This window comes from Brachycentrus maculatus, unplaced genomic scaffold, assembly GCF_059751285.1.
Source record: "Brachycentrus maculatus isolate JH-2025_06_01 unplaced genomic scaffold, ASM5975128v1 h1tg000055l, whole genome shotgun sequence".
Taxonomy (NCBI): Eukaryota; Metazoa; Arthropoda; class Insecta; order Trichoptera; family Brachycentridae; genus Brachycentrus; species Brachycentrus maculatus.
This window is the reverse complement of record NW_028280809.1, coordinates 6,334,626-6,449,244: the sequence shown is the minus strand read 5'-3', so window position 1 is coordinate 6,449,244 and position 114,619 is coordinate 6,334,626. Positions and strand designations below refer to the sequence as shown.

The following is a 114,619-nucleotide window of genomic DNA, read 5'->3' as shown; positions in this document are numbered from 1 at the left end:
AATGGTCAGATTCCCAGGGGGGGTACAATAAATATGAGTGATTTTTTCACTGTTATGTTTATTCAATATTACCCTGGACTGGTACCTGAAGCGGAGGGCTAATCACCTTTCCTTCATGTGTAAACGATCAAGATAACACTGCGTTTATATGACGCAGTGCCCTATGCACCATTGGGGTGCTGATAAGGGTTTTACTATTATTAATATTTTCCACGATCAATTACATTTTGTTACCGTTTTTACCTCGTCTTAAGTCCTTTCGTACTATTATAACCAAAACGAGTGAAGGATTAAAAAATCATTAAATACAAAGTTTATGTTAATAGATTTAAAAAAAATAGTTCCGTGTGTATATCATTTTAATGATTAAAATTACTTTAAATTGTGAAGCCCCGTGATTTTTCACTAAAACGCAATATAACTTATCCATTTTTATTACTGTTTTATTTATTTATTCGCTTCCAAAGTATAGTTGTTAGCATGCATTAGTTACCACGCTGGAGGTCCCGGGCTCGATTCTTAGGGGGATAAAATTTAATATAATTTTAATTTAGCTCCAGTTTAAATCAATTTTATAAATTAATAACCCTGGCTGAACTAAAGCGTAGGATTCAGATTCCAGTTTTAATGCCATTTTATTGTTTTTAAAAAGTACTTATCTCATAAATTTGCTTACAGAAAATTAATTGCTTTAAGAGTTGCTTGATCCGAATGCAACTCGTTACGTTTTCAAACGATATAACGAAGTATCATTGTGTCCAGAGTGTTTTAAAATTTTCCATTCACGCATGTTAAACCTGTTTGTTTCTATTAGTTTTATTATTCGTTCATTAAATTGAAACATTATTCATATTCATTGCACTGTTGTGTCATATCGGAATAAAGAAATTCAAGTTCTTTATTGATATTATTTAGTAGAAGGGCATTTTATGTAATACAATAACAACTATATAGTTTTTCCACATATATTATTTATCATTATATACATTTATGTGAGAAACACTAGTTTAATTACTATATCATTTTTTGACATCTCATCAAAGATGAAGAAGAATATGGAAGTCTGGGCATTTACGGGGCTGACGACCGTCATAAGCTGGTTTAAGTGATCACTTTACACACGTGTAACATTCACCAATTCTACCCATTATTGACAACCACACTACTTAAATTCTTGGAAGCTCTATATATATGAACCAATTTAGAAACCTTGTTCTTGAATCACTAGAACTTCACTAGAGACATCTATTGGTGAAAAAATAATATGAAAATAACTCCTGTAATTGGAGATAATCCAGATTTTGTTAACAAGTATTTGGACACACTCAAAATGTTGTAGTTTCAGTACTTTTTTATGACATGGAATTAAAAAAATGTTTTACGTGTACATGTAATTTATAATCATAAAAATGTTACAATCCTATATTTTACTCACTCAAATACAATTGAACCAAATATGAGGAGTTTCCGAATTTCCTAAAAAATGCCTTCAAAATACCGCTTTTCTGTGAAACCCTATAAAACCTGCATAAATTTTAAACTTACTTTGATAATTATTTTCAAAAATACAATTAAGGATTTTTTTACTTTACTAAGCCTTTTCTTAGCGTTTACGAGTGACTTAGATTTTTAAGGGTTAATATACATATATTAATTGCATATTACTTTGCTGGTATTTTCTGAATTTCATATACAAAGAAGACAAAGTACGAAGCGGATATTCTACATTGACCGCTACAGAACACGAAACTGTAGTGCGTGCTATAAACTGCAGATTGAAACTATGAATAATACTATCTTATGGAAAATCGATTTCATTTTACTAATGAACTAAATAATGTTTTTTTTTGTAACGGAAACGATTTAAATATATGGATTTTAAATTGAAATAATTCAATGTTTATTTAACACCTTCAGATGATAGACAGGAAAGCATAATAGCGACTTTGAATATCAATTCGGGAAAGTGGTTGTAAGGCGACCATCACTAATGTAAGCGATATAGTGTACTTCAAATTGTATGTGTATAAACTAAAATTTACTAAATACAATAATAATAAAACCACAATGGTACATAGGGCACTGTTTTATATAAACGCAGTGTTATCTTGATCGTTTACACATTAAGGAAAGGTGATCAGCCCTCCGCTTCAGGTACCAGTCCAGGGTAATATTAAATAAATATTACAGTGAAAAAATCACTTATATTATATGACCCCCCCTGGGAATTGAACCCGGGACACCCAGAACGGTAGCCGAGTGTGCTGACCATTTCACTATGGAGGCGGACACACAAATACACATTTTTAAAACTAAAATCATCTCGTTAAGCGAAAGGCAAATTTTGTGATAAGATTTTTTTTCTCTTTTCATAAACTCTAATTTTTTTACAGTCTTAACGGTTTTTTTCCTCGTATATATTTTTAAACTTCGTTTTCATTTTCATCGTCTGTCTCTTGTATGCCTATCATGTTTCAAATAAGTAGTCGCCACTGAAATTAAATATGTATTTTACAAAAAAAAATCATACATTTGTGTTTATATTCACTAACGACAAGCAAGGAGATTTTAAACAGTGTTGGAAAATTTAACCTTTTTCGAATTCAATTAAAAGCAGAAGATAAAAGATGATAGAATATATCTACAATAATATTATTTTTAAGTAAATATCTAATTTGTGGAAAAACACATTAAGATTTCAATATTACAAAATACCAAATTTTGAGTTTATTAATGTAAACACGACAACGACAAAATGAGTTCTCAAAACTTAACTTAACTTATCAACAGGTTTTTTACTAGTATTAAATCCATTCTTCTTCTCCGTCTTCTTCCTCATTGCTGAGGGTTGTGGCCCTTCCAGAAGCAATGACTCTTCTCCAGTTATCCCTTGACTGCGCTGCACGTAGCGCTACAACCACTTAGGTGCCTGCTGCTGCCTTAATTTGATCGGTCCATCGTGTGGGGATCTTCCTCTCCCTCTCTTTCCCTCCAGACTACCGATCACAACTAGTCATTCCAGGCTATCCTCGTTGCCATGTGCAACGTGTCCAAAGAACTGGAGAATCCGTCGGGCCAGAGTCAAGCCATCCAAGCGTAAATCCATACATTTAAAAAAAAATTAACATTAAGGAAAATAAAGATTTTTTTTAATACAGTAAACTAGCTCATTTAAATTTGTATCGACCATCATCATTTAAAAAACAATCAAAAGATTACATATTTAAAGAAAGTTCGTAACGTTATAATATTTCTAAAGCACAAGACGTGATATGTTTTTATTCAATAATTTATGAAATTGTGACATAATAACAAGAAAAATTCTTAACGAATCTCTTTCTCGAAATAAGACCACCTATTTGAGAAATATATGACCTAAATTTAACACAGCATTACAATAGAATGACAAAATCAATCTGCTCTGAAGTTTTACTTCACGAAAATTACTAGTTATTATATTCGATACTTTCGCAATAAATACCTCGTATTTTTCTCCAGATCCGCACCAATCAGTGCTTATTGGAATGTTTTGTATCAATTACACGACTCACATTTTGAGAAACAGGATAACGATCAGTTTATACCTTTCATACCGTTCCTATATTGGCGTTAACTGTGGCATAGAATAAAGACTACCTTATAACTGAAGTGGAATACTGTTCAAGGTCTTCGGATGTTAGATCTATTAAAATATTGAGTAAACTATGTACAATTACTTTTGTGTGATTCTAAACCATAGAATTATGAAATGTAATAAAAAAAGCACAACAAAAAACCCTACTAAATTTGATTCATAAATACAAATGTAAACATTTTGAGTGTCCAAATACTTGTTCACAAATATGGATTATCCCCAATTATAAGAGTTATTTTTCATATTATTTTTGACATATTATCAATAAAAAGCTTCCTTTCATTTCACCAATAGATGTAAAGTTCTAGTGATTCAATAACAATGTTTCAATATTCTAAGTTTATCTAAAATGTTTATAAGAGGCTTAATTTTTGTATTAATATTAATATTGGTTATATTTTTCTGTAAGCAGAATATTGCGAATAATTTGTGCATGCGTTTTGGAGAACTTTCAGATACTCCACAGCTCAACACTGGTGATTGTCTTTTTACGAATAAAACATTACGGCATTTTTTCTCATCGCCTGTGCACTTTGATTCTGTGAGAACTCTCGCAATAGGTAAACACATATTATGGACACTAAATATCATGCTTTCGGTGATGGATTGAGAGGAATATAAGAATATAGACTATTTCTTTTAAAGGTAATTGTGTCTTGAGTAATGCCTCGTAATATGAGAAATATTTTTCTCTATATTTCAAGGCTAATGTGATTACTATTTCATACTCACATACATTCCATGTCTTACATGTTGCATGTTTGTATTTATTTACAAAGTACTACATAATCTTGATAGCTCTGAACGGATCCATCGTTTTTTTTCAGTTTTTTTCTTCTGAACTTTTTTGAGTATTCCCTAATACTTATTTACAAATCTGGGTTTTCTCCACATCGTACTTATTTTAACATTTTTACATCTCTCCATAGATGAAGAAGGAAAGTCTGGGTTATGTACAAAGCTTATGACCTTTCGGGTTTTAGACCTTTCCCAGTAGGTATCTAAAAATAATCCAGGTTTCGGATTTTGCATACAAATGAAAGAATCTCTGCTAAATATATGCTTTTCTTCAGTCAACATAGATGGCAGTTGTGAACTTATATGTACTGTGTCATGAGATTGATCAATACGTCTAGGAGTTCCGAAAATTTGAGTAATGTGGTTGTCAATTATGGGTACAATGGTGAATGTCGCCCGTATGTAAAATGATAACTTAACCAGCTTAATAAACCATGTAAATACTCAGACCTCTATAATATTCATCATGTATGTTGAGATGTTAAAATAGTTTTCTTCTGATTTGTCTTCCTCAGTCATCTCACCACTATTCGTTATATGCCTCTTCCAATCATATCCATTCCTTATTATCTTACCCTTTTCTTGACAAATTTATTCCTATGACTGGAACTACATCAGCTACCCATCTTTTTAGGGTCACCCTATTAGTCTTATGATCTCCTGGTCTCAATTTTAAATAAATATGATTTTTTTGCACTAATCGTGCTTCTCGTATCTGCGATGTAGATTTTTTCAAATCGAATAGTCTCAGAACGTGCTCTTTAAAATTATTTGTATAGCGCCTTAAATACCCAATACATTAAATTTATTTTTTGTACGCGTTCACAACATTGAAGTAACGGAACTTGTTTAAAAAATTGAGATTAAAAATTGAAAAACATGAAAAAAACTGAATCAATAACGGTTATTACTTTTAATTCCATAAAACACTCGAGCATTTAAGCACTTAAAGCATTTTCTTTTTAACAAACATTTTGGTATTTAGATTTAAACTTCTTTTTTATATTATAAACTTTTTATGGAAAGATATAATGTCAGCATACTAATAAAATAAGTTACCATTTTATAGAATATGTTATATATATATATATATATATATATATATATATATATATATATATATATATATATATATATATATGTATATATATATATATTTATATATATAAACATATATATATATATATATATATATATATATATATATATATATATATATATATATATATATATATATATATATATACATATTTATATATATATATATATATATATATATATATATATATATATATATATATATATATATATATATATATACATACATAAAATGCATACCAAGTGCTACCAAAATTGACATCAATAATATTTATTTTAAAACGTTTAAGAAAAATATTTTTGTTTTGATTTTTGATGAAGTAATGTAAGTAATAATATCATATCAAAAACAGTTATACTTACTTAAACGACAGGTTTTTTAATATTATTTTTATTTTCATTTTTATTTATTATGTTGTTATTTTTGTAAATATTGTTTTGATTTTCCAAAAAAGAAATAAATTTAAAACAAGACTATCATTATCATTGACTTCTGAGTAATTGTGTTCATACTGCGCATTTACACAAAAGTGTATGCGTAATTTTCTGATATTTATTATTTGATTTTACTTAGTTTGTAAGTTATTTGTTCCCTCATACACGGCTCATTTTTTTGAACAATCATAGAAGATGAAGAAATTGTGAATGATTAATATCGAGTATTAATCAAGCATATTCAAGAGTATTGAACTTGTTTATTGTCAATTATTAGAAGGGATTTATTTAATTTTACCGAGGTATAAGGTTACGACTTCACAATGAAATACAAAGACATTTCATTTGAAAAATCAATCTCAATACTTTGGTGGGAATAAAATATATTAATACCTACAGGTTGTCACATTTTTTATTTTTAAAATTTATTTTTAATTTTAAATTTATGCTGCTTTAAGTTTTAGTTTGTTTCTTTTTCAATTTATCATCCATACCCGATGGTGCATATGGCACTGCATCATCTAAACGCAGTTATCTTGATCGTTAACACGTGAAAGAAAGGTGATGACCCCTCAGCTTCAGGTACCAGTCAAGGGTAATATTGAATAAATATTAGAGTGAAAAAATCACTTAATTTATTACTTATATCCCTGAGAATCGAACCCGGGACCTCCAGCATGGTAACCGAGCGTGCTGACTATTACACTACGGAGGCGGACAAAAGTAATATATATGATGTGCAAACCAGGTTGAGCATAGGGGAAAGTTTGTGTCAATAAAATGCCTTAAAAAGAGGAAACAATTGTCACAATTTTTTGTTATGTTAAAAAAATGTACTTCACATTTAAGAAGATTCAAATCACTGGTTTTTTAAAAATATTTTTGTACATTAAAAAAAATACTGGAGACAAATTTTATAGATTTAGCGTTATTCGGATATTTAATAAAAGCAGTGTTCCCTTGCACAACAATTTGTAAACCAACCATCACACCGCTTCTTTGCAGGGGTAGGCAGAGAAAATAGAACGCCACACCACTTTGTATTTGCAAACATTCTTCGCCTCCTCGCATTCACGCGTCTCCTTATACATACTCTTACCGCTTTTTTTGAATATGACAAACTTGATCGTGCCAAGTTGTTTTCGGTGTTTCTCTGCTCCTTTTTCCAACTGCCAGCTTTCACTTCATAAATTTGTTTTACCGTTCTTTCATCACTCATTCGTTCCACATATCCAAACACCTTTTTAACTTAATTTTGCAAATAATTTTTTTGTTTAATCTTAATAATGTTTAAGGGTCAACGATTGTTTTTATACACCCTGTTTTATATTTCATAAAAAAATCCTAATCCTACAAAAGGCAACCCACGCAGTTGATTAGAGATTGTTGGTCCTTGACATTATATTGTTTTCAATGTTATGAACTTTTAACAGTAGTCAGCACCACCTACCTATATATTAATTCATCAAATTATTTAATGTTTCAAAAAACATTACTAAAAAAATTCCAGATTTGTAAAGATTAATATTATTAATTATTTTTCATCACAACATTTTGAGTGTGTCCAAATACTTGTTCACAAAATCTGGATTACCTCCAATTACAGGAGTTACTTTCATATTATTTTTTGACATCTCATCAAAGATGAAGAAGAATATGGACCTCACATAGTAATAAAAGAGTTGCTGCTTAATAAAAAGCTTCTTTACATCTCACCATTAGATGTCTCTAGTGAAGTTCTAGTGATTCAAGAACAAAGTTTCTAAATTGGTTCATATATACAGAACTTCCAAGAATTTGAGTAGTGTGGATGTCAATATTGAGTAGAATTGGTGAATGTTACACGTGTGTTAAGTGATCACTTAAACTAGCCTATGACGGTCATCAGCTCTGTAAATGCCCAGACTTCCATATTCTTCTTCATCTTTGAAGAGATGTCAAAATAAAAATATATTTATTTTTCTGACTTATTTTAATTCTTTTTTAATTAATGTTATACTTAGAAAATACTAATGGTATTTACTAAGTATAACATTGATAGTGGTATTTACTAAGTAAAATATTAATTTTAAAAATGGATAGATTTTACCACAAAGTGACTGCCGAATAAATTGATGAAATAATTGTATTTTTTCTTGAATGTTTTCCGCAGATACTTTGTGACACATTTTATAATATTTTTATAAAATTAATTAAATTTGTTTTCTCCACTTTTTTTCATCAATACAATTCAACCTTCCGGTTTCGACAATACCTTGTCATCATCAGGGTTTATTTTAAATCAAAAACATTAAAATACTCTCACCAAAAACTTCCATACACTCCATAAAAATTCAAAATGCTATTTTTATTATTCATTGTATAGCAACCCCAAATAACAACTAATGGAATCACCCAGAAAACAATACGAAGCTGCGTACGCATACATAAAGTGGAGAATACACAAAAACCTACTGTGCAGAAATTTTAGAAACAGAAATTGGAAAAATATCAAAAATAGGACTGTTACTTAAATATAATTGATTATTAATAATATTAAAATTTTATTTTATGGCTTTTTTAATTTCCAAAATCTCTAAATTATGCAATGAGTTTACTTTTTTACTAGATGATGGCAATGTATTGTTGAAACCGGTAGGTTGAATTGTATTAATAAAAAAGTGGTGAAAACAAAGTTTTATATGGAAATTGTTATTCTTTTTCATGTATCCTGCCGGTTCTCCCCGACGCTGATCACTCGGGAGAAACCTTGTCTGTCCTGGGCAGCAGGAAACAGCTCCTCCAGACCTCTCATCCCGGTCCACTCTGGGATGTTCCGAAGCCAGGAAAGCTGCCTTCTTCCAACCCCTCTGCGACCCTCAATCGTCTCTTTTATGACTAGTTGTAGGATAGAATACTTTTCACCTCTCATTATGTGACCAAAAAAATGAAGTTTTATATTATTTTTTGACATCTCATCAAAGATGAAGAAGAATATGGAAGTCTGGACATTTACAGGGCTGACGACCGTAATAGCCTGGTTTAAGTGATCATTTTACACATTTTTTTGTCAAAAAATAATATGAAAATAACTCCTGTGATTAGAGATAATCTAGATTTTGTGAACAAGTATTTGAACACACTCAAAATATTATTTTTTGACATCTCATCAAAAATGAAGAAGAATATGGAAGTTTGGGCATTTACGGGGCTGACGACCGTCATAAGCTGGTTTAAGTGATCACTTTACACACGTGTTACATTCACCAATTCTTTCCATTATTCACAACTACACTACTCGAATTCCTCATATATATGAACCAATTTAAAAAACAAAGTTCATAGTTTAACAAAGCTATATATATAGAAATGGACCAATTTAGAAACCTTGTTCTTAAATCACTAGACCTTCACTCAAAATGTTGTAAATACGAAGTTTTAGTTTCTGATTAATAATTATTTGTAAAAGCACATAAATTGGAGAAATACATAAATAAATATGAATTTTCTCATAATTATACGGAAAGAAATCCAATTCCGTTTGTGATAATACTTTTAATTATTTGATTCATTATTTTCATGCCTACCCATGCGTTAATATCTTTTCTACGTACGTGATTTATTTGACTGCTAATATAAATTTATACAGTCCGCCTCTGTGGTGTAGTGATGAGCGCGTTTAGTGCGTGCTGGAGGCACCGGGTTCGATTCCTAGGGGGGTTAAAATAAAAATAAGCGTTTTTTTCTTTACCACATTTTGAGTGTGTCCTTACAACTTACAAAATCTGGATAGTCTCTAATTACAGGAGTTATTTTCATATTATTTTTTGACATCTAAATCAAAGATGACAAAGAATATAGAAGTCCGAGCATTTACGGAGCTGACGACCGTCATAGGCTGGTTTATGTTATCACTTTACACACGTGTAACAATCACTAATTCCACCCATTATTAACAACCACACTCCTCAAATTCTTGGAAATTCTATATGTATATATATATATATATATATATATATATATATATATATATATATATATATATATATATATATATATATATATATATATATATATATATATATATATATATATAAACCATCATTGAAACATAATTCTTGAATCACTAGGACTTCACTAGAGACATCTATTGGGGAGATGAAAAGAAGCTTCTTATTACGCAAGTTAATGTCAAAACGATGCAGTGCATTATGCACCATTGGGTGATTAACCATTGGGTGATTAGAGATAAGGGTTATAATAAAAAGAATATAATTTTAAGTTCTCTTTAATAATACATAAAAGGGGTACCTTAAACTGAAATCAATTAAAGCATTATCAGTGAGTGGTTATCCACTAATACTATTAAAATTTTTGTAAAAAAATAAATAAGTAAATATTATTTTCTTAAATGAAATATTTAACCTCAATATAAGGGTCTCACTACACGGCCTTGCGGTTTTCAGCCAAAAAGCCTGAGAACGAAATGTGTAAAAAGATACGTAAATAATTAGGTTTGACTTAGACAATGACCTCAAACTTACGTAGAAACAAAGAAAACTACGTTTTATTCAATCTATGAGATAATCACACCTTTTTTCGTCCGAGTTACGTTTTTGGTCCATTCAAAAAATGAAGCATGTCGTAACAACATCGGAAAAAAACATTTAGTGGGCGGTAAATAATCGGTAGTGAACGGTCATTGTTATAATGATTGATATACTAGTATTTTTGAATTTATAATACGTCATAATGTGTTATCATTTGTATTTATTACTGATAAAAAATAATTTTATATAAAAGTGAGAATTTAATAATTCGACATCTCAACAAAGCATAACAATTAGGAACTTAAATACTAGTGATGAAAAGATAACAGGTCACGTTTTAAGCTCCTTAAAACTATTGATGTATCGTCTCAAATTGAGACGCCTACAATATGAATTGAATTATTGTGAAATATGATAACATATGTATATAAATACATCGTTTGTGGTTTGAAGCCTGCAAATAGTACTTAGAGGAATGTGGGAACTTGAATAATAGTAATGAAAAGTAAATAATATTCTCAACATTTTGAGTGTATCCAAATATTTCTTAATTCAAAAATCATTTTTTATATTTCAACATGAATACAAATCAAAGGGTCTCTGCTTCATAAGGCCTCTTTATATCTTATGAAAGATGGATGATGTGAACTCAATCATAGAACGTCATGTCATATATCCATGACTTTCATTAGTGTATTTTTCACAAAATTCCGGTAGTGTGGTTTTCAATCATGAATAGAATGATACACACATTATATAAATAATATGTTATAATTTTTTTTATAAAAGAGAGATATTTGTGTTTTTATCATTTACAAAATTACATCAATTTCGTACTATTTTTGTGAGCCTAAGTGGCTCATTATTAAAACTGGTATTCAATTGTAATTATAATTACATAAATAATAATTTAATATTTATACAAAAGAGAGATATATGTGTTTTTATTATATACAAAATTACATCAATTTCGTACTATTTTTGTGAGCCTAAGTGGCTCATTATTAAAACTGGTATTCAATTGTAATTATAATTATATAAATAATAATTTAATATTTTTACAAAAGAGAGATATATGTGTTTTTATTATATGCAAAATTACATCAATTTCGTACTATTTTTGTGAGCCTAAGTGGCTCATTATAAAAAAAACAGGCATTTAATTGTAATTATAATTATATTAAAAATAATTATTATTATATTACTTTTTATAAAAGAGAAATATTTGTTGTTTTTTTATTATTCACAAAAATACCTGAATTTAATACTATTTTTGTGAGCCTAAGCGGCTCATTATTAATATTTTGTATTTAATTGTGATAGAGTGGGTTCGAACCCAGAATCTCTACTACAATATTAATAAATAGAATATTTTTTGTATGAAATTATGTTCACCGTTTGTATTTTGAAGCTTACACATAATTGCACTTTCAACAATATAGGAACTTAAATAATAGTAATGAAAAGTTAATAGGATTCCTTTTAAAAAGATAAACTCCTTAATAACCTATAATACGTGCTTGAACGCAGTAAACTGATCTATAATTACTTGTCTGATTTTTCCTTGTAATCGCTCTGTATAAACGTTATTAATGATAACTTTAGCGAGCTTATCCGGGTATTGTTATATACGTATAGTTCATATGTTATATTAAACAAACTATTACACATCTCGCCTTTTTTGCCTGATCTTTGTTGAGTTTACCGATCGCTCAAGGTTGGAAATTTAATGGAATCAGCACATCATCATGATCAGGCTTTAATGATTATTGTGACCCTTCAATTTATACACCGCACACGACTTTTGCCATTTTGGAGATGATTGCAGACGGAACCGGAAATTAAAATCCGGATTAATTAGCCCAAAGAAGTGAGACTTCATTTCTTTACCACAAATGATCATTATTTTGAATGATTTTTTTAAATAAGTTTATAAAACGATTCAAGTATTATAATGCACATGAAATCGTCATCAGTATTTATCAACACATCCCGCAGTCATTGGCGTCCATAGTATTTTTTATCAGAGAATGCATAAGGAAAAAAACGTATTATTCTTTTTTTATTCTAACCCTTATCCACAATGCACGCAAGACACTGATGCTCTTACGTAAAAAAGTATGTAAATTAAATACTATTTTTATAAAAAAAAAAACATAAACAAAAAATACTTGTTAAGAACTCATGAATAACTGGGTTTGTAAAAATTTAAGTTGGTAAGTATACTTTATGTTACAATAGAACTAGAAAGATTTTCTTCAAACCCTTATTTACACCCATTGATGCAGTATTATCTTGCTCGTTAATTCCATAAAGTAAAACTGATCAGTCCAGTGCTAAGCAATGTCGCAACCAGCATAGTCTAGCAAGCGGATTGTAGATTTGTATCTCCTAGAAACCAGTCACTTACTTAGAGCAACCTAGAAATGCTTGATTATAATAAACCAATCCGTAATAAGTCTGCCTCCGTTATGGCTGGAGGTCCCTGATTCGATTGCCAGGATAAGTAAAGATCAAGATAACACTGCGTCAATATGAGGTAGTGATTTACGCACCATTGGGTAAGGATAAGGATAAGAAGAATAACAAACCAAAGTCAAAACATCTTCCACGAACTTAGTACATAACAACATATTTATTTAAATATTTTTTTTTTTTTTACATCTCATCAAAGATGAAGAAGAATATGGAAGTCTGGGCATTTACGGGGCTGACGACCGTCATAGGCTGGATTAAGTGATCACTTTACACACGTGTAACATTCACCAATTCTACCCATTATTGACAACCACACTACTCAAATTCTTGGAAGTTCTTTTTACATGAACCAATTTAGAAACCTTGTTCTTGAATCACTAGAACTTCACTAGAGACATCTATTGGTGAGATGTAAAGAAGCTTTTTACTAAGCAGAAACTCTTATATTAGTATGTGAGGTCCGAATCCTGGATTATAATCACACACATGAGAAACGCCAGAAAATACCATTTTCATTTTTATTATTTAACCTTATAATTTGACCAGATAATTTATTTACAACATTTTGAGTGTGTCCAAATACTTGTTCACAAAATCTGGATTATCTCTAATTACAGAAGTTATTATAAATAAATAACTCCTGTAATTGGAGATAATCCAGATTTTGTGAACAAGTATTTGGACACACTCAAAATGTTGTAAATATATTTATTTAAATTGATTCAACTATGGTTGACCCTATATATGAACCTTGATCTCATAGAAATAATGTCAGATACAAATCATAATTATTATTATTAAGTCTGAATAAACTTAATAAAGAAAATTTTACGATATACGTAGAAAGTAAAAGTTAAATTAGGTGAAAGTAGTAACAGGCGTTTAAATGTGTATTCTTCTCGGAAATAAATTAATATCAGATTTTTCAATACTTTGTACTATCTCGAGGCAACCAAAGTTAACAATGGCCTTAGTTTTTCCTAGTCATTGTTTTGTAAATTACGCCTAACGTAACGTCAAATAAAAGTCGCTAATTGAACAATAAAAATTGGATTACACACGTTTTCAATGCACTCCGTATTTTTAATAACATCATCTAAAACATAAATATATTAAGAAATATTACAACTTAGATTTTTTACCGTTATGTAACACTCTCTCTTAATCACGTCGATTCTGATTTTCCTACATATAAAAACTAACTAGCTAACTAACCATCACGCCGCTTCCCGCAGGGGTAGGCAGAAAGAATAGAACGCCACACCACTCTGTCTTTGCAAACATTCTTCGCCTCTTCCACATTCATACATCTCCTCATACATACCCGCCGATTGTAACGACTCCTAACCTGACCACTTTCAAGTATTTGGCATACCTGATCGTGCCATGTTCCTACATATAAATCACAAATATACATTTTTTTTAACCCTTGTTATGTTAAAAATAATTACATTGAAGCCCAGTTTTCAATAAATCGTAACGTAATTTTCATTACACCCAGGTAACATTTGAAGCACAAATTGATTTTTTTCTTCTTAACACACCGTTTTTGTATTGAAAAATAAGACTTTCTTCAAAATAAATATATGGTTTTGAAAAAAAAAGAGTAATTGAAAGATAAGGAGTTAAAAAAATAATATATTTTCTCAAAAAACACAAATATATTCAAAATACATATATTCTAAAAAAACTGGGATCTCACCTTTAATTATTCTTTTTTTTCAGAACCATATATTTATTTCGAAAAAAAAATTATGTTTTTCATTTCTGAAATGGTGACTTAAAAAAAATCAATTAAGTTAATAATTAAATGTTACCTGGGTTTAATGAAAATAAATTTGCAGACTATCGAATATCTCGCCTTAAAAATAACTATAAAGCTTGTTACAAAATGACTACCGAACCTTTTAATAAATCACCTGCAGTATGTAATATTATGTGATATATGAGTTTTTCAAAGCTGAAAAGACGGATAATAAATCTATGTGGGTGGATATATTCGTAAGACTGAAAGATCGGGCATTTCAAGATAAACGTGAGAAAATATTGTAAATATTAGTACACTGAGTTCTTTATAGATGCATTTGTGGTAATAGTTGATACTGTTGCATTTGCAATATGCCCTTAAACACTTTTAACATTATCTTTATAAAATTAATTATTTTTGATGTCACCACTTTTTTAAAAGTGGTGAAAACAAAGTTTTAATTAATTTTATAAAGATATTATAATGTGCCACAAAGTATTTGCGGAAATTATTCCAGAAACTATTAACTTTAACACACATACATATATCAAGGCATATACTTGTATATTGTGTGAAAAAATGGTAGATTGGTTTTGTTGCATAAAAATCAATAAGTAATTAAACCGCAGGGGTAGGCAGAGATAATAGAATGCCGCACCAAACTGTGTTTGCAAAAAAAAATCCTCTTCCACATTCAAGCATCTCCTCAAACATACCTGCCGATTATTTTAACTCTTAATCCAACCGCGTTCAATCTTTAATTGTTAACTTTATTAATAGCATTTCTTTTAATACTATGAGACCATAGACGAATGCATCTATACACATTTATAAAGACGCCCATTTTATTTCTTAAGATATCCAGGGCTTGTGTCCTAATTTTTGGGTTTACTAGATTTTAAAAAAAATGTAATGGTAGTTTTTGTGAGTACTTTGTTTGACCTTTTTAACGCTATTATTCCAAAACCGTACTAAAAAAATCGTGTAAAACGGGAGCTCAGTTTCAACGAAATCATGTTTGAAACGCTCTCATTCATGTCACTTTAATAGCACAAATCAGGGGAAAATGAACTACTGACGCGACACTAGTAATGTATTCACTTCATAACTCAAATAAATCATGAATAATTCAACAATAAAATAAAATGCCCTCATATTCGCTAATGGCCGGAGAGACAATATTTTTTTGTGTCAATTAGTATGCAAAAGACGAATCCATAATTCACTGACATGTATTAAGAGTGGAGTCCTTAAAATACCTTAATTTAAATTAAATTAAGGTATTTTAACATTAATTTAAGTTAACTTGTATGTTATATTACAAATACCATGTATGGGTAATAATACTGGTCAACAATTTACAACTTTTATTTTGTAACTTGCATGAAAATACCTAATCTTTATGCACTTGGCAAAGCTGAATGCAAAAACGAAAAAAAAATGTAGCACGTCAGATTTTTAAAATATGGATATTTTAACTAACTAACTAACCATCACGCCGCTTCCCCGCAGGGGTAGGCAGAGAGAATCGAACGCCACACCACTCTGTCTTTGAAAACATTCTTTGCCTCTTCTACATTCATGCATCTCCTCATACATACCCGACGATTATTACGACTCCTGACCCGGCCGCTTTCAAGTATTTGACATACCTGATTGTGCCAAGTTTTCCTCGGTCGTCCTCTGCTTCTTTATCCAACTACATTCGCCTCATAAATTTGTTTAACCGTTCTTTCTTCACTCATACGCTCCACATGTCCAAACCATCTCAACACACCTTTCTTAATTTTATCGATAATGCTTATCTCTTATCTTATTATTTTTATATAAATATATATACACATACAATGCTATCGTATTCAATATTAATAAGTTAATATATTTCGCTATTACTCCATAATTATCAATACTTTTTTTGAATCCCTTAGACCTTAGACTTAAACATGTCTAGATACCAACCACTATTATGGTTTCAACTTATGGGGTCCATACAAACAATGATATGACTGTAACATCAAAACTTGACGTGATGCAAGTTTGTCACCTTATAGACTTTGAAAAGAGAACAATGAACTGAGTCCAAATCAGTCATCAAAATGTCAGTTAAAAAATCATTGTTGGCCAGTGTAATTAATTATAATGTTATTTTGGATTTATGTTAAATGTAGTATATGTAAGTAAGTGGTATTCTTAACGTGTGAACGTTGAAACGTTGACTGTCCTCTTAACCGGTGATATTTTTAATTTCTTTTGTAGCACAATTTCAATTTACACGTTCAATGTTCCATGCAAGTATTCTGGTAAAGAAAGTATGATGCAGATTAAAATCTCAATACAAAAAAGTGTTTCATTCTGAATAAATTCATGAAATTTTTTTTTCACGAATTTTTTCTTTATTAAATAAATCGATCCCTTTCTTTTGATCAGCTAAATTATATTTACTAGAGAACTAGGAAATATCAAGAAATTAAAAATATTCAACGAGAAGTCCGAAAAATAATTCCATATTCCAATAAACATTCTTAAAAAAAATTGCGGCTTCTCTTGCAGCCGTTCGCGTACTGACATTTATATTTGAGAGTACACCCATAAGGTTATTTTATCAATATCCCATAGAACACCTTATATAAGCTGTTATCAATCTATGAGAAAGAGCAATTATGTATATGAAAAGAAATTCCCAGCTTCTAAAAAACAACATAATAGTAATTATCAGTTGCCAAAAATATCACTTTGTAAATGAATTCAAATTTTCATCACGACCATAATCAAGCTAATTATTAAAAATAAAATAAAATAAAAATAATTGTGTTGAGGGATACTTATCATTTGTTATTTGTAGTATTTAAAATATTATTTTATTTTCTTTAATATTATTTTTATTTTTATATCTGATAATAATATATTTAAAATACAAGATAATTGCATCTTAGATCGGTTGTTGCGGAAATAAATTTTAACGATTTCACCGTTATTTCGTTGAAGAAATTAACGTTTTTACTTGTTGTTCAGATATTGTACCGTTATAATTTAATGAAGAAAGCATGTTAGAGTGCAACATTCTTGTTCGATGCATCTGAATGCATACATTTGTACAGATGAGCAGACTAGGTCAGAACAGTGAGTTTAAGAAAGTTTGTGTAATTAAATACGTAGTTAATCATATTTTATTTATTCAGATACAATAAAAAATAATAATAAAAACGTTGAACGGAGTTAAAAAGATTGTAGTAATCTAATATTTTAAATCGTATAAAAATTACGAAAATTGTCAAAAAATATTTAAAAACCATAAAATGTGTCAAACTGTGTAAACTTGTCAAATGACTTTGTAAAAACAATTAAAAAAATTATTATGACCTTCTAATAATTTTGAACTGTTTCAAAACAAATAGACTTCACTTCAAGATTTTTTAATACTTAAAACTATCTACTTAACATCAAAAAATAATTGGCTGTTTACATAGGTTGCATTGTAATGCAAGTTCTCTAATTACTATTTTTTGTATATAATATGGATGTCTTATCGGAGACTGTTTTATACAAAAGAAGCTGGAAATGTAATCGAATGGTGAAATTTACACATATATAATGTGATCACTTACGCCAGCTAATGCTATGTGGCCAACCTTGGAATGCTAAGCATCCATCTTCTTACTTAAAAAAATTATCTTATTTGAGGCACCTACATATCTTTTATTCTACGGGTCATACAAGTCATATATGTATATGGCACCCGTAGAGTAAAAAATAAGTCTCAGTTTTATTTTTAAGGAAAAAAATGTGTTAATAGGCGTTACAGAAGAAGGAATCAGAGATAATCTGAGTGAAAACATTTCTGTAAAATGTTACCATAATCATATTATTTTTTGACATCCCATCAAAGATGTAGAAGGATATGGAAGTCTGGGCATTTACGGGGCTTACGACCGTCATAGGCTGGTTTAAGTGATCACTTTACACACGTGCAACATTCACCAATTCTACCCATTATTGACAACCACACTACTCAAATTCTTGGAAGTTCTACATATATATGAACCAATTTAGAAACCTTGTTCATGAATTATTAGAACTTCACTAGAGACATCTATTGGTGAGATGTAAAGAAGCTTTTTACTAAGCAGAAACTCTTATATTAGTATGTGAGATCCGAATCCTGGATTATAATCACACACATGAGAAACGCCAGAAAATACCATTTTCATTTTTATTATGAAGCTTATAATTTGACCAGATAATTTATTTACAACATTTTGAGTGTGTCCAAATACTTGTTCACAAAATCTGGATTATCTCCAATTACAGGAGTTATTTTCATATTATTTTTTGACATCCCATCAAAGATGTAGAAGAAATGGTGACATCTCACCAATAGATGTCTCTAGTGAAGTTCTAATAATTCATGAACAAGGTTTCTAAATTGGTTCATATATATGTAGAACTTCCAAGAATTTGAGTAGTGTGGTTGTCAATAATGGGTAGAATTGGTGAATGTTGCACGTGTGTAAAGTGATCACTTAAACCAGCCTATGACGGTCGTAAGCCCCGTAAATGCCCAGACTTCCATATTCTTCTACATCTTTGATGGGATGTCAAAAAATAATATGAAAATAACTCCTGTAATTGGAGATAATCCAGATTTTGTGAACAAGTATTTGGACACACTCAAAATGTTACCATAATCACGTTACCATAAATCTAAATATTTTATTTTAAAAATTAAAAATTAAATTAAAATGTAGGCAAGGGAGGATATAAATAAAATACCTAAGAATATATTTTATTAAACATTGCCGACCATCACAATTGTGACAGTCAGTAAACCAGATCGCGCAAATCTACCACCAGACGTCGCAAGCGACGCACTGGTAAAAACAAAAGACGTTAGATGAAAAAATATGGTATTTGGTGAAAGTGTCATATTTAATGTGAATTATAAAAGATTGTTATAGAATAAACTTTTATCTTTATTTTGTCGTCTCTTTATTTTACAAAGCAACACATAATTTATTTTATTATTTCATACCCACTTAATTACAAACATAAAATAGATTCGGAGGTTAGCGATATATATCAGTCGTGAGTATTTAGCTAATTACGTTGCTTCACAAATCTAGTTTTCTAGAATATATAGGTAAATGATAGAAGTAAATAGACGGTATGTAAATATATAGTGCATAAATGATGTCCGTTCTTCCAACGCAATGGGAACGAAAGCGAATCCAATTCACTTTATGTAAATACACAGTTATCGAAGACATAACTTTAATGTCGGACAATTTGCCGACTGGCTTAGATCGATTGAATACAATATTGGAGTTTACTCGTATCTCGTTTAATACTGCTCATAAATTTATATGGACACAGGGCTGACAATTTTAAATATAATCTTTAACTTAACACTCCCCTTATCATTCATCGTTCACTTTGAGTAATAACTCTTTAACGATGAATGATAAGGATAGTTTTAAGACAAGAGGGTTTCCTCCACATAATAAAAAGGGGACGTTCGAGGGAATAAACGCCAGAGGACGCCCATGCCGCGAATATCTAAGCGACTTATACGAAGACGCGGGCTGCTCGACGTATGAAGAGCTGAAGAGGGTTTCGGAAAATAGACTAGAATGGGAAAGGAGATGTCATTTGTTGCTGAAGACCAATCCGCAGGATTGAGACCAAAAAGAGAGAGAGAGATATCAGGAGAGGGTTATATTACCATACTACAAAGTAACAATGTTTTTAATATACAAAATATATACTTTTATATCAATTAATTTTCACCATTTAAGACTCTGTACCTTCTAACCTTGTACCTTCTTTTTCTTCTGTACCTTCTTTTTTTCGATCGGACACTGGTTTTTTACCCTACGGACAATTTCGATCTATAAAATTTAGAAAGGCGTGTCTAGACATGGTCTGGAAGGAAAATAGTAAAAGATAATCATGGGGTGAATGTGATTGGTAATAAAAGTAGAACAAGACCAAGAAAAGCTTGGCGTAATCCAGTATTTCAAAAACTTGTGGTCAAAAATGTGGTCATGTCAGGAATTGGATTAATAGGTGGGTATGTTTGAGCATATCCATGCATGTACAGAGGCTTAGATTGGTAGCAAAGAAAGCTTGGTGTGGCGTTCTCTTATTTCTACCTACTTCTGAGGGGAAGGGGCATGATGCTTATTAGTAACCCCTGTTTGTGTCCAGATGATGCAAAGGGCACCACAATTGTCGCTAACTACATGAAGGAAATCTTTGCTCTAGATTTTTGGGTATTAGAACGAAATTTATTTAATCGGTAAAAGAGTGCATAAGAAGGAAGAAGGAGTGGAAGTAATTACTCATTTATAAGAAAGGAAGTGGATATTTTCATTAATTTTTCAATTTGATCCTAAACACATAAAAATAATAATCAAAATAAAATAAATGTATATATTTAAATAAATTTAATATCTTCTTAAACCATTTTTTAACCGATGGCGAAATACGAACGTCCTCCTGTAAATACTCTTCTTTAATTGGATATATAAGATCAGATCTTACACAATATGAATAAATATCATTAAAATAGTAATTTAACATAGATCGATATGCTAAAAATCAACAATATTAATGGTTTAAGCCTCAATCCGTCAAAAGTATTTATATCTGGCTTCTGATCGTTATCGCATATTTCAGCATCTTCAGACGTTTCGTTTGCGAAATCTAGTAATATTATGTACATACACACGTGTATTTTTATGCATACAGGATGGTGCAAAATAAATCTACAATTTTGTTATCAAATAACTACCTTACAAAATAAATAATAAAAATTGTTAAGTTGAAAAGATGATATCCGTCAAGTGGCTGCCGCCAGTGTTGATAAACATTTATGCCCGTTTTATCAATTTGTTTGGATACTACAGCAAACCAAAATGTTGAATATAATTGACTTACGATACCATTTTCCATTTTCTTATAGGTGATCAATTTTGCACCATACTGTATATTCGTTTAAAATCATTGAAAAAAACAAGCTACGAAGTCAACTAGGAGATGGCTTTTGAAGTGGTTGTAAGAATTTAATTTTCAAAACGAAAGTACTATTTTCACGTTTTCACCAATTTTTAGAAACACATACATATAACCATAGATGGCTGCCGTGAACTCAAGCATAAAGTGCCTTGAGATTTATGATATAATTATGAGTTTAAAAGCTTGAGTAGTGTGTATGTCAATCATGGGCAGAATGGTGTATGTTAGACGTGTGTAAAATGATCACTTAACCAGCCTTTAACGAATCATAATCCTTGTAAATAACCAAACTTTAATATTCTTCTTCATTTATGTTCTTCTTCTTCTTCTTCTTTTTCTAGATCCTAAGGATCTGTTTGTACCTCCGCTTGTAGCTCTTGGGATTCATGTATATTGAGATGTCAAAATACAACAAAAAAAAACATTGATTGATTCCAAAGTCGCTTTATTTATCCATGTTATCCGAATTAATATCCGTTTTTATTTTAAATTTTACTTAACAAATACCACTTTAACAGACGGCATATTGGGATCGATTGTCCTAAATATAGTATGTAGGTAGGTAACTTTAAAATTGCATCGAATGAACTCTTGCCACACGTGATGGGACGTTCCTCGGTTGAAATAGTGATATACATATACCAAGTGAAATTTAAAAAAAAAAACTATTTTAATTTAAAATTTATACAATTTTACATATTCAGTCAGGATAGCGACGATATAAGTTAATTACAAAACTTCAAATATGATGAACCTTCAATAATAATAAAAGCATAAAAAAAATCTATTGTCACGTGTTTCGATACATTCAGCATCATTATTCGTAACAAACACCGTATACAGTATTTGATAATGATGCTGAGTACATAAAAACACGTGTATTAATAAATTTTAATACCTAGTGGTATTTACCAAGTAAACTTTAAATTGAAAATGAACGGATTACAATTAAGTGTCTGCCGAATCAATTAATGAAAAAATAAAAAATAATTTGAAGGTTTCGAACGGATGTTTGATTTTTGCAATAGCGGCAATTCTGGACCGTTTTACGTGTTTAAAATTATCGATTTTAGAACTTGCACATTATAATATTATAGAAACTAAATATAAGTGAGAAAGGCGGTAAAGATCAAGGCCGTTCGAAAAAGGATAGTTAATTTTATACGCTCAGCTTAATCATTATCCAACATTTTTGCACTAATGCATAGCAGGTGATTGAATTTAGTGTATACAATAATATCTTGATATCGATCTTTGAACCAAACTAATAAATATCTTAGTAGTTTTAACACTTCACGCTATTTTTAAGGTTAATTAATCGTTTTTGAAAAACGTGATTATTTTTTTGGACTTAGAAGAAAGAGCAGTTTGCTTTAAAATGGTAATTTGAAATCATTACATTTCGATTCACTAACACAAGAAATGTATAGGTAAAAAAAATATATAAATATTGATAAAAAGGAAGCATCACGCTGGCTTCCTTCAGGGTATATCTTCAGGATAAATCTCCTTATTAATCTGTCTTTGAAGATGTGTATCACCTCTCCCAAATACATGCAAGCCGATTTTTCTAACCTGAATGATAAATGATCATTGTATGATTTAATACAATTTTTTAGTCTTGTATGCTCATGGTAACAAAACAACAATTATTTTGCATTAATGGGTAACTCGCATTTAAGATTATTCAGTATGCGATCGGCTGCGCGAGAATCCGGTCCTGTCTCTAAACACGATTTTTAAAAAAATGTATTGCCAATTGACTTTTTTGAGAATATGGTATATATTGAAAAAAAATATCGATAACTATACTAATTCAACAAAAAAAATATATGAAAGTAAAAAATCATCATTATTTTTTACACCCTACCTTTCAATAACTCCTTTCTTTTCAAATCCATGTATTTATTTGGAAGAAAAACTATTTTTAGTACAAAAACGGTAATTTAAGCGAAAAATTCAAATACTTCATATATGACCTGGGTTTCAAAGAAAATTAAATTGCGATTTATCGTATTATATTGGGCCTTTATATTGGGTTTTTTAAACAATGATTTTTTTTTTCAAATTAATACTGAGCGAATCAGTTCTCATGAAAACATAACTATAATAATATGTATGCATAATAAATACTTAGATCGAACCTAGAAATTCAAAATTAGAGTCCTCAACATAAACCACGGGACCACAAAAACTGATTAATTTTTTTATTTATTTTGTTTTTTTTTTCTACATTTTAAAAATCTCATCGAGCAAATCAAATATTCAATAATCAGCTAAACTTATCTGACATACGCTTTTCTGATACAATTAAAGATAATCCATGTGAAAAAAATTATTCGAATTACGGATTTGATATCTCGCTATTATAATATTTGAATTATACGCTTTATATACGCTTATAATAATTAATTCATTGAATTCTATTGTTAAGGTAAAGCTAATTGTTCCCGCTGCATGCGAAATCTAAAGTTTATGATACATCTTAATTGTTTTATATTCAATAAATAATATTATGCTTCTATAAAATGAATTTTTCTCCGCCTCCATACTGAGGTGGTTACCACAATTAGCTGCCATGCTGGAGGTCCCGGGTTCAAGCCAGTGTGGACAAAATAAACATAACAATATTAATATTCTTATTTATCAGACACTGGATTATTGACCCTAGGGATGAGATGTCAATTTTAGAGGTGTCTCAACATGATATGAAAAGGTTGTTAGTCTTGGTATACTGAGATTTTTTTCATAATAAGGGGAAGTTGAAGAAGAGACACCTTTAGAAAATAAATGTATGTGGTTTTTCACTATATTTTTTTTTTCAAATTACCCTAGACTGGTACCTGAAGCGCAATCCTGACTACCTTACTTTCATATGATAAACGAGCAAATAAACATTGAATACATTTGATTCAGTACTCTATGCACCATTGGGAGAGGATTAGGATTAGTGGTAATAGTAAGAATAAAATTCATTTATATATAAACGGATTTACTACTACTGATACCTATTCGCACCGAATGGTGCATAGGGAACTTCTTCGAATTGATGCAATCTAAACATTGCAATAATACCCTTGACTGGCAAGCGCATGACTGATCACCTTGCCTATTTATATTTAAGAAAGGTGACCAGTCCAGCGTTTCAAGCATTAGTCAAGGATAAAATCAAATAAATATTAGAGTTTAAAAACATTTGTATTTGTTATGACCCCCTGGGAATCGAATTAGGGACATGCAGCACGGAAGCCAAATGCGGTAAGCACTGCTTTTATAAACACAACGCAACTATGAAATTGTGAAACTTTAAAAAGTGTTTGGTCAATTTTAATGTGTTTAAAATTATCGATTTTATAGAGACATCTATTTAAACAATCTTTTGAAATTTTTGAAATCTATAAGCGTAAGAAGTAAAACTACACTAATTTATATATTAATGCCTTTTACAACCATTCACATAAAAGTTTGGTCAGATCACAGATGAGCTTCGCGTATTAACACACAGATGGCGTTGTACCAAATATGTTTTAATCAATCCGCAAAATAAACTATACTTTTGCACTACGCAATTAGATTTTTTTTTCTTTTTAATTAATTCAAATTATAAATACTTACTAATTTTAAAATTTTGGATATTATTTGTTTAAGTTATGAAATAATCGTTTAATATTTCGATTTCTGCGTCAGTAAAATAATTTAGATAATCTGATGCCACCAAAAATACTGCCCCTCCATAAATTCAACAAATATTTTTAAATACGATGTTTGAAAATGATGCGGAATGCATCAAAACACGTGTCACAGTAGATTTTAAGATTTGTGTTGTTTTATTTTTTATTTCGGCATTCACTTTGTGGTAAGACATGATGAAATTGTCAAAAAAAACTATTTTTACCACTTCAGATTATTTTTATTATAACGACTAGTTTTGGAAGCTGTGCTTCCGTCTTCAGGTCTAAATATACACTGCTTATATTTAGACCTGAAGATATACTTATATATGTCGAGTGGTAAAAAACCAGGGTTTTTTTTCAATATTTTTTTGGTCAAAAACTACGATATTTTCCGTGTTTTTATTATTATTTATATTTTAATTATTTTCATTTCAATTGTTTAAAAATAAATCATATGTATAAGACTACTTTTTAGTAAATTGATGTTAAAACTAGTTTCAACTTGGTTTGTATTTTCACCTATTGAGAACATCTTTAGTTCTCGAAACTGGTAGAATTTACAATATAACCTCAAAAGCTATCTTACCCAACTGTTATTATCATTAAATTATCACCCTTTTCCACAAAGTTAATGCTTATTTAATAAATAATATAACCCATCATATCTCGTGAGTTTACTTTTAGTAAATTTAGTAAGTAAAGTTTTTTTTATGAATTTCTTTTTATGGTAATAATAATGTCTTTTAAAATGCATAAAAATTTACTTTTTGAATAAAAAATATGCACATTATGGTAACTTGTTTATTTTTATGATCAAAAGAAAATTGCATACACACTTACATAAATTGATAAATAATGTTTTATAAAAAGCAAAAATAAATAAGCACATTTTAAATATTTATTTTAATAATAGTCATTATACACAGCTTTCTTTAGTTCCTCTTCTGGCTTAGGTTTTGGAGCGAAAGGATTCTTCTCAGGATCGGCATTCAGTCTGAAATTATATTGAAAAATAATAAGAGTGATTTCCGTAAAAAAAATCAAAGGAATCAAGGTAGACGCTCTCTTTAGAAATCAGATTATTTACAAAATAGTCGAAAAAAATTTAAAGTAGGTATATCAAACATACATTTGTTTTACACAATAACAAAAAAGTGACCGAGTTTCATCGTTACCGACATCAATCTGATGTCATAAATGTAAATACAAAAAATTTGAGTATCTATTTCAACCTGTCGATGAAAACATCTGTAGTTTTCGAAACTAGTCGTGTTTACATTAATGTACTCAAAAAGTGTTTTATTTTATATTTTTATTTATTTGTCGTCTATGTCATGTACATAAGCATGAAATCTATGAAGCAATTTTATTTCTTATGGTTTTAACTATTTCTCTACAGATTTTTTTGGTATTTTTTGTTGTTGTTGGAGAGATTTATATTTGTGTTTACCTGTACAAAGATGGCGCATGCGCACAATCTACATTGTACCACCAATCACAAGAGAAAATCTCCTGATTGAACAATGTTCCGTTGGCGCATAAAAAGGAAGCTCCCTGGTCGCCCTCGCGGCCATCATGGCAAGTGTGGTAAGCCTGCAAGGATTTTTTTTTATTGTACAGCTTTACATTTAAAAAAGTAAATAATTAACAATAATAAATATTACATTACATTAACAAATATAGTTACATCAATAAAAATAAAGCCAATTAAACAATTTCACATTTGTGTTCTAGTAACTATTAAAAATATTCAGAAATAAAAAACTGGTATAAAAAATAGATTTTGTAGGAAGGAGAAGGATTTCTTTCTATTTCTTTCTTTACTCTCTCCCACCCCTGCGGAAAAGGGGTGTGATGGCTTATTTATTCAATTGGTTACATTTTCATTTTGTTTTCAATGACAATAAAAAACAAATTACACTTTGTAAAAATAATCCGGGATTCGGATCTTACATACATCCAAATAAAAGGGTATCTGCTAAAAAAAGCTATCTCAATCTAACATAGATGGCTGTTGTGAACTCATATGTACTGTGTCATGAGATTGATGATATATCTAGAAGTATTTGCATGCATTGTTTCATGAGATTGTTCATATTTCCAGGAGTTTAAAAAATTTGAAACTGTAAAATGGTAAATATTGCACGTGTGTAAAGTGATCACATAACTAGCCTTTGACAGGTAATAAACCCTGTTAATACCCAGACTTCCATATTCTTCTTCATTTGTCAAAATCAAACTCGTAAGTAATTTCAAAAACAAACGCGTAAGAAGTTGTAAATTGCATTTCCGTTCAAATTAAATAAAGTCATTATTCTTTGCTACTTGTAAATTAGAAACACCATCAAGCAAACCACGAAGTTTCATAATTGTGTAATTTATTTCCACTTGTATTCATTACACATACATTACAAATCAACAACTCTAGGCAAACAATTAAAATACAATTACAAGTATTTTTTCTCCGTTTTTTATTATTTTAAAGGTATTAATTGGGACTTCCCGCTGGGGTATATATACAGAATACAACGCCACACCACTCTGTCTTTGTAAAAAAAATCTTCGCCTCTTCCATGTACACAGATCCAACCTGACCACTTTCAATAATTTAAAATACTTTATCATGCCAAGTTTTCATCGATCTTCTTCTGCTCATATTTTAAACTTCAACTGTCCAATATTTTTTTTACTGTTCCTTCTTCATTTATTCGTTCCATATGTCCAAATCGTCTCAACACAGCTTTTTTAATTTTATCGATAATGCTTTTTTTTAGATTCGCTGTTTTAGGGCACATTCGTTTCAGAGATCGTATTTTTACTGCATTTAATCTACTTTCACCCTTCTTTTACAAACTCAATACATAAATTATAAGAACATTATATAAACCTCCATACATTAGCAGAACTGCTGATATAATTAAAAATTCCACTGATGTATTAAAAAATATATTAACATATTTTTGACAAATATTTTTTTGTGTAAGCGTCACGATCCTGTTTTTTTTTAGTTTGCTCTAATCAAATAATTTAACAAATCCGGATTATTATACAAATTTACATTAAAACTGCAAATGTTATTGCTTAACAAATTAAGGTAGATCAATTATTTTATTTCAGTATAAACCATTATTTGTTGAAATATGTCAATTTGATAAATATAAAAGTATTTCACAAAAGACAATGGCCTCTTTTTTTACTATTTACCTTTTATCTATGATTACTTTACCATTGAATACATAACCGAATGTTTTTACTGTTATGCTAACAACGCTTTGTATTTTATTCGTTTCTTTCTTAGATTTTTTATAAACCTATTCTGCTATTATGTAAAATTCCAATGTTGCGAAATTCGTTCTGGATTGCAAAAAATAGGAACTAGATATCATTCTACAAATGATTTGAAAGCCATTCTAATTTTTCTCAAATATACGTATCTCGTTACAATTGTTGGTACTTTAGGTTGGGTTTGACACAAATTTACAGAATCAAAAAACTATCCTTAATTTTCACACCAAATTTAATGAAATGTTTGCTTTTAAAGAAAAACGAAACGAAGCAACCGTCTCAAAAAATTATTTTATCAGTGATTTCTAATCATAATTTGAATGTGATTTTTCATTAAATATAATGTAATTAATGTTTTATAACTAACTAACTAACCATCACGCCGCTTCTCCACAGGGGTAGGCAGAGAGAATAGAACGCCACACCACTCTGTCTTTGCAAACATTTTTCGCCTCTCGTGTCATGTTTTTCTCGGTCTTCCTCTGCTCCTTTTTCCAATTACATTCCCCTCTTAATTTTTTTTACCGTTTTTTCCTCATTCATTCGTTTTACATGTCCAAACCATCTCAACACACCTTTCTTAATTTTATCGATAATGCTTAATTTTTTTTAAATATTTTCGTAAATCATTTTATGCTAAATGATTAATGGATAATATTTTACGCAACGGAAAACGGTAGAAAAACGTATCCTCACTATATCACCCGACTTTAAACGCTGCTTGAACGAATGAATTCTTCGTTTTTCTTTTTCATCAAAATCTAGTACAGTATGTTACATGTCGTTGAAATTTTCGTTAGAAATTAAGAACTGGGTTTCGTTTATATCAATTTTGAGCAAATAAAGTTTTGAAAAATTATTATTTTAAATTAATGAGAATATGAAACAGGGCGTAATACTTTAAGCCGAAATACCGCAGTAAGAAAATTTTACTATAATCCTTCTAACATATTATTTAAGATATGAGTGTTTTTAGATGGATAAAGTGAAATGTATGATTCGTGTAAAGTTAAGTACAAATCATGGATAGATTGGTGAATGTTACACGTATAACTTAACTAGTTACGACAAGTCATAAGCCCTATAAATCCCATATTCTTCTTCATCTATGTTGCAATGACAAATGATAATTTTTATCTCTTTTTTGTTTACCTGGCATCCAGTTTCAACGTTGGCATACATGCCGGGATGGACTGGTACGTCTCCACAGTGGAAGTTGGTATGGGGGACAGAGTGGTAGACGGGATAGTCCACACCAGGAACTCCAGGGATCTTGCTCAAGTCCTGCGGCTTCTCATGCTCTCTCAGAGGCTTCTTCTTCACGAGCAACTGTTGAGGGTAGTAATAATCCGGCTCGTACCCTTGACTGTAATGCTAAGACAAAAAAAATCATCAATAAATAATCAGTAATATTTATTCAATACTACCCTGGACTGGTACCTGAAGCGGAGGGCTGATTAGCTTTCTTTCATGTGTTAACGATCAAGATAACACTGATTTTATATGTGGCAGTACCGTATGCACCATTGGGTGCGGATGAAAGTTTAATCAAGAATAATATTTTTTATTTGCCTAGGAAAATTTTTATTGCCTATTATTTACAAGGATTTAGAATATATTCAGTTTATATATCTTAAAATTGATATTAAAGTGTATATTATGTGTCTTATTCGTCTTGTCATATCTTCAAAATAAGACACCACCAAATCTGATAGATATTTATGCCCTAATGCCTCATCAAATTTTGTCAACTGTATACCTTATTTCGCACATTCTGTTCCCAATTGTAATCTTTATTTTTCTGTGTTTCTTTAATTAATAAATATTTATTAGGATTTAAACATGTTTTTAAGCAAAACATTTTTTATCTATTTGTATATTGTAATATGACAACAACAACAAAAATTAATTTAATTATGTCATATTTATTTAACGAAATTTAATGAACAATACTTTTTGGGAATTTAACGTATTTGAACCTAAATATAGGAAACGATAGATACCTTTTAAAAGGGATTTTATAATACGTTCACTCAAAGAAACTATCTAAAAATATAATGAAAAATAATGAATAATTTATTAATTAAAATCTCAAAATAAAAAAAAAAAACGTTTTCTTCTAACCCTTATCTACAACGAATAGTGCACAAGGTACTGCAGCATATCAATGAAATGTTATCTTGATCATTACGTATATTAAGGCAAATTTCTTACTCCTATTCAGGTATCTTAGGTAATATCAAAATAAATGTTTGAGAGAAAAGTCACTGATATTTATTATGATCCCCTTGAGAATCATACTTGGAGGTTTTAACACGGTAACTTAACGTTCTAAGCTTTATGAAGGGTGGTTTATTTATATTGTTCATATGGACAGATGGAAACAGACTTAGAGTCCAGGCTTAATACTTGTGATTATTTTATTTTTTAACAATTTTATTGTTTTATATCTTGTAATGTATAAAATCTGGAACTAATTAAAAAAAAACCTATATATTTTATTAACTATATTGTAAACCCTATACTGTATTAATGTATAAATATTTCGGCACAACACAGGCTTTGCCTTAAGAGCCATAATACATATTATAATTAAAATATTTAAAAAAATATCTATGTCATATAAAATAACAATTTCTCGCTTTTTAATACTTACATTAGCACGAATCGCTTCAGCAGCTAGACAGAAGAACGCGACGCTTATGGAACAAAACAGCAAAGCTTTCATTGAGCACATGTTTGCAAATCACTTGATTTAGGTGAATTATTTTAAATGACTAAATAACTTTTATTAACCAATGACAGTTCTTGTCTGTGAGCTGGTTTTCTGTAATGTGACAACGAGAACTGTATCGTTTGTAGCAAAAGCAAAAGTACGGTTAACCCTTCACTAATCATTGATATTATATTATACAAAAACTAATAAAAAAAAAACACAACATTTTTAATCACAAAATACTCAAAGTTAACATTTAGGGAACGGTGCCGAATACTGTAAAACCAATATTTCTCCTGTTTTGAATATTGAAAGCATTAACTTTGTGGATCATATTGATATATTATTTCGAGAAATAAAAATACTTTTTGTTTTGATCCACTTACATTTTTATTAACCCACTAGTTTCGGCAACAACCTGTTGCCCTCTTCAGGGTTTAATTTATGACTCATAAATTTACAAGGTTTCGGAACCTATTTGAAATGAAAGAGTTTTAAAAGTATTTTAAACTGCATGAATGATTAAATATTTACAGGGAATAACATCGGCTCAAAAGTTGAGGAGATATATCTATATATTTATATTTATATACATCTATATACATCTATATATATATATATATATATATATATATATATATATATATATATATATTTATAGATGTAAATATATATATAAATATATATATATATATATATATATATATATATATATATATATATATATATATATATAAATATATATATATATATATATATATATATATATATATATATATATATATATATATATATATATATATATATATATATATATATATATATATATATATATATATATATATATATATATATATATATATATATATATATATATATATATATATATATATATATACGTATTAATATGCCGTACAATATCATTAATATTTTTAATATGTGTATTACATATATTGCATTTGCGTTGTGGTTATTCATTTATACGTTTTTAACTTTTTTTTTAATGTTGTTAATGTTAGTATAAAACCACTCACCGAGATTTTAGTTTACCGGTTTTCGAAACATGTCCATCTCTTCTTAGGAACAATCACTACATAGAAGCTATCTGGCATCGTAACCGAGATGACAATTCCAATTCCAATATCGAATTTCTATCCATTACGAGTTAGTGTGGATGAAATAACAGAGAATAATAAATATGTCAAAAATTATAAATAAATTCTTGCCTTTTAAAGGGTTTTAGCCTCCGGTTAAATATTACACATAGAACAAGAATATAAATCTGTTGTAATATGTACGTTTCACGCGACACTCGGTGGTTCAAAACAATCTTACCGTTTCACTTTCACTACACCCATTCTCACATAACAGCCAGTAAACATGTTTACGGGCATGATGAAAACTAAACCCCAGATGTAATAACCACGATTTCTTCTTGGATGACTGCAATAAATGATTTTACGACCGATAATACCGTAGATTGAATCACATCTTATCATAAAATTACTACCCTAATATCAATACTGATGAAAACTACTGACTTAATTGATAATGATTTATTATAAATTTAAATCGAACTTAACTATGAGTATTTCAATGTTTTAGAATTCAGGACATAAACCCTGATGATTACAAGGTTCTTGTCGAAACCGATTGGATAATGATTGATTTAATCCAATATCCGCCTCCGTAGTGTAATGGTCAGCACGCTCGGCTACCGTTCAGGAGGTTCCAGATTCGATTCCCAAGGGGGGTAAAATAAATATAAGTGATTTCGCACTGTAATATTTCTTCAATATTACCCTAGACTGGTACCTGAAGCGGAAGGCTGATCACCTTTCCTTCATGTGTAAACGATCAAGATAACACTGCGTTTATACGACGCAGTGCCCTATGCACCATTGGGTGCGGATAATGTTTTTTTTTTAATCCAATAAATATACATTTGAAGGATCAGAAATGCAATATTGGCATATAACATTGAGTAAAAAGATAAATTTAGTTCAAAATATCACCTTGTAACTAAATTTAACCAATCATTACCCTCTCTTCTCTTTATTCGATAAAAAAAAACAAAGATTTTAAAGTAAATTACGGTTGTTGAATCCATTGAGTGGTCCAAATTGATCCACAATCAGATTCAATGCAATTTTTTAATTTAAAATTTACTTGGTTTAATGTACCACTATTATAACATATGCTTTGATAAATTACGCATCATTTGGACAATGCATCAAAACATGTGTCTCAATGTTTTTTAAATGGTGGTAATTACTAAGTAAGTTTTAAATAAAAAATGTAAAAATATTACCACAAAGTAACTGCCGAAACAATGAATGCAATTTCTAATGAAAACAAAGAGAGATTCGGAATTTTTAAGAGCATCTTACTTTTCTTGTGCATTCGTTATTTCAAGATACGTCATTATGGCACCTTTCTATTTGTTATCAACGCAAAATATCTCTGTTTATTTAACTTTTTAATATTTTTAACCAAAATTTAACGATGATGCCGAGAACTCGCATGTGAAAGAATGTGCCAATTAAAGGATAAATACTATATCTTAATTTGAAAAGTGTGAGGGTTATGAAGTGCGTGTTTACGCTGTGTTATCTTGATCATTACTTACATGAAGGTAATGTAATCACTCCTGTGCTTCAGTGACCATTCCAGGGTTATATATACTTATATATAAATACAAAAGAGTAAAATCAGTAATATTTATTTTCACCCCACTCCCCTGGGAATCGAACCCGAACCTCCAGCACGGTAGCTGAACACGCTTACTATTATACTAACAAAACTCTCGTAATTGAACGTAATTATTCTCAAGACTTTATGAATAGGGTATTGTTATTAAATAGGTACCTACTAGTTTGGTAGCCTAATTTCGTAACAGCTACCAAACACTTATAGCTCTACTTATTATATTACATATGTAGGTATAAATGAATTTAAAAAACACATGCAAGTACATTCAGGCCTCATTTTAATCGGTCACTTTCAGTTTTAAGTTTGTTTCTACAGATATGCATTACTGAAGGTCTCCCCAACACGAACATAAGTAAACATTTAATATTTTTAAACGTTAAGGCCCAGAATTCGTTTAATCGCAACTTGATTTACTCTAAACACAGGTAACATTTTACGTAATTGAATTTTTTCTTTAAACATCGTTTAACATTGAAAAAATAGGTTTTTCTTCAAAATAATTATTTTTTTTAAAAAAAGAGAGTCGATGAAAGTCAATGAGTTAAATACAAATTATTAAAAATATTTTTTTCGTTATATATTCTAAAAAACTAAAAACATCCAATATACATTTCCAAAAAAAATTGAGCGTCAACACACGTGCAGCCCTGAGACGAGACAAGAACGCTTGAGACAAGCTTAAGATCTAAGACTTAGATGGAATTCTGGGTATTTACATATCGCTCAATCCTTTCAAGAACATCATAAATCAAAAATCGTAAATTTTCAGTTATGCATGTTTTTGGAATGCCTAGAAAATTTACTATATCCCAGCAAAAGAGGCATATTTTTAACGTTATATTTACCCGCTAAAGGGCAGAAAGTGTTGTTTTTACATTTTGAAGAAAATGAATTGTTTAATAATTTTTTTAAATAAACTTAATATTTTTTAAATGGAGAAAAAACCTTCAGGTTTAACTTAAAAAGATCTGTTGCACAGTAAAAAGTTCAACGAGTGGCTTAATATTTATTTTTAATATATTGTAGTATATTTTTAAACTTTAAAAACGTTCTCCTGAAAAATCAAGTTTTTTGATTTATGACGTTCTTGAAAGGAGTGAGCGATATGTCTAATCGTGGAAAGAATGATGAATGTTGCACGTGTGTAAAATGATGGCTGATCCAGCCTACGACAGTTCATAAACCCTGTAAATACCAAGACATATTCTTCATTAAAAGAATATATTTTTTGAGTAAATTGTTCAATTTTAGTCCCTTTTAATGAATGCAAGCATACATTTTTTTTAATTTTCTATATCGAAAAAGTATACAATATGATATCCCGTAGATAGTTCACAGATTTGGTTGTATTTCGTTATGTTTTCTTAAATCATTTCTAATGTAAAACAGATTATAAAAATCAATTATCCAAAAAATCCACTTAATTCAAAATTTTAATCAAATATTTATGGTTGAAAAATATTTACACACCTTGTAAATATGAAATAATTTGGGATTCTTATAACTTGGGTAATAAAAACATCAAGGTTTTCACTTTGCGCTTGGTATAAAAAATATTTTATTTTAAAATATGCATCCCATATCCCTTAAATAAATAAATTTCTAATTTGAACAATATTGTTTTAAAAATATTTTTAATTATTGGCTTTTACTAAATGGCACAGAATTGTGGGGTATTTTTATTTTTCTTTGATGATTATTGAAATTATTTCTCAATCGGTTGAATCCCATGCCTTTTTTTGTCATTCCTTGGAAAAATGATGCTTCGCTGTCGAAAACCTAAAAAATACTACAGTATATTAATCGATCAAAAATACTACACAATTTAGAAGAAAATATATGCTTTAGGTTAATAAATAGGCTGGAAATAATTAGGCAGCATTCAACATATATTTAAGATAGAAAAAGTGTATTTAGTTTAGCTTTTTTTATAATTGGTATGAAACACACGTATGAAATATGTATTTAATTTAAATAAATCAATCTAATTTAAAATGTGATAAGTATATGTTCATTTCTTTTTGTCCGACATTCGTTGCGAATGCACTTCATTATCTGGTCATAAAATTGTTGTTATTTGACTGAAATTACTTCTATTATAACTGTTTTTAATTGTAAAAAACAATTATGTGTAAACAGTGAGCACGCATTCACTGACTTCACATTTGAAAATGACTTTATTTCAAACTAAATAATAAAAATAACCCTTACAGTTGTATTAAAATAGGATGAGCCTCCTTATAGCACTTATACAAAGTAGAACACATTTAAATGTTTTTGAAAAAGAGTCAAAATTGGTAAATGTAATATGAAAAATTATCCGTTAGTAATTAAAAATTTAATAAATATTTATTTTTGAAGTGACAAATAGTGATTTTTCTTCGTATTTAATGAAAATACGTCAACAGTAATATGGATCTATTACATATTATAATAGATCCATATTATTATATAAGTGATTTTTTTCATTGTCATATTTATTCCATATTACCCTGGACTGGTACCTGAAGCGGAGGGCTGATCACCTTTCCTTCATGTGTAAACGATCAAGATAACACTGCGTTTATATGACGCAGTGCCCTATGCACCATTGGGGTGCGGATAAGGGTTTTATTATTATTATTATTATTATATATTATAGGTGTCTCAACTTGATAACATGTATCAATCGTTTTTATACGAAATAATATGGAAATCTGACGCGTGCAAAGCATGCAAAAAGATACTTACATGTGTAAAGATATCTAACACCATTGCATATGTACAAGTTTCTATTCCAAGACCAAAAAAGAATGCAATATAGATGTTCAATAATGGATAGAATGGTGAATATTACACAAGTGTATGAAGTGACTACTTTTGCTAGTCGATTGCCAGGTCAAAAGACTTCCATCATCTTTCGTATAAAAACGAAAGATGCTATTTCTCAAGTTCAAACACCTACTATAATATTGAAATATCGATATGGTATTGAATAATTAGTTTCTAATTAATTTACCTCAGGTTTGAAAAGCATGTCATCAAAATTTAGTTTGTTTATTCTCATGGGATTGTTTTTACTGCCGTAACGCATATTTTCGTAGTTATTTTCTAAATTTCCACTATCGTTCGTATTGTAGTTATCCGTTGGAGATTGTTCTGGTTTCGAGTGCTGTTCAAAGAGGGCAGTGTTAGGAAGGTACAGAGGAACAAGAATTGGTTTAAAAATTGGTTTAGCGGTATCTTCCAAGTGGTTGTATAAGAAGTTCAGATGGTTTGTTTTTAATTTCACAGGGGACCTGAAAAAATAAATTAAAAATTTCTTAATTCATTTTCAAACATGTTAATAATTACAAATTGCAACTTACAATAATGTGCCCTCATAGGATTTTTCCATTAAAATTATATGAAAAGTTAATTGTTTGTGACGTGCAATCAAATGAGACATGGTGGAATGATCCGATCTTTTAAAGATCTACCGAGTAACACTATCCCTTTATAAATATTTTTTTTATGCTTAGTTTCATTATTTAACAAAAAGGTAGCAGGTTGTAAACCCAAAGAATACCTATGACTATTGTTTCTAAAAAAGTGAAGGTTTTTGATTATCGTCCTTATTCTCGTTTTATTTATGTGTCGTTGTTTTTAAGAATATTTAGTAACAACGTCAGTCGTAGGATAGTTTTAGAATTTTGGGTTGAAAATATAATTTGTTTACTTAAATAATCATAAAACATATTAGAAACTAGGCGATCGTCATGGATATTCCACAAGAATCCTTAAGAAGAAGAAGAAATACATCTAAAGAAAGACCAAATAAATCATAGATGTTGCAGAAAGATAGCATTATTTGAAGGCATGACCTAGGTCAGGCATGCGACCTTTTGGCTATTCTAGTGCGGCCGTTTGATTGATGTCAATTTTTTATACAATTAAAGGTTTACCGATTTAAAAATAATAATAAACAGCAATGAAATTGACGTTTCACTAGTTGAAATCAACGAAGCACCTAAAGACCTACAGATGGAATTGATTGAACTATCAGTGGATGATATTTTAAAATCATTGTTTAACAAAGACCCAATTGAAATTTTAGAACCTACTTTAGAATACTCACGTCTTCGACAATATGCCAGAAAAATGCTTTCTTGCTTCTCAACAACTTACTGCTGTGAATCATCATTTTCTTATTTAACGCAAATAAAGTCAAAATTACCAACTCAAATAACTAATCTACATTTAGAAGACCAACTGATACTGCGAACGTCTATGCTTGAACCAAATATTCAAATTCTTTCTAACAAATATTAACAAATATTTTAAAGATGTACGTACTTTTTTTGTGTGTTAAGTATGTTTCTTATAGATACGCAGCTTGATGATTAATAAATTGATTTGTATGTATGCATTTTTTATGCACCTAGGTCTTAGGTAATGTTATACATGATTGAAGGACCTACAACCTAAGGACGAAGATAGATGACCCTAGTTGAGATGGAGCAAGGAAGAACATTTAAATATACATCAAACATACATATTCGAGTATACTAGCATAATTTCTGCTTTAAAGCTTGTAGAGGTTACATCTCGTAAAATATACAAATACATGTTTAGACTAGTAGTTATGAGTATCAGCAATGAATTCGCTGACCAATTGCATTATGACATATTTCCCAGATCTCTTAGCTACCGGCATGAACCAAATCGTTAAAGAACTCCTTTGAATCTCGTCAGTAAATGACACGATTTCAATTTGTTTCAATCAATTCCATTCAGATGAATGCACGCACGAGAAATGTTCAAATATTGACATGGTCTTTCATAAATTCTAACGCTGAATACGTGAGGCCTTGGCCAAAACGTTTCAAATGTCCAATTTCGTTACACGTAACATGAACTACTGTGTATATGTACACATACTTACAAGTATATAGGCGTTTGTAAGATAAATCACATTTGGCAATTTGAGTATTAGAATCTATTCAATTTAAATAAATTCATATAAATTACGAAAAACGCACAGAAACCTACGTAATATGATTTTTTGTATGGAGAAATATATCTTTTTTTACACACACAGTGTATACGAGTATATTACATATTTTATAATGTTTCATTTTTTCCACAATGTTTTGAATGTGTAAATTAATATCGTGAGTAATTAATATTAAGATTATTTATTGATGTCCAAACAAAGATGATGAAAAATATGTAAAAAAAATTCACACACAATGTAGGTATATATTACATATTTTAAAATATTTAATTTTATCCACAGTATTTAGAGAGTGTAATTTATATTAAGATTTTGTATTGATGCCTAAACAAGATGAAGAAAACTATGGAAAAAAATTAACACACAATGTGTATATTTTATAATGTTTAATTTTTTTCACAATATTTTCAGTGTGTAAATTAATACTGTAAGCAATTTATTTTAAGATTTTTTATTGATTTCTAAACAAAGATGAAGAAGAATATGGAAGTGTTGATCATTAACAGGGCTTATGAACTATTTATTGGTTGTTTCAAGTGATTACAATATACACTGTTTAAAATTCACTATTCTGGCTTCCATAATTTGTGAGCACACAACTCAAATAAAGTTGTATTTATGCTTTAAATAAAATTATTAACTGAATGTTGCTTTATCGGCGACATCTATAAATCCAACATCATTTGTCGTGTTTAACAAAATTTTCAAATAAAAAAATCTAAGTTTCTACTTGCCTAGATGTAATTTATTATCTATTGTATTTACACATCTATCACGATTATACCAAAAATCATAATTGAATTTCAAACATCAATTAAAAATTTTAAAATCATTGATTTATTGATAGTCGTTGGTAACAAAATTGATGTAATACTGTTTTATGAACAAAACTCATTATAATGTTTTATGAGATTGATCACATATCTTATCCAAACAAAATTAAATGTGAGGTTTTCAATCATAGTTAGAATGGTTAGTTTTACTCTTGTGTAAAGTGATCACTTACCCAGCCAGTGACAGATCATTAGCCCTGTAAATACCCTTACTTCCATATTCTTCTTCATCTTTGGTAAGATGTCAAAAAAAATATAAATAATGTGACTACATTATACTTACGTCGAATATAACATCAAAATGATAAAAAAAATTAACATCAACGTACCTTATAGTATAGGTAGTGTCTACACTATCAGGCTGATTTATAACGTATTTCCCAAAAATAGAAACGAATCTTCCATCATCTGTTAAGAATACTTTAAGCGTTTCCGGTTCTTGTTGATAAGGATAGGGATGACGTACATTCCTGAAAAAAAACAACAACAAAAAATATTATTAAAATATTTTGATTTCAACGAAACTATTATGCAGGTACGAGAAAATTATCCTTAAGTGTAGAAACTCAGTTAAAATTACTTTTACAAAATAAATAATTATCATAAAATAATATTATGATAAAAAAATATATTATATACGAAACGCAGTCTCTGGTCAAATAAAATAAATGTGGAAAAAAAAACTACAAGGCTGTTGTTTGATTATATAAAATGCAATTCCACCAAGAAATGACAGAACAAAATTTAAATATAGTGTTTTCAATATTATAAAAAAAATTTAAAAAAAATGTTAATAATGATAAAAATAAACATTAACAAATACTCATGTAAAGATCTCTAGTTATGTACAATTTTAGCGAAACATGATGTGGGTCCAGGAATAAAAAAAGTGTCATGTCAAAAATAATATGAAAAATAACTCTTATAATTGGAGATGATCCAGATTTGTGAACAAGTATTTGGACACACTCAAAATGTTGTAGGTGTTTTTTTTAAACATTTATCTTCAATCGTGGATTATTTTAGTCACTCACCTTCTATGCTGGACCATGATTCCATCAGGAAAGGAGTACCCATCCTTATTGAGACGGTTCAGGTTTATTCTATCTGACCTGAATGCAGATTCGGGAATTTTTCCTCCTTTGGATGGTAACACCTGTTCTCTGTATATTTGCCGTTTTTCCTAGAATGATAATCATTCATTTTGATATTCTATGTATAAGAGGTCAACAGAATCATTTTTATTATGATAAAAAAAAGTACAGTGAGACCGACAAACATTAAAATTACTTTTTCTTTAATGTTTTTCGCAGATACTTTGTGGCACATTTTATAAACTTTATAAAATAAAACAACATTGTTTTAACCACTTTTTATTGACAATTCCATTCGTAGCTCATAAGTTGTCATCCGGAGTTGACGTGTTCGCTGCGCAATGCTCAATAAAAACATCATTTAGAAGTTTTTTAAATCATATTTTCATATCGTGTACGGAATGCGTGGAAGTTTTTGGTATCGTATAAAGGGAAGGGTAATTAACTATAACCTAAAAATGAGTAGGTACTTCAATGTTTTAGAAATTAGTACATAAACCCTGTTGATGACAAGGTTCTTGTCGAAACTGGTTGGATAAAGTGTACCAATAAAAGTGGTTAAAACAAAGTTGTTTCATTTTATAAAGTTTATTAAAATTACTTTTGTTTATTAATTAATTAGAATTTTTTATTGATAACTCAACATAGATGGTAAAAAAATGAATGTTTGGGCTTTTTCAGAACTAACGGCATATCATTTGCTGACCTTGCTAATCACTTTGAACACTGTGTAATTACATTCATCATTCAGTCTATGATTGAAAACCACATTTCTTAAATTTCGGAAGTTGCATTTATGATTCAACTGAAAAGATCAACTGCATGTTACTTTGTCAGCGGCATCTGGTTAGTAAAAAAAGAAATTTGGAATTTTTCAACTAACAAAAACCTTTGTGAAATGTATGTAAGATTTTTATTTATTATTTAACATTCCAAGAGTAAGCCCTAAAGTATCATTTGAAATTTTTATTCAAGTTTTATTTTTGATCACAATATTTTGTGTGTCATATTTGGTCACAAATTTTGAATTTCCACCAATCAACATTTCATTTTTTTTTTAAATATGTTATGCATTAAAAATTGGAGTAAATCCATACTTTGTGAATAAAAATTTTGACACACTTTGAGGTGCATTGGTGTGGAAGAGGCGAAAAATATTTTACAAAGACTGAGTGGTGTGGCGTTATATACTCTCTGCCTACCATAACCGTGATGAATCGTGTTAATAAGTTTTACACTATATAAATATTGATCACTTGCAAATGTGACTGTACTCCACATACGTAATTTTTTAATGTCCTGTATTCATTATTGTGTCTTCATTTGCACTTTAATTACATTGAATAAATCATTTTAATTATTTTTTTATTTATTATTTCCGTGTTAAACTAATTTCGGGTTCGTTAAAAAATATTATGTAAAGATTAAACTCGAGAAAAGAGGTTTGGTAACACTTTTGGCTTAATGAAGATTACTTACGTTTTGAATATTGAAAAATATATTTTATTTATATATTGAGTAATAAATGTAACCCTGAAGAGGGCAACAGGTTGTTGCCGAAACTAGTTGGTTAAATAAAAATGTGAGTGGATCAGAACACAAAGTATTTTTATTTCTCGAAATAAGATTACTTACCTTTCGTGTTGAGCTAATTCCAAAGTTTGGCATAAAAATAAGAAATATAATTAAAACTGCAGATAACTCTCTCGGTAATCTAGAAATCTTCACATAGTTGAAATTCATTTTTGGGAATCTGCAAATAGAGAAAAATATTAAATATACATGGATTTTAATTACTTTATATCCGTATTCTAAATTCCTGTTAATATTTATTGATTTGGCATTTAATTTGTAGAACTCCATTTTAATTTATGTATTAATTTTAAATCAAACACAGATATTTTGAGTCTACTAAGTTGTATTTTATTAACAAAAACCCATAAAAAATTATACTGTGACAATTGGTTAGCCTTGTTAGGGCATTATCAAACGAATGTGAAGATCAAAAAGATTTTGATCTTCACATTCGTTTGATAATGCCCTTACAAGGCGAAACAAGTGTCACAATATAATTTTTTATGTGATTTTGTTAATAAAATACAACTTAGTAGACTCAAAAAATCTGTGTTTGATTTAAAATTAATACATAAATTCCTGTTAATATTTAACATAGTAACGAAACTCCAAACTAAAAATCATATTTTTAATGACTGATTTGATTGACTGATCTGAATGAATGTCACTTTGCGGCAATACGAGTATTTATCCATATTTTCATTATAGTTTTGTGGTAAATACTACTATTTCTAAAAATCTGGTGTGACACGTATTTTGATGCATTCCGCATCATTTCAAATACGCTACGAACTAGTAGTATTTTATTTACGGTGTTTAAAAATAAAACGGAATCCGTAAAAATACGCGTAGTAATAGATTTTAAGAAAAAATTAAATTTCCCAAGTAAAACTCAAATTAAAAATCTTGAAATATTTACAAGATAGTGAAGTATAGAGTTCGGAAAAAAGGGTAAAGTAGACTGAGTGTAGTCGAAAGCGATCTCTCAGACAAATGTCCGCTAAAACGATGTATGATTGATGTTTGAATGGTGAAATAAGGAAATAATGCAAAACTGTGATAAACACTATCCATCAAATAAAGAAAAGTTTGTTGGGATGGTTTGGACATGTGAAACAAATGAGTATGGAAAGAACGGTATAACAAATTTACTAGGCGAATGCGGTTGGTAATACGAAGAAGAATGAAGACACTATATAATTTTCATAGATAAATAGAAACTTCTTTTTTTTCCTAAATTTACCACAAAGTTAGTGCCGAATCAATTAATGAAACACTTTTTTAATAACACATTCTTCAATTAAAGTGTTGCTTATTTTGAATATCAATCTCTTCAATGAATATCAATAAATTCTCAATGAATATCAAAAAGACACAATATCAAATCCTTACTCGTACAATCATTGCTTACCACAATGAGCAGATAATATGTTTTATTCTTTCACATGTACGTGTTTGTTTTCTTTGTTCTAGTTTTTTTTTAAATGGACAAGGCAATAAATAAATATTTACAGCTAATTTGATTTGATTCATTTATGCATTATTATGTATTTATTTAAGGCGAATGTGGTTAGTAGTATAAGCACAGGAAAACCGAGACAAAATTGGCGTCATCAAGATTTTTAACACTTGAAAGTGGTCGGGTAAGGAGTCAGAATAATATGCGGGTATGTATGAGGAGATGCATGAATGTTGTAGAAGCGAAGATTGTTTTCAAAGACAGATTGGTGTGGCGTTCTATTCTCTCTGCCTACCCCTGAGGGGAAGTGGCATGATGGCTTGTTAGTAAGTTCAATATATTTATAGTTACTATTTAACAATATCTGAATTAAACCCTTCCATATCATTCATCGTTCACTTTGTATAATACCACTTTTAAAAGTACACAAAGTGAACGATACTGATAAGGAGTGTTATATGCCATACCACGTTTTAACAATGCTTTTAATGTACAAAATATATATTTCTGAATTACACTAACTTTTATCCGTGAAGCACCATTAAACTTGACTTTTCACTCAATTAAATTATTTTCCATTGAGGTGTAACATCCCAATGATGAGTATAGCAAAGTTCACGATCTGCTCTCTGCCGCGCGATACGAGATGAACTGATGTAATGCCCAACTATCGCAGACCATAGCGGTGTATTTCCTCGAATCAGCCTCTATAATAATAATACCAAAGGTAGCAAGAGACACGATCATAACGTATTTCTTGCTAAAATATCGCTTTGTACCACCAAAACGATTAATCAATCAATTTTGCAACACAACATAATAAAGTATTAGGTATTTTTAAACTGTGTAGGAAGTGAACGATCCGACGATAATTGGCTCCGGAACAAATATAATAAGAGAATATGATCAATGCGAATTATTTCAATCAAATACTATTATCTGTTATTTGACAAATGTACTGTACTATTACAATATAACTAAGGTGAAAAACAGCGCGACAAAGAAAATTCATAATGGATTTAGAACTAAAAATAAGCGTGTGTTTTGTAAAATTACATTTATTTTATTTAGAAAGGTTATTTAATATTTTTGCAACGGTATTACGATATTTTCAAATGATTGAATAATTAAACTTTGATTTTGTTTCAAAGGAACAACCCGCAAAGTCTAATTGTAGAGGTTTGTATGCAGATAGAATTGTTAAGCAAGAAAAGGGAAAAATACATCACAAACACTCAGAATTGAAACAGTATTTTTCCCTTATTCATTTTCAATTGGCTGGAATCAAACAAGCGACCCCAGTTTCTATCCAACTAAGCGACATTGTCAAATTTGTGATATTTATTGATGAAATACACAATAGTTTTACGCATTTCGAACTCATATGTCAAAAACTACCATATTATCACATAAAAGTAAAAACAATTAACAACATTTTGAGTGTGTCCAAGTACTTGTTCACAAATCTCACCGATAGATAATACCAATAGAACAACGCTTCTAAATTGGTTCATATATATATATATATATATATATATATATATATATATATATATATATATATATATATATATATATATATATATATATATATATATATATATATATATATATATATATATATATATATATATATATATATATATATATATATATATATGTATATATATATATATATATATATATATATATATATATATATATATATATATATATATAGAACATCCAAGAATTCGAGAAGTGTGTTTGTCAATAATGGGTAGAATTGGTGAATGTTACACGTGTGTAAAAAGATAATTTAAACTAGCCTATGACGGTCGTCAGCCCTATAAATGCCCAGACTTCCATATTCTTCTTCATCTTTGATGAGATATATGTAAAAATAATTTAAAATTTAAGTAAATATGGTATTTACATTGTACACCGTGTAGTTTTATTTTAAATAATAAAAAAAAATTGATAACATTAAATTAATCAATAATTGATAAATTTCCAAACTAATTATTTAAAAAATTTAACAGTTGCACGAGTATAATACCACTTATTGAGATTTGTTTAATTACAAACGACTTTTTTTAAAAACAGCATTAGTTTTCGAAACTGGTCGTGTGTAATGAAATCAAATTGAACGAAATAAAACTCAAGTATCATACAAGTGTTTGATTTTTTAAATAATCCACATGTCTTTCCAGAAAGTCAATGCCGAATATATGAATAATAAAATTTCATTACTTTGGTGATATTTTTGCCTAGGAGAAATCGAAAACGAAATCTCTTAGCAGTTAAATGCATCAAAAGAAGAGTAATAGTTATTAATTTTATTACTAAGCAAAATCATTGCAAGATTTATGGTTTAATTAGTGATTATTGCCAATTTCAGTGATAGCTTCATCGCAATAATCGGACATTTTCAAATAAAATGGTTTTCAAATGCGTTATGAAAATAATAATCATCATATTATTTTTTGACATCTCATTAAAGATGAAGAAGAATATGGAAGTCTGGGCATTAACAGGGCTGACGACCGTCATAGGCTGGTTAAAGTGATCACTTTACACACGTGTAACATTCACCAATTCTACCCATTATTAACAACCACACTACTCAAATTCTTGGAAGTTCTATATACATGAACCTATTTTGAAACATGGTTCTTGAATCACTACAACTTCACTAGAGACATCTCTATTGGTGAGATGAGAAGAAGCTTTTTAATAAGCAAAACCAATATGAAAATAACTCCTGTAATTGGAGATAATCCAGTTTTTGTGAACAAGTATTTGGACATACTCAAAATGTTATAATAATCATCGGTTTTTGATTTATGTATTTGTCAATTCCACTGTAAATATAGGTATTTATGTATTTATGAATCTTTATAAAAAAAAATTATGTTTTTTTGTTGAAAATCTTAAATCCCCTAAAGTAATTCACGGACACAAGGTTACAGTTGAACCAAACATATGATTTGACTTGATTTGATTTAATTGACAAGTAATTTGACCGTTTTTTATTTCAATGGCAGCGCCATCTATTGAAAGTAACAGCAATAACGCAATACTATACATTACTCATGCCGGACAGCCAGTTTTTTTCATAGATTATTGAAATTATCATTGTTTCCCAAACAATGTGAAATTAAACATATTAAAAAATTGTGTTTTTTATTTTCTTTCTTTTCCACTATACCAGACTGAACCACAACCATGCGTGGCCGGGTACAACTAGTATGTAATAAGATGGAATCGCTTTTTTTTACTTATCACTTAACTAATTTACTTACTAACAAACTATCTAGCTAACTAACTAACTAATCACGCCACTTCTCCGCAGGGGTAGGAAGAGAGAATATAACGCCACACCACTCTGTTTTTTTTAAACAATTTATCGCCTCTTCCACACTCCATCTCCTCACCCCAGATTATTCCGACTCTAATTTCTTACACGCATTATATTTACAATTAAATATTCATTTAAAACAAAATACAATTATTTACAAACATACCTGTGAATAATGTTTAGTTGGCTTTTAAAAAATTTGGGTCGTATGCAATCAGTTTGCTGAAATGATCATAAACGTACAACAGATCTAGCTATTATACTCGTAATTCAAATTTTCTCCTACTATTCAATAATTTCTTACTTATTTCCAGTTACCTTCTAATGACTCCGTCGTTTTCCCTTTCATATATTTTTTTCTGAAAAATTGAACCGTTCCATTTTAATTTTTCATGGATTTTTTTTAATGATTGACAAAACTAATAATATAGATATGATTCCATGTTTGCAAGCGTGAAATTAGAAGAAAGATTGAATTTAACATCCATTATTCATTTACAATGGATTTTTCAAATGTGTTATGTTTAAAAACAAAAACAAAAATCGTTGATATGATACATATGCATTATTTAATTTGATATTGCAATATTATGTTTATGATTGGTACCATTATCATTGAAATTTGTACGGAAATGTTATCACTTATTCCAGTTACTGCTTCTAACCCTTATACTATATATGAGTGCGTATAGGGCGCAGAAAAATATTTAATCAAATATCGCAATATATTTTTTATTAATTAGATTTTTAACTTTGTGGAACAACGAGATGATTATAAAATATTATAAAATGAAATTCAATACTTCAAAAAATACACTTTTTTGAGTTTATTCATGTAAACACGACTAGTTTCGAGAACAACAGATGTTCTCAAAACTGGTCGTGTGTACATTAATAAATTTAAAAAAGTGATATTTTCCAAGTGTTTAATTTTTTATATTTACATATTGCATTTATGAGAAAACATATTATTTTTTTAAAATAAATTGTTTTTGTTTAATATGTGGGTAATACTTATCATCATTTATTCATTTATTTAAACCATATCCGATCCCTAGGTGGAGCATATGGAGTCCACAAACTGTCTCCAGGCTTTTGGCTGCCAGCTCCCTCGCATCCTCCCAAGTCAGATCCGAGTCCCGAAGTTCTGACGAGAACTGCCGTCGAATTGCAATATTATAGTAATTTCGCATTTATTTTTCTCGTTCATATCGTGTTAATATTTTTTTTAGCGGAATTTCATTTCTGGAACCTGCACTTGACATAAAAACCCAAAAAGGAACATGCGTGTAATTAATTGAATATGAATGATAGATGCATCCTTTTATTCTTCTCCACATTATGCGTCATATCGAGGGTCTTTTTATATCGAAACAGTCGGTGATCCCATTCTGTCAAATATCTTCGCTCGTTCGTGAATACGGTGTTTTACAAGATTCATATTTCACTTGCGGGAGTCACGATTAATTTGGAAATAAACGTGGCTTTGATTTAAGTATTTGTTTGTGTGTTATTAAAGTGTTAAAAAGCTCACGTGTCAAATAAGTCGTTTGTAATCTTTTGTGAGAATAATGCCGCAAGAAACAACCGATGACGCAAGGCCAAAATTATCATTCGTCATGTGGATGAATTACAATTACAAAAAGGGGAAGGTATTGTAACACCAGACACGAGACGTTGTTAAATGGTAAAATTATTTTTTACAACATTTTGAATGTGTCCAAATACTCACCAAATCTGGATTATCTCCAATTACAGGAATTATTTTCATATTTTTTTTTTGACATCTCATCAAAGATGAAGAAGAATATGGAAGTCTGGGCATTTACGGATAGATTTCTATGATGGATGGATTTAATAGATGTCTCTAGTGAAGTTATAGTGATTAAAGAATAATGTTTTAAATTGGTTTATATATATATAGAACTTCCAAGAATTTGAGTAGTGTGGTTGTCAATAACGGGTAGAATTAGTGAATGTTACACTTGTGTAAAGTTATCACTTAAACCAGCCTATGACGGTCGTCAGCCCCGTAAATGACCAGATTTCCATATTCTTCTTCATCTTTGATGAGATGTCAAAAAAAATTAAAATATTTAAAAAAAACTATTCTCCTGTATTTCATACTTAACATTTATTTCAGCACTAACATAATACCTTTTGACATTCTACCAACTTATGAGATTACAAATACAATGCTTCAAATAATGTTTAAAACGACTCACAGCAATACTATACCGATTTTTAACAAACAAATTCATTTATTTTTATTTAATGCCCAGACTTACATATTCTTCTTCATCTTTGATGAGATATCAAAAAATAAACAAATTCATAATCATAATACGCGAGGACATAACAAAATACATGTGGAGCCGATAAACACTACTTAAATATGAGTAAGGTCCTTAAAATATATTGCCTATACCAAAATTAACCAGATGCCTGACATATATAAAATAGAACCTATTCGGGGATCCAAAATAAATGATCTGAAAAGATACTTTATGGAAAGATATAAATGTAGTGTTTAGTCATATTTTCTTATTTTGTTTTTAATAAATCAATACTTAAAACGGCTGCAGAGTGCTAAAAAAGCTATGAATTCTCGAAGAATAAGTTAAAAGACTTCGCACGTTTCGATGAGCTACAACTGCAATGGATACAGTGATCTTACCAATCTGCAAACACAATTTGATATTTTGATTTGCCAAGTAAAAATACTTGCCTAGTAAATAAAATAAAAAAATTTCAACTAACGTATGTTTGTGACCGAAATTTAAAAAAAAAAAAAAAACAATTTTTGTAATAAAAACTTAATTACAATGATTTAAGAAAACACTTGTTGTTTACCACTTGAGTTTTATTAAAGACTACATGTTTCAGAAGTTAAACTTCTGAAACATGTAGTCTTTAATAAAACTCGAGTGGTAAAAAACAAGTGTTATCTTTAATCATTTTAACATGTCTTAGCACGAAGTTAATGCCGAAACAATAAATAAAAACTTAATTATTTTACAAACGCGGCCTTATGGTGATTCTGATAAATAAATATGACCTTAAGGAAATAAAAGATTCCACATCCTCGACACTTTATATTATTAACATTTATCGATAGTTTTGAAAACATCTATTTTTTTTGTGTAAATCAAATCGAACACTTCACCATCATACGTATTAAAGATGATCGTTACATATTGATACAACCATGTAAATTTTAGATCGATGGAATTTCTCTCCCACTAGAACAAACATATGTTCGATTTCTCCAAAACTTAATTGTTTCGACGGTCTTTATCCAGACTTCCGCAGTAACTTCTCTTTGTATTATTAAAAGTGAATTGCACTATTTTGATACACATTACACGGGTTTGCATTCAGGCGTCTGATTAATTAAATACATATATTATCCTGAGGCTTAAACAATTATATCTCGTGATGCAATCAAGATTTTTTCACTTAACCCCCTAAAGTCAAATTTCTCAACATATACATTGTATATAAATATATATAAACATGTACATATGTATATATGTTTATATATATTGCATATATATATATATATATATATATATATATATATATATATATATATGTATATATATATATATATATATATATATATATATATATATATATATATATATATATATATGTATATATATATATGTTTGTGGCCAAATGTATTAGGCACCCCCTACAGAATTATATAGTTTATGTCTTTAAATATGATTTTTTTTTATCTTTTCGGATTGTATCGTATTTTGATGGATTTTACCTATGTACTACTTATTTTACCTGCTATCCCGACATACAACAGTTAGAGGCGTGGTTTATTTAAAAACACTCTTTTTACTAATAACATGGGTCAGTTTTAAATGTGAAACATTGCCCTCCAGTTATTTTAATTAGTAGAAAAATGTTTTTATTTTATTTAGACCTTCATTATTTTATATTAAAATGCCAAAAAAGTGATTTGAGTGAAACTGAGCGGTCTCAAATAATTTTATTGAATTCAGAAGGGTTGACCCGGGTAAAATTAACAAAAAAAATGTTCCCAGTGTGCGGTCCAAATAATTTTAAAATATTTTTTGCTGCTTCTTATGAAAACTATCCAAAACTGCCAGAAAAAGGATCACTTCAAGTCGCAATATTTTGTAGAAATTAAAGTTTTTTACCGACATTTCTTGGTGGAACTGCATTTTATAGAAAAAAATAACATCTGGATAGTTTTTTTCCACATGAATTATATTTGACCAGCGACCGGCTTTCGTCGTAACAAAAATCATCGGACTGATCTGATGAAGTCGGTTACGATGAAATTCGGTCGCTGGTCAAATAAAATTTACGTAGGAAAAACCATATTGTTGTTATTTTATTCTATATTTTGTAGAGTTGGATTATAATTTGTTCGGGGTTCAATAGGTTAAGAAATTTGGCCTTAACTCGACATTATAAAACATCTAGTTAGCAACAAAAAACCATTTCGTGTTATTTATCAGTCATGAATTGACGAATTACGAGTATATTACATTTTTCCATTGAGAAGATGAGCATTATATTATATTATACGTCATATTCACCGCAATAATTTCGTTATTCATAATTCCATAGCGTTGTAAAGTTCTTGTGATAAGTCACGACTCGCCTTGATTTTTAAATACGTATTAATATATTTCTTGTGTTATTTTGCAAACACTATTTTTTATGTAAGCTCACATTCGTACACAGTACCTACCTATTGCAAATAAATTACACCTCGTTTGCAAGCTACAGGTCTGTCCCATATAAACAATTGGCATATTCGCATAAAAATGCTAAAATAATTATGCGGATATTAAAATGCAAATGTTGTTGACGAATTCTCTCGAAAAATTGTAATATAATTTGAAATTGTGCAATTTATTTGTGGCTGTATCGAAATGGTACAGTTCTTTTACCGGATTAAAAAAAACATTTATTTATTTATCGTTATTTGAATGTAAGATTCTTAAAAATCAAATCCTTTGTTTTATTTCATTTAAATATGGCCAACCCCATGGTAGACGACTCCCGGGCAGACCACCAAAGAGATGGGTCGATAGCTGGGAATAGACATCGCAGGAGGCTATTCCCTCTTAAAAACAGGCCACAAAGCCTACACCAAGACGAAGAAGAAGAAAAAGAAATATGTATAATTTTTGACATCTCAATGTAGATGAAGAAGAATATGGATTGTTTGGTATTTACAAGGCTTGTGACCAGTTATTATTATTATATTATATATATATATATATATATATATATATATATATATATATATATATATATATATATATATATATATATATATATATATATATATATATATATATATATATATATATATATATATATTATGATTATAAATTTATGATTTGGATAACTTGCTTAGCGCCATTTTCGTAAAATAATACCTCAAGTGCGAGTGGGCCGAGTCTGGAGCGGGGAAAAGATGAGCCGACAAATCGTAACGCCTTCCTCTTGATCCTCATGACATCCGCATTTACGATTATAAATCATAAATTTAATTATTATACATTTCAAAAATATACCACAAAATATAGCCATATGTGTATTTTAATAAATAGTACTTTTTACCAAATTATATAACGACTTTTCCTATATTATTTGAAGCGAATCATTGAAGTAAAAGTTTTTTTAAGCGTTTAATTATTAAATTTACAAGTAATATTTTGGTTTCGGTGGAACGATTTTCCACCAAATCGTGATTTGTGTATCGAATAATTACTCCCATTGCTACTTATTTTTTTTGTAAATAATCTTAATTGAGTTTAACTTGAGAGTTATACAATAATTTAATTACACGCCTGAGAGGCGGCTTGCTTTTTAACTTTGATGTTTGACAGACACCAATTTTCATGCAATTTATTTATTTTTGTCAATAATACTGGAATATTATATTCATAGTTAAATATGTACACTCTGCGATTGGGACACTTCAAGATTATAAGACTTATAAGAAATTATAAGACAGAAATTATTAGTCATATATTTTTTTATATATTATTTCGAGAAATAAAAATACTTTGTGTTCTGATCCACTCACATTTTTATTTAACCAACTAGTTTCGGCAACAACCTGTTGCCCTTTTCAGGGTTACATTTATTACTGTAAAAATAATTACATTTATTTTATATGTAACGGAGTATGTATGAGGAGATGCATGAACGTGGAAGAGGCGAAGAATGTTTGCAAGGACAGAGTGGTGTGGCGCTCTATTCTCTCTGCCTACCCCTGCGGGGAAGCGGCGTGATGGTTAGTTAGTTAGTTAGTTAGTTAATTAATAAATAATAATTATACATAATAATAAATATATAATTACATATTAATAATTACATTTATTACTAAAAAAATTATCAAAAAATGTGAGTGGATCAGAACACAAAGTATTTTTATTTCTCGAAATAATATATCAATATGATCCACAAAGTTAATGCTTTCAATATTCAAAACATACTTAACATAAATGCAAAAGAATATGGAAGTGTGGGCATTCTGAACAAATCTGGTTTTCCCCACTTAAGAGTCGTTACATTTATGTACATTAACATTTTTTGACACCTCGACATAGATAAAGAAGAATTTTATCAGCAATGGTAAGTCGGAGTATTTACAGGGCTTATGACTAGTCATGGGCTGGTTGTGACCACTTCATTTACGTGTAACATTCACCGTTCTATCCGTGGTTGACGATCATACTACTCAAATTTTCAAACTCCTACATATACTTTTTTTAATTAATGTTTTACTTAGTAAATACGATTGGTTTTCGGAGGCTTTTAGCAGAGAACCTTTTATTTACATGTATGTGAAATATTAACTGCATTATTTTACGTACTTTATTAATTTTACATCGCACAAATATTTTATTTCTTTATTTTAAATTCATTTGCATTTCACAATATATTAAAATAAATAATATAATAAAACCCTTATCCGCACCCCAATGGTGCATAGGACACTGTGTCATATAAACGCAGTGTTATCTTGATCGTTTACACATGAAGGAAGGGTGATCAGCCCTCCGCTTCAGGTACCAGTCCATGGTAATATTGAATAAATATTACAGTGAAAAAATCACTTAAATTTATTTTACCCCCCTGGGAAATCGAACCTGGGACCTCCAGAACGGTAGCTGAGCGTGCTGACCATTACACTACGGAGGCGGACAAAGTAAATTGTAAATTTTAAACCAATATTTTTTTAGTCAATAAATTGAGTAATCAAAATTTGCACATGAGTCTGAAAAATACACAAATCGCTCACTCCTTTCGAGAACGTCATAAATCAAAAAACTTGATTTTTCAGGAGAACGTTTTTAAAGTTGAAAAATATAACACACTGTTTTAAAAATAAATATCAAGCCACTTATTGAACTTTTTACTGTAATGGTCTTTTTAGGTAAAACTTGAAGGTTTTTTTTTCATTTGAAAAATATTTAATATGTTAAAAAAAATAATTACTCAATATCTTTTCTTCGAAATGCAAAAACAACATTTTCTGCCCTGTAGCGGGTAAATATTAAGTTAAAAATATGCCTCTTTTGCTGGGATATAGTACATTTTCTTCCAAAAACATACACACCTGAAAATTTACGATTTTTGTATTTATGACGTTATTGAAAGGAGTGAGCGAAGTGTTAATATTTTACATGGGATCTCCTGGAGCTCCTGGGTTCGATTCCCAGGGGGGTCAAATAAATATAAGTGATTTTTTCACTATAATATTTATTCAATACTACCCTGGACTGGTACCTGAAGCGGAGGGCTGATCACCTTTCCTTCATGTGCAAACGATGATGATAACACTGCGTTTATATGATGCAGTGCCCTATGCACCATTGGGGTGCGGATAAGGGTTTTATATATTTTATATAAAATTTACAATATTTGCTTGTGTACTCTCTTATTACGATATAATTAAGAATAAATCGATGATTTTTCAAAACTATTAATGTTTCATTCATAAGCATTTGAGAGATCAATCGTAAAATAAAATGAAAAACCATACCTCTTTGGATAAACTGAAAAAAGTCGGATAATTGTAGTTCTATGTAAACAGCAGAAATCTTATAGTCTGATTCAATTGTCGCCGGACCCATTCGGATAGTCCAAAATTAGGATTAAGATTTTTTTTTGTAAAAAGGGTCTATTTCAAGCAGTTTTTGTTTACAACATTTTGTGTGTGTCCAAATACTTGTTCACAAAATCTGGATTATCTCCAATTACAGGAGTTATTTTCATATTATTTTTTGACATCTCATCAAAGATGAAGAAGAATATGGAAGTCTGGACATTTACGGGGCTAACGACCGTCATAGGCTGGTAATGACGCCACTGACCAGCCTATGACGGTCGTAAGCCCCGTAAATGCTCAGACTTCCATATTCTTCTTCATCTTTGATGAGATGTCAAAAAATAATATGAAAATAACTCCGGTAATTGGAGATAATCCAGATTTTGTGAACAAGTATTTGGACACACTCAAAATGTTGTAAATAAATTATCTGGTCAAATTATAAGCTTAATAATAAAAATGAAAATGGTACTTTCTGGCGTTTCTCATGTGTGTGATTATAATCCGGGATTCGGATCTCACATACTAATATAAGAGTTTCTGCTTAGTAAAAAGCTTCTTTACATCTCACCAATAGATGTCTCTAGTGAAGTTTTAGTGATTCATGAACAAGGTTTCTAAATTGGTTCATATATATAGAACTTCCAAGAATTTCAGTAGTGTGGTTGTCAATAATGGGTAGAATTGGTGAATGTTACACGTGTGTAAAGTGATCACTTAAACCAGCCTATGACGGTCGTAAGCCCCGTTAATGCCCAGACTTCCATATTCTTCTTCATCTTTGATGAGATGTCAAAAAATAATAGTTTTTGTATGTTTGCGAAAAATGGGAGAAAAAGAATATTTTTAAAGAAAAAGAACTTTTAATTAATTAAATGACACGGCAACATTTTACATGTTTAGCCTACGTATTGTACTAATAAACAGTACTTGTAACTACTTACAAGTACTGTTTATTAGTACAATATGTACTTGCCGTACTGTTAATGAAAGTTATTACTGACACCTCGGTCAAAGTAAGCTGTTTGACAAAATCAGTATTTTGCGAATCACAGTACGTTTCCTGAAATTCTAAAAGCGATTCAGATATTCGGAGTTCTACTGTAGGTTTATATTATATAAAAGGCAAAGCCTATGAACTAATAGTTTACATGATATCTAGAAGTTAAGTAGGTATCCATATCCCTTCCGTATGTGAGCATAACTGCCTCCAGGCTCTTCTATCGGTAAGGATCAGGACCGTCGAAGCGCTGTTCAAAGCTGCCTTAGATACGGACAATTACTCGAAAATAATAGTCGACGTCAGAGGGACCTGACATGACACGCACAAAGAAGAAAAATTGTTTTCGATGACGTCATTTTTCTTCGTTCAGATAATCACTAAGCTAGTTATTTAAATTTCATATTTTAAAAGAAAACATTCATGTTTGACCCAATACTTCAAGCCAAAATAACCACAAACACTTACAAGCCACTATCTCTCTTGTTACTTAAAAAAGCTTCTAAACATAATGATTACACAGCATAATTTTATTATATGCATAATCATGGACACGCTAATCAGAGCTTACCCAATAATTGCATTCGTTGTTACGCTTTTAATTATTTAATAACATCCACATAATGTGTTACGTAGGCTTTGTTCCTTTTGTAGTTTATGCACATATTCATACTTTTTAAATAGCTAAAAATACCAATACTTACTGAACCGTACAGTAATAATAGGAATGTAAGATATTAGCGAAAATAAAAGTTGATATATCCATTTTAAATGAAGTGAAATTTTGAACATAATTTGTAATTGAAACGTAACGTTTTGTATAATAATAATGATTGACATTAAATTTGTCATGCATGTGTATCAAAAAACTACTCGTCGTGCCGCATCGGATGAAAGAAATTATTCGCAAAAAATATAAATATCGATAAATATGATCATGCATCAGAATTGATTATATTCTTATAATTCAACGCGTCATGCAAAGAGGAAGTTGAATTTTTGTGATATTAAATGATATAAATTGTTTTCCTAAACTACATAAGGAGATATTTTTGCCTAAATGTTGAATATCATTTAAATATATTTATGTTAATAACGTCTTACCTGAATTTGTTTGATAAAATAGAAAAAAGTTCGTACTTGGATATTACACGTAAAAACGGCATAATGTTGTTTTCATTTCAGAAAACATAATGTTATCATATTTTAGAAGCTTTTGATGCTATGAAATTGTGTTGTGAAACCGAAAACAATATTTTCAATTTAATAAAAAAAATACTTTGCTAATACCATTTTTTCATAAAATCTATTATGACACGTGTTTCAATGTATTAAGCGTCATCATCAAATACTGAATTCGATGTTTGATAATGATGCTGAATAATATTCGAAGTAGGTAAATAATCCGTAATATTTTGTAGTAAAATTGACAAATTCATTCATTTTAAAAATCAAAGAATATTTCATTTATAAAATTAAATTAAAATAACACAAATCGTACCAAATAAAGTTTTTTCACAGTTTGACATCCGATTAAAGATGAAGAATTTGGAAGTCTGGGTATTTACACGGCTAACTGCCTGTCAAATCTTCATATGACCCGTTTATAAAACCCGTCATAGTTAGATTCCATATTCATCTTCATCCGTGTTAAGATGTCAAAATGTAAAAATAATTCTTGTTATAAGTGGAGAAACCCTGATTTGTAAACAAGTATTCGAACACACTAGAAATGTTAAGAAAAGTCATTTTAAATTAATTTTATTCAGAATTTTTTTTTCAAGATTATTTTTTTAAGTAAAAACATTTAAATTTAATTTACTCCAAATTCAACTGCTATATAATTTGAACAATGTATTTATATAAAAATATAAATTTTAAACTAGCTTTACTCGGCCAGGCGTTGCTATGGCTCAGTCTGATTAATTGAAAAAAAAAGAAAATAGAATGTACATATGTTTGTCCACCTCCGTAGTGTTATGGTCAGCACGCTCGGCTACCGTTCTGGAGGTCCCGGGTTCGATTCCCAAGGTGGGTAAAATAAATATAAGTGATTTTTTCACTGTCATATTTATTCAATATTACACTGGACTGGTACCTGAAGCGGAGGGCTGATCACCTTTCCTTCATGTGTAAACGATCAAGATAACACTGCGTTTATATGACGCAGTGCCCTATGCACCATTGGGGTGCGGATAAGGGTTTTATTATTTATTATTATGTATTTAAAATCTGTATAATTTCACAATGAATTTAATAATCTATATCAATAAAACACAAAGCAATCTAGAATATTTGGAATTTCTATTAAATGACGATTATTACAATATTTAATAATTATGAAAAGCCTTTTATCCTACCATTTTTACGTTATTACGTTAAATTGCAAAGTTATTTAATGAAACTTAATTCGATAAATCTATTTGAAATTTAATGTCCCAATTTTTTATCGTGAACTTTCGCAAAGTAGACCGCGGAATTCAATACTATGTCTTTAGTATGGTAAGTGAGAGCAGTTGAGGTTTCCTCATCAAAAAACACGTGGATTTGACAAATAACAATAATAGCGTTATTTGTATATGTTTAAACCTTTTTGTAAAAAAGTAGTTGTATTCATGTATGTGTCGGTAGTAAAATTGGTTGATACGAATTTTATACTGCTAAACGCCTAATAGAATTTCATAATCTTGTGGTTGATTTTTTAACCTTACCATTGATAAATATGAGTATATAAATATTGAAAGTGAGTTATAGTATAATGTAATGTCCATGTGCTAAGATACTTTTTTTATGGTATTCTTAATAGCACTCAATTTTATTTAAATCAACAATATTTATTTTATTTATTTTATCGGGCACTGGATTATTCACCCTACGAATGAGATGTCAATGAATAATCTTGTATCCGATATAAAAAAAATATTAAATTTTTTGATAATGAAGTAGTAAAAACACAATAAAAGCACCTAAAAAAATATTTCAGCATGTCTCCTAAACAATATATGTGAAATAATTCGTACTGAATCTCACCCATGTTCAAAAGGAATAATCTCTTTAAATACTTCACTAATTCTTCAACTGATGGTGCAATAATCAGCCTTACTTCACAAATGTATCGAAAACCATACCAGTATGCGGAAGGATCTAACTAAGACTATTGCATATATGGTATACAGGTTTTAAGAATTAATAGAATATGGATGTTCAATAATGGTCAGAATGGTGAACATAACACAATTGTATAAAGTGATCGCTTTAGCTAGCCAAATGCCAGGTCGTAAACCCTGGGATGCTCAGACTTCCTTATTCTATCACAATTATAAAGGTATGAATGATATATTATTCATATCAAGTTGAGACATTCTTAAAAAAAATTGGCAGTATTCGAATTCACGTTGATTAACATATTAATATGTCAAAAAATCAACCCTCAAAGTTGTTTCAAGAATTGTCCAAAAATAATTATTAAATTGACAACAAAAAGACAGACGGACATAAAATGCACTCCCCAAACGTCACTACTCATAAATTTTTATTTGTTTTTATGATGTTTTGAAGCTTTCATGAAGTATAACAATATGTTCATCTTATCTTGGTCAGGAAATACGTTTTCCAATTTAATTATTTGGAGGTTTGACAGGTCGTAAGCTTGATTTCCATATTCTTCTACACCTTTGTTGAGATGTCAAAATTTGAAAATAATACGTAATCAAATATGATTTGTGTCATTTTCGCTAAATTTTATCAACAAAATATTATATTGACTGTTGAAATAACATAATTTTTCCATTTTTCTACAAAAAGTTTTACATTAAGGGTGTAGTTTCAAATATACAAAGTCAGTACGTAACTTGAGTTGTCTGTCCACACCATTTATTAGAATATATATTATTTATTGGAATTCGGCGAATATTTTTTTTTTAATTTTTATTTTAATTCTTTACCTTTCAATAACTCTTTTCTTTTCAAATCCAGATGAAAATTATGTCAAAATTTGGAAATAATACATAATCAAATATGATTTGTGTCATTTACATTAAATTTTATCAACAAAATATATATTGACTGTTAAAAAAACAAAATTTGTCCATTTTTCTACAAAACGTTTCACATTAAGAGTGAAGTCTCAAATATACAAAGTCAGTACGTGACTTGTGTTGTCTGTGCACACTATTTGGCAAATAAATATTTTTTATATATTTTTTTGAAACACCCAACTTTTCAATGACTCTTTTCTTTTCAAAACCAGATGAAGTAAAACTTATTTATTCGATACAAAGAAAAATGCAATTACATCGTATGTGTTACCTGGGTGTGAAGAAAATTAAGTTGCGGGCTATTCAGGTTTGTTTTATTCAATTAATTTACCTAATAAAATTACGGATTTTCATGTTATGAACCACAGTATTATGCGGGGAGTAAAAGTAATAACGGTTAGATAAGCATTTGAATTTTCTACAGTTTATATTTTTCTTGTTTCTAAATAACTGGGCAAATAAAATAAATGCCGACTTTTTCACGGCTTGCCAAATTCCATGAAAGTGTTTTTCGTTGAGAAATAAATATATACTTTGATTCCGGATACCTCTACCGTACTTCCGCTGAAAATTCAAGCAATTATTAATAATACATATTTCTAAAAACGATACAAAGTATTAATCATATTTTTTAAAAAAACCTAAAAATTGTGTGCTGTGCTGAAATACGAATAATTTAAAGTGGACAAGTATTATTTTATGTCATATAATATAAAAGTAAGCAATTTACATCAGAACAATATTATTTCGTTAATTGATTCGGCATCCAATGATCAGTTTTAGTAATATCTTTTGATTTTTAACTTGAATTTCACTTCGAATTCCATTTAAACACGTATTTCGATGCATTTCGCATAAAATACGATGTTTGAAAATGATGCAAAATACAGAGAAACACGTGTCATAATAGATTTTAAGACATTGTGCTATTTACCATGTGAAAAATTTATTAAAAAATACATGTTTTTATTTTGTTACTTCGACGGAAGTAAAATGACATTTCTCGCTTAGAAGTGAATTATTTTTTTACATAGATTTAGATTAATATCTCAACATACTCGTGCATTGTTAAAGTTGTCTATTGAGGTTGAAAAATTGAAGTCTTAGCATTTACAGGGCTTTACAGCCTATCAAATACCTGAAAAATGTCTGACGATATCTTTTCAGATCACTCATAGTTTTTTTTCTTCTTACTGGCTCCATCCCAACTTATTGTCTTCTCGTCAACTCTCCTCGTCTTCAGGTTGTAGGTTCTTCTATCCTGAACAACATCACCTAGGTCATGCTTTCGAATCATGTTATTTTTCTGTAGCATCCATGAAGATTCTATATGTTCATATGTACTATGTACTTACATGAATTCTTACATTTCATTTAATTCGAAATCCTCAAATTGAATAAGTAAAGCCCAACCAATTTACTACCATTCCACGTCACTCTAAAAACGTCTCAATGAAATCATTTTAAATTTTTACCTCCATTATTTCTATAGATTACATTGCAAAGGAAAAACAATGTATTTATATCTCGGCTGCATTCTGTTCTAGCTTTGTCAAATGCGTTTAATCCGAATCGAACATGACACCTCAACAGACCGTGACAGCTGAATGGTGCCAGCCTAAATATCGGTCAAAATAAGGTCGGGTTTACATTGAGGCAGTAACTGTCTTCAAACACAAGGCAAATCAGTGCTGACTAGGTATTGCTATCGTGTAAATTGATTTCATGTCAGTACAGTGCTGTCGCCTCAGTGCTGACGTCAATATTCCCAGTGTATATTATTTATTGATTCTGCATTATTTTTGTAGAATGAAATATCGATTTTTTTATTTAAACACATGTATAATACCATTTATTGAGCTTTTTTCCAACAATCTTAATGTATATCTACTTCTTTATAAACACTCGTTTCCTTCATAAAATAAAACTAGAACATTCTCTTTAACCACTTTTTATTAGTACTTTTCTCCATCTGGTTTCAAAAGAACCTTGCCATTTTGAAGGATAAACATGTACTATTTATCCTTGAAGATGACAAGGTTCTTGTAGAAATCAGTAAAAAAAATTAGTAAAAAGAAATTGGTTAAAAACGAAGTTTTTAATTTAATTATGTAATTTTTATAAAATGTGCCAGTATCTGCGAAAAATTTTCAAAAAGCTTGTTTCTTTTAAGATAAAGTTATATCTTCTAACATATTCGGAAAATCATCTAATATTGGATGTAAAACATTTTTCAACAAATAATTGACTTGTATGGAACTCCGTTTTATACAATTCATTTTTATTTATTGATTTGGCGTTTAATTTGTACCTATATCACCCATTAGCTACTGTTGTATCCCATGAATTATTGCTGCACATGTTAAAACTGTCACATAGAATTGTATTGCTACATAAGGATCGTTAGTCCATTTGATCTTCACATCCGCTTGAAATTGCCATAACTAGGTGAAACAATTGTCACAATATTAATTTTTATGTGTTTTTGTTAACAAAATAAAACGTAGTAGACTTAAAAAATCTGTGTTTGATTTAAAAATTAATACATAAATTAATTCATTTTTCCTCACTCTCTTTGATAGTCTATAGATACCGTGAAATAAAACCCTCAACTGATGACTACGAGTAAATAGTGTAAATCAGCTCTTGGCGTCAGTACTAACGTCATTAACTTACTCAATGTAAACCCACCTTAATACACAGATCTTTAAAGACCAAGAGAATATTAAAGCGTGATTCGAAATGAGTCTCAATCCCATAGAACTGTTCCGCTTGCCACCTTTTTTACTTCCTCTTTAAAATGATCAAAGAATTGCCACAAAAAGGTCTAATCACTCAGCACGATGTATTTTTAAACATTTTACAGAATTATTAACTGTTGGATTCTGTAAGAAAATGAATGTCGAAATGCAATGATATCCTAAAGGAGAAAATGCTGCATGTATAAAAGATAAGCTTATTTTCTTGTTCTATTATACTTAAATGCAATCTCAATTTAATGATAACAATGGTTAAATTATTACATATAAATTCTTTTAAAATTGTCATGAAAGGGTGACAAAATCTAAATGGATTTCAGTAATTTTGTACTGGCATTTTTTGGTGGAACTGCATTTTATATAATAAAACAACAAATGTGTAGTTTTTTCCACATTCATTTTATTTGACCAGTGATAGGGTTTTGTCGTTACTGACATCATCAGAATGGTTACTGGACTTGACGAAACCCGATCATTGATCAAACAAAATATAAGTGGAATAAAACTATACTTGTATAATTGTTGCTTCATCATATAAAATGCAAATGGATTGTAATTATCATAAACATTTTTTTTTAGAAATATGATAGAAAAATACATTATTTTGTAAAACAATCTGATGGACAAATGTTGCTAGTTCTGTCAATTTGTGCAATTTTAAACCGTTGACAAGCTATCACCTACAATACTTGTGTGAAGAAAAAACCATAGAGCCTTTACTAAAATTATCACATAATACGATAAAGCACCTCAAACTTCACAAATTAAAATTAACGCACTTGATGAAATCGTCCATAGAACTACAAGATCCAAAACTTGAAATACATCAAACAAAACCTAACATATACACAACTTTGATTGCTAAATATGCAATTTTACAAGTTTTACAACCTGCTTATATTATGCAAAAAGTAATTTAATAACAAAAAAAAATTATACAAATATAATAAAGAGTTATTCATCAATGGGTTAGTGAATGGAGGTGGGTAGATTTGAAATAGATGGCATCATTTGACCTTGTCATATTTGATTGCATATATCTTTAAACAATTTTATTTCGTATACTTTTATAAATTGTTGTAATAAAATTTGGCTTTGGTACGAGAAAACTCGTAAAGTAAAAGTAAAATATTGAAGATTATAAGTTGTAATTATGTGTATGATAAAAAATAAAATAATCAAAATTAACTTCATTGTAACAATAATTAAAGAAAACACTTCGTTTTTTACCACTTGAGTTTAATTATAGACTACATGTTTCAGAAGCTAAACTTCCATCATTCAGGTCTGTATAATAACTGTAAATAAAACTTCATTGTACTTAAAACTCACCACTGGAGTATGATTTTAAGTAAAAATATTCAGACTTTTAACAAATAAATTAATTATATAAACTACAAATGTACTTCAAAACCCTTCACTACTGGAGTATGATTTTTAATCAAAATAATCAGACTTTTAACAAACAAATAAATTAAATAAACTACACATGTACTTAAAACCCCCCCTTACCACTGGAGTATGATTTATAAAAATAATCAGACTTTTAACAAACAAATAAATTAAATAAACTACACATGTACTTAAAACCCCCCCTTACCACTGGAGTATGATTTATAAAAATAATCAGACTTTTAACAAACAAATAAATTAAATAAACTACACATGTACTTAAAACCCCCCCTTACCACTGGAGTATGATTTATAAAAATAATCAGACTTTTAACAAACAAATAAATTAAATAAACTACACATGTACTTAAAACCCCCCCTAACCACTGGAGTATGATTTATAAAAATAATCAGACTTTTAACAAACAAATAAATTAAATAAACTACAGATGTACTTAAAACCCCCCCTTACCACTGGAGTATGATTTATAAAAATAATCAGACTTTTAACAAACAAATAAATTAAATAAACTACACATGTACTTAAAACCCCCCCTTACCACTGGAGTATGATTTATAAAAATAATCAGACTTTTCACATACCAAACGTTTACTCGTAATTTTTAATTTTCGAAAAGATTTAAAGGCTGATATTCCTATCTTACATTGAACCCAAGATCTCGTGGAAAGAGGGTCAAATACACAGAAGTCTAGTGATCGATTCAAATTTATTACTAAGATTTTTTTTTTAAATAAAACGATAACATAACCTCTTCAGCTATATATTTTACTTGCTTAACCTACCTGAAACCTCCACGTTAAATACCTGATTTCTATTTTTTATCGTCAGTATAATTGTGTTTAGATTTTATAGAGAACTCCGAAAAAAACAGACGCCAGAAAAACTTTCTCAGTATTTTCAATCATTGCAATCAGATAAATAATCTAATAAAATTGATCGTTCTTCAGATGCAAAAACGAAAAATAGTGCATCAAACGTGATTTTATCAATCAAAGCTTATTGGTTAAGTGAATTGTGCAATTTATATATTAAATGGTAAAATCAAACAATGATAATAAATAAATGAATTGTGCAACTAAAGTCGTGTTTCGAAAAGTGCATATAATATTAATTGTTCCTATTCAAATGTATTGTATTACTTAGAAAGTAATTGGTCGGGGAAATTAATTAAAGATGTTTATGATGTGGACAGTAGAAAGAAATAAGACCCAAATATTTTATTGCTGACTTGTTGTTGAGATAAATGAGTTGTTAAGATGAGAATGTGAAAGTCTGTGCATATAAACCCTTTGAATGCGTTAAGCAAAAAATAAAAGTTGATTTGAAAAGGGCAAATTTTCCATAAAAAATTAAGTATTCTATAAAATTCCTTTATTTCCTTTTATTTGATTAAGCTATGTCCGTGGCTTGTAAAATCCATGGACTATAGTCCATGGCTTTTACAAGTCATGAACTATAGTCGATTTACGCGTCCAAACGAGAAAAAAATTCGGGTGACTTCAGTCGATTTAGGCGTCCAAATGGTTAAGGGCCAACTACCTTATAGCTGATATGAGAGATTTACCTTACTACCCTTAAATTATAAGTATATCGCTTAAATTTTCAAATATTCCTATTCGTTCATAACATGAAAGTAAATTTAAAATTTAGGTAACCAACTAACCATCACGCCGTTTCACCGCAGAGGTAGGCGGAGAGAATAGAACGCCACACCAATCTGTCTTTGCAAACAATCTTTGCCTTTTTTACATTCATGCATTTCCTCATACATTCCGACTTGTATCCTGACCACTTTCTAGTATTTCAAATACTTGATCATGCCAAAATTTTCTCCATCTCCTTAACTCCAATATCCAACTTCACTCGCCTCATAAATTTGTTTCACTGTTCTTTTGATTCATTCATTATAATTTGTTTAATATGTTCGAACTAGATCAATCTGAGAAAAACAAGTTTTTGTGTTAATAAAACAAGCAGTAAACTATGAAAAGAAAAAATAAAAACATGTTATTTGCTTAGAATAAAGTTTGGCAATTTTAAAAATGAAGATGTTAGTTTTTTTTACATAGACACCGACCATTATGAAGATTTAGACATTTACTATAAAATTTGACACCACGTGGATTTTTTTCAATTTCACCACTGCAAAAAAACGTATCGAGAAAAAAACATTATCTGTATCTTAGCAATACAAATAAATAGGCATAATTCAAAATTTAAATGTATCACTGTGCTAACAGTTCGTTCCAACAAGCTACCGACGCAGGCTACTGTAAGCTCACTCACACAGGTAACCGGTAGTCAATGAATGACCAACACAAAGAAAAGCGTAGTGATAGTCCAACGAAATTGGCCGAAGAAATTTAGTGGGGGCGATATTGCCGATTGGAGGGTAGAAGTCTCGCTTTTCATATAAATACTCAAGTCACAAACAGAATTGCATCTTGTTTCCTCCGTCAGTCGAAGGTATCGAGTGCCTTCAGTGTTTAACCAATAGTGAACATTTTGGAAGGTTGAGATATTTTATAACAATATAATAAAGATTAAAAGTGATTGCTTGCAAATCGAGTGATATAAATTCATTTTCTGATTAAAATATAACATTTTCCTTTGAAAATTAGTCTGAATAAAATCGATTTAATATAAATGTGTGCGTTTATTTTCAATATAATAATATTTAAATATTTTTTATCGTTTTAGCTTGAAACCGTCATCATGAAGTTGTTCATTGTAGCTCTCGTATGTTTAAGTAAGTATTTATTTATTTATTTTTGGAAAACTTTATTAGTTAAAAATAAACGTTTCATAAATAAAAATTCACAATAATAGCAACGAGTGTATGTCGTGAATAAAATGTGATTAAAATATATATCAAAAAGAAATTCAAATGTGTCGAATGTTTTGTTATATTTTCAGTCATATATCAAAATTCAAGAAATAATTTTTAAAACCCATATACTTACTAAACATTTTAATGAACATTTTTGAAAATCATATTCATATTTAAATCATATTCATTAAAATCATATTTCTTATAGGAAAATAAATATTCCTATAAGAAATTGAATAATCTTGATAATGAAAATATTTGTATTATATATTTTGAGTCACGCTTTTAAATAAAAATATTACAGCAATGTTATATTGAAATTTGAGAAACAATTATATAAAACCTAGTGAGTTATGAAACGATTATTCTAAAACTGTCATTATCAGTTTTTACAATATATTCACGATATACATGTATCGTGTAGTTTTTTTTTTTTAGCTTACTTTATTTCACTGATTTCCTATTCTTATATATTTTTTTACTGTCACGTCAGACGTTCAATAAAGTAAAATATTAATAAATGTGTCACACATTGATAATGGTCAGAATGTTGAGAAATATTAAAAGTTATCACTTAAACTAGCCAATGACTATTTTAGATGTCCAAATTCATCTTCGTTAAACACATATTATTAATCACGACAAAGATTATTCTAGGGTTAAATCTAGTATTTATGTAGGAAGATTAATAAAAAAATTCTATTAATTATATTAAAAATTATATTAATAATTATAGGAGTTGTTTTCAGTATATTTTTTTGGTATCTCAACATAGATGAAGAAGAAAAATAATAATAATAAAACTTTACTATAAAGTCAAAAAAATATATTTTCGCAGATACTTTGTGGCACATTTTATAAACTTTAACCACTTTTTAATGGTACACTTTTTCCAACCGGTTTCAACAAGAAACTTATCAGCATCAGGGTTTATGTGTAATTCTAAAACATTGAAATACTCATAGTTAGGTTATAGATAATGACCCTTCCCTTACGATACCAAAAACTTCCATGCACTCCGTACACCATATGAAAATGTGATTTAAAATATGTGATTTAAAAAACGGGAAAAAAATATATTACTCTCTAAAAAGCAGTTTTTATGTAATAATGATTAATTGGTGAAATTCAATCAAATAATGTGTATCATTTTACGAATATCTTCATTAAATCATGCCACTTAATTAACTTTAACAAGTCAATTCCAATACCACTTAGTGCAAAGTCATGCAATCATTATGCATTTTCTGGTACTTACAAGTTGGCATTGCTCTAATGAGTTTCCGATGATTCTTCAAAAAAATAAATTTCTTTTCTTACAATCATATAACACGACGATTAAAGCGGCGAAGAATAATGTAACCAATTACTTTTAAAATAGTAATTAAAAATTACTGTCCAATAAGGCGATATAAATTTTACATGAAAAAATTAAATCGTTTTTCACATTTTTTTTATATCTTACCAGCAAAAGATTATTCGGAAATAATTTTTCCTAACCTTTTGCATTTATATAAATATTGAATTAAAAGTATTAATTAACGTTTAAAGTAAATCATTAATTGATTCAGTGGTTATTTTGTGGTTATATACATCCTTTTTTAATTTAAATTTCACTTGGTAATTACCACTTTTTTTTTAATCGGTCGTGAGTCGTGTTTTGATGCATTCTGCATCATTTTCATTACAGTGTTTGAAAATTATGTGGAATGCATCAAAACAAATATCAAAATGGATTTTAAGAACAAGTGAAATTTTTTTTTTTTTTTTTTTAATATTCGAATAATCTTGCCGTTCGAGCATTTTTGCCCTTAATTTTCATTCACGTAGTACATGAATTTATAGTCACTTTAAACATAAAGAGTAAACCCACTCACAAGTAGGAATAGGCTATAAAACTTATAAAGTTGGTGCTTTAGTATAAACATGATAAGCTGTGTTGCAAAAGCCGTAGCTATTTAAGAGTCACTTGGACATCAGGTAATTCAAAATCATTACAAAATATTCCAACAAAAAATACCAAATTATTTTACGAAAACTATTCATGATTTTAATATTCAAATGTTTTTCAGTAAATACCACTACAATTTTTTTACCGGCAGCAGCTCAATATTTTCTAGAAAAAATAAATAAAAATGACAATTTTTCTTATTTGTAATATTTTTGCGTGTTCCTCAAAGATGTGGTGGCGTTCGCCAAACCTCCCCCAAAGAGATCCAGCTCAAGCGGGAGCTCAAAGGTAGCGCAGACCAAAGACAATGACTATGAATACGAGTTCGGATCCCCCGTGGCACAAGCGTCTATCAACCACTTCGACTCCTTCATCCACTCCACGGGAGGAGGCAACGTCGGCGGAGGAAAGAAGGGCTACAGTGCTGGAAGTGGACTAAGGTCCATAGCCCAGGGCTCTGCGGACCAAGCCAACACGGCCGTGGCCAACCAGCACGCGGCTGCCAAGCAAGCGGCCTACGTGGCCAAGAACACCTTGGCTCAGTCGGCTGCCCAGGCGTCCGCCACCGCGCAGGCCGCTCTTGCTGGAAAGCAGGTCATCCTCAGCGGGTTGGAGCAGCAAGTTAGAGACGCCAAGGTCGGTCTGGATGGAGAGACTATGCAACTTCAGTCAGCTCAGCGAGCAGCAAACGCGGCCCAGCAATCTGCCCAGCAGGCAGCTCACCAGGTAATCCTTTTTTTGTTTTTCAATATTTTTTTCACAAAAGCAATTGAAATGGTATAGGCACAAAGAACGCAGCTAACCCGATCATATCGTGAACCAGGCAATCTCAATGGATCTTCCTCAAAAGGCATCTAGCTAGAGGAAAACCTAGGATGCTACAGAAATATAACATGATTTGAAGCATGACCTAGGTGACGACATATCGTCGGACTTCTATCATCTGGATCTGAGGATGAGGAGAGGTGACTCTAACAGTCCACAATGACGATAAGTTGAGATGAAGCCAAAAAGAATAAGAAGACATTGAAACGCATTAAACAAAACCTTACATATCATAAGAAATCCTTCTGAGCAAAGCACATGAATCGCCATTAACAGATTATATAAAAACGTGCATAGAATAGATCCTAAACACAGAAACACATCCAACAAAATCTAATTCATGCCTCTTTTGGTCAGAAAAACTTTGATTATTTGCAATAAATTTGTACATCCTGCTTTGATTACCCTTAAAAGAATTGAATATCGAAACTTAGTATTAAAAATCTATTCCTAAAAAAATATGTAGGTGGGTATATCTGAAATATATCGCATCATTTGGCCTTGTTATATTTCATTGTATGTAATTAACCAAAAAATCAAATATAAAAAAAGAATTATCAAATGTACCATAGGCACAAGAAATCCCAGTGAGGGCACATTTTGTAAAATGTTATTAGTATATACATATGTGTGTGATGAAAAATAATTTAAAAGTAATGCTAAAATATCCATAACGGTTTCAGCAATTTGATAATTATTATGCTTAAGGCCTCTTCAACATATCACATGGTAATCAATCATATAATTTTACTATATTTAAATCTCTGCACCATCTTCACGCTTTTATAACCCTAGAATATAACGCTTCAATAAACTTCACGCTTCACATATAATATTCATATCGAGTTACGTAAAAATAAGTCTATAAAAGCTAATTTGAATTAAAAATTTGCGCTTTTTTTACGAACTTACCTAACATAGAAACTAGGAATGCTATCACCTTCTCATGGTTTTATTACTGAAACCCTTAACAGCCATTACAGATTATGCATAATTTATTACGCGGTTATTTTAACACCAGGAAGAAAGATCATGTAATGCGTTTAACATCTAACAAAATCTTGCGGCTTGTTCCGCTTTCGCTTACTACAGATATTTATTTTGCATGACTAGTTTCATGGAAATCAAACCGTGACTCCTTGAAATCTTAATCAATCCATTTTCTAATCGGTTGTCAGTTATCGGTTATAACCATCGTCGGTCAAATAATAATTCGTTTGTTTTGAACGGAATTGATTACCGACCAATTAATTGTGATTCAAATTGTTTTGAAAAAAGTGGATTGTAATATTCCAGCGCTATTTTTAATTATACATTTTCATAAAATCATACAAAAATATCCTCACATCATTTCATATATTTTGAGTAAAATTTGGATAAAACATCTACCACAAAACATGCACTTGGTCATTCATTCACACTTATCATAAAATATATTCATTTCACGTGCTTTGCAATCAGTATCTGCTTTTGCTTTGAACAAAAACTTGCTTCCTTATTCACTCTTGACTTTGAAATAAATGTAAGTTATTTATCACTGTAATATTTCTTTCGTATTACCCTGGACTGCTATATGAAGCCCTGGATTGTCCTTGCTTTTTTGCAGTAAATGATCAAATTAACATTGCATTAGTATGATGCAGTGCCCTATACACCATTGGGTGTGTATAAAGGTTAGTAGTAAATGTGCAAGATTAATCACCTTGCATTGATGATGTTACAATCAAGGTAACACTGCGTCAATAAGACACAGTGCCCTTTGCGCAATTGGATGCGGATGAGGATTACATGAAAAGATGAAGGTTTATTTTACATCTGTGTCTCTTCCATTCTTCTTTGCTTTTTACGGTTGGATGAAGTGTGTTATTTGACTAGGGCTTAGCGCTAGGATGTACAACTCATTTTTCTCATTGCCAGGTGAACGTGATCCAAGCCGCCTTGAACGCCGCCCAGGCTACCCAGGAGAACGCCCAGCAGGCCGCCAGTGAAGCCGCCGGAGAGCTCGCCGCCCAACAGGCTATGGTGGGAGCTGCCAAGCAAAGGTTGGCCACCCTGACAGAACAACTCCACGGAGCCAGAATCGACTTCGATGCCACACAGGCTGCTGCCCTGAACGCACAGGTAAAAAACTAACAGAAAAAATAGCCTTAGCTAACCTATCAAGTGAAGCAAAAGCAAATGATGAGAAGTTCCTGATTGGCTCACACTAGATTATATCTCTTGTTCCCAACACAGATTAAAACATAATATATTTTTTTAGTTAGAAAAAGCAAAAATCCACTCAACGATCTATAAACTTTGTAACCATAATCAGCAAGGTAAATAATAAATGCAATTCCCATCTTCAATAAAAAATAAAAGTCATACCATACTTTAAAAAATGCATCTGAATCAATCGATTGCAATATATTCCTCTTCTATGCGCGCCATTTCAGGTCATCACTTAAGAATAATTGTCCTTGTCTTGTGCAACTCAAAACAGCTTCTCAACGGTTCTGATCCCCGTAAAATCTTGTATATTGTAGATCTATTTTCTGTCCACACCGATTTAACATTTCTTCGTAATGTAACCTTTCCTAATATTCCTTTTCTTCTTACCACTGTGCATTTTATTGCATTTATAGTGCTGTTTTGGATAAATATAATAGAATATATTTTTTTAAATATGTATGACGATATGAAATTTAAAAAATTGACAGGCGAAGTTTACTCAACTGCGAAACTAGCGTAGTGGGTTTGATTCCCGCGAATTGTAAAATAAATTCGTGTTTGTGATGTATTAATCACATTTACCTATAGACTAGGCTCTAAAATAGGGACTTTTTGTTTTAAAAGAGATAGATGAGTTATTAACATAATAAGATATGTGAAAGTTTGAGCTTAGTTGGGCCAACTATCTATAATTATCTGGTTTATGTCATTCATCTTCCAATCAAATCTATAAATATCTAATGATAATAATAAAAAATACTCTTATTTCGGTGTTGAAATCGATCACAAATTCTCAATGCTCAAATAACCTAACGATTCAATTTAATTTAAAAATAATGCGGTAATCAATTAGTTCGTTAAACCATGACTCGCCCGATATAATAATGGTGATAAAAAACCATTTTCACACTCAATTTGTAAGACAAAGAAGTTTACAGTCAAAAATATGAAATTATTGAGGCGAGTAAAAATCGTCTGTTTGACATCTTAAATAATAGAAAAAGCAATGAAATAAAATTCACTGTAATATTTATTAAAAGAGAATAAAAAATATTTCAACTAGATGATCGTGGAAATCGGCAATTGTTGTAAGAAGTCTTTACTTCAATTCATAACTTTGAAGTAAAATTTTCAGTTTCTCTCAATATTTAAAATTCATCAGATTAAACATGGTCTTATGTAATATTTTTGATATTTTAATAACATTGGTGACAGCGAAAGCTTAGTTATATTTGAAAGCTAAGTACAAAACGGAGTCCTGGTAGTAAGTCAAGTATGACCGTCAAACATGGAGTTCGCAAAAGAAGGAATAAAGTAGACTAGTGAATGCAGCTGAAACGGATATGCGGCAAAACGATGTATGATAATATTCGAATGGTGAAATAAGGAATAATGCAAAGCTGAAATAAGCAGTATCAATGAAATTTGTAAAAGTGTGTTGAGATGGTTATGACTTGTGAAACATGACATGATCAAGTATGTCGAATACTTGAAATCGGTCAGGTTAGGAGTCGGAATAATCGGCGGATATATATGAGGAGATGCATGAATATGAAAGAGGTGAAGAATATTAGCAAAGACAGAGTGGTGTGGCGTTGGATAGTTAGTTGATTTTCTCATTTAAATTTATTCCACCGTATTCCTGGATCTGATACAGAAGCATCTAGGCTTCCTGACAGCCCCTTTTTTGCCAAGCATTTTTTTTTATCAACTAATAGTTGAGTTGGCTAAAATGTATCTTTTGTCTTCTGCAGCTCTCCGCCCAACAAGCGCAGTCCAACGCCGCCGAGGCCGCCGCTAAGGCAGCCGCCGCCGCCGCCGCCGTGGATGCCGCCCAGGCCGCCAAGGGGGCGGGCCATGCTGGCTCCGGCGCGGGCGGCTCTGGGCACGGCGGCTCCGGCTACGGAGGCAACGGGGGCGGATCCGGCCACCACGCGCCCCAGTACGACGATTACAGCGCTCTGGCCGGTGATGACGGTCGAGAGTACGGATACAAGCTTCAGACGAGCTTCCACTATTGATCACCTAGGAATGAACTAGGTCTAAGCTTCAACGAGCATGATAATCCATTAGAGGTTTCCTATTAGTTTGTGGACAGTTGAGGATACAATCTTCAAACCAGCTTCCAATTTGATCATCTATCAAATAACTAGGTCTTAGTTTCAACTCAAAACGCTACTGTTGTAGATGCAATCTTCAAACTAGCTTCCACTATTGATCTCTAAGATCTTAGTTTCAACCAGACTCAAAACGCAACCGTTGCGGATGCAATTTTTAAACTAGCTTCCACTGATATAAGAAAGAACTAACTCTAAGTTTCATGATCAACCACACTTAAAAGGCGGCAGTTAAGTATGTAACCTTTAACGAGCTTCCACTATTGAACTTGGTCCACTATTGAACTTCCAATATTGAAGTTTTAACGAGCATGGTTATTCATTAAATGTTTCCTATTAGTTTGCAGACAATTTCAAAACGGAACCAACCACACTCAAACCGCGACAGATTGCATCAGAGCACGTAAAATATGTCACCGATATTATTTTTACTCTCGTTGAAAAAGTCGCCGCGAATTATTACAAAACTGTATAAAACACAATAATTTTCGTACGACTTTCGCAGAAATGAGATTATAAGCCCGCTAGCAATTTAACGCCAGATAAATCAATTGGCTATATAGAAATTAGACCAGTTTTTAAGGAATAATTTTTGTGTGCAACTGTCACTCGATCGCATGATGTAACTAACTGTGATCTTGTTCCGCATGCCCAAACTAAACGAATCAGGAAACTTGAACGGATGTCGAAACATTGCTCTTATTAAAATATTTTTATTGTTAAGTATTGTTTAAGAGTTTTTTGTTAACAATCTATCCTGTTATCAGCCATCTGATGCGTTATAAAACAATTGTTATAAAAAGAGGAATACTTGTTCCTCAAATTTACAGACTTTGGAACCAAATTATTTTTACAAAATGCAATTTCTAGCATTTTGATGTTATTGCTAAGATTTTTATTTTCTTTCTTTATGGCTCTGTTGACTCGAATTATTTTTCGTAAAATAAAAAATATGCCATAATATTTTTATATAATGTATTATCTTAGTTTTTCAGCAATTTCAGCACATTTTATTGTTATTTCGGTGTATAAAAATTTTGGTATTGCAACTTTTCTAACTCTGTGATTGTTGATTGTTTATGTTGAATTATATGCTGAAATTGTGAATTCTAATGAAAATTCTTTTTTTATTAAAATGTTTTCCAAAATACGATTTCTTTTATTTTCTATTGTTGGCCCAATTATTGAGTTGTAATTTTTAGTACGAACATTACACATACTACTATCCAAAATCATGAACACGTAAAAATATAATAAGAACAACATGTTCACGTAAATAAATATAGGTTTACTATAAAAATATAAACATTAGCTTCGGATAAACTACGAATGTATTTTTAAAATAAAAGATATTCTTATTCTTCTTCTTCCTGGCTCCCAACTTATCGTCTTTGTAGACTGTTGGGGTCCGCTCTCCTCATTCTCAAGTTGTAGGTCCTTCTGTAATGGAAGATGTCCATAAACCATGCATTTGAATCATGTTTCCTTTCTGTAGCATCCATGAATTCTTTAGATTTTCTCTAAATGTTTTTCGAGCAAGATCCATGGTAATTGCTTTGTTCCTTATATGATCAGGTTCTCTGCTTCCTATGTGCCTATACCATCTCAATTGCCTTTCCTGGGCCTACCTTACTAATGATGTATGTTACACCCTGGCTCCCACGAATGCGTGAATTCTTTATTTCGTGTCTAAGGGACACTCCAGCAGACCAACTTCCATTCATATTTCAGCAGTTTCTAATTACCTAGAGTAGGTGTTATAAATTGTCCAACATTTCGAGCCATAAAAGAGTGCGGATCTGACAATTTTTTTTAATATTATAAACGATAATGTATTATCATTTCACAATCCCTAACACACTAATATTTTATGTGTCAATTGTACGTAACAATCATATTTCAACTATTTGTCTGCCTCCATAGTTTAGTGGTTCTAACCATTTGGATACCATATTGGAGGCTCCAGAATCGATTCCCAGGAGGTCAAAATAAATATTAAAGTTCTGTCCATTTCAAAAAGAGTGCATATACATATATATATATATATATATATATATATATATATATATATATATATATATATATATATATATATATATATATATATATATATATATATATATATATATATATATATATATATATATATATATATATATATATATATATATATATATAATTTTTGACATCTCAACATAGATGAAGAAGAATATGAAAGCCTGGGTATATATATTTATATATACTTTTTCTTAAAACACTGCAATGCCATCTATATTTCATCATTCAAACTTTTTTGGGTATGCACGAAAAAGCTTTACGATTTTCTTGGAATATATCTACAACGTCGTGGGATATTTTAAGTGAAATTAAAACAAAATCTATCGCACACCAATTTTAAATTTTAAAAAGAAAATTAGAGATTAAACTGAAAAATCGTGCAAACGTTGGATTTATTGTAACCCACTAAACCATTTATTTAAAGTCGTTTTCTACAGATGGCGCTAATCAACTGACGAGAAGCTCAACCAGCTGCTCTCCTCGTTACCTCGCTCAAGGCTTCTCCAGCCCAAGAAGACTGAGAAAAAGTCGTAATAATTCGTAGGGATCATCTTTTTTCTCCTTCAGACACCGACTTTTTTTTCTTTTTATATTTTCTGTTATTTTCAATATTTGAAATACCATTCTGACAATCTTTTTAAGACCCAGCATTAGTAAATTCGCACCTTTATTTTCTATAAATCCAGGTAACATTTTACGTTAATGATTTTTTTCTTAAAACATCGTTTTCGCATTAAAAAAAAACAAGTTTTTCTTTAAAATAATTAAAAATGTATTTTCGAAAAGAAAGGAATAATTAAAACGAAAGGAGTTTAACAATTTCAAACAAATATTTTTCTATAAATTTTATATATTGTTTCGGCATTTACATTGTAATAAGACATGTTGAAATAAAAAAAAAACATTTGTATTTTTACCACTTGAGTTTATTTATGTAAACTAGTTTCGGAAGCTAAGCTTCCATCTTCAGGTCTAAATGTTTACATTTAGACCTGAAGATGGTAGCTTAGCTTCCAAAACAAGTTAACAACAAAACAAGTTAAAATAAATAAACTCTGGTGGTAAAAAAAACAAGTGTTTTAAAAGTAAAAGAATCTGATATACATTTTTTAAATTCAGCTTAAGTACACGACCAGCTCTGAGCGTGGCTGAACGCATTCAGATTTGATCGCTTGAGACAAGCTTGAGATCTAAGCCTTAATTTACGTCGTTTTACTTTATTACCTATACTTATTTGAAATACCAGTCAGTCAATTATTGCTTTAATACAGGAAGTTTTATTTTTTTATATTTGAAATACCAGTCATGACAGGAGTCAGAGTGAGAGAATGTGGTTGAGGTGAAAATTGCAAGGACAAAGTGTTGTAGCGTTCTATTTTCTCTGCCTAGCCCTGCAAGCTGGTTAGGTACTTAGTTTGTGTATCAATTAACCGAAGGCAATACTGTAATTAATAAAAGACTATGATTATTCAATTCTCATCTCAATCAATCATTTCCATCATATCATTATCCAAGTTTTTATAATCAAGCACCCTTGAGGTAATATTTTACGAAAACAGGGTTATGTAAATTATCCAAATTTATTATTACAAATAAAGAAAAGACCGATATTCGTTTTAAAACATTTATTTTTTACAAAACATAATATTATATGAGCAAATAATTAGGTGTGTTATTCTTCCTTACATAACAACATATTGGAAAAGTGTTAATTACAAATTTTATGTTACATGAAATGGGCAAGAGGAAAAAGACAGAATATATGCATTGTTTTAGTATTGAATAAGAATATAAAGTATTTGAAAACGAGGTTGATTGGATCTGTTTAAAAGAAGTTATTTTCACTTGACAAAAAATTATATTTAATACATATAAAAATAACCATTTCTTACAGAAAACGATATAAGCTTTCTTCATGAATAAAAACTAATAATGTTTTATCACTGAGTACATTCAAAAGAAGCATTTGCAGTTTTAAAAAATCGCATGATTTGGATATGATAAATAGTGAGAAAAAATTCGTTAGGAAAATACGATTCATTTATCCCAAAAAAAATAATGTGATTAAATCCTAGTTTTAAAAAACGATTACGTTCTAAGTGATCTCAGATTACTCATACTTTTTTTATAATTTTTAAATACTCATTCAAATATCCAACACGCTTATTTAGTTTTTTAATAGTTTTTCTCTTGTTGTGAAAATAAAACATTTCAATTTAAATCAATAAAATGGCAAAAAAATATTTACACTTCAAATAATATACATAACAATAAATAGATTTGTTTCACTAAAGGTAGTTTAAATCGTACAATTAAATAGCTGGGGAATTTTGATGCCCTTCTTTTACACATTTTGTGTAAATATATGAACGTAGATGAATTGTGATACAATATTTGTTCGATTATTTTTTGATGAGAAAAGAAGTATCAGTATTTGTAATTTTACTACCTAAAGCACACATTTGACCAATAATCAAATTACGTTTGAAAAAGTTTTACTTAAAATTACCATCATTGTCCCAAAAAATGTGTTTTATGCCCAATTTACAAACTAAAAAATATTTACAAAACAATATCTATCATAATTGTTAACGATAACACATAACATACAAAAAGATATCGCTCACTCCTTTCAAGAACGTCATAAATCAAAAATCGTCAATTTTCAGTTGTGCGTGTTTTCGGATTGCCCAGAAAATGTACTTTATCCCAGCAAAAGAGGCATATTTTTAACATAATATTTACCCGCTACAGGGCAGAAAGTGTTGTTTTTGCATTTCGAAGAAAAGGTATTGTTTAATTATTTTTTTAAATATACTAAATATTTTTCAAATGGAGAAAAAACCTTCAGGTTTTACCTAAAAAGATCTGTTCCACAGTAAAAAGTTTAATGAGTGGCTTGATATTTATTTTTTATACATTGTTTTATATTTTTCAACTTTAAAAACGTTCTCCTGAAAAATCAAGTTTTTTTTTATTTATGACGTTCTTGAAAGGAATGAGCGATATAAGAAATATTGCGACAGTACCTAAAAAATAAATATTTACAAAAGCAAGCAAAGCTGTAAAAGGATGCTTATTCCAATTCTGTCTCCTACTGTAATTAATTACTACACTAGGTATAGATAAGAGTCCTTCGCCATGCGTTATATATAAATAAATTTAGTTTATTTCATAAATTCAGTCAATTTCACACACTACTATCATCACAAATTTTGTGTCCACTTTTCACTGTGATGTTTAACTTTGTGCAAGAATTTGTTCTATTCTTTATTTCACGTTGAATCTTGTTTCTTTTGTCCTATGATAGCTTCATCCATTTTAGCTATGGTTACATCGGCAGCTGCTCTGTTTGGTGTTATTAAAATATGGCTATTAGATTTTCCTACAGCTTCTATATTCAGTCTCTTATTTACCTTCACAATCTGTCTCTCATCTTTGTCATCTTCAGTTTCTTCGCTTGCTCTTTCTGAGCGGTGTCTCTGATTCAAATCATCTGTCGTTTTATTAGAAGCAGATTCTTTTGGTTTGGCTGGGGTATAATTCAGCCTTTTTCTGGTTGTTTTTCTTACGCTCATAGTATGTACAACGCTTTTTTCTGTACTTGTTGTACCTTCTAAGGTTATCTCTTCATTTTTGTCTTGTGGATTGACATTAATTTCCGGTTGTAGAGATTGAGATCCTTGTTTGTTTTCGCTAGTGCTAGATTGTTTTCTTCTACTTGCTGTGTTTTGTCTATATTTTCTTACTGCGTCAACTTTTTCTATCTTTTCTGCTGCAACGTTATCTGTTTCAGGTATATCACTAGTTAAGGAATTGATTTCCCCAACATCCACAGGCGTAAATCGTTTACTATTTCTAGATGCTTGATCGAAATTGGTGCGATTTGATTTACTTTCAATGATCTCGACTTTAGGTAGTTCCATATGAGACTGAGTCTGCAGAATTTTGACAGCGTTTCTTACACCTTCCCTGTTTTCTGTTATCTGAGACGATCTTTCTACGACATTACTTTGTTCGTCACCCTGTACCTCTTTTTTGTACGAGGAGAAGAAAGTTAAAGCTTTCATAAGTTGATAGCTTTTGGAAATTGGTATGTTTGAGTCGTAAAGCCGTTTGGAGCTTTTACAGTCAACATAAAACCACCAGTTGCACTTCAATATGGTTTGATCGAATAACGTGGACTCCGGGCATAAGAAAGATTTCATAATAAGTCCTTCATCCGTCAAAGCACAAACGTGGAAAACCTGTAAAAGAAAATGTATGGATTACTAAAACAAGCTATTAAAAATAATAATATCCCTGTCTTCTTATACAGGGTCTTCAAAAAATAATGCCAAATGTAAAAAACAAATAAAGGTAATTCAATGGTTTTAATCTTAAAATGTACGTAAAAATATTTTGAAAAGTTCAAATTCTAGTATGTTTCGATGTGTTCGTTGCTATGTAAATGTATTTAGTCGATTTCTTACACGTACTTGCAATCATTTCAGAAGTAACTGTAGAGATAGAGGCAGAAATTCGCTCCCGTAGGTTATCCAAATCCCTAATCCTTACTGCGTACACAATGTTTTTAATGTACCCTCAGAAAAGAAATCCAAAGGGACACGATCAGGACTTCTTGGAGGCCAGGCAAAGGGGGCTCCTCTACCAATCCAGCCGCTAGGAAAGCGTGCGTTCAATGCAACGAGTACTTTGCGCGCGCATATCAAAATCACGTTTAAAAAAATACGTTTACTAGCTAGCGTTTCGTGATAGAATTATTTTCATATTATTTTTTGACATCTCATCAAAGATGAAGACGAATATGGAAGTCTGGACATTTACGGGGCTGACGACCATCATAGGCTAGTTTGAGTGATCACTTTACACACGTGTAACATTCTCCAATTCTACCCATTATTGATGAATAGATTATTCTTCATCTTTGATGAGATGTCAAAAAATAATATGAAAATAACTCCTGTAATTAGAGATAATCCAGATATTGTCAACAAGTATTTGGACACACTCAAAATGTTGTAAATATAATTATTTGTTTAACATGAAGGGTTTTGGTGTTTTAATTTTTTAAATGTTGGCATTATTTTTCGATGACTCTGTATATATTATTATGTAACATAAGCAACCACCAAAAATAAAAATAAAATATTTAAATTACCATATTTCATTTAAAAATGAATATTTTTTACTACTACACTCGTCGAAAAGATCATAAATGAACATTCGTTTACGAGCTATCGCTTTCTCTCTCAATAAAAATATGAAGTCATCTGTAAAATATATTTTATTATCCAAACTCCTCGTCATTAAGTTATCATTAACGATACCTGTCAATTTTATTGTAGGAGTATCATAGTTCGTGACATCAAAGGTGAAGAAGCGCTCTTAAAAAATATTAGAGCCACACTTGAGTTATGATGACCTGGTTTCGGCGCTTTCTATTTGGACGTCTAATATGGACGCACGTAGGAATACCCATTTATGTAAATAATTTTAAGTGTGCGTCAACAATGTAAACATCACCTTAACCCAACAACTTATAGAATCAAGAATATCAAACAACTATTCTGATTAATTTAAATAAAATTTATTTCATTATAAAATTGTCCACCTCAGTAGTGTAATGGTCAGCACGCTCCGCTACCGTTCTGGAGGTCCCGGGTTCAATTCCCAGGGGGGTCAAATAAATATAAGTGATTTTTTCACTGTAATATTTATTCAATATTACTCTGGACTGGTACCTTATGCGGACGGCTGATCACCTTTCCTTCACGTGTTAACGATCAAGATAACACTGCGTTTATACGACACAGTGCCCTATGCACCATTGGGGTGCGGATAGGGGGGTTATTTTATTTTATTATATAATACTTTTATGTATAAATATGGTCAGGTATGATAGAATTAAGAAAAACGAACAATTGTTCTAATTAATTTTAATTGAATTTGTATAATTATACTTTTATAAATAAATATGATCAGGTATAACAAACAAGAGTAACAAACAACTTTTTTGATTAATTTAAATTGAATTTGGATAATTATACTCTCATTTATAAATATGGTCAGGTATAATAAAATCATGAATAAGAAACAATTTTTCTAACTAACCTTCTGGACAGGTGCTAAAACATTGTATGCCCACAGGATTTTGAAATTATACATACCATAAATATGTGCTTTTTTAATAATTAAATAACGAATATTTGTGTTATTATTTACAAAAATACTTCAATTTCATACGATTTCTGTGAGCCTAAGCAACTCATTATTAGAAATAGGTATCAAATTGTGGTAGAGTGGGTTCGAACCGAGAAACTCTGACTCAGGAGTCGGCGACACTAATCATGGAACCACAACCCGACATGTTTTTATTTGATTTATTTTATTATGTCATTAATGGGATAAAATTAAAGATTAATATATTTACCATGCAACCTAAGTCTTCATCTCCGTACAACCCTGGGAAATGTTTCTGATCGCCACAGTAGAAAGATGTCTCAGGAAGTTCCACCTTCGATACGAAGTTGTCATCGAAGTTCTTATCGTATCCTACGGGATAATATTCCTTTGGAGCGTTCATCACCTTCTGGGCTGGATCTTGGTATTTGGTGTGCCTGTAACAAAACATTATTGAAACATACAGTTAACAGTTTTTAAATAATTTGTTGGCTATATTTATGAATATTATAAATTAAGGCTTTATATACGATAAATCGCAACTAATTTTCTTTAAACCCAGGTTTGACAATTTTTTTTGGTTGAAATAACGTTTTTGGATAGAAAAAATTAACTTTTATTCGAAATAAATAAACGGTTATGAAAATAAAAGAGTAATTAAAGGTAAAGAGTGTAAAAAAAAGTATTATTTTTAAAAATACATTTGTTTATTATTGTAACTGCAGACAGTTGGTAGAATTCCATATTGAATTGTTGGGTAATACCCCCACTGAAATACCCACCATTATATGTACTCCTAGACCTAATAATAGCAATTATTATTAGTACATGGGGACAGTTTGTAAATATTTTTAGTCAGTGTTTGATAATGTTCTAAGAAGACGAAACGCGTCACGTGTTATGATATACATAAATAAATGTAGAATTCAATCCAACAAAAACCTTGTTTTATTTTGGATATATTACCCAACATTTGTTTATTATATACCCTGGCAGTGCACAATGCAGTCCTGGTTCTAACCCTAATGGATGGTAGCGAAGCATGGAGTTGACTAAATAAGGATGAAAGTAGACCGAATGCAGTCAAAATGCAATCTCTCAGCCGAATATGCTCTAAAACGTTATTTATTATATGTTTAAATGGTGATATCAAGCGATAACTTCAACCAACCTTAGACAGATGGTAAACCCTGTAAATACCCAAGCTTCCATATTCTCTAGTATTTACAGGGCTTACGACCTTTCATTAGCTGACACAAGTGATCACTTTATACACTGTGTAACATTCACTTTATATTCTACAGGTGAATGACAACCAAACTATTCAAATTTTGGAACTTACCATATGATCATCCTTCAATTGAAAAAAAATATTTAATGTTACTTAGTCAGCGACATGTTTGGTAGAAATTAGTATTTTTCAATTAGCAGGACCTTTGTGAAATATGTGTAAGATTTTTCAATCATTATCAATAAAACCCTTGATATAAAAATTATTCTTAGGTAAATTAAATCCAGATTATGTGAACGAAAATTTGGACACACAAAATATTGTGAAGATGTCTCTTTGTAACCGATATATAGAGAAACGTTAAAATAAAATATGCAAATATTATGTAAAACGTGACGTTACTTAACTTGTGTCAAAATGTTATGATAGCGTTATTTTAATGATGATTCATAAAAAAATATTAATTGAAAAAGGTTAAAACTTTCCCGAGTTTAATGGACTCTAAAAGATGATGTTTAATTTTGAATTTTGGACACCGACTTTATATGTCATAAAAGTAGTATTGTATTGCATCATATATAATATTATATTGGAAACAGAATGTGCAAAATAAGGTACAGTTGACAAAAATTGATGAGGCAATAGGACATAAGAATCTATCGGATTTAGAGGTGTATTTTCCGATAGATCTTTATGGCAATATGACATAAAGATCTATCGGATTTTATCTCATCTTTGTCTTATTCGTTATAAGATAAATATGAGCTATGTGACAAAACTTGATTAATATAATATATTTAATCAATTGCATATATTGTATTGTTGTATCTTTTGTTTTGTCGTTAGGGATCAACTTTATTTATTTATTACGAACTATACGCATCCACTATCATTTTTAAGACATAAGCTAAAAATGCTTTAAATCCTTATACATAGCCTACTTAGGAGATTTTCCAACTGATTAGGCAACTAATAAATTTTAATAAATAACAATAATTTTGTAAAAATAATTACTTCATACCTTTTTGGCTGCGATGTTGGTGGAGGTCGCGGAGGAAGTGGTGTTGTCGAAGTGGTCGTCGTGGAAGTTGTACTCGGTGGTGTGTTGAGCATCTGACTAATAAGCTGTTGTTGTCTTAGCTTGATTGCGGCTTCAATTGCCTCTACGGACAAGTTCGTTGCTTTGGATATAGCCAAAATCTTTTCATATAGAGTACCTTGAGCTGGATAATCAGACACAGAGTTTTGATTCCCTACAGTGTTATATTGCACCATATTATCAATTTTAGGAGTAATTTGTGTCGCTTGATTGTAAGAAAGATGATTTTGAAGCTGAGCATAATTATTGGATTGGTATTGAGCAGGGAAAGCGAAAGCTGGTCCTTGGTCTTTGTGAAGAGAAATAGAGTTCTGAGCGAACGATGCTGCAGTCGGGTACCTAGTCATCATCGAAGGAGCCATTGGAATTTGAACAGAGTTTTTGTGTGATTGTGGAGATACTATCGAAACACTAGATTGAGAAGAATCATCGACTCGAATGGAAGCTCCAGTAGCTATTCTTGAAATCGATGCTGGCATTGCTTGGAAAGACGGATACTGTTGTGAAGTACCAACGATTACCGGTGCCGGTATAGTTCTCAAGCCTTGATCGGAAGAACTGGAATATCCGGGAGTTCTTACCGCTTGTCCAACGTTCACAACTCTCATTGGAGCAGCGGATACGTTGACAAAATTTGACTTAGGAACTTGACCCATTCTGTTAAGGTTTTGTTGCGAATTCTGGCCGTAGGTAATTGATGAGGTTTTGACTATTCCTTGATTCGCGATTGGATAGTGTCCGAATGAGGCTCTGGAGGCAACTGTTGGAACTGGAGCTACCATATCCTGGGATGGAGGGATCGGTTTGAATGGAGGTACTGCCAATGGTGGCGGATTCGTAAGAGTCAACTGTCGCATTGATTGAGAGCGTCCGGTTTGTATGACGTTTTCTTCTACCCGGACTACAGCTGGAGATGTGTTAATTATCTTTAGCGTCGTTGTTGGAGGAGCCATGGTTGTCGATGATGATGGAATTCGAACCGTCAATCGGTTCTTTACCTTTTGAATTTTCTCCTGAAAAATAAGAAATAAAATAATATTAACGATTTCAAATGTACATTGTAAAACCAAAAAATTAACTTAATAACTGACCATCACGCCTCTTCCTCGCAAAGATAAGCAGAGAGAATAGAACGCCGCAAACAAATTTGTGTCTGCAGATAATCTTCACCTCTTCCACATTCATACATCTCATACATAAACGCCGATTATTCTGACTCCTGCCTGACCACTTTCAAGTGTTTAAAATACCTGATCATACTAAGTTTTCCTCGATCTTCCTCTGTTTCTATTATCAACCATGCTCGCCTCATAAATTCGTTTGGCTATTCTTTCTTCACTCATTCAATTCACATGCTCAAACCATCTCAAGACACGTTTCTTATTTTTATGTGTTTGTAAAATCTATTTCATTGTTCAATGCAATCTAGGAACATAAGTTTACAATAGAAATAAAATAAAATGAACAACAAGGAATCTAATTTATACTTTTAAAAAGGAACATCTAAGTTTATTTGTTTTTTTTTTGATGTTGTCTGATTATATTATCATAACGATAGTCAATAATAATGCAATCGGAAGACATGATATTCAGGTTAAAAGCTAATCAGAAAGAGAAACTTGTGAGATTTAACAGCGATAGATATAAACAGTGAACGTCTTTCAATAATATTCAAGAAAGTGACGAAATGCCAAAACGATTTCCGACATATCTTGTCATACAAATGCATGGTTATTCTGCGGTTTATGACCATCAAATGCCAATGAATACATTGGTTAATAACATCTTCGAAACACATGCCTATAGACATCAAATATTATACTTTCATCTTTTTTATGCCTTTAGATATTGTGTTTTGAAATTAAGCAGCAATTAATAATTTTCTAAAGCCTTTGAATAAATACGACTCCGCAGATAAAGATCATCATAAGATTTTAATGAAAAGTTTATGCATTTTGATAAATGATGTAATTTCCTTATTCATTCATTATTTAAAATAGCAATTATAATTTTTTTTCCATTTCTATTTTATCCAACCAGTGTCCGAGTTTCGTCGTTACGGATATCATCAACTGGGCTCAAAAAAGATAGAGATATCGATAACGACAAAACCCGGTCACTGGTCAAACAAAATAAAGGTTAAAAAAAACTATAAACATAGTTGTTTTACTGTATAAAATGCTGTTCCGAAAATAAATGTCAGTATGAAAACTTCATCTAATTTTTATTTCCCTATTTTTTATCGATCGATAAGCGCCAAATTATTGAATCATATTTTTTTGTATTTATATAGACACAGAAGAAATATATCTGTATTCTTAAAAAAATCTATTCAATATTTAATTAGTAATTTGTAATGCTTAAAAATTAAAATTAAAATGTTAGTCAATAATAAAAAAATCTATTTATTGATTTATTTTTTAATTTGTAGAGAACTTCTTAATTTATATTTTAAATGTTTTTTTTTTCAATCAGAAACTGATTTTCAGGGTCTACTTAGTTATATACATTTTCTATTAAAAAAAATAAAAGATTTATATAAAAAATAAATATAATGACAATTGTTTCGCCTTGTTAGGGCATTATCAAACTACTATCAATTAGTTTGGTAATGCCCTAACAAGGTAAAAGATTTTTTTTTTAATACATATAATATACAATTTAGTAAACCCTTAAAATCAGTGTTTGATTATAATATTTAAAATATAAATCGAAAATCTCGTTATCTGATACAAATTTGTGCGGTCTTTGAATGAAAAAGACTATAAAAACATTAATTAATTGGTAGAATATGGTATCTAGTATCGTAATATGACGTGCCTTAATATTTTGTTCTTAGTTTTTTCCCACACTTGAAATATTCAATAAATTAACAGGGAAAGTAGGTGGCTACTCGTTAAAACAAAAAACAGTCTAAATCAAACCAAATTGTTTGAAAAATATCACGTAAAGATGGGTACATTACGTATGTATTGTGAAATATTTGTTGAACTTGTAACACTTCTTCAGCAATACATGTTATATTAAATATTCACAACTACATGTGAAAATGAATTGATAAGATCCTTCCACATAACCGTTATCCTTGACCATATTGAATTATTGTTTTAAGAAATTATACTCGTTATGTACCTACTCAAATTGATTTATTCGATTGAGGATGCTTTATATGGTTATTTTATTTTTTAAAAAGCTTTAAATTTCTCAAAAATATAAGTAGGCACACTTTGTCCGCCTTTATAAGAATTTGTAATGTAGCCTCGCATAAAGATCAGATTTAGTGGTGTCTTATTTAGAAAATATGACCAGACGAAATACGAAATACTCGTATAAATGAACTATGTGCCAGATCTTGATTAATTTAAGGCACTGAATCCATTGTCTCCATTGTATTTTTTTAAAATCTCAACATTGATTAAGAACATTATGGAAGTCTGGGCATTTACAGGGCTTACGACCGTCTTAGGATTGGTAAAGTGATCACTTTACAAACGTCTAACCCACGATTGAAAACAACACTACTCAAAATTTTTAAATTTCTAGATATATTGATCAAAATCGTGACACAGTATGCGCGAGTTAACAATAGCCATGTATGGTGGGATGAGGTGAGCTTTTGTAAAATATTGTATTTTATCTATTGTATTGTTTTTAGGGATCAGCCTTATTAATTTATTATGTACTCAACACATTCACTATCATTTTTAAGATATATAAAATGGATATGCAAGAAATCATTTTACAAAATAGGCAAAGAGAATTTTTTAGGCTACAAATACATATTTTATTTATATTAAGTATAATTCTAATCACAGAACACAAAATTAATGCTTGATATTCTGGTTCTATGCACCATCTTTTTTTTTAACTGAATTTTTGTACTGTCGTTACATGACACCAACTAAAGAGTCTTCAGATACTTAAAAGTATTGAAGTAGGTATTTCTTTTTTTACTTATAGGGTCTATAGATGTACCGTTGAATTTCAAGAAATCAACTCCATCTGAGGCTATCTTCTCTAGAGTCCATCTAAAGTCAATCTTCTATGCCTAATACTGTCGTTGCCAGTCATTAACACGATCAAAATCCTGACATGAAGATCAAATAATGTGTGTTGTTACAATTTCTATATTAGATGCTGTATGGTAAGATTTCAATCGAATTTAATTTACTTATAAGTTTATAGTTTAAATATTTGAGAAACCTACATTTTGTGGCTGCTGTGGAACCATCAAGGATCCAAGTCCGTTTGCAGCTCCAGGAACACCATTTCTAGCAGCAACAGACCTTCTCTTGCTGGTGTCCAAATTCGTCAGCGACTGGCCAAAACCCAGCTCATCTCCAACGCTGAAACCTATCACAATATAAAATTAATTAATTTATTAAATTATTTGTGTAAAATTACATTACACTTAGATTGACATGATTAACGATCAATATTACATTATTATTGTAAGGTGCTGATAGGGGTTAAAAGAAGAAAAATAATATTTATAGTATTTTAGATAAATAATAAACATAAAGATTATTTTAAAATGATAGTTACTATAGTTTCACAAAATGCATTATGGTTCGAAAAATTGAGCATCATTTTCCAACACCAGATTTTAAGAAATAATAATATCGTCCAAGTAAAATTTAAATTTTAAATCGATAAATATTACCACTAAGTCATAGCCGTATCAATTCATGATATTTTTTAATTAAAAAATTGGGTTTTATTTTATTTTTAAAAAGTATAATGTATTTTGTAACGTGGTGAATTATCAAGTTATAAGAACTAAGTATCGTGATAGCTTAGTATATAAGTGTTAGATAAGATAGTTTACAACTAGTACATAACCAAACTTATGTCCTACGTAAATTCACAAGTAAAATCATAGAACTTAAATAATAACTTAGAATTTTGTTAAAGTGTTCTCTTAGAAAACGTTGAAGTATTCAAACTCATGCTTCTAACGATAAGCGGTGTTGGATAAGCTGTAGATAGATTTTATCGTCACTTGGACATTAGGTAATTCAAAAAGTTAGTATTTTCTGGCGTTTCTCATGTGTGTGATTATAATCCAGGATTCGGATCTCACATACTAATATAAGAGTTTCTGCTTAATAAAAAGCTTCTTTACATCTCACCAATAGATGTCTCTAGTGAAGTTCTAGTGATTCATGAACAAGGTTTCTAAATTGGTTCATATATATAGAACTTCCAAGAATTTGAGTAGTGTGGTTGTCAATAATGGGTAGAATTGGTGAATGTTACACGTGTGTAAAGTGATCACTTAAACCAGCCTATGACGGTCGTAAGCCCCGTAAATGCCCAGACTTCCATATTCTTCTTCATCTTTGATGAGATGTCAAAAAATAATAAGTTAATAATAATTAAGCATATAGTATTAATCATTTGGAACTTTCAATTTTTTCTAATGATCTTACGCAAACAACTTTTTTCGTTTGACTTTTACAACCTTTTCATAAATAAATGTTATTTTCTCATGTCCCTTTCAATTTGACCACACTATTGACTCGAACTATTGACTTGTTTCGCCACTCAATTGAATCATATTTCCAATTAGATATTTTGAGTGACGTGTGTACAAAGGAAGAAATGTATTACGAGTATGATTAATGTGAATTACATATTATTACACTCATGATCTATTCTTCATACACTTTTTGTATTGAAATTTCTCTTCAATTGAATTAAGATTTGAAAGAAAAATGTTAACCGTAAAAAATTAACACAAAATGATCTACGAGTATCAATATTAAGAAAGTTTCTTATTTTAGAGGTATCGCAATGTAGTATTCTTGTAAATATTTTTTTTAATAAGCACAAAAGCTTTTCTTTGAATTGATAATTTATAAAATAGTAAAAAAAACAATAATAAACGCTAATTAAAGTTTATTATCGTACAACTTTGAATACTCTTCATACTGTAAATATCAACAAAAATATTAATTCGCCTCCTAAATTCGTTTTACCCTTCTTTCCTCACGCAATGTCCCGACCATCTCAACACATCTTTCTTAATTTTATCGATAGTCATCTGAGCCTTGCATTTTTTTCTTATCTCACCATTCAAACATCTACCACGCATCGCATTTTCACGCATTCGTCTGAGAGATCGCATTTTGACTGCATTCAATCTGTAGTACTTTCATCCATCTTGTTTCAATTCCATAAAGTAGCAATGTTCTCATAATATGGTATATATAAAATAAATAATCATAACTGTAACTCTACATTTATACCAGTTATATTTTTTAACCTGAAGTTTTTCACTGAGGTAGTCAGTGGGTATATCATCAAAAAAATCCACTCCTAAATCCAAGAATCTGGAGCAAAAAATTAATCTTCTAGTCCAAGTTAAGTTTAACTTAAAATCAACAAAGATAAAAAAACACCTTTGGATACAGAAGGATGTCAAAAATATAAGGACATGAAATTGTTTTTTGACATCTCATAAAAGATGAATTAGCTCAGTCTTAGCATTTACGGGGCTGACGACCGTCATAGGCTGGTTTAAGTGTAGTATCATTTTACACGCGTGTAACATTCAACAATTCTAATTATTATTAACAACCACACTACTTAAATTCTTAGAAGTTCTATATATATGAACCAATTTTGAAACATTGTTCTTGAATCACTAGAACTTCACTAGAGACATCTATTGGTGAGATGAAAAGAAGCTTTTTATTGAGCAGAAACTCTTATATTAGTATGTAGGTAAGGTCCGAATCCTGGATTATAATCACACATGAGAAACGCCAAGACACACTCAAAATGTTGGACATAAAAAGGATACTGTACTAATAGTACTATAATACAGCCTAGGTTATAATCCCTGTATATACCCAGACTTCCATATTCCTCTTCATCTTTTTTGCATCGTCAAAATGTGATCCAATATCATTTCTTACACGCTACATCGCGTTTTCTAAAGATTCCATCCGGGTACCAAATCTTGATATTATGTTATAATGCACGTACATTGAAGTGAATATCACACACGAATACTGATAATATGCAATTAGGTAGCCACTGGCATTTCCGAAATATAACTTCATTTATGCATTTATATTTACTATTAATGACAGCAAAATAGCTACTGCTATATGCATCAATTATCATGTTTACTGGAATGCACTATCTGACCTCATCTGCTTCCTTTGCAAGGACAATCGCCTTTCCTTTCGATTTATTTATAATCATTAAAACATTATTCAACATGAATAATATTTATTCACCACACTGAATTACCAGTTTTTACATAAATCATTTCGATTAATCCTCACAATGGTATATTTATTTAATATGGAATGATTTCATAGGAATTTATAAGTAAAAAATATTTCAAACTATAAATTCTTTATAACACCTACTAAGCAAAATGATTTTATCGTATTATTTTACCTGTATGTAAGGTAAGGTTCATACAACAGTTTCATACTATAATCAACAAGTGTCTTTACAAGATAAATTGTATTTTAGCGGTTTTCGTACACCAATTTATTATGCGTATATACCATACAACACATCCCTTAAACAAGCAGATTTTAAGGTAATAAACTCAAATATTTTTAAAATATGTATTTATTTATAAACATACATATAAAACAATAAAAAAAAGTTTTTTCTGGTACTTTTTAGCATTTTTTAGTGAAAAAACTAGTGAAATAAAACACAAACCATGTTTACCACCACTCTTATTTGGTATTTTATTTCCAACCGGCTTTGATAAATACTTTTCTTTTAAATAATTCTTAAACATCCCTGAAAAAGACAAGATATTTGTCGAAACCAGTAGGAAAGAAGGGTCAAATAGAAATAATGAATAACAAAATATGTGTTTTTTGAAGTTTACATCAAAGTGTGTTTTTAGATTCAATGTTATTTGCTTGATTTTCTAATTATAATTTATTTATCCTCTCCTATAGACTAAGCATGTATCAAAAAATACACTTAACGTATTAAGCTAAACAAAGAAAAAATATTAAAACATTTTATTGTATCAAGTAACATATCGTCGCTATCTCTATTATTCACCGTTTACAGGTGTGGAGTATCAAAAAAAACAATCAATATGTGTTTTTTTATAATTATCACATACCAATAAATGAAGGCAAAATTAATATTTTCTAAATACTACTTGTGGGTGCATCGTTTACCTTTCAGTGAAATTAACTGTTTTAACCGTCTACATAAAATACACTTCTTTGTAAAATTTCGGTAAACTTTAATACGTTAATGAAAAAGCTGTAGTATAGTGATCTAAACGGGATTTCACATAAATACTCTTTTAAGTGACCTTTACTAATCGGAAAGAAATATTAAAAACCTTTTTTTCACAAATTGTATTACTACATGTCATTCAATTCTTAGTTTAGTATTCTAAGTTTCTTTAAACTTTGTATTCCATGCTTTCACTCAATCATTATTTGAAAATAAGTATCAATTATTTCGTTTTCTTCATGCTTCATTTATCAAAGGAAAGCATTCATACTCTAGAACAAATTACTAACTATCAAATTTCCATATGTTTTCCAATGTATACTTCAAACAAAACATGTATTTTAAGAACTTCAAATAAGAAATTTTGATTATATTCTTTTTTAAGACAATTTTTTTGCCAAAACATAACGGTCAAAAGAAATACTGGTCACATAACAAAATACCTATTTTCAAAACAGGAGTGTAATTTCTGTGAAAGCACTCAAGGAATATTTATTATTTAAATGAGTCGAAAGTAATTTTAGTAATCTAATAAAATTGATAGTCAATAAATTTAAGGAATATATTTTGGAATAAATTCGATATTTATAAAAAACAATTTTAACGAATATTTTTTTTTTACACAACACACAAGTTCAGTATCCTGGCACCTTGAAGATGACCCTTCTTAGGATTATACATACATATACTTATAAACAAATATTTTGTTGCAACAAATTTTATAAATTTAAAAGTTAAATGTTAATATGTTTTGGTCACTAAAATTTGTCTTAAAATATTACGTCATGGCGCCTTTCGAGTTAATTCTGGATTCTTAAATGTTTCTGGAACAAAATATTTTAATTGCTATAAGACACATAAAAATAATCATACTTACACATATATTTACAAAAAAAAATACTTTGTTTTGCAATAAGTTATAAAGGAAAATATGCCACATCCAAAAATACAGTTATTAAAAACATCATATATATAACACATCCATTTGAAACATGCTGTTATTGAGAAAGAAGTAAAATAATAAATATTACTACTACTCTAGAAATGGGATAAAATATTTTTTTCCTGGTGACACTTACTAAAGACACATCTGAATTTTAAGATAAATATTTTACAAAACAATAAATCCCCTTATCATACCCATCACACTAGATAGTTTTATTGGATCCTTATACCTGTATGTAAGGTTAGGTCACACGACAATATACCACAAGTTTTTTTGAGAGAAAATTTGTATTTTGGCGGTTTTTGGACACAAAGTACAAAAAATGAAGTACTATTTCAAACATCATATAAATGCCATAAAATTGATATAGAGTTACAGTATCTTTTTCATTATCTCAAGCTGTTTTTTATGTTTTAAAAAATTGAAAGTCATTTAAAACTAGGTAATAATCTTTAAAACTAGGTTACCTAAACCTACGTGTGCCTTGATTCCTCCCAAGTTCCGGACCCTGAATAAGCCAGACTTTTTGAAAGCACAATCCAACGTGAATCCGAAGTCCGAGTTAAGCACGCAAGTCGCCCTCACGCGACCTGTAAAAATAAACGCGGCTTTTAGTCTTCAAATCGGATGAGCTTAATCAAAATCTACATAGCTTTTCAACTAAGTAAAATTAATTAAAATGATATTTTTCAGTGCTTGAAAATGGCAAGATGAATTTATGATTGTGAATGAATAAATGTATCATGGTTCCTAAGATATAAATTAACCCGAATTCGACAATAATATGTATCTTCGTCTTCTCCATATATCATATCAGGTTTCCATAACGTCGACTATTACTTTATGCACTTTTGTAACATTTGCTATTCTGCCCATTTTGGACTATCCATATTGCATTCATTTTTAAAAGCTGTGTGTATGCAATGTTATTAGATTCTTTTTGTATGTTTGCTGTGATTTTAATAGATTTGTAATTTCGGCAAACGGCTCAGACTTCCATCTTGTTTCGTATAAAAACGGTTGCTCAGTCTCAAATTTAGAAAACTAGAATATATATTGATATGCCTTTCGTAAGGTAAATAATCCAGTGTTTGATAATAAATAATAATAATAAGTGATCACTTTACAGACGTGTAACATTCACCAATTATACCCATTAATGACAACCACACTACTCAAATTCTTCTATATATATGAACCAATTTTGAAACATTGTTCTTGAATAACTAGAACTTCACTAGAGACATCTATTGGTAATATGTAAAGAAGCTTTTTACTAAGCAGAAACTCTTATAATAGTATGTGAGGTCCGAATCCTGGATTACAATCACACACATGAAATTATAAGCTTAAATAATAAAAATGAAAATGGTATTTTCTGGCGTTTCTTATGAGATGAGATGTCAAAAAATGATATGAAGATAACTCCTGTGATTGGAGATAATCCAAATTTTGTGAACAAGTATTTGGACACCCTCAAAATGTTGTCATCAAAGAACTGTTTTGGACTACCCAAAATAGGGACACATTCTCACATGTGACAATTAACGTTGAAGGTACCCAACACGACACGTAAAGGAGAATAAGAAGAAATACATATATTAACATTACCATATTTGATTCGGTGTACTTATTTATTTCCTACTGTTTCCGTTTGAATCAAATCGATCAAATATAAAACCAACTAAAGCTTCATACCCGAGATATCAAATCGACAAGACCGGATGAGTTATGCATCATTATATCAAACGATGTCCTAGTTTGGTTAATATATTTTTTCACATCCTATATAATGCATGTTCGACCGATTGTTATCGAATGCCTATCGAAATTATTTTGGGATGTTTGACCACAAATTATACGTTATAACGATGTTGCCTGTGGCGAAATAACGTAATTCAAAATAGGGCCAGGGCTCCAAGTAAGCGGATATCGTAAATGATAAATAAATACACGTAATACTACAACGTTTTACTGTCTTCCGAATTGAATTCGTTAACTATTTTAGAGCAACGTGTGTAAGGATATAATAAATAAGTTTTCATTTTCATTTTTAACACGCACGCTGTTTTAAGTGCGTGACATCGTTACATGTCAAATAAGCATATTAAAATTTCATGAATACATTTTAAACTATTGTAACGCATACTTAATACATTGTAATGTAAAATTAATAGATTGTAATACTTATATGTCCTTTGGTATATTTAATTTTACATCTAACATTTGTGAGACGATTAATTACGTATTATGATATTTACAATGGCATTTAACGGTTTATTATTAACATTTTTTATAATTAGTAACTTTCGTTGAAAAATGTAACCTACTCTACTTCTTTATTTGGAGAAATCTTTCTTCTAGAATTCTCTTGATTCATATATTTAAAATACAACCACATATTTCTTAAACTAAAATAATAATAAATCGCTGTTTTTACTCAAACATTTCTTTGAATTGAATACTTGTATTGCAGGGAATATTAATTATAAAGTAAAAGTAACGTAAAAATGCTTAAATATTTATTTTGAACCCCCTGCAAATTGAACCCAGGATCTTCAGCATGATAACCAAGCGCGGTAATCACCCCACTTCGAAGGCGGGCAAAATAATTATAATCATTATTATTTTATGCATCAAAATTTTAAGCAATTAAAATTTCAGTATAGCAATGTTACCACGAACCGTTATGGGTCTAAATAAGTATTTTTTTAAATAATAACCAGTTCAACAGACTTGTTCCGCTTCCAGAACGGGTATGCGTTTTTTGATAGTTGTTTTCGATCCAATATCGGCGTACTCGTGACCCGGGCTATTGATTTCCGGCTATACTGTCTGCGGATTCTACCACTGACCCACATAGCACCATGTCGCTGGACAGTGCGGCCACACGTACGTCGCTGTAATACCGGCTCGTCTAGTATACAGCCTGCTACATGTGGGACACCCTGCGTATCGTAAAAAGCCGAACCGGAGGAATATAGTGCCATTTAAACTAACTAACTATGACTCTTAGGACTATATCTGGCAAAAGTGTAAGAGAATAAGGATCACCAGGATAAGATAAATTTGCGAGATCGATAGATGTCGTTAGGTGAGGAAGGCAACGAAGAAGACAATGAAATGCGCATGTAAGGAGGATGAAACCATACATATTATTTTTGACACCTCATCAAAGATGAAGAAGAATACGGAAGTCTGGGCATTTACGGGGCTGACGACCGTCATAGGCTGGTTTAAGTGATCACTTTACACACGTGTGACATTCACCAATTCTACCCATTATTGACAACCACACTACTCAAATTCTTGGAAGTAGAATTTGTGAATTTTAGAAGTAAAATTTGAGAACTACCTAGAATTTGAGTAGTGTGGTTGTCAATAATGGGTAGAATAGGTGAATGTTACACGTGTGTAAAGTGATCACTTAAATCAGCCTATGACGGTCGTCAGCCCCGTACATACATCGTTTTGCCGCACATTCGTATGAGAAATCGCATTTCGTCTGCATTCAGTCTACTTTCATCCGTCTTGACCTAACTCTTAACGTTTAATTATAATGAAAATGTCTTCTTATATCACAATGATTTTTTTTTTTTTTTATAAATATAATGTAACAATTAAGTATAGTGGAATATCCCCTGAATCATTTTTACAGTGAAAACAGCTACTGACCGATAAACGAAATACTAAACTTATAAAATGTAGGTATTTTCGGATTTAAAAAGTTGTTTATTTAAGTAATAAATTTTTTAAATTAAAGCCAATACTGTTTGGAAATTCGTGTATCTGATTCGATTATTTATGATGTACGAGCTGTATATATAAATATCCGGTATCGATCTGACCCAAAGACATAATTATCATTCTGGTACTAGTCTTTCTATGATTAATGGATCTCCTGTCAATACGATTTTTATTGAACTGACCACACGTAACGATTCATTTATCTAAGCCTTATCTACAGGTATACTTTATTGACAATTCATCTGTTAATAAAGGCCATACATTGGCAGTTCACTTTACAATTATGATAGTAATAATAATAATAATAATAATTCAGAAGAGAGTTGGTTATCAACTTTATTACAACGCTGTCAACCGATTTGACTTCTGAAGTTCTTCTTCTTCAAACCCTTATTCGCTCATCAATGGTGCATAGGGCACTGCATCATATAAAAGCAGTTGACAGTAAACGAATGACAGTAAACATATATTCCTTTTTATTTATTATTTTCTAATGCTTGATGTCCCTGTAAAATATAATAGAAAAATTGTACTCTTTTTGCTTAATTATTTTTCCATTAGGTATTACATTCATACATTTTAATTATTCTTCTTCGAACCCCTCATCTGCACCCGATAGTGCACAGGGCACTGCATCACAAAAACGCAGTGTTATCTTGATCGTTAACACATGAAGGAAAGGTGATCAGCACTCCACTTCAGGTACCAGGGTAATATTGAATAAATATTAGAGTGAAAAAATCACATGTTTTTATTCGACCCCCCCCCCTGGGAATCGAACCTGGGACCTCCAGCACGGTAGCTAAACGCGCTAACCATTACACCACAGAGGCGGACACATTTTAATTACACATTAAATATTTGTCAACTTTGAGAAGTCATGATTGATATACGTAAAGTACCTTTACTATCTCGCATTATAATACCAGGAAATCAAACGAAACTAGTATTCTTGAAATAATTCTTTCCTCTTAAGCAATCGTTTACTATAAGAGATAGTGTATTGTTCACTGATTCAGAGTTTCCACCAATTTGTAAAATAATGATTACTTTATAAATTTTTTTCAGATAATCCAAATTACTTTAACGAGAAATTTGCTAGCAATTCTAAAAATAAGAGGAAAAAAATAGAAGTTAGAATATAAACCAATTTTTTTTTTATCTTTACACGATGTCTAGTAACACAAAAAATGCACCCATATTTTAAACATAATCCCACCTTTCACAAAATGTCTTCAACTCAATAAACAAATAATAAAAACCCCTATCCGCACCCCAATGGTGCATAGGGCGCTGCTTCATATGAACGCAGTGTTATCTTGATCGTTTACACATGAAGGAAAAGTGATCAGCCCTCCGCTTCAGGTACCAGTCCAAGGTAATATTTTTTTAATAAATATTACAGTGAAAAAATCACTTATATTTATTTGACCTCCCCCTGGGAATCGAATCCGGGACCTCCAGAACGGTAGCCGAGCATGCTGACCACTACGGAGGCGGAAAAAAACCACTCAAAGTATACGTAATTTCGATATAAATGAAAACCTAGTTATTGTGTACGTATATAAAGTGATCACTTAAGCCAGCCAAATGCTTAAGCATAAGCCCTGGAATGCTTAGACTTTCATCTTGTGTAAAACCGATACATGTTTTATCTTATGTTAAAAAAATATATAATTTTATCAATATTTTATTATTGATATACAATGGTGCATAGGGCACTACATTATCATTAAATGTGTGTTTATTATAATATTCTACGAAACTAATATAATATCTGAATGTATGTGTGTGAGCTCGTATGATTTTCTCTTGACCGATCATTGAAATCTATTATATTGACAAGGGGGTCCCATTCAATTCATTTCTTGAGCTTAAATGCAGTTACAAGTTTAAAAAAATGTACTAGAAATCGATAGTGAATTATTTTAAATAAAAATTGTAATTTAAATAAAAGGTGGACCATCGCATTCAGGCTCTGAGTTCTCGTAAAGGTCTGATCACTACCTGAGTTTTGGACTGATTTTTTGACTCACCCACTTCTTATTGATACAACTCTGGAAAAATTTTAAATTTTGAAATGATTATGAATATTGTTAAAAGTATAAATGATATTTTTTTCAAAACCTCAAGGAGGTATAACCCCTTGGACAATCTTTGATTGAATTTTATAAGTACGATCTCAATATATGTACATATAGTTACATGTGTAATCAACGTGTTATGGATGAAAATTTTAACATATTTTTTTTTTAGTTTATTAATATAAACATTACTTGTTTAGAGAACTAGAAATGTTTTCATAAAAAGCTGAAAATTCAAACTCTAATAATATCTGTAGATTTCGAAACTAGTTGCGTAAATATTAATAAGTTCATTTTACATACATTTAAATCATAAAATAATTCCACAAAGGAAAAACCAAAACAATAATAACATAAAAATTAACACATGAGACGAGAATTAGAAGATAAATAACGACTTTTTTAAACTGGTATTTCAAAATACTAACACTTATTTATCAAAGATTTTATTATATTTATTCGGTAAGAACTATCATAACGGTCTATTATTTCCTTATTCATTTTTAATAATATTCACATAAGTTTTCAAATAAATATTAATTAATTTCTCATTTCACAAGGTTTTGGCATTATTTCAAAATAGTGCGGTTTGGCGTTTTACAGTATTGCACATTTTGTTGTTTTAATAGCAATGCAATAAGATGCAAAACAAAAAATTAATTGCCTTGTATTTTGCAAAATAAGAGATTTTTTCAGTAATACAATGATAAGTTACAGTTTTTTGTAATTGATTTAAAACGTTTATTTTTATTATCTTATCATATGTACATAAAAATTACCAAAAATACCATATATTTACAAACAAAACTTGTTTGCGAGTACATTCCATTCAGTAAGCGTCTAGCTGTGCAAAAAAATTGTACCTGTAGTCCGCGTTGATTTTTTTATATAATAAATATTGGAATTCGGCTTATTTTTATAATACAATATTAAAAAAAATCAATATATATTTTCTTTTCATTTCGAAACCTTATATTTATTTCTAAAAAAACTTGTTTTTTTATTAACAAAACGGTATTTTAAATAAAATATTCGATTTCGTAAAATGTTACCAGGGTATAAACAAAATTATGTTGCGATTTGTCGTATGTTGGGCCTTAAGGTTAAAATAACTGTTTTATTTTATCAGTTTCATTGCGTTTACTTAAAGGGATTTCTTCTACTTTTTAGTTTTATGGAAGCCCATTAAACTACCATTCATGATGTTTCGGGCTCGATTCCCAGGGAGATAAAAAAAATATCAGCCAATTATTATTTTTATTTTTATGACCATAAATTAACTTATGAACAAATCATTTAAGTACAAAATATTTTAACCGTTTTTTTCATTCGCTAAGAGCTTTAAGCGTGGGTATTATTTGACCCACACAGTACTTGAAATGTTTCTTCTATACATAGAGATTCTTGAGATTCAATGTAGGTTAAACATACTTTGGAGTCATATTACTCTGGAACGAAAATAAATACGAAGTGAAGTGCTTTTAAAGGCAGTAAATGCATGAAGAGAGTAGTTCTTCCACTCAATGTGCAACGCACTCTCCTCCCTATTATAAAAGGTGATTTCTCACAAATGTAATAAAGCTATTCTTGTCTATTTCAGTGTTTCCCAACTTTATTCTTACCATGCCCCACTTTAACAACTTCCGATAATTTTTTTGTTTACCAATCAGATTCTGAAAAAGTGAATTATTTCAAATAAAAAATGCATGCATCCAATGAATACTATTTTTATTTAGTTTTTATAAATAAAATAATATGTATATTATTTAACATTGCGATTTCAAAGAAAATTAGTGCAATACTAAGGCTTGGCTTGAGGAACCAAAATGCGAATTATCTTCAGAATACCGATGAACTTTTTCCATACTCTTAATATTATTTTTTGCATGGAGTTGGGAACTTTAATTAAAATACGTTTATAAACTTACGAACAAATCAACAACATGCAAAGCACCCGACTATAATCTCAACATTTTAACGTTGGGCTAGTATTTTCAACTATCACTAAAAATAATATGGAAAAGTACAAATAAAACCAATACAAATGTGCTGCCATCACGTCCTCCAAAAGTCATATTTGCGATATTTTTTTTGAAAATGTGATTTTTGACAACAATGTAACAAATATTAGCGATTTGCGGATTGCCCCCCAAGACATTCAAATTGCCCCCCGGTGGGGCGTGCGCCCCACGTTGAGAAACACTGGACAATATACTCTATTGCGACCTTAAGCATACCCAACACCCGCACAATAGTAAAATACAAAGTATAACGACATCTGTTAACAAATACTGACATCGTGTTCCACATATGTTTGTTTAAATAACCCCAATTTTGCGAGCCGTGCCTTATTCGTGTTGCGAATGTGTGAAAATTAAAATAGAGACCGGTGATACCGTTAAGAAATGCGTACAAGGAAATTTGCGTACAAATACCGCATTTAAAAAATGAATGATATCATAAATACTTTTAACATAAAGAGTAAATTCACTCACAAGTAGTTATAAGCTCTAAAACTTATGAAACCTTAAAACTTATAAAGCCTAAGTAGGGGTCAAAGCCCTACTTAGGCTTCAACTTCATAAACCGTAGCTAGATTTCAGAGTCAATTGGTAGATAGATAATTCAACAAAAAAACCTTACAATATTGTTTCTTAAAGGAAAAAAGCGCATATTTGAATTTATTGTATCATTTGGCCGAACGAAATTTGTAATACGTAATTAAACTTAGCATAATTGTTAGAATAAGTAAGGTAGATTAGATTTTTATAATATTAAAATGTAGGTACCTAATGATACATATCATATAATCCTTGTCCATATTGAATGGTGCATAGGGCACTGCATAGTACACAAGCAAATCGTGATCGTTAAATATACGTAGGAAAGGTGATCAGCCCTGCCCTTGAAGTACCAATTTGGATTGGTCACGTTAAATAAATATTGCAGTAAAAACCACTAATTTTTATTTTGATCCCCTGGGACTCGAACCAAGGAACAATTACGCAATTAGCCTATGAGAATTTTTCAGATTGGCTTTCGTACAGTGTATGAAATTTTCGCCGTATTTTTTTTCCGGAAGACATTCACAACAGTACGCTTTTGCTTGCCATATTTTGCATGTACGTTTTTCTCCTGCAGTTAGTAAAGACTTACGACATACTTTCTAGGCCCTATTGTGATTCATTTAGGCATGATTTTCGGACTTTTAACGCAGGTGTTCAGCAAGTATGTATTGTCGATAATGATTTGAAATCATTTTTATTAAAATACTTATTTTTAGATTGACATAAGATAAGATTTACCTCTCTAATTCGACCATGATGTTGTGAAATAGTTTGTCAACTTCCGTAATATAACTATGAGCTTTGTTGAGTACCTCCCTACTTTGTTGAAATGAACAGTATATGGTTTATTAAATCAAATACAATTTACGTACTTTATTCGCCTTGCGCAAAGAGGACTATGAAAAACCAGTAAACTTTTGATAAATTCACAACAAAAGAATCTCTAGTAAATAAAAGTTTTCGCAAACCAAACATAGATGGCTTCAGTAAACAGATTTATGAGTTTTGTGTAATTTGCATGTCAATCATGAGTAGAATGGTCAGTGTTGTTACACTTGTGAAAAGTGATCACTTTACCAGCCTGTGACAGGTCATAACCCTGTAAATATCTAGACTTCCATATTTAACTTCATCTGTGTTGAGATATCAAAAATGTAAAAATAACTTCTAAGCGGAGAAACCTAGATTCGTTAACAAGGATTTGAACACACCCAATAATGTGAATAAAATAGATATTTTTAAATTAATGACATTAGTAATATTCCCTTTATCATATATTTATAATGATACTCTCTGATTGCTAACAGCTATATTACAAGGTATCAAACGTTTTGATCAATATGTGTCGGGTTGTGGTCCCGTGGTTGGTGTCTCTTTAGTCAGAGTTTCTCGGTTCGAACCCACTCTACCACAATTTGATACCTATTTCTAATAATGAGCCGCTTAGGCTCACAGAAATAGTATGAAATTGAAATATTTGTGTAAATAATAAAAAACAAATATTTGTCTTTGAAAAAATATGTAAATACATCACTAGTCTATTTTTTGGTGGTCAGAAGATATTGCTTCTTAGCAATAAGCCCGTCAATGTATGTATTTATTTTCTGTATATGAAGTTTAAATAAATAAATAAAATCTCTCGAAATCGACTGGTAGTTCGACATGCGCATAGAGGACAATGCCATACCAGCAAACTTTTGATAAATTATCTGTATTTTTTTAGGTGCATCATACTTTTTAACAAACATTTATTTGAAGATTCGTGTACACTTTTCGTTTGATAATATTTGCTTTCTTGTGCTCAAAGTGCATCAAATGGTGTCACTAAGCCTCCAGCATACAAATGTCTTATTAAGGCTCCGATGAATTATTGAAGAGAGTTGTTCAAGAACTTAAACTTTATCATGTCCCCAATCGCATTCCAACCTAAACACATTTTATACTTTAGCTGTGTACTTATTTAAGTATTTCTTTTTAAATGTGTTAATGCAATAGCAACCGTATGCTATTTACAATTACATATATATGTATGCCACCTTCTTCTTCTTGGTGTAGTTTTTGTGGCCTGTTTTAAGAGGAATTTAATTCCTAGCCTCCTGCTATGTCGATTCCTAGCAGTCAATCCATCTCTTTGGTGGTTTACCCGGATGTCGTCTACCTTGGGATTAGTCGCGTAATCCAATGTAAGAGAGCCTGAATAGTTCCAATCTTCTCACATGCGCATACCATTGTCTTCTTCGATACCTTCCCCACCTAACGACATCTTCGATCTCGTATATTTCTCTTATCCTGGTATTCCTTATTCTATCTCGTAGACTCTTGACAGATATGCTTTCTACAGTCTTCATTTCTGACACCCTTGGCGCGTTTTCCTCTGCGGTGTCCTCTCTGCATTCGATCCCATATGTAACAATGATTAAAGAAAACACTTCGTTTTTTACCACTTGAGTTATATTATAGACTACATGTTATATTATAGACTACATGTTTCAGAAGTTAAACTTCCATCATTCAGGTCTGTATAATAACTTAATAATAACTTATGTCTTACCACAAAGTTAATGCCGAAAAAATAAATAAAAGATCCCATATGTCATGATGAGTCGCATATTTTTTTTTGTATTTTTGTAATATAAAATATGTAATATACGTGTAATTTATGTAATATAAATGTAGTAAATATACTATACACGTGGATGTAATTTGTTGAAGGGAAATATGCGAGATCGAAGATGCCGTGCGGTGGGGAAAGCAACGAAGGAGACAATGGTATGCGCATGTGCGAAGAATGGAACCATCCAGGCTACCCCACATTGCACTGTACGGCCACCCCCAAGATAGATGACTACCGGGCAGAACACCAGAGGCACGGAACGACAGCTGGGAATCAACACCGCAGCAAGCTAATCCCTCTTAAAAACAGGCCACAAGGCCTACACCAAGAAGAAGAAGAAAAAGAAGATATAATTTGTTATATAAAACCCTTATCCGCACCCTAATGGTGCATAGGGCACTGCATTCAATAATTACAGTGTTATATTGATTGTTAACACACGAAGGAAAGGTGATCAGCCCTCCGCTTTAGGTACCAGTCCAGGGTAATATTTAATTAATATTACAGTGAAAAAATCACTTTTTATTAATTTGACCCCCCCCTAGGAATCGAACCCGGGACCTTCAGAATGGTAGCCGACCGTGCTAACCATTATACTATGGAGGCGGACAAAAAATTTGTTATATACGTGTAAATATTTAAAGTCACGCTTAATATATTTCAAATGCTCTACACAATAGACCTGAATGTACTATGTTTATTTCGGTCGCTGCATTCTTCATTCATTAATTATTCTATTATTCATTCACTATTCTTGACGGCTCAATTAAAGCGTAGTTTGTTTTGATTGTCACTTGTACCGTGTAGAAATTTAATTTATTATTTTATTTTACCTGTTTGATTTTATATGTGTATTTGTGATTACTTATTTTACAGCATTCTCTCTAACCCTTATCCACACCCAATGGTGCATAGGGCACTGCATCGTATTGACGCAATGTTATCTTGATCGTTAATTATATGAAGGCAAGGTGATCACTCCTGCGCTTCAGGGACCGGTCCAGAGTAATATTAAGTAAATATTACAGTGTAAAATCACTAATATTTATCTTACCCCCCCTGGGAATCGAACCTGGGACCTCCAGCACGGTAGCTAAACACGCTGACCATTACAAGACTGAGGCGGACAGAAACAATTTATGTTTAACATAATTAAATTTAAGTCATATTTTTATTCACATAACAAGAAATCAAGTGGTGTTTATGAAATTTCGTGTGGAGATTGTGATAAAAAATATATTGGCCAAACTGCGAGAAATTTAAAGATTAGAATTAAAGAACATCATAGCGGTCTTGTTAGTAATTATTTTTCGGAATTTGCAAATCACATAATAGATACTAATCACTCATTTCACTCTCATAAATTAAAATTATTACACCTTGTTCCATATAAAGGCCAAATTATGAATTATCTTGAAAATTTAGAAATCCAAAAAAAACTAAATTCTAATAATAATTTATTAAATAATATGTTTCAAAATTCTTCACCTTTGCTTTCCATTTTTCCTTTGTTTTCAAACTCCGCCCCTTGACTAACCCCTTCCCCTTACTTTCCCCTTTCCTTATTTATAGAACTATTTTATATTTTATATTTTAGTTATTATACAGACCTGAACGATGGAAGTTTAAGTTCTGAAACATCTAGTCTATAATAAAACTCAAGTGGTAAAAAACAAGTGTTTTCTTTAATCATTGTAACAAGAAATCAAATATCATCAGATCTTTTAATGAGGTAAATGTTATAACTGAGAAAAAATATTTGATCTGCCGAATATATTACATAATAAACTGAAAATTATAGTTAATTTTTGTGATTTTTTGTATGAATTTGACTAGAAAAGGATTCATAAGCGAATGCGTAAATCGCTTGCAACCACACAAAGAAGAAAAATCTTAATTTTTATTAATATTTGGTTTAATTGTTAATGTGTGGATAAGGGTATGGTAGTGAAGTATAGAATTGTTTATATGGAGGTGTAGTGATTGTCCTGACGAAGACATGGATATATTTTGAAACCGGTAGACTAAAATCTGGGTTAATGGTTATATATTAACATTACTAATTTTTTTTTGCAAAAAAGGAAAAATAACTAACTGCACGGTACGGCTGCCCAAACTCAAAACACAGTAAGGGACATTTTTTTGTTGTACTATTTTTTTTTTGTATTTTTGGATTAATTAGATTCTACTTAGTCCAAAAATGCAAAAAAAACGTACTACAAAAAAATGTCCCTTACTGTGTTTTGAGTTTGGACAGCCGAGTAAGGTAAATGATATAAATATTAAAGAAATTAAATGTTAATTTATTTAAATGGATATGAATAAAACTCTTTGCAAACAACGTAAATAAAACCATGTTTTATATTGTATAAGTGTATTTGTGTCACTTCAAACGCAGTGTAATCTTGATCTGAATCTTCACACAAGAAGAAAAGGTGGTAAGACCTCCGCTTCAGGTACCAGTCCAGTGTGATATTGAATAAATATTATAGTGAAAAGATTCACTTAAATTTATTTGACTCATACCGGGAAATTGAACCTTGGACCTCCAGAACGGAAACCGAGCGTGCTGACCATTACACCACGGAGGCGGTATTTGTGTACCATTTATAAATAAATTGTTTTGATCTATGAACCCGTAATAATTACTATATACACATGTGATCGCTCCTGAGTAAGGTCATATATCATTTTCTCACAGTTGCGTACGTTATATTACACAAAATAATTACAATGAAATTATTGTCAATGTGTTCCATGTCATAGATCACAAATGACACCTCGACCCCGGTTTCTAGAGTAAATACAGTTACGTCATAAAACACGTACGAAATGCAATTAAAACAATCCATTAATTTTTCAAGCCTATTACATTTTCTAGTTCCACATTACTTGGGTACACATTTGATCAAAGTCGTGAGCAATAAAAATGTAACATGCAATCATTTTAATGCTGGAACTAATCATTATAAAAATAATCAAGAACGATGTTAAAAAATACGCCTCTTAATAGTTATAATCAATGAAAAATGGATCTCATACCGTTTGGAGATTAGGATAATTAGAAAACCACTTTGAAGATACATATATAGATTTTTTGAAATGCAGTGCTGGCTCGCTAATCCGAGCTTAAATCGTGCAGTGGGTCGTTCGGATTAGAAAATCGTCCAGATTACTAAATATTTTTAGAAAAATCAGAAAAAATGGAATTTCAGTTTATGAAAAGCTCTTTATTTTTCATTTTTATTTAAGTAGGTACTATATGAAAATTAAAAAAAATAGCCTGTAAAAATCAGATATTTTCTTTTGAACCAGTAAACCTAACTAGTGTTCAATGGTTAGAGCACACATTCGTCTGATAACCATGAATTTCTCAGTGTTCTGTACGACTTCTTCAGTCCAATCGATGGCTATATTGATAGCTCTCACGGTTTCAAAAGGTGGAATTTTTAAGACTGGCATCATATGAGCCACTAAATCAATAAAACTTGATTTAAGTATGAGTATAGCCCATATATTCAGTATATTTTAGGTTAAAATCCAAAAAAAAAATATATTTTTTTACGCAAGTTTCCTAAGCTTTGTTGAAGTAGTCCTTCTCTAAGATATTTTTTTTTGTTTGGTAGACCCGTGCATTTACCGTATATATTACAATTATCTAATGCATTACACATATTTGAAATGGCGTGATTATTATGGCAAAGTAGAGGTCGATAAACAAGTTGATAACGACGAAAAGCTTAAACTTAACATAATTAAGTACTATTTTAACGATCCACACGATAAAAGTATGAAAATTGAAACATTCGGTCTCGCACTAATTATTCCATACTCTTAGTCGCATGATCTTAGTCATAAGTAAATATTATCATGCATAATATGAATATGTTCTTAGCTATTCATTATTTCCGGTAGGTTAGGTAGCTTTTAGAATCTTGGGCATAGCGTTTGACCACGCGAGCGTATCATCAACTTTCGACTTCAGCCTATTTCGTATCGATTACAAGGCAATATTGTTGTATCGGAATGCTTTGAGAAAAATCTTGTGAATACCCACTGATTTCGATAAAATGAGCGAGTATACGCGTGATTTGTTGACCGTTGAAAGTCATCAATCAAAAGCGAAAATTAATCACTTTTAATTAATGGAAAGATGTGTGAACATGATAATATGCGTGGATATTAAGCGTAAGTCTCTGTTTTTCTTGAGAAATACACATTAATATTATAAAAACATATTATTCGTTATGCACATAATCAATTTTACTTTCGTTTAAAACTTCAGTGCAAATTGTAGACTCAAATGGCAATGAGTGGGATATGATGCAAGACAGGACCCCACAAGATTAACCCCTAATTTTTTTATTTATTGATTTGGCATTTAATTTTTAGAACTGCATTTTAATTTATGTATTTTTTTTAATCAAATACAGATTTTTTGAGTCTACTTAAGTATTTTATTGTTAAAAACACATATAAATTAATATTGTGACAATTGTTTCGCCTAGTTATGGCATTTACAAACGAATTTCAGTCATTTTTATTTTCATTCAAAATGAAAATGAAAATGCCATAGCTAGGCGAAACAATTGTCACAATATTAATTTATATGTGTTTTTAACAAAAAAAATACTTATGTAGACTAAAAAAATCTGTGTTTGATTTGAAAATTAAAAATAAACCCTAAATTTTTGGAATGGAGACTTTGAGAAAATAAAAGAGGGGTTGGAAGATTTCAAAAAAGATGGTCCAATGTCGATAGCCGCTGTGGAGGGTTGAACTGGCTACAAACAGCAACAGACCGAAAAAAGGAAAGTATACGGAAGAGTGCTTTATCCAGCAGTGAAGGATAGAAGGCTTTAGAAGAAGAAGAAGGTAGTTGAGAATATATTTGATTGCGAAAAGTTGTCAAAGTGGTGCAATCAAAATAACCTGCATGAGAAGAATTCATTACAAGCACATCATATGTACTTTTGATGCAATCATCTACAATGAAAGATCGCGATAACAAGTCACGTCATTCTGTATACATCTTAACTGTACATACCATATAATGAATATACGTATTTTTCCAAGTAGATTTTGATTTTTATATTCTTTTTTTAACCCTCACCAAATAGAGCATAAGGCAATGCCTCGAAACAACGTGTTATATTGATCTCTTATTTCATAAAGTCAATGTGATCAGTAAATGGGATATTAAATAAATATCCGAGTGACATTTAATTAATTACTATTTTGGCATAACTAACTAACTAACCACCACGCCACTTCACCGCAGGGTAAGGCAAAGAAAATAGAACGCCTCACCAATCCGTCTTTGCTAACAATCATCGCCTCTAGCACATTCATGCATTTTCTCAAACATACCTCATACATATCTCCTCATACAAAGCGATTGTTTTTGACTGGAATTTTCAAACATAAATTTCATGAAATTTTAGTAAATTTAAACATAAAGAGTAAATCCTTTCATAAGTATGTAGATAAAGTTTAAAAATTAAAATAAAATAATAGTTTTAATTATTTAAAATTAAAACTTGTGTAATACCACTTAATGAGCTTTATTTTATCACATACTACAATTTTATCACACTATTATTTGAAAAAACTACACTTGTTTTCAAACATGTCGTGTGTAATGAAATAAAAGTCAAGAAGTGGTATTATACAAGTTTTCAACTTTTAAAATAATCAACATATCATTCCCCAAAGTTAATGCCCAATCAATAAATAATACAAAAGCTTTAATTAATAAATACGAAGATAATCATACAAGGTCATGTACTCTACTTTTGTACTATTATCACAAATATCCATCATACAATTTCCATTATATATCGCATTAAATAATGCATAAAAACGCTATATATCATACATGTTACTTGACCGTTACAACGCATTACATGGTATTAAACAAAATACGCATTTGACTATTTAACCAAACATATATTTAAAAACAAAGTTGTGCTAACTGGTGCGTTCAGTAATATAAACTATGATATCGTTTCAACAGTGTGACGTTGGTTATAACAAGATTGTGGAAAGTTAGAAAACTTTCCAATACGGATGTTATTAATTCCCTGTTTAATTGCGTCGTTTATATCTGTAATATGAACTTTATGAATTACCTAATCGATATTTTGATTAAAATGTTACAGTATAAAAGAGAGTTGAATTAACAAAATTATCCAATTTCTATGGGCTATGAAGTTAAATTTCATTACCTAATCTTGATATCATAAACTTATGTTTGATCCACACAAAACCATCTGACCGCTCTGTGGACCACATTAGTGGCTTACTATCTCATCCTCTTTTATCTTAATTATTTTATTTTCAATTTAAATTAAGTACAAATAACATAATGCATGAAATACTTAAGATACCTTTATTGTGCTTGTACTTAAGTTATAAAATAAATTACTATTCACATGAATTGTAATATATTCTTTTTTGACATTTCAACATAGACGAAGAAGAATATGAAAGTCTGAATATAAAAAAAATACTCCTATAATTGGAGATAATCCAGATATTTGAAGTATTTGGACATACTCAATATGTTGTTAATTGTAATTTACACTAAAGTAGATATTTGTATTTTTATATCATTTATTTATATCCTCATAACCAAAATTAAATATACAAAATAAAATTGACAATAATTTGCCCTCATTGAGTTTTCCTATGCCTAGGGCACATTTTGCAATACTTATTTATAAAACTATATGAAAGAACATTGTTTATGTTCAAAACATATGTTTAATCAAAACTAAAAATCAGGTTTTCAGGCGTTTCTCAGTACGTAAAATAATTCTGGGAGAATCTTACATACATTTTTAACAGTTTATTGTAACTGCAAACAGTTGGTAGATATTGAATTGTTGGGTAATATATCCAAAATTAAACAGGGTTGTTGGATTCAATTCTTCTTTTATTTGCATATTAATGATAATATGTGACGCTTTTCGTCTTATTAAGACATTATCAAATACTCAATAATGTTTGATAATGTCTGAATAAGACAAAACGCGTTACTTATTATTATTTATATGTAAATAAAAGTATAATTCAATCCAATAACCGTGTTTAATTTTGGACATTTTAAACAGGTTAACGTAACTGAGATATTTTCTACTTCCGTACGTGTCATGTCAGGTCCCACTGACGTCGACTAACACTTGAAAGTTATTGTCCTTGTCTTAGTCAGCTCTAAACAGCACCTCGACTGTTCTGTTCCTCGTTCAATCTCGTATATTCTGAAGCCTTGGAAATTTGTCTTTTGCCCACACCTCGGCCTTCCATTTTGCCTTTTATGATTAAGATATATCAATATATATTAGATATCAAGATAAATTAAGTGATTTTAATTTAAGTTTATTTTTACGACTCAACATAGATGTAGAAAAATATGGAAGTCTGGCCATTAACGGGGCTTACAATCATCATGGGCTGGTTTAAGTGATCACTTTACATACATGTAACATTCACTAATTCCTACCCATGATTGACAACCACACTACTCAAATTCTTGGAACTTCTAATTATATTGATTAACCCTTACTGGTCTAATGTCGAATCTCATTCGACATCGATTTTTTCTTCTTAGGTCCTATGTCGGATGTCATTCGACATTTTTTTCATCATTAGTATTATTTATTTAAATTCCAAGCTTACATTTTTGTCACTCGTATCTATTACAACAGTATGTGGAGCAGAGGAGAAAATATTTTTTCCAATTGGAATGCAACTGTCTACCTAGATTTTTTTTTTTTAATTTTGGAGGACCGGAAAGGATTAATTTTGAACTGTTTGAATAAACTCAAATTTTACTGAGAGACATCTATGATGAGATGAGGGTAGCATTTTACTAAGCAGATAAAAATTGAAGGTAATCCAGATTTTTGAACAAGTATTTTGACACACCCATTTTTCTATTATTAAAGATATTTTTTTAGTTATAAGGGTGAGGTTCAATTGTGTTTTCAAAGTAAAACGCAACGAAAATACATAAATTTCTGCATACATATTTTGCTATACTCGTATAACTATATTTATTCATTTGCCAAGCTTTCTCGATTCGTTTCGCATGTACAGCTATATCTAATTTGATTCGCGAAGCAAAGGAAAATATATTTAAAACATAACAATGCCGAACTAAATCGTAGAACATTATTTGAATGTAACATTTACGTACAATAAAACGCATTTGAAAATAATAATATTTCTGAAAATACCAGAATTTCCGACAGAGTATTTAAGCAGACAAGTCAAATACTTTCACAAATTTTATATCGAAAAAAATATAGTTTCAAAAAATCTGTTTGAATAATATTCGTGAATTAAATTTTTATTTCTGTACTTGTATCTTAAATAAATAATGGATATAAATTTGCAACATTTTGAGTGTCCAAATACTTGTTCACAAATTTGGGTTTTCTCCGTTCTCGTTTTTTTTTATTTTTTTTTTTTATTTACGAAAATAGTATACATTAATTTAAAGAACAATTATAAACATTTTTTTTAAAAAATTGCAGAGACCCACCAACCCACCTTGTGTGTCTTGTCGGTGGAGTTCTTTTTACATACATTTTTATTGTTTTTATCCATTTTAACCTAATATACACTCAAAAAGAGGGAGAAACTTAATCATATAAACTATTTTACATTTTTTTATACATTAAACTGTTGATCATTTACCCATTCCTTTATTTTGCTTTTGTATCATTTTTTATTGTGACCTCTAACCTCCGTCGGCAACAAATTAAAAATGTTTGGAACGATATATTGCAGTGTTCGGCTCCCATATTTATTGTTAATTCTTGGTACTATCAAACCTTCGTTATGTGTAAATCGTGTATCTTGGTAGTGTGCATGTTATTTTTACTTTATCAAAAACGGATATCAAAAATTATCACTCATTTTTCGGTGCTTAAAAAAAAATTATATTAATATAATTACGAGTATGTTATATTGCGGGCGTTCAGTTTCTAGTTCAAATTTTCAATGTCTAATTTTTCTCCAAAAAATCTTCTTTGCCAACTTACTACAAACGTATCGCATTATTGTGTAGCTTTGCATATAATTATGATAATTTTAGAGAAATGTATCAAGTATGTACAATGTGAATCATAAATTCTATATCACAATGTTCAGGCATTCCTGTGAAAGTTCATCCCATTTAAATCCGTGA

The 114,619-nt window shown here is 30.2% G+C and overlaps 2 protein-coding genes and 1 pseudogene across 3 annotated transcripts; 1 reads left to right on the top strand and 2 right to left on the bottom strand.

The window, feature by feature from the left end:
• Positions 1–8,666: 8,666 nt before the first annotated feature.
• On the bottom strand, positions 8,667–44,702 carry LOC148311962 (uncharacterized; annotated as a pseudogene). The gene is made up of 11 exons (XR_015839330.1): positions 44,579–44,702; positions 42,658–42,775; positions 40,963–41,111; positions 40,258–40,398; positions 37,119–37,398; positions 35,767–35,899; positions 31,349–31,371; positions 29,845–30,066; positions 26,858–27,000; positions 26,295–26,401; positions 8,667–8,842 (listed from the first exon to the last, which is right to left on the bottom strand). The product of XR_015839330.1 is annotated as an uncharacterized LOC148311962 (transcript).
• Positions 44,703–66,945: 22,243 nt separating this feature from the next.
• LOC148311961 (uncharacterized) lies at positions 66,946–74,563 on the top strand. Its single transcript, XM_088278314.1, has 4 exons — positions 66,946–67,015; positions 69,736–70,232; positions 72,249–72,452; positions 74,297–74,563. Exons 1-4 carry the CDS (start codon positions 66,946–66,948, stop codon positions 74,561–74,563), a joined length of 1,038 nt encoding a protein of 345 aa, XP_088134440.1.
• Positions 74,564–79,857: 5,294 nt separating this feature from the next.
• On the bottom strand, positions 79,858–112,731 carry mtg (mind the gap). Its single transcript, XM_088278313.1, has 6 exons — positions 112,650–112,731; positions 94,879–95,001; positions 89,438–89,583; positions 85,153–86,243; positions 83,151–83,337; positions 79,858–80,964 (listed from the first exon to the last, which is right to left on the bottom strand). Exons 1-6 carry the CDS (start codon positions 112,729–112,731, stop codon positions 79,993–79,995), a joined length of 2,601 nt encoding a protein of 866 aa, XP_088134439.1. The 3' UTR covers positions 79,858–79,992.
• Positions 112,732–114,619: the final 1,888 nt, after the last annotated feature.

Bases quoted from the DNA above. Each gene is read 5' to 3' on its own strand.
- LOC148311961 (XM_088278314.1), top strand. From the start codon at position 66,946: ATGTATCACTGTGCTAACAGTTCGTTCCAACAAGCTACCGACGCAGGC. The intron at 67,016-69,735 runs GTAACCGGTAGT...TGTTCCTCAAAG, and splicing joins CTGTAAGCTCACTCACACAG to ATGTGGTGGCGTTCGCCAAA. The intron at 72,453-74,296 runs GTAAAAAACTAA...TGTCTTCTGCAG, and splicing joins CTGCTGCCCTGAACGCACAG to CTCTCCGCCCAACAAGCGCA.
- mtg (XM_088278313.1), bottom strand. From the start codon at position 112,731: ATGGAAGGCCGAGGTGTGGGCAAAAGACAAATTTCCAAGGCTTCAGAA. The intron at 95,002-112,649 runs GTGCTGTTTAGA...TTATTTTTACAG, and splicing joins CGAGGAACAGAACAGTCGAG to GTCGCGTGAGGGCGACTTGC. The intron at 80,965-83,150 runs GTAAATATATTA...TTTCTTTTACAG, and splicing joins ATGAAGACTTAGGTTGCATG to GTTTTCCACGTTTGTGCTTT.